Source organism: Dipodomys merriami, unplaced genomic scaffold (assembly GCF_024711535.1).
Source record: "Dipodomys merriami isolate MVZ:Mamm:240054 unplaced genomic scaffold, mDipMer1.0.p SCAF_408, whole genome shotgun sequence".
In the NCBI taxonomy this organism is placed as follows: domain Eukaryota; kingdom Metazoa; phylum Chordata; class Mammalia; order Rodentia; family Heteromyidae; genus Dipodomys; species Dipodomys merriami.
Window position 1 is genome coordinate 1 of NW_027205693.1, and position 136,028 is coordinate 136,028.

At 50.6% G+C, this 136,028-nt stretch overlaps 3 protein-coding genes across 7 annotated transcripts; 2 read left to right on the plus strand and 1 right to left on the minus strand.

Annotated features, from left to right (window-relative positions):
- Positions 1-1,559: 1,559 nt before the first annotated feature.
- Positions 1,560-15,809, plus strand: LOC138806788 (guanylyl cyclase C-like; the record flags this gene model as incomplete). Its single annotated transcript, XM_069992142.1, is given in 14 exon segments — positions 1,560-1,608; positions 1,610-1,666; positions 3,314-3,400; positions 4,290-4,422; positions 5,622-5,759; positions 6,406-6,494; positions 7,434-7,525; positions 7,928-8,086; positions 9,039-9,231; positions 9,893-10,067; positions 11,815-11,913; positions 12,383-12,477; positions 14,135-14,211; positions 15,376-15,809. Coding segments are annotated over 14 exon segments (1,618 nt in total), but the record flags the coding sequence as incomplete, so codon positions are not given.
- Positions 15,770-33,358, plus strand: LOC138806760 (phospholipase B-like 1). 3 transcript variants are annotated; one of them, XM_069992100.1, is made up of 11 exons: positions 15,770-15,853; positions 24,144-24,363; positions 25,450-25,533; positions 25,813-25,951; positions 26,712-26,849; positions 27,932-28,076; positions 29,987-30,187; positions 30,291-30,431; positions 30,958-31,143; positions 32,158-32,264; positions 33,033-33,358. In XM_069992100.1, the coding sequence occupies exons 2-11, from the start codon at positions 24,170-24,172 to the stop codon at positions 33,204-33,206; spliced, it is 1,509 nt and encodes a 502-aa protein (XP_069848201.1). In that variant the 5' UTR covers positions 15,770-15,853; positions 24,144-24,169; the 3' UTR covers positions 33,207-33,358. The 3 variants fall into 3 exon arrangements, with proteins under 3 accessions (XP_069848201.1, XP_069848199.1, XP_069848200.1); XM_069992098.1 differs by lacking the exon at positions 15,770-15,853 and adding an exon at positions 17,479-17,668; XM_069992099.1 differs by lacking the exon at positions 15,770-15,853 and adding an exon at positions 17,479-17,647.
- A 2,740-nt stretch (positions 33,359-36,098) lies between these two features.
- Positions 36,099-95,953, minus strand: LOC138806758 (activating transcription factor 7-interacting protein 1-like). 3 transcript variants are annotated; one of them, XM_069992096.1, is made up of 15 exons: positions 95,872-95,953; positions 61,651-63,551; positions 59,628-59,714; positions 57,865-58,010; positions 56,436-56,573; positions 52,906-52,971; positions 50,157-50,230; positions 49,625-49,713; positions 47,435-48,043; positions 46,802-46,866; positions 44,520-44,604; positions 42,173-42,334; positions 40,689-40,871; positions 38,781-38,893; positions 36,099-38,258 (listed from the first exon to the last, which is right to left on the minus strand). In XM_069992096.1, the coding sequence occupies exons 2-15, from the start codon at positions 63,542-63,544 to the stop codon at positions 37,839-37,841; spliced, it is 4,131 nt and encodes a 1,376-aa protein (XP_069848197.1). In that variant the 5' UTR covers positions 63,545-63,551; positions 95,872-95,953; the 3' UTR covers positions 36,099-37,838. The 3 variants fall into 3 exon arrangements, with proteins under 3 accessions (XP_069848197.1, XP_069848196.1, XP_069848198.1); XM_069992095.1 differs by lacking the exon at positions 95,872-95,953 and adding an exon at positions 85,880-86,841; XM_069992097.1 differs by lacking the exon at positions 95,872-95,953 and adding an exon at positions 78,024-78,336.
- Positions 95,954-136,028: the final 40,075 nt, after the last annotated feature.

Here is a 136,028-nt window from a genome sequence, read left to right on the forward strand (position 1 = left end):
GACTTCACGGAGAAGCAGAAGATCGAGCTCAACAAGGTGAGGCGCGGGCAGGGCACCCAGAGACAGGTCAGGGAGCTCCCCCCAAACCCCGGCCCCCACCCCCAAAACCCTGGATCCCACCCCCAAACCCCGGGCCCCACCCCAAAACCCTGGATCCTATTCCAAAAGCCCTGGGCCCCACCCCCAAGCCCTGAGCCCCTGACCCCCAAACCTTGAGCCCCCAAACCCCTGGGCCCCTGACCCCCCAAGCTCTGAGCCCCTGACCCCTAAAAACCCTGGGCTCCTATCCCCCAAACCCTGAGTCCCTGTCCTCCAAAACCCTGGGCCCCTGACCCCCAAACCCTGGGTTCCTGATCCCCAAAACCCTGAGCCCCTGATCCCCAAACCCTGAGCCCCTGTCCTCCAAAATCCTGAGCCCCCTGACCCCAAAACCCTGGATCCCACCCCCAAACCCTGGGTCCCTGACCCCAAAACCCTGGGTCCCTGACCCCCAAAGCCCTGAGCCCCTGACCCCAAAACCCTGAGCCCCTGACTCCCAAGCCCTGAGCCCCTGACCCCAAAACCTTGGGCCCCTGACTCCCAAGCCCTGAGCCCCTGACCCCCAAAAACCCTGAGCCTCTGACCCCCCAAGCTCTGAACCCCTGACCCCAAAACCCTGAGCCTCTGACCCCCCAAGCTATGAGCCCCTGACCCCCCAAACCCTGAGCCTCTGACCTCCAAACCCTGAGCCCCTCTCCCCCAAACTCTGAGCCCCTGCCCTCCAAATCCTGGGCCCCTTGCTTCATTTCAAAAAATTCTACCAGGAGGGGCTGGGAAGGTGGCTCAGTGGTGGAGCGCTTGCCTTGCATGCCTGAGGCCCTGGGTTCGAGTCCTCAGCACCATATAAGCGGGCAAAAAAAAAGCCAGAAGTGGTGCTGTGGCTCAAGTGGTTAGAGCGCTAGCCTTGAGCTGAAGAGCTGAGGGACAGCGCCCAGGCCCAGAGTTCAGGCCCCACGACCAGACCAAAAAAAAAAAATTCTACCAGGAGCAGGGCTCCAGTGGCTCATGTCTGTCATCCTAGCTACTCAGGAGGCTGAGATCTGAGGTTCACAGTTCAAAGCCACCCCAGGCAGGAAAGTCTGTGAGATTCTGATCTCCAATAAACCACTAGAAAACCGGAAGTGGCGCTGTGGCTCAAGCAATAGAGCACTCACCTTGAGCTGAAGAGCACAGGGACAGCGCCCAGGCCCAGAGTCCAAGCCCCCTGACCGACAAAAAAAAGACAAAAACAGTTCTACCAGGAAAATAATGTCCATGTTGAATCGAGATGTCTGATGGCTAAACCAGTTTGGCCTGGGGTTGGTGCGCTCTACACCAGGCCTTAGATTTTTCTGGAAAGTGGGTGAGTTGGTATACAGTTGGCTTTGAAGCGCCCAGGCCCTGAGTTCAAGCCCCAGGACTGACTCAAACATGCACCAGGGTCCCCCCAGGGGCACCAGGATGGAGCCTGAGCCCAGCTCCCGCCCACCCTCCCTCCTCTCCGTCCCTCCCTCCGTCCCTCCCTCCGCCCATCCTCACAGCTTGCTGCAGTCCGACTACTACAACCTCACCAAGTTCTACGGCACCACAGCGGCTGGACGCCAGGGTGTTTGCGGTGATCGAGTGCTGCGAGCGGGGCTCTCTGCGGGTGAAGCGGGCGCATGCCACGGGCCCACGGGACCCGGCCACGCCACGCGTGTCCATAGACGGGGTCCAACAGCGTGTGACATCACACGCAAGCGTGACCATGCGTGTCAGCTGACATTCACATAGGTGAATAAGCCCACCGTGCACATGTTATACACGTTTACTCTACTATACTAGATAACATAGTGCATTAACAATATATTCTATTCTATTACATTATATATTATTACTATAACATATAATATCACAGATTACACGATGTATTACATATTATATCGTGTGTGTATTATATACACCATGTACACATAATATACATATAACATATAGAATGTGTAGGTTATATCATAACACATTGTATATTATATACACATAATATATAATATAGATTATAGTAATATATACGATTAGTATATGACAATAGACATAGTAATATGTGATCATGGATGACAGACATATACATACACGTGTATAAGATGTCAATTATAATTAATCAATATAGAATCAACTATGATATAGACATAATTGTTATAATATGTGATATATGTACACATATGCATGTAGGATAAAAGGTGATATAGACATATATACATAAATATATGTGATCTTTAATATGACAGATATATACACATACACATATACTATATGACATAGCTATATATACATATACATACATATAACTTACATGAGCTAACTTTACAAATAATTTACATGTGATATATAATTACATACATTAGGGCTGGGAAGGTGGCTCAGTGGTAGAGTACTTGCCTTGCATGCCTGAGGCCCTGGGTTCAATTCCTCAGCACCACATAAGCAAAAAAATAAATAATTACATACTACATTCTATAACAGGTATAATATATGCTATAACATACAATATAGGGGCTGGGAAGGTGGCTCAGTGGTAGAGCGCTTGCCTTGCATGCCTGAGGCCCTGGGTTCGATTCCTCAGCACCACATAAGAAAAAAGCCGGAAGTGGTGCTGTGGCTCAAGTGGTAGAGCGCCAGCCTTGAGCTGAAGGCTTGAGGGACAGCGCCCAGGCCCAGAGTTCAGGCCCTACAACCGGACCCCAAAAAAACAAAAAAGAAAAAAAATACAATATAATAATGTATATAATATATAATATGTAATATACATCATTTATATAATATATAGTGTGTAACATGCAATATGTATATAATATATACTAGGTAATGTATAATATACTGTGGATAATATGTTAAATATAGCGTGTAATGTATCATAATTTATATATTATATAATATGCAATATATCATAATGCATATAATATAATATATACAATATGTAACATCATGGATATCATATAATAGGTAATGATAGATATGATAGACCATAGTATACTATGCTTTATATTATATATATATATATATATATATATATATATGTATCACATAAAGGCTGAGGCCCACGGGGAGTCCCCACCTGCCCCCCACTTCCCCCACAAGTGCCACTGGGTGCTCGGAAGGCCTCGCAGCTGCCCCCTTGTGGTGACACGTGGGCGGGCCCGGGCCCTGGCCTGGGCTCCTGACCTGGGCTCTGAGGCTGGGGGGGGCACTGTGGCCCCAGGGAAGCCTCCCCCCCGCAGGCCCCTGGAGGCCCCTCACCGCCCCTGCCCCTCGCCCGCAGGAGGTGTTGGACGACGCCATCTCCTACCCAGACGGCACCTTCATGGACTGGGAGTTTAAGATCTCCGTCCTCTACGACATCGCCAAGGTGAGGGCCGCAGACGCGGACGCTCGTGACGGAGCCACGGGCGACGGAGCCACGGGCGACGGAGCCACGGGCGACGGAGCCACGGGCGACGGAGCCACGGGCGACGGAGCCATGGGCCACCAGCCAGGCCCTGAACTCACACCGCAGCCCTTCACACACCAGAGCCAGCGTCCTGACAAAGGAAACCAGGCCTCGATTTATTTCCATTCATTCATTCATTCATTCATTGTGCTGGGGCTTGAACTCAGGGCCTGGGCGCTGCCCCTCAGCTCTTTCCCTCACGGCTGGTGCTCTACCACTTGAGCCACAGCGCCACTTCTGGTTTTCTGGTGGTTCCTTGGAGATCAGAGTCTCACGGACTTTGCTGCCCAGGGCTGGCTTTGAACTGCGATCTTCAGATCTCAGCCTCCTGAGCAGCTGGGATGACAGGCGTGAGCAGCAGCACCCCGCCCCTTTCTTGAGTAGTGGTGACCTCTTCCTGACTGCGGGTCGCGGTGCTGTTTGCAGATGGGGTTCAACATAGGACCTGGCGCCCATGCCCAGGGCCAGGTTAAAAAAAATGGAGTCAAATCCCGGCTCCTCAGGAGGCTGAGATCTGAGGATCTCAGTTCAAAGCCAACTCTGGGCAGGAAAGTCCATGAGACTCTGATCTCCCATGAGCCACCAGAAAACTGGAAGTGGCACTGTGGCTCAAGTGGTAGAGCGCCAGCCTTGAGTGAACGAGCTCAGGGACAGCGCCCAGGCCCTGAGTTCGAGTCCCAGGACCAGCACAGGAAAGCAAAGGAAGGCGCGTGGATGTGGGAAGGCGGGTTAGGGTGGGGACGCCTGGGGCCGGGCCGGGCACCGGCTCTGTGTCCGCGCGTCCCGCACACCATGCCGCCGCCCGCAGGGCATGTCCTACCTGCACGCCAGCAAAGTGGAGGTGCACGGCCGCCTCAAGTCCACCAACTGCGTGGTGGACAGCCGCATGGTGGTGAAGATCACAGACTTCGGCTGCAACTCCATCCTGCCGCCCAGGAAAGGTGGGCGCGGCCGGGTTCCAGGGGCGCAGGGCGGGGGGCGGGGGCACGGGGGGGCGTGCTGGGGTCGCGGGGGTCACCAGGGTGTCGCCCGAGCTTCCTGTCCCATCCATGTCACCCCAGCACCCAACGCTCAAGACATGGGCGCTGCCCAGTGGAAGGGAGGGAGGGAGGAAGGGAGGGAGAGAGGGAGGGAAGGAAGAGGGAGGGATGGAGGGAGGAAGGAAGGAAGGAAGAGGGAGGGAAGAAGGGAGGGAGGGAAGGAGGAAGGGAGGGAAGGAAGGAAGGAAGAGGGAGGGAGGGAGGGAAGGAAGGAAGGAAGAGGGAGGGAAGGAGGGAGGAAGGAAGGAAGGAAGGAAGAGGGAGGGAAAGAGGGAGGGAAGGAAGGAAGAGGGAGGGAAGGAGGGAGGAAGGAAGGAAGGAAGGAAGAGGGAGGGAAGGAGGGAGGGAGGGAAGGAAGGAAGAGGGAAGGAAGGGAGGGAGAGAAGGAAGGAGGGAGGGTGGGAAGGGAGGGAGGCAGGGAAAGGAAGGAAGAGGGAGGGAAAGAGGGAGGGAGGGAAGGAAGGAAGGAAGGAAGGAGGGAAGGAGGGAGGGAGGGATGGAAGGAGGGAGAGAGGATGGGAGGGAAAGAGGGAGGGAAGTGAGGAAGAAGGGAGAGAGGGAAGGAAGGAGGGAGGGAGGCAAGCAGGAAGAGAAAGGAAAGAAAAGAAGGAAGGAGGGGAGGAGGGAAGGAGGGAAGGAGAAAGGGAGGGAGGGTGGGAAGAGGAAAGGAGAGAAGAGGGAGGGGAGGGAAGAAAAGAGGGAGGGTGGGAAGGAAGGAAGACAGGGAGGAGGGAAGAAGGAAGGAAGGAAAGAAGGAAGGAAGGAAGAATGGAAGGAGAGAGGGAAGGAAGGAGGGAATGGGAAGTAAGGAGGGGAGGAAGGAGGGAAGGAGAGAGGGAAGGGCGGGAGGGAAGGAGAGAGAGAGGGAAGGAAGGAAGGAAGGGAAGGAAAGAGGGAGGGAAAGGAGGGAGGGACGGAAGGAGAGAGGGAAGGGAGGGAGGGAAGGAAAGAGGGAGGGTGGGAAGGAAGGGGGAAGGAGGGAGGGAATGGGAAGGAAGGGAAGGGAAGAGGGGGGAGGAAGGGAGGAAGGGAGGGAAGGAAGGAAGGAGGGATGGGAGGGAGGGTGGGAGGGCGGCGGCACTGATGCGCCTCGCCCGCAGACCTGTGGACGGCCCCGGAGCATCTGCGTGGGGCGGGCGTGTCGCAGAAGGGGGACGTGTACAGCTTCGGGGTGGTGGGCCAGGAGATCGTGCTGCGCAAGGAGACCTTCCACACGCTCAGCTGCCGCGAGCGCAAGGGTAGGGGCGCGGCTGCGGGGTCCGGGGCAGGGTGTGGGGAGCCCTGGGCTTGGGGGGGCCCTGGGTGGGTGGGGGGAGCCCTGGGTATGGGCCAGACAGGGGCCTGCAGGCCATGCACACTGGCCTCCTCCATCCACACCTTGAAAGCATGTCAGAACATTCTGGAAGGCGTGGACAGTGTCCACCACTAGGTCTGGTGTCACTGCCCTTGTTCCAGAATCTTCCCTGACCATCCCCCTCCCCACCCCCCCCCAGCCCACCCTCGGGTTCCCCACAAGGAGAACAGGGCTGACTGACCCCTGACCGGCCGGAGGGGAGGCTGAGGAGGGGAGGCTCTCCATTGGAGGCCAGTCCTCCAGTGTGCAAGGCCACGCCAGTGTGCAAGGCCCAGGACCCGCGCACGCTCCCGCTCGCTCAGACCACGCTCGGGGAGCTTCTTCTGTGCTCCAGGCTGGCGCTCCACCACCTGAGCCACAGCCCCGCTTCCTCTTCTTTTTAATTTTAGAGACGAGTTTCATGGGGACCACGATCCTCAGACCTCTCCACGGCCCTCCCAAATTAACCCATCTCTCTCCTGGCCCCCCCCCCCACCGAGGCTCCACCCCGGGGTGGTGTCTAAACTTGTCATTTCCTCTCGTCCCACCAGAGAAGATTTTCCGAGTGGAAAACTACAACGGAGGGCAGGCCTTCCGCCCGGACCTGTTTCTGGAAACGGCTGAGGAAAATGAGCTGGAAGTGAGTGCTCCCCCCGCCTCCCCCCAAAATGCCTCTGGAGGCTCTGGGCGTCGGCCTCCAGTCTGAGGTTGAGGCACACTGCCTCTTCTAGAACCTTCTGGGGGTGGCTAACATCCCCTGGCTTGTGGCCCATGCTTCACGCACTGCCTCTTAGCTCTGCGCCTCTCCCTGTCTCCAGCCTGCCTTCTCCTTCCTCCCAGGACGTGGGTGACTGCATTTGAGGGGAGGGGGTCCCCCAACAAAATTGTCCGAGTTGGGGATTTCTCAGGGAATCTCCTCCTACAAGACCTCTCCCCGTTTAGAAAAAAGAATGCAAGCCGGGCGCCGGTGGCTCCCACCTGTCATCCCAGCTACTCAGGAGGCTGAGATCTGAGGATCACAGTTCGAAGCCAGCCTGGGCAGGAAAGTCCGTGAGACTCTGATCTCCAATAAACCATTAGAAAACTGGAAGTGGAGCTGTGGCTCAAGTGGTAGAGCACCAGCCTTGAGCTGAAGAGCTGAGGGACAGCGCCCAGGCCCTGAGTTCAAGATCCACGACCGACCAAAAAAAAAAAAAAATGCAACCGCCTCTTATCTGACAGTTTTGATTTCCCACAAAGTAGGAAATGGACACTTCTACAAGTCACCATTCTTAGGGTTTGGTGGTGGTGATGGTTGTAATAGTTTTGCCTCTGGTTTTTTTTGTTGTTGTTTTGTTTTGTTTTTTTGCCGGTCCTGAGGCTTGAAATCTGTCCCTGAGCTCTTTCACTCAAGGCTGGTGCTCTACCACTTGAGCCACAGCGCCACTTCTGGTTTGCTGGTGGTTCCCTGGAGATCAGAGTCTCACGGATTTCCCTGCCCGGGGCTGGCTTTGAACCGTGATCCTCAGATCTCAGCCTCCTGAGTAGCCGGGATGGCAGGCGTGAGCTCCGGTGTGGGGCTCTCCCTTTCTTCTGGCAGGTGTACCTGCTGATCAAAAGCTGCTGGGAGGAGGACCCAGAGAGGAGGCCGGACTTCAAGAGAATCGAGAGCACGCTCGCCAAGTTATTTGGGTACGGCTCGGGCGTGGACTTTCCTTCACACGGGGCTGCGGGCTTTGGTTTTTTGCTTCCTTCCCCCATGATCATTTTCATTCGACGGCGTCCAAAGAAGGAGAGTGGCTCTTCTTTTTTGTTTTTTGTCAGTCCTGGGTCTTGAACTCAGGGCCTGAGCTCTTTCACTCAAGGCTGGCGCTCTACCACTTGAGCCACAGCTCCACTTCTGGTTTTCTGGTGGTTCATGGGAGATCAGAGTCTCATGGACTTTCCTGCCCAGGCTGGCTTTGAACTGTGATCCTCAGATCTCAGCCTCCTGAGTAGCCGGGATGACAGGTGTGAGTGCCGGCGCCCGGCAGTAACCCCCTCAGTGGCATCTGAGTCGCTCTGCACCCCCTTTCCCCTCCCCCCACCACGCAGCCTGTTTCACGACCAGAAGAACGAGTCGTACATGGACACGCTCATCCGGCGCCTGCAGCTGTATTCTCGGAACCTGGAGCACCTGGTGGAGGAGAGGACGCAGCTGTACAAGTCTGAGCGGGACCGGGCCGACCGGCTGAACTTCATGCTGCTCCCCAGGTGAGGCTGGCCTCGGCAGCCTCCCCACCCCCGCAGGCCTGGGGGCCAGCCATGGCCTCCTCCTCCCTGCCCCCCCCACTGTTATTTGGGGTGGGGGATTTCCTTCCTTCCTTCCTTCCTTCCTTCCATCTTTCTTCCTTCCTTCCTTCCTTCCTTCCTTCCTTCCTTCCTTCCATCTTTCTTCCTTCCTTCCTTCCTTCTTTCTTTATCTTTCTGCCAGTCCTGGGACTTGAACTCAGGGCCTGGTGCTGTCCCTGAGCTCTTCAGCTCAAGGCTGGCGCTCTACTTCTTGAGCCATGGCTCCACTTCTGGCTTTTTCTGTTGTATGTGGTGCTAAGGAATTGAACCCAGGGCTTCATGCACGCTGGGCGAGCACTCGACCACTGCGCCACCTTCCCAGCCTCTTGGGGGTTTTCTTATCGCTATAGATCATTTCTTCTAGCATATTCTCTTTTTTTTGTTTGTTTTTGGGTTTTGGTGGGGCTTGAACTCAGGGCCTGGGCGCTGTCCCTGAGATTTTCCACTCAAGGCTGGTGCTCTACCCCTTGAGCCACAGCTCCACTTCTGGTTTTCTGGTGGTTCATGGAAGATCAGAGTCTCATGGATTTTCTTGCCCAGGCTGGCTTTGAACCGTGATCCTCAGATCTCAGCCTCCTGAGGAGCCGGGATGACAGGGGTGGGCCACACTGTGGGCTCATGAAGAAGGGGGAGGGGCACCCCAGGTCAGGCATGGCTGCTGGGGGGAGGAGAAGGGAAGGGAATGAGCCATTCTCCAGGCCTGGAGTAGATGTCGGAGCAATGGATGATGGAGGGGGAGCTCCAGCGCTGTACCCTCCACGCTGCTCAGCAACCCACATCCGGGTCCTTCCGAGGCCTCGCTGCACCGGGCCGTCCACCGCCCGGCCCCTGCGTCCCGCGGGCCCTGGCTCCCCACCGTGTCCCCCCCCCCCAGGCTGGTGGTGCAGTCTCTGAAGGAGAAGGGCGTGGTGGAGCCGGAACTGTACGAGGAGGTGACGGTGTACTTCAGCGACATCGTGGGCTTCACCACCATCTGCAAGTACAGCTCGCCCATGGAGGTGGTGGACATGCTCAACGACATGTACCGCAGCTTCGACCACATCGTGGACCGCCACGACGTCTACAAGGTGCGGACGGCCACGTGTGGCCACGGCACGCGCCACCTCTCGACAGGCCGGGGCCCCCAGCTCCCCACACCCCCATTGTCGGTCCTGGCTCTTGAACTCACGACCTGGGCGTTGTCCCTGAGCTCTTTCACTCAAGGCTGGTGCTCTACCACATGAGCCATGGCGCCACTTCCAGCTTTTTTCTTTTTGCTTATATGGGTGCTGAGGACTCGAACCCAGGGCCTCAGGCATGCAAGGCAAGCGCTCTACCACTGAGCCACCTTCCCAGCCCCTACAAATTATTATTATTATTATTTTTAGCCCAACAGGAGGTAGAGTATGAGAAGTATTGTCCGGGTAGCTCATTCCAGCCTACGATGATAAAGAAACCCTCAGATTATAGAAGCCGTTACCCAATTGTCACACCTGTGCAATTTCAGCCAATTAAGGCGTACTTTTATAGGCCCAGAATCTTTGAGAGCAGTTTTATCATTCGTGTAATCAGACTATTACCAAAGCTTGGAAGAAATTGGCCTTGGGTCCCGCAGGAGACGTCGCTCCAGCGCTTTTCCCGTCTTGTTGTTTGGTTTCTGTGTGTCACCCGGCCCACGCTCTGGGGGAGTTTTCTGCAGAGATTAAACAGGTCCCAGCGCAGCTGGTGACGAGAGAGGGTCTCTCCCAGGTAGAAACCATCGGCGACGCCTATGTGGTGGCCAGTGGTCTGCCCCAGAGGAACGGCAACCGGCACGCGGTGGACATCGCCAAGATGGCCCTGGACATCCTCAGCTTCATGGGCACCTTCGAGCTGGAGCACCTGCCCGGCCTGCCCGTTTGGATCCGCATCGGCGTGCACTCGGGTGGGTGAGGCCGTGTCCACAGCCCGAGTCCTCCCAAAGCACAGAGAGAGCTGGGGGGGAGGGGCAGGGTCGCACGCCTGGCATCCCAGCGACTCAGGAGGCTGAGAGCTGAGGATCGCGGTTCAAAGCCAGCCCGGGCAGGAAAGTCCGTGAGACTCTGATCTCCAAGGAACCAGCAGAAAACTGGAAGTGGAGCTGTGGCTCACGGGGTAGAGCACCAGCCTTGAGTGAAAGAGCTCAGGGACAGTGCCCAGGCCCTGAGTTCAAGACCCAGGACTGGCACAGAAAGGAAAGGAAGGGAAGGAAAAAAAATGGAAAAAAGAGGGGAAGGGAGGAGAGGGGAGAGAAAGAGGGGAGGAGAGAAAGGAAGAAAGCAAGAACTGCGTTGCTGAATGGCCACGCCTTGTACAACTACAATGGAGGTAGTAAAAATATTAAAAAGAAAAAAAAAAAGAAAGAAAAAGAGGAAGAGGAAGAAGTTGAGAAAGTGCTTGGTTTGCTACAACCCTCTGATTGGCTGAACATCTGGGTGTGGTTTGCTCAATTAGCAGCCTGTGATTGGCTGAGCCTCTGGGTGCTTTCATCAATAATAGCAGCCTGTGATTGGCTGAACCTCTGGGTGTGGTTTGATCAATTAGCAGCCTGTGATTGGCTGAGCCTCTGGGTGGTTTAATCAATTAGCGGTCTGTGATTGGCTGAGCCTCTGGGTGGTTTAATCAATTAGCAGCCTGTGATTGGCAGAGCCTCTGGGTGTGGTTTGCTCAATTAGCAGCCTGTGATTGGCTGAGGCTCTGGGTGGTTTAATCAATTAGCAGCCTGATTGGCTGAGCCTCTGGGTGGTTTAATCAATTAGTGACCTGTGATTGGCTGAGCCTCTGGGTGGCTTAATCAATTAGCGGCCTGTGATTGGCTGAGCCTCTGTGTCCTATGTGGCTGAGAATCAGATGTTTGCTACACAATGTCTATTTCCAAATTAAGCATCTGGTGTTTTCCATGCCTGGTAGGTGTTAGGTCTTAAGCCCGGGGCCAAATTTAGTTCATTTAACAGCGGGCGTTCACAGAGATTTAAGGTATCATAGGTGAAGATTCAGAATACCTGTAAATTAATCACAGGTATTATAGGAAAAGTGTTGGAAAGGAATTAAAAATAATCTCTAGCAATCTCTCTCAATCCTCTGCAAAGCACACTGGTCCCAAGGCCAATAACAATGCACCCGGGGACCCTGGAAATGGATGGTCTCCAGCACAGCTTACTCTGGTGTTTGAACAGCTATCATTGCCGGGAGAACTTACTTTTCCTTGCGTGAAATCCCGTGCATTCACGCCTCTGTGCGATCCCTCACCAGCGACCCCTTTTTCCGTGGACTCCGGCCTGAGTCCTCCTGCCTTGGCCTCCCAGGAACCTCAGCTCTTCAGACTCTGCATGCCGTGTGTTCCCTGCATGTGTTAGCTTGGCTTTACCTCTGAAACACACGGGAGGCGTGGCTCAAGCAGGCAAGCTCAAAGCCCCAAGTTCAAAACCCAGTGCCATCCCTACACACCTGCACGCGTGTGCACACACACACACACACACACACACACACACACACACACACACACACACACTGACTGTCAGAGCAGGGCACCCCACCCCTCAGCCAAGACACACCCCATCCTGATTCCACTCCGCCCCTCCGCGGCCTCCACCTCCAGCCTCCACTCGGCCCCTCCGCGGCCTCCACCTCCAGCCTCCCTTCTTCCTCACCAGGCCCCTGTGCGGCGGGAGTTGTGGGGATCAAGATGCCCCGCTACTGTCTGTTTGGAGACACGGTCAACACAGCCTCTAGGATGGAGTCCACCGGCCTCCGTAAGAAGCGGGAGGCGTGGGAGGCTGTGGGTCTAATGTGGGGCGCAGGACACTGGGGAACGAGGCACCCATAAAGGAAAGGCTGAACAGCCAATATCACTGTTGTGAGGCTGATGTGATTTGTGGTGTGTGTCTGTCTGTCTGTCGGTCCTGGGCTTGAACTCAGGGCCTGGGCGCTGTCCCTGAGCTCTTTCACTCAAAGCTGGTGCTCTACCACTTGAGCCACAGCGCCACTTCCAGTTTTCTGGTGGTTCCTTGGAGATCAGAGTCTCACGGACTTTCCTGCCCTGGCTGGCTTTGAACTGCGATCCTCAGATCTCAGCTTCCTGGGTAGCTGGGATGGCAGGCAGGATCTTTTTAAGGTTCCCTGGCTGTGATTGGGATGGGTGTGCTGGGCGTTGGGTATTTGGGGGTCGGAAGAGGCGATCAGAGCCCCAGAGCCAGACCCCATGCGGCCCTCATCATCCAGCCCTGAGGATTCACATGAGCGGCTCCACGGTGGCCATCTTGAAGAGAACGCAGAGCCGGTTCCTGTACGAAGAGCGAGGAGAGACCTACTTAAAGGTAAGGCGATGCAACATGAAGATTTGGGGGCCGGCGTGATCCCCCCCGCCCCGCAGACTTGGCTGGACAGTACAGGGTTCTCCACAGCCATCCAGCTAACCAGGACGAGAAACCTTCCAGAAGCATCCAAACCCAGAACTTCCTGTATTCAAATAGTGTGTTTTAAAGCCCCTGGGGTGTTTTGAACTCAGGGCTGGGCTCTAAGGGTGGCAGGTGTTTTCTCCTCCAACTCGGCTCCCGCCCAGGAGCTCTGGGTGCGGCCAGGCAGAACGCGCCCCACCCCTCATCCTCACTTCCTCTCAGAGTTTCCTCAACTTCCCCCCTGCAACAGGCCCAGCCTGTGGTCGCGTCTCTTCCTCTGAGTGCTCTAGACCGGTGGGATTGCCCAGCGCGGCCACACACCAGCTCACGTTTCCAAACACTTGTACAAATGTTCTGCTTGTGCAAATGTTCCAGGGGGAAAGGCCTGGGGGCCGGGGAGTGAGCTTAGATCAAGAAGCTGTATCTCTGTTTTTGTGCCAGTACCAGAACTTGAACTCTGGGCCTCACGCTTGTCTGGCTCAGCTTTCTTGTTCACAGCTGGTGCTCCACCACTTGGATCAAGACTCCAGTCCAGATTTTTCTGGCTGGCTGGTTAGAACTAGAGGCGTTCAGAACCTCAGCACTGCAGATGGTGGCCTCCTGAGTAGCTAGGATTACAGGCGTGAGCCACTGGTCCCGGCTGGAAAGCTGGTGCTGGGCACAAGCAGCGATCCAACCCCATCGTAAAAATGTCCTAACGCACGCTGTCTGAATCGTCCATAAATGCATATTCCAGGGAAAAATGAAAACCTAAAACCTTTTCTACACAGAAGCATTTTCCTCCACGCCATCAGTGGTTTGCAGATTGCACGTGTATATATGAAGTGATTTTATAAATACATATGTGTGTAGCCATTGCATATATAGTTATATATATAATATATACTATATCTATATATATAGGGTTTTTTTTTCCAATCCTGAGGCTTGAACTCAGGGCCTGAGCACTGTCCCTGAGCTGCTTTTTGCTCAAGGTTGGTGCTCTACCACGTGAGCCACAGCACCACTTCCAGCTTTTTCTGTGGATGTATACTGAGGAATCGAACCCAGGGCTCCAAGCCTGTGAGGCGAGCGCTCTACCCTTGAACCACCTGCCCAGCCCTGCTCTGTCCGTTTTCTAGCCCCCAGAGGAACTAGACCAATGAACACACTTCAGGCTTTCTGATCTGTGTGCACTCGTGTTTATAGCTCTCACACGCGTGAGGTCGGAGGACTGATCACAAAAGTTTGGAACCAGAACTTTCTGGTGAAAGAAAATGAAACCCAACCACCACCACCAGCAGCCTAAAGCGCTGATTAGTTGGCATAACCGAATGATCGGTTTTCACATGGGAGGGGTTTTGAGCGATCGATCATTTGGGGGCAAAGGAGAATACTAGTTTGGCAAAAACCAATCTGGTGAGAGATTGATTGACTGATTGATCGATTGGTTTTCGGAAGACATCTGGAGATAAACACGTGTGTGTGGGGATCACAGGGGGGTAAATCTCTTCCCCCTTGGACGCAGTTCCTGTGGGAGCCTGGGGCTGGGGTTCTGGGGTGCAGTACTCCAGGGGACCCCCATCTGTCTCCCCAGGGCCGAGGGACGGAGACCACTTACTGGCTGACGGGCATGAAGGACCAGGAGTACAACCTGCCACCCCCTCCCACCGTGTGAGTGCGGGGTGACCGGTCCCCAGGGCGTGGGGCTGAGGGGGATCCCCGCTGGGCCCCCAGGGTGCGAGGCTGAGGGGCACACGGGCTGAGGGGACCCCCGCTGGGCCCCCAGGGTGCGAGGCTGAGGGGACCCGGGGCTTGGGGACTGACCGAGGACTTCGAGGCCTCACCCACCCACCCACAAAATGCCCCCCTAGCCTGGGCTGCTGTGGTCAGACACGGTACCCAGACACCCTTCCCTGGGAAGGAGGCCCCAGGAGAACCATCTGGAACCTTCCATGGAGCACGCCTTCATGTTTGCCTGCGTGCCTTTCTCCTGCATTCTGACAGGACCGCTTCTAACTGTCCAATTAAATATGTCTGTCTTCGGTGTGTTACACACCTTATATACTATATGTTATTATAGCTATATGCAACAATATAACTAGACTACAGTATATATCATGCCCAGACAGACACGTATAACTAGAATAGTTTATATCATACCCAAATATAACTGTAGCCATAACATAGTATATGTTATAGCCAAATATAACTATAGCTAGACTATAGTTTATATCATATCCAAATATAACGATATAGCTGTAATATAGCATATATTATAGCCAAATATAACTATATAGCTAGAGTATAGTATATATTATACCTATACATAACTATACACCTGTAAAATATGATGTATTGCTGTATGTTATATAATTACATATCATATGTAATATCTTGGTTATATGTGATATATCATATATTTGTATTATACATCATATAGTATCTATATTATATGTCTATATATCTATATCTGTGTCAAAGATTATCTATATAACCTTATGTTGTACCTTATTCTAAATTGTATATATTCCACCTAATTATAAGTAAAGTCGATTATATCTAATATAAGCCATAACTATGTAATTACATGTAACGATATAATTGCATATAATTGTATATGATGCGTAATAATATAATTATATCTACTTAGCAATATAGAATGACATATAGAGCTTACGTATGTCATGAGAGACAGAGACAGACACAGAGACACAGAGACACAGAGACACAGAGAGAGAGAGGGCTCATGCCAAAGCCCCCTTCTCTGGGGCTTCCAGAGAAGCATTCTGGAGGTGACCCCTGGGGTGACCCTCCCCTGCCCTCCTCTCCTCCCAGGGAGAACCAGCAGCGCCTGCAGGCCGAGTTCTCCGACCTGATCGTGAGCGCTCTGCAGCGGCGGCGGGCGGCGGGGCTGCAGCGGCCGAGGCCCCGGCGCGTGGCCAGCTACAAGGGCAGCGGCCTGGAGTACCTGCACCTCAGCACCCCCGACCAGCACGACACCTATTTCTAGACCTGCGCCGTGGGAGGGGGTATGCGGGTTCCCTGCCCCCAGGTACAACCCCAGCCTCTGGGGGGAGACCCCAAGAATCTGTGGGGTTAACGGGGGAACTCTGTGACAAAGTTCCTATAATGTCTCCCCCCCCCCCAAAGTTTGTTTTTGTTTTGTTTCCTGGTGCTTTGTTCCCCTTTCTGTACGCGTGGATTTCTTTGTATTTCAATCCTCCCGATTCCATTTTCAATCCCTGATCTCCATTAAAATGCACTGTGAACTCCTGGCTGGTTTGTCCATGAAGGGAGGACTACAGTTCTAAAGGTAGTGTGTGTGTGTGTGTGTGTGTGTGTGTGTGTGTGTGTGTGTGTGTGTGTGTGTGTGTGTGTGTGTGTGTGTGTGTGTTGGAAGCTAAGAGGGGTTGTTGTTGTTTTGGTTGGTCCTGGGTCCTGGGTCTTGAACTCAGGGCCTGGGCGCTGTCCCTGAGCTCTTTCACTCAAGGCTGGTGCTCTACCACATGAGCCACAGCGCCACTTTTGGTTTTCTGGTGGTTCACTGGAGATCAGGGCCTCAGGGCCTTTCCTACCCTGGCTGGCCTCGGCCCGTGATCCTCGGGTCTTGGCCTCCTGGGAACCCGGGTGACAGGGTCTTTCTCCTTGTGCTTTTGAGAAGAAAAGTGAGTTCTCAGCGGACTCAGCAGCAGCTTCGGGGCTGGGGCCCTGGCTGGGGGTTGGGGGGCTGGGGGTCCTGGCTGGGGGCTGGGGTCCTGGCTAGGGCCTGGGGGTCCTGGCTGAGGGTTAAGGGTCCTGGCTGGGGGCTGGGGGGCTGGGGTCCTGGCTGGGGGCTGGGGGTCCTGGCTGAGGGTTAAGGGTCCTGGCTGGGGGCTGGCTGGGGGCTGGAGGTCCTGGCTGGGGGCTGGGGGTCCTGGCTGGGGTCAGGGGGTCCTGGCTGGGGTCCTGGCTGGGGTCAGGGGGTCCTGGCTGGGGGCTGGCTGGGGTCCTGGCTGGGGTCCTGGCTGAGGTCCTGGCTGGGGTCCTGGCTGGGGGTCCTGGCTGGGGTCAGGGGGGACTGGCTGGGGGCTGGAGGTCCTGGCTGGGGGCAGGGGGTCCTGGCTGGGGTCCTGGCTGGGGGCTGGCTGGGGTCCTGGCTGGGGTCCTGGCTGGGGTCCTGGCTGGGGGCTGGCTGGGGTCCTGGCTGGGGGCTGGGGTCCTGGCTGGGGTCCTGGCTGGGGGCTGGGGTCCTGGCTGGGGTCCTGGCTGGGGGCTGGTGTCCTGGCTGGGCCTGGGGGTCCTGGCTGGGGCTGGGGTCCTGGTTGGGGGCTGGGGTCCTGGCTGGGGTCCTGGCTGGGGGCTGGGGTCCTGGCTGGGGGCTGGCTGGGGGCTGGCTGGGGTCCTGGCTGGGGTCCTGGCTGGGGGCTGGCTGGGGTCCTGGCTGGGGGCTGGGGTCCTGGCTGGGGTCCTGGCTGGGGGCTGGCTGGGGTCCTGGCTGGGGTCAGGGGGTCCTGGCTGGGGTCCTGGCTGGGGTCAGGGGGTCCTGGCTGGGGTCCTGGCTGGGGTCAGGGGGTCCTGGCTGGGGTCCTGGCTGGGGGCTGGGGTCCTGGCTGGGGTCCTGGCTGGGGGCTGGCTGGGGTCCTGGCTGGGGTCCTGGCTGGGGTCCTGGCTGGGGGCTGGGGTCCTGGCTGGGGTCCTGGCTGGGGGCTGGCTGGGGTCCTGGCTGGGGTCAGGAGGTCCTGGCTGGGGTCCTGGCTGGGGTCAGGGGGTCCTGGCTGGGTCCTGGCCGGGGTGCAGGCCGTGCGGGGCGGAGGCCCGGCCTACTTCACAATGGGCCCCGGGGCCCCCCGACTTCACAATGTCCGGGCGGCGGCGGCGGCGGCGGGGCGCGGTCCAGGCCGAGGCGGAGGCGGAGCGGCGCCCCGACCCCCCCCCCCCCGCCCGGCGCCGCCCGGCCGCGGCCGCGCACCGACTTCCCGGCCGCCGGCAGGAGCGATGTCGGGGCGCCCCGGGCCGCCGCCGCCGCCGCTGCTGCTGCTGCCGCTGCTGCTGACCTGGGCCGCGGGGCGCGGGGCGCCGGACGCGCCCGACTTCCCGGACCTCCCGGACCTCCCGGACACCCCCGAAGGTGCGGGGGGGCGCCCCGAAGGTACGGGCGGGGGGGGGACACCCCGAAGGTGCGGGGGGGCGCCCCGAAGGTGCGGGCGGGGGGGGCGCCCCGAAGGTGCGGGCGGGGACGGCCCGAAGGTGCGGGGGGGCGCCCCGAAGGTGCGGGCGGGGGGGGGCGCCCCGAAGGTGCGGGGGGGGCGCCCCGAAGGTGCGGGCGGGGGGGGCGCCCCGAAGGTGCGGGGGGGCACCCCGAAGGTGCGGGGGGGGGCGCCCCGAAGGTGCGGGGGGGGCACCCCGAAGGTGCGGGGGGGGCGCCCCGAAGGTGCGGGCGGGGGGGGCGCCCCGAAGGTGCGGGGGGGCACCCCGAAGGTGCGGGCGCGGGGGGGGCGCGGGGCTCCGACGGTGCAGCTCTGGCCGGTCCCGGTCCCGCCGGGCTCTGGTGGTCAGGGGACCCCAAGCGCGGCCCGGCGAGGTCGGGGTTCATCCCCATTGTGTCCAGAGGAGATGGGGGAGGGAGAGGGGTGAAGATGGGGGGCCGGGCACCCACACACCGCCCTGCGCACGGAGGGAGGGAGGGAGGGAAGGAGAAAGAAGGAAGGACAGAGGAAGGAAGGGAAGGAGGGGGGAGGGAGGGAGGGAGGGAGGGAGGGAGGGAGGGAGGGAGGGAAGGAGGGAGGGGGGGAGGGAGAGAGGGAGAAAGAAGGAAGGACAGAGGAAGGAAGGGAGGGAGGGAGGGGGAAGGAGGGAGGGAGGGAAGGAAGAAGAGTGAATGGGAAAGAAGGAAGGGAAGGAGGGAGGGAAGGAGGGAGGGAAGGAAGGAGGGAAGGAAGGAGGGAAGGAAGGAGGGAAGGAGGGAGGGAAGGAGGGAGGGATGGAAGGAAGGAGGGTAGGTTGGTTTGGACCTGTCACACCAAGACTGTAAGATTGTGAACTATGGGGTCTTTTCTGTGCGTGTGTGTATGTGCATGCGTGTGTGCGTGTGTGTGCATATGTGTGTGCATGTGTGTGCGTGACCAGTTTTTCATCTCGGGCTGGTGCTCTACCCTGTGAGCCACGCTTCCAGCCTTGCTGCTTTGGCTGCTCACTTGGAGATGGGAGTCTTGGACATTTTTTTTTCCAGACCCTGCTCTTCCAGCTCTCAGCGGCCCAGCCCAGCGAGCGAGTGGCCGGGACTGCAGGTGCCCTGCCCACCCCCCAGTAGCCGCTCTGGTTCCTCAGCCATCTCCTTCACAGTAGTGGGGTCTTGGCCCCAGCCCACCCTGCTGTCATCGTTGGCCGTGAGGCGCAGGGCTGTCGGGCTGGCAGCCTGGCAAACTGGTTCCACTCAGGGCTCACAGAGCCGGGGGGAGCCTCTGTGCCCCACCCCACCCCGCTGGGCTCCGAGCTGATTCACCCAGACACACCCCGGCGCCTCGGGCCTGTCCACAGTCAGGAGACATCCAGTAGCATGACAGGCTGATCTGGAGATCTCCACGTGGGACCGTGCCTTGGTCTCCAGTGGGTTCTCTGCAGTGTTTGGGGTGTGTGTGTGTGTGTGTGTGTGTGTGTGTGTGTGTGTGTGTGTGTGTGTTTAGGACACTTGAGAGCTTTCTTGTTCACCATTGGCGCTCTACCCCTTGAGCCATGCCCCCAGTCCAACTTTTGGCTGGCTACTTTGTGGCTTTATCTTGGAGTTGTTGTACAAAAGTGTTTCCATTTCCACAGGTCAGGGTAGGAAGACAGCGTACTGGGGAGGGGGGAGGGAAGAGGTGTGGAATCTCATAGACTTCTCCATCTGGCCAGGCTTTGAACCGTGATCCTCTAGATCTTAGCTTCCCTAGTAGCTGGGGTGACAGGCATCCTGCACCAAGCTCCAAGCGCTAGCTACTGAGAATACCAGAGCAAAGAGATTAACAGCCATTATCTGGTGATCTTGGCCAAGGGTTTGTTTTCTGACCCTTTTGAGCTTTGCTGGCTTTGTTTTGGGTTTTGAGAGGGGATCTCATTAAATCGGCTGGGCCTCTGCCCCAGCTTGCGATCCTCCTTCCTCAGCCTCTGAAGAGCTTGGGTCAGAGCACAACCCGGTGCTGGGCGTCCCGCCTTTTTTTTTCTTTCAGTTCTCTTTCTCTCTTCCTTTTTAGTTTTTGTTTTTTCTTAAATGCCAGTCCTGGGTCTTGAACTCAGGGCCTGGGCGCTGTCCCTCAGCTCTTCAGCTCAAGGCTGGCGCTCTACCCCTTGAGCCACAGCTCCACTCCCGGTTTTCTAATGGTTCATTGGAAATAAGTCTCTCAGACTCTCGTGCCCGGGCTGGCTTTGACCTGTGATCCTCAGATCTCAGCCTCCTGATGCACTGGGATGACAGGCTGGAGCTGCTGGAGCTCAGCTTTTCTATTTTCTTCTCTCCTTCCAGTTGCTCCCAACAACTTAAATTTAACAGTCTTTTGAAAGTTTCCCTTGAAAAGGTGGCAGGGAATATGATTCATAATGCAATTACAGCGCTTCTTTCTACTTCTGCAAAACAGAAATTTCACTCATGTGGTTAGGAGGAAAATAGGGAAACAACAGCGCCCAGATGAGAAAACTTAGCCTCAGACAGCAGCGCCTCCACACACGGCCCAAGGCCATGTCACCGTCTCCCTGGAGAACGCCGTGGAAGTTTCTGAATTGAGGGGTTTGAAAACACCACACGCAAATCACAGCAAGAAAGCCTTGGGCTCTGAGATTTGTCCCTGGGCTGTGCAGATCATGCATCATTAAACCGTTGTTGTTGTTGTGTGTGTATGTGTGTGTGTGTAGATCCTGGGGCTTGAATTCGGGGTCTGGGGGCTGTCCCTCAGCTCTTCAGCTCAAGGCTGGCGCTCTACCACTTGAGCCACAGCTCCACTTCTGGTTTTCTGGAGATAAGACTCTCATGGACTTTGCTGTCCTGGCTGGCTTTGAACTGTGATCCTCAGATCTCAGCCCCCGGGCAGATCACTTTCAACTTTTAACACATAACTTTACAGCATGTAATTAAAACTGGAGGCCAGTGTACCCGAACTGGGCAGCAGGTGGGTCCTGTGATCCCTGGCAGCTCGGTGCTAGGCCCATAGAGGGGACAGGAGGAGATGGAGGTCCTGCCCTCCCCCGGAAGCTGTCCATCATTGAGTTTGCAGCTGCTGCCCCTGGGAGCTGGGGTCAGTCCTAAGCCCTCCCCCCTAGGCCGTAGGTTTGTGTGTCTGTGGGGATCAGAACCCACAGCCTGCTTGTCAACCAAGTGCCGGTTCCCTGGCTATTTGTGAAGGTTTTTTTTGGTGTTTTTTTTTCTTGTTGTTTTGTGTCTTTTGGGTTGTTTTGTGTCTTTTGGGTGCTTTTTTATTTTTGGCTGTGGTTGGGTTGGTTTTTGTGGTGTTTGTTTGCTTGCTTGCTTAGTGTCTGTGATGGACTCAAAGCAAATCTGAAACCCAGGGAGCACAGGCACACTGTATTGAGCCCTCACGATCCCCTCCTAAGAAAATCCTCCTCTGTCCTCACTATACAAATGTCTGGAGTCCTGAATATAATTTACCAGTGCCCAGTGTATTTTTTTTTTTTTTTTTGGTCTTTTACCATCCAGCATGTTTGCTTGTAGATTTGCAGACACCTGCTAGTTACCACATAGGAGGGAAACCACGCAAACATGTTTCTCTGGGTCTGGCTTACTTCGTTTGATATTATTTTCTTCCAAGTCTGACCATTATAAATGGTGCCATATCATCCTTTCTGATGGAAGTGTAGAATTCCTCTGTGCATCTACACCACATTTTCTTGATCCGTTTGTCCACCGAGGGGCATCTGGGCTGATTCTGTATCTTGATTATGGTGAACAATGTTGTAGTGGACATGGTTGTGCTGGTGGCTTTAGTGTGGCCTGGTTTGTGGAGTCCAGGAAATGGAAACAAGAGGGTTTTTTCTTCTATGTTGTCTTTGTTTTCTTTTCTGTCTGCTGTGTTGGCTTCTTTGTCTCTATGAGGGTGAGGAGGCACAGAACCAAGGTAGCCATGGTCCTCACTGGACACCATGTGGAGAATGAACTCTACCACTCGTGGGTGGGGATGGGAGGGAAAAACGGGGAGAGAGCGAGGGAATGGTGGACTGATGTCACTGTAGCCTCTCTGCACATCACCTTTATCATCACAATTTTTAATTTTTTAATTTATTTTGTCAGTCGTGGGGCTTGAACTCTGGGCCTGGGCGCTGTCCCTGCGCTCGTCAGCTCAAGGCGAGTGAGCTACCACTTGAGCCACAGCACTACTTCTGGTTTTCTAGTGGTTTATTGGCGATCAGAGCCTCCCGGAGTTTCCTACCGGGGCTGGCTTTGAACTGTGATCCTCAGATCTCAGCCTCCTGAGTAGCTAGGATGACAGGCGTGAGCCGTGGGCCTCAAACCCAGGGAGCAGGCTAGGAGGGAGACAGCAGCCCCAGGGATCTAAGATGGGAAAGCAGTAAATTATTAACAATTGGAGAGATTGCTTCTGTTTTTCTGTGGCCTCTCATGACCCTGCTTGCTGTGACCTCCCCCTCCCTCCCTCCCTCCCTCTCTCTCCCACTCTCTCTGTCCCTCTCCTCTCCCCCTCTCCTCCCCTCGGTCTCCTCTCTTCCTCCCCACCCCCCAAGCCCTTTCTTTTCTCCTTTCACTCAGTGAATGTGTTAGAGTTTATCTTCCTGCATAGCTTAGAGCTCAAAACCAGCTCCTGTCTCCTAGTAGCAATGGGATTTGTTGGGGGGGAGGGGGGAAGGGACCACTGCCAATCAGCAAAAAACTTCAAAGTAGGCAAATCAAGGCCTGTTGGAGGCTCACGCCTGTCATCCCAGCTACTCAGGAGGCTGAGAACCGTGATCCTCAGATCTCAGCCTGCTGAGCAGCTGGGATGACAGGCGTGAGCCACTGCACCCAGCCTGGAAGTTGGGTGTGTGTTTTATTTGTGGTCTCTTCTCACTTCCCCTGGTCCCCACCAGCCCCACAGGCCAGGGAAGGCCCAAGAGCAAGGCTTGGGCGGAGGGCTTTGGGGTCCAGAACAAATCTGGAAGTTAGATTTCCCGTGTGGGGTGGGGGAGAAGGGAAATCACCCCAACTGTCAATCAAGCGTGTGCAGCCTACGTCCCAAAGTCCTGGAAGTTCAAGTTTGGTCTGACCACTGACTCCGGACCCCGGAAAGGGTAGAGAAAGGAGTTGTGTTCCCAAGAAGGCAGCTGAGGGGGGGTACAGCTCTCCAGGGGACATTTTTCAGGGGTGCAGACCAGGGCTAGCTGTCTGCTGTCTGGTTGCGGCTGTTGAGATGGCGTCACTGTCTGTGGAACTATATTGTTGCTAGCGTCACTGTCTGTGGAACTATATTGTCGCTAGCTGCTTATCCGGGGATCCCGGAGCCAGGATGGTTGTAAAGTAGCCCAGATTCAAAGGAGGGCGTGGAGGGGGCGTGGAGGGGGGAGGGGGCCCCCAAATCCACAGGCCCAGCCAACCTCTTATCACACCGGGACAGTTATTTAAGGGTTGTTTGTTGAGGTGTGTGTGTGTGTGTGTGTGTGTGTGTGTGTGTGTGTGTGTGTGTGTGTGTGTGTGTGTACTGGGACCTCATGCTCCTGTTTACTTAGCGGTTTTTCTTTGTTTTTGTGCAAGGATTTGTTTTGGCTACGGGAGACTTTTTTATAAGTAGGCAAAGCTGGCCAGGTCCCCCTCTGCCTTTTAGAAGAGTTGTCAGAGCGGAGGAGGGAAAGTTAAAGTCGGAGGGAACCTCTCCCAGGGGGAGCCCCAGGTGGGGTGCTGTGGTGCCTTCCTGTAATCCCAGCAAGGGTGGGCCCGATGCCACATAGAGGGCGGAGCTGGTGAGGGAGAGATGGAGGGAACTAGAGATACAGAGACATAGATAAATATACAGAAAGGAGAGACAGGGAGAGGGACAGAGACAGATTTATAGAAAGAGGGATGGAAGCCGGGCGCCGTGGCTACCGCCTGGCATCCCAGCCACTCAGGAGGCTGAGATCTGAGGATCGCAGTTCAAAGCCAGCCCAGGCAGGAAAGTCCATGAGACTCTGATCTCCAATGAACCACTAGAAAACCAGAAGTGGAGCTGTGGCTCAAGTGGTAGAGCGCCAGACTTGAGTGAAAGAGCTCAGGGACAGTGCCCAGGCCAAGTTCCAGTCACATGAACAACAAGAGAGATGGAGAATGACAGAATGAGACAGAGAGAGAGAGAGAGAGAGAGAGAGAGAGAGAGAGAGAGAGAGGAGGTCAGGATGGATCCAGGATTCGAGTTAAGAGGTGGCCAAGATAGGAGAGAAAATGGGAAAATGAGAGTTGGTAGGGAAGGAACACGAGTTTTTTTCAGGGCGATTTCAAATTCCAAGTGCTTCTGGAAGCTTCTGGATTGTGTCACCAGGTGGGGCGGGTGCTGTGGAGGAGCAGAGGCCTGGGCAAGGCTGGCCAGGGCTGGGCAGATGCTTACCTCCCTCCCTCCTCCCCTCCCCCCTGCCTCCCCCCTTCTCTCCCCTCCCTCCCTCCCATTCCCTCTGTCCAGGGCTCTACTATGGCACGGCGTACTGGATGCCCAAGGAGCGGACGGTGGTGGTGAAGAACATTCTGGATAGGAACGGCGATGCGTATGGCTTCTACAATAACTCCATGCACAGCACGGGCTGGGGCGTCCTGGAGATCCGCGTGGGCTACGGCCCGCAGACCCTCAGCAACGACATCCTCATGTTCGTGGCCGGCTTCCTGGAGGGCTACCTCACCGCCCCGTGAGTGCCGCACCCCTCCCTCCCTCCTCCCCTCCTCCCCTCCCTCCTCCCCTCCCTCCTCCCTCCTCTCTCCTCTCTCCTCCCTCCTCCCCACTCCCTCCTCCTCCCCCATTCCCCTTCTTTCCCACCTCCTCTCTGCTCCCTCCTCCCTCCTCCCTTCTCCCTTCTCCTTCCTCCCTCCTCCCTCCTCCCCACCCTCTACTCACCCTCCCTCCTCCCTGGTCCAGCCTTCAGCATCCTTCTAAGCAGAGATGGTTAGGACACAGCCTCGCTCACAACTGATCAGATAGGCTAGTGCTTCTCTGAAGTCATTGGTGATGGTGGTGATGATGGTGGTGGTGGTGATGGTGGTGATGGTGATGATGGTGGTGATGATGGTGATGGTGGTGATGATGGTGATAGTGATGATGGTGATGGTGATGATGGTGATGATGGTGGTGGTGATGATGGTGATGGTGGTGATGATGGTGATGGTGATGATAGTGATGATGGTGGTGGTGATGGTGGTGATGATGATGGTGGTGGTGATGGTGGTGATGATGATGGTGGTGGTGATGATGGTGATGATGGTGGTGGTAGTGATGATAGTGGTGATGGTGATGGTAGTGATGGTGATGATGGTGATGGTGATGGTGATGATAGTGATGGTGGTGGTGATGATGGTGATGATGGTGGTGGTGATGGTGATGGTGGTGATGATGGTAGTGGTGATGGTGATGGTGATGATGGTGGTGGTGGTAGTGGTGACACTGAGTCTTTGCACAGAATTCACAATGTGCCACACCAGTCACAGCCTGTGATACTCTGGATTCTCTCTCTCTTTTTATTTTTGTCTGTGGATTCTCTCTCTCTCTTTCTCTTTTTATTTTTGTGTCAGTCCTGGGATTTGAACTCTGGGCCTGGCCGCTGTCCCTCAGCTTTTCAGCTCAAGGCTGGTGCTCTACCACTTGAGCCACAGCACCACTTCTGGCTTTTTCTGTGTATGTGATACTGAGGAATGGAACCCAGGGCCTCATGCGTGTGAGACAAGCAGTCTACCACCGAGCCACCTGCCCAGCTCATGACCTGTCCCTGCCCTTGTTTCAGACACATGAGCGACCACTACACCAACCTGTACCCCCAGCTCATCAAGAAGCCCTCCCTGCTGGAAAAAGTCAAGGACTTTCTGGAGTAAGTACACCAAGTCTGCTGTCCGGCATCTGCTGGGGGGCTGCAGACCTGTGTCTGTCTTGTGTGTGTGTGTGTGTGTCTGCACATGCGCATGGTGTGTAAATATGAATGTGTGTGTGTGTGTACATCATGTATTGGTGAAGCGATCTGCAGTTTCCATCTGGCCCGGGTCTGAGTGCATCATCTCCGGTGTGCCCTGAGGCTCAGCTCTGCCCTGCAGCCTCTGAATCCTGGCCTCATGTCCTCCCTCTCCACCCCGCCCCCCCTCCGCCTCCCCAGGAAGCAGGACACCTGGGCTCGTAACAACATCAAACTGTCCAAAGAGGACCCATTCTGGAGGCACACGGGCTATGTCATGGCGCAGATGGATGGGCTGTACGTGGGAGCCATGAAGAGGTCTCTGGAGGAGGGGATAAAGGTAAGGCACTGGCCAGGGTGGGCGCTGTACATCCAGGGCCCGGGCAGTGTGGCTCACTCACTGTCTGACACAAAATTTAAGTTCAGAACACAAATACTACCGGGCACTGGGGCTCACGTCTGTCATCCCAGCTACTCAGGAGGCTGAGATCTGAGGATTGTGATTCAAAGACAGCCCAGGCAGGAAAGTCCATGAGACTCTCATCTCCCATGAGCCATCAGAAAACTGGAAGTGGAGCTGGGACTCAAGTGGTAGAGCACCAGCCTTGAGTGAAAGAAGCTCAGGGACAGTGCCCAGGTCCTGAGTTCAAGCCCCATGACTTACAAAACAAAAAACAAAAACAAAACCCACAAGAAAACCAGGTGGGTACCGCAGGGCAAACCTGTAATCCCATCCACTAGGGAGGCAGAGGAAGGAGGCTTGAGGTCCAGGGCTCCCTGTGCCAGCCTTACCCCTTTTTTTCTCCCCTCTGCTCCCCCACACCACCACAGAGGAACGCCAGAGGACTACAGAGGAATGGGGGAGAACCACAGAAGTACTAAGTTCAATACTGACCATTTGGTACTCAGCTCAGTACTGGTTGCTGCTTGATAGCTCAGTACTGACAACACAGTACTCAGCTCAGTATTGAACATTTGGTACTCAGCTCAGTACTGGCCACTCAGTACTCAGCTCAGTACTGCTACACAGTACTCAGTACTCAGCTCAGTACTGACCGCTGGGTACTAAGGTCAGCACTGGACGCTTGTTCCATCCACAGCCCTTGACGATGTTCCACATCCAGTTTCTCAACGCCGTTGGCGACCTGCTAGACCTGATCCCCTCCCTCTCTCCTTCGAGGATCTCTGGCATGAACCGAAAGCGCTGGGACATGGGGCACTGCTCTGCGCTCATCAAGGTGAGGCTGGGGCTGTGCCCCTCTGTCTCTCCACGCCACAAGCCCTCACCCCGGGTGTGCCGGCAGCTGCTTGGGGGCCCTCGGTGGCCATGCAGAGCACTGGACAGGCTCGAGGGCAGAGCACACACCCAACACATGCAAGGCCCAGAGTTCAAACCCTGGCACTGCCAAGTCCTTTAAACACCTCCACTGGTTGTTGCTGGGAGTGAAGTTCAAGAGGTTGAGGCACTGGTCCAGCAAGTGCACCTGAGTCTAAATCATAGACTCTGTGGACAGACAGACAGACAGAGATAGATAGGTTGATAGATAGATGGATAGATGATTGTGACGTGAAGGGATAGATAAAAAGATTGATAATTGATGGTTAGATGGTGGGTGGGTGGATGGGTGGATGGATGGATGAGTGGGTGAATGGGTGGATAGATGGATGAAAGGGTTGGTGGATGGATCAATGGATGAGTGTGTGGATGGATGGATGGATGGAAGGATGGATGGGTGGGTGGATGGATGAAGGATGGATGGATGGGTGGGGGAATGGGTGGATGGATGGATGAATGTGTGGGTAGATGGATGGAAGGGTGGGAGGATGGATCAATGGATGGGTGGGTGGATGGATGGATGAATGCAAGGATGGGTGGATGGATGGATGGATGGAAGGAAGGGTGGGTAGGTGGATAGATCGATGGGTGGATGGATGGGTGGGTGGGTGGATGATGGATGGATGGATGGTGGATGGGTGGATGGATGGATGGGTGGGTGGATGGATGGATGGGTGGATGGATGAATGGATAGATCGACAAGACAGAATGATCAGTGGAGGGAAATGTAGTTCTGAATTGCTACCTCTCCTCCACCATTCCTCCTCCTCTCTAAGCAGCTGCTACTTCTGATCTTCCAGAATCTTCCATAATTTTCTCTTTTTCATTCTGGAAGGTGAGAGTCTGTTTTGTTGGACTCCTAAGGCTCTGTTTTCAGTCCTGAATGGAGGCCATCCTGTGTCTTCCATGTGTGCTATTGTCCCCAGTCCCGTGTCTCTCGCCTCCCCACCAGGCTCGCACCCTCACTGGGTCCCCGCCCTGCAGGTGCTGCCTGGGTTCGAGAACATCTTCTTCGCACACTCGAGCTGGTATACCTACGCGGCCATGCTCAGGATCTACAAACACTGGGACTTCAATCTCAGGGACAGTGACACCAGTAGCAACCGCCACACGTTCAGCAGCTACCCGGGTAAGTCGATGCAGGGGTGTGGGGCAGGGGGACCCCACTGCAAGGACACAGCAGAGGATGGCAGGGCTGTTTAGCTGCACGTCCAAAGGTGTCATCTCAGTTCTTGGGAACAGCTGGGAGCACTGCAGAGCGAGAAGTCAATCCCGAGACTGAGAGCAAAGGGGAAAACTCAGGAACGGCTGAGCGTCCTCCCTGAATGTCTTCCCTCCCACTCCTCACACAGATCCCACCAGGGACAGTCATCCCACAGATCCATAAGGGCAGAGAGAGGGGACAGGGGCCCCCCAGAGCCCAGTGCATGAGTTAAACTCACTCCTGAATGAGTCTGGTGCTACCAGAATCCGAATTGCTTTTTAGTTGAAATATAATTTTATTATTAAGGCATTGGACAGAAGTCAGCTCATAGGTACATTCCTTTTTTTTTTTTTCTTTTTGGACAATGTCCCTCCCTTCCTTCCCTTTCCCTCTGTTTCCCAGTCCTGTCTCTGCCACAAGTTACACGGGTCATTTTCCCCATTACATCTACTGAATACCGTGACTGCCTCTGTTCACCCTTTCTCAACTCCCTTTCTGCTCGATCTGAATGCACAGATATATCGTATGGTTTCCTGGGTTTGAGAGAGGGAACTTGCACACTAACTTTACTAATAGGTCTCCCGATCTTTGCGCCTCCCTTGTCTCCCGGTCATGTTGCAGTTTGTCATGGTTTTCTTGTATCAATGATGGCACAGTGTGCCTGAGGTACAATCTTCAGTTCCCAATACGTTTGTCTGCTTGATCGAGGCTATTGATGATGCTTTCCACTGGATTTTTTTTTTTCTTAATTTTCCAGCTGCATTTCTTTTGTCGTCGTTGTTGATTTTAGCATCCCAATACCCTTGGCGAATATTTCACCCTTATTGCTTTCCCGTGCAGGCCTTGAGCTGACAGATTCACATCCATCATCTGTTAGTTTCAGCGGTGTTGCTGACTGCTTTTTTGGAGTAGACTTTTGAATGCCATTTCTGGCATTTTAGCCACTTTGTATCTAACCTAGTATCTTTTATAGTCTCTATTATCTACGTAATTTATCCATCCACCCATCCATCCATCCATCTAGCTATCATCTATCATTTTTGAAAACTTGTAATATTCCTATTTTTTGTCATTCAAAATTATTAAGTCATACATTGTTTTCTTTTTTATTGTGATGATAAAGGTGATGTGCAGAGGATGACAGTGACATCAGTCGGGTCAGGAACTCATTTCTCTGTGGACCATGTCCCCCCTTTCCTTGCTCTCTCCCCGTTTTTCCCTCCCATCCCCACTCATGAGCGGTAGAGTTCATGCTCCACCTGGTGTCCAGTGAGGACCATAGCTGCCTTTGTTCACCCTCTGTCCTCCCATTTCTGTGCAAGCTACACCTTTGCCAATGGTGAATCCAGTGGAAGGTTTTCTGGACCCCTGTAAGCAATAACTTGGTAGCTACGCAGAGTTCAGACAAAGCTGAGAAATGTACAAATGTAGAGCATGCAAAGCTCTGAGCTTCTCTTGATGGTTTCATGATGGAGGGATGGAGGGACGGATAGATGGATGATGGAGGGATGGACAGATGGATAGATGGATGGATGGATGGACAAATGGAGGGATGGACAAATAGACAGGTGAAGGGAAGGGATGAATGGGTGGATGGACGGATGGAGGGAGGGAGGGAAGGAGGGAGGAATGGACGGATGGATGGGTGGACAGATGGAGAAATCTATGGAGGAAGGGATGGAGGGAGGGAAGATGGGTGGATGGAGGGAGGGATGGATGCAGGGATAGATGGAAGGATGGACAGATGGAGGGATGACAGATGGGTGGGTGGATGAACAGATGGAGGAGAGGAAGGGAGGGATGCTGAGGAAGGCTGTCTCCCGCGCTCCCCGCAGGGTTCCTGGAGTCTCTGGATGACTTCTACATCCTCAGCAGCGGCCTGGTCCTGCTGCAGACGACCAACAGCGTGTACAACAAGACACTGCTGAAGTCCGTGGTGCCGGAGACCCTCCTGGCCTGGCAGAGGGTCCGCGTGGCCAACATGCTGGCCAGCAATGGCCAAGAGTGGGCAGAGATCTTCTCCAGGCACAACTCCGGTGAGTGCCGAGCGGAGGGGCTGTGGGCATGTGCAGGGGCGGTGGGTGCATCGCGGGGCACACAGTCACCCACACATGTCATCGCCCCCCCTGGGCCCCGCAGGTACCTACAACAACCAGTACATGGTTTTGGACATGAATAAGGTGAGGCCGCGCAACAGCCTGGACAAGGGCACGCTGTACATCGTGGAGCAGATCCCCACCTACGTGGAGTACTCGGATCAAACTGAAATCCTGCGCAAAGGTACCGCCTTCCTGATGCATGTGGACACACGTGCGTGGGGGGGATGGGTGGTGTGTGCACAGATGATGGCAGAGTGGTGTGCCGATTGCCAGTTCTACTGGGAGAAACTGAACAGGCTCAAGTCAGGTGTCTGTGGCTCATGCCTCTCATCCTAGCCATTCAGGAGGCTGAGATCTGGAGGATCGTGGTTCAAAGCCAGCCCAGGCAGGAAAGTACATGAGGCTCTCATCTCCAATGAACCACCAGAAAACCGGAAGTGGCGCTCTGGCTCAAGTGGTAAAGTGCCAGCCTTAAGTGAAAGAGCTCAGGGACAGCGCCCAGGCCCTGAGTTCAAGACCCAGGACACCCCCCCCCCAAAAAAAAAATCTGGGGTGAAAATCACGTTTGGATGATCCTCTTCCCTTACCAAAACAACTTGCAGAACATTTCAAAAAGAAAAAATAGGAATCCAATAAGGCGTGGGGTCTGCAGCCCTGCTCCAACCATCTCACGCCCGCCCACCCCCACCCTGCGCTCCACCCCGCAGGCTACTGGCCGTCCTACAACATCCCCTTCCACAAGAAGATCTACCGCTGGAGCGGATACCCGCTGTTGGTCAAGAAGCTGGGCCTCGACTACTCCTACGACCTCGCCCCGCGCGCCAAGGTCTTCCGGCGCGACCAGGGCAAGGTGACCGACCTGGCCACCATGAAGTACCTCATGCGCTACAACAGTGCGTACCCTGGAGCGCCGCCCCCTCCTCCCCTCCTCCTCTTCTCCCTCCTCCCCTCCCTCTCCTCCTCCTCTCCCTCCTCCTCTTCCCTTCCTCTTCCTCCCCTCCCTCCTCCGCTCTCCTACTCCCCCCTCCACTTCCTTCCCATCCTCCTCTTCCTCCCTGCCCTCCTCCTCCTCCTCTCCTTCTCTACTTCCTTTTTCCTGCCCCTCCTCCTTTCCTCCTCCTCCGTCTCCCTTCTTTCTTCTCCCCTCCCCTCCTCCCTTTCCTCCTTCTCCTCTTCCCCTTCCCCTTCCTTCTCCCCTTCCCCCACCCTTCTCTTCTTCCCCCTTCTTCCCTTCCTCCTCCCCTTCCCCCTTTCCTCCTCCTCTCCTTCCTCTTCCTCCCTCCTCCTCCTCCCTGCCCTCATCCAGAGTCTTCCCGTCCTTCTCTACTTCCTCTCTCCCTCCCCTCCTCCTCCCTCACCCCTCTTCCTCCTCCTCTTCTTCCCTGCACCCCTTCCTCCTCCCCTTCCCCCTTCTCCCCTTCCTCCTCCTCTCCTTCTTCTTCCTCCCTGCCCTCATCCTCCTCCCTCCCGGTCCCCATGCTCACCTTACCCCTCCCAACCCCCCCTCCTCCCCACCCACATTCTCCCTTCTCCCCATCATCCTCCCTCCTCCCCAGTCCCTCATCTTCATTCTCCCCCTCCTTTCTCCCTCCTAGCCTTCCTCCTCCTGCCCCCTCCCCAGCCTCCCCCTCCCTCCTTCCTCCCCAGCTTCATCCTCCCCCTCCCTTCTCCCTCCTCCTCCTCCCCACCCGCATTTTTCCTTCTCCATCACCTTCCCAGTCCCTCATCTTTACCCTCCCCCCCCTCCTCCCCATCCTCCCCCTCCCTCCTTCTTCCCCAGCCTCATCCTCCCCCTCCCTTCTCCCTCTTCCCTTTCCTCCTCTCCATCCTCCCCCATCCCTCTTCCCTCCTCCCCCTCCCTCCCCCATCCCTCTGTCCTCCTCACCTCTCCTCCTCCCTCCCGACAGACTACGAGGAGGAGCCATACAGCAAGGGTGACCCCTGCAGCACCATCTGCTGTCGCGAGGACCTGAGCTCCCCCGTGCCCAGCCCGGGCGGCTGCTATGACACAAAGGTAATGGCGGCTCGGGGCTGTGAGACACACGTGCACTCCTCTCCTCACCTGTGAGTGGTGGAGGTGACCTGGTTTGGTTTTACCAGATGGAGGCTGGCGTCAGTGGCACTGGTGGGCTGTGAGGCCAGGCACCAAAGGCTAGGTTGCCTTAGAGCTGACAGAGCCCAGCGGGGAGGGGCAGTCCCGTGGCTCCTGCCTGTAATCCCAGCTATTTTAGCAGGGGCACAGGCAGGAGGATCGAAGGCTTGCAGGTGGTCTGAGAAAAAGCAGTAAAATCCCATTCCCAAACCCAAGGGCTGGGCAGGTGGCTCTGTGGTAGAGTGCTCACCTGGCATGCATGAGGCCCTGGGTTCAATTTCTCAGCACCACATAAGCAGACAAAGCCAGAAATGGCGCTATGGCTCCAGTGGTAGAGCGCCAGCCTTGGGCTGAAGAGCTGAGGGACAGTGCCCAGGCCCAGAGTTCAGGCCCCAGGACTGGCACCAAAAAAAAAAAGTCTTGCTGCTGCTATTATTCCTAGCAGCTTTGAGAATTGAACATATCATAGCTTCCATGTGACTGACCGTTGAGCCAAGTGAGCCCGAAATGGGTGAATGGATTTGTAAGTAACTTTTGGAGTCACGGTTCCTGGGGTGAGCTGCCACACGGCCAAAGGGCCAAAGGGCTGCCCCTCACCGTCCTGGTAACTGGTTAAAGATGGAGAGGGAGAATCGAGACTGGGTCTTGAAAGCCATGTTGTTTTCTAGATGGTTCTGTCTGTCTCCCCAGGTGTCAGACATTTTCTTGGCATCGAAGTACATAGCCTACGCCATCAGCGGCCCCACGGTGCAGGACGGGCTCCCAGCATTCAGCTGGAGGCGCTTCAACAAAACCCTCCACCAAGGCATGCCCGAGATCTACAACTTCGACTTTGTCCTCATGAAACCCTTCTTTAATGATTGACAGAAGCCGGAGGGGGGTGGGGGGCACAGGAGGGGGGGCAGAGGGGCGTACACCCCCTCCCAAGGCATTATTTTTAGCTGTGGTTCCCCACATCCCCTCCCCCCATCAGAACTATTGTTAATAACACGTTATTAAATTCCCTTTGATTTCTTGCTGGTTTCGTCATAGTGATTGTGAGCATGGGAGGGGGGCGGGTAGAGAGGGTGGAGAACAAATATTGGATTAAAGGTGGAAGCCACAAGCCTATAGCCCGGTATTACAAGAGCACAACTCTCTCCCACATCTGTGTGATTCTCCTTTTATGTCGGCGGGCACAAATTCCAACTCCCAGGGTCCTGGAGACTTGCATTGCAGTGGAAGGCAGCAAGGCCTCGAAAATCCCGGGGTTACTTAGCGGGCTGGCTGTGTCTCCTTCTCTGGCTGGTTGTGCTCAGCACCACTTCAGGCGTGCAGTGTTTTTTCTGGTCCATTCCAGTCAGGTGGCTGCGACCTGAGGATCCTGGTTCAAAGCCAGCCAGGGCAGGAAAAGTCTGTGAGACTCTGATCTCTCATGAAGCCTTAAAAAGTTGGAGATGGAGCTGTGACTCACGTGGAAAGGGCTGACTCAGAGCCAAGGATCCAGGCTCCGTGGGCTCCATGGGTCGCAGTGAGGTAGAGCGAATTACATTCTGCTCCAAAGCCAAAAGGTCTCCATTCCCATAGGGCAGCCGCCACGAACAGCCAATTCTCCCCGAGAGCTGGAGAATTTATAACTAACTCTAAACAAGGTGGGAGACGTCACCCACGCTCATGCATGCGCATGCGCACACAAACACACACATGCAGGCTGGAAATGAATCAGAGCACTCAGCACATTAAAAACCCAGTCGTTTATTTCAAAGTATAAATTTCAGGCTTGCTGAACAAAACCCCACTACAGGTAACACGTACAGACATCACCCTACTGTACATCGAAGAAAGAAAGGAGAGAAAGGAAAATTCCACGAAACCCAAGAGAAAGAGGGCGACTCGCCACCGCCCAGTTAATCAGACAGGAAGAGGGTCTCACATTGTCTTATTATTATTTACACTTTCCACAGTAATAAACAAACATCAGGGTGCAAGTTTCCTACAAAAGATTGGTTGTGATCTTTTGTGTTGAAATGTCTGACAAAATACTAAAGCCAAGATCCCCCAAAGTGTTTGCTGTTACCTTATTTACAAAAAAAAAAAAAAAAGACATTTAAATATAATTTAGCAGACTCTACAAATTAAAAATTAAAAAAACCCAAAAAAACCCAAAGCTTATTTTGACATGAAATGCCTGAAGGTGAGCTATGATGATGAGTGACAGGTGTGTGGTAATCCCACCCCCTGTGGCTGGACAGGGAGCATGCGTGAGGTTCAGGAAAAAGATTGGAGTCTGCCACTAACAAACATGGCGTGACATTGCTGTAATTTTTTGTCTTTAAAACCAAACAACCACCACAAAATCAGCTAGGTGCTGGTGGCTCATGCCTGTCATCCCAGCTCCTCAGGAGACTGAGATCTGGAGGATCGTGGTTCAAAGCCAACCCCAGGAAGGAAAGCCTGTGAATCTGATCTCCCAACGAACCACCAGAAAACCAGAAGTGGTGGTGTGGCTCAAGTGGTAGTGCACCAGTCTTGAAAGAGCTCAGGGATGGCACTCAGGCCCTGAGTTCAAGCCCCATGACCGACCAAAAACAAAAATAAGAAACAAAACCCTGATTTATGAAATGGTAGTCCTTCGGGACAACACCTTAATGATAACAAAATAACAAAAATATCTTTTTTAAGCATTTTCTGAGTAAATAGACTCATAACATTGGTTATACAGTTAGGTGCTATAAAATTTAATACTGGGACATGTATTTTTTTTTCCTGGAAATGAGAATAAAACAGGCCAACCAATGATAGCCCCGTGATGAAATTCAAACAATAAATCAAAAAAAGATCATCGTACTGAGGATGCTGAAACAGACCAAGAAAAGAACAGGAGAGAACGCTCAGAGGGCATATGTAGTGCGCTACCGTGCTGGGATCACAGGCGTGCAGTGTGAGATGAGGTCCTGTGCTCAGTCTCCTACAGCACTGGAAAACTCATGGAAAGAAGGCTGACGGTGCGATGCTGCCTCACCATGGCCTTCTGGAATTTAAAGCAACTAAACGAAGCTGCCCATGGGAACTCTACCTTCTAGAAGGCTCAGTGGAGGTCATTTTTTCTCCCAAGGTCTTATTACCTGGCAGTGGGGTTGAGGGTTATGGGGAAACTCTGGGAGGCAAATGTACCCCAATATTCACGGTCTGGGAAGAATGCCGCTTCCACGCTGTGTGGCATAGTACAAAGTGTTCTGCATAGAGACATTGACCCCGCAGGATGCTGCGCCCTACCCCCCCCATCTGTGTTTATGGGTGTGGAAGGCATCTGAACCCTCTCAGCAGGGTGGATGGATCCTGACATGGTGCAGAGTGGGGTGCAGGGAGCTATGTCCTGGGCCTGTTCCCCTCCACACACTTGGGGCTCCAGGACCCCCTACTGGCAGTAGCACTGGGGATGAGAGAGCGTGTTAGAATCCTCAGGAAAATACATCACGGGGTACAGATGCTGCATGTAGGGGTGGGTGTGGCTGGCTGGGAGACACGGGGTGTTGGTTACCATTTCTAGTGGCACCCCCTAAACTCTCATCAACCCCCCCAAACCCAAACCAAGCACAAAGCCAGCACTGAGCACTTGCACCCGTCCCCCAATGCCTTCCTCGGTAAAGCCCCAGGGCAGGCCCACGGGGGGGGGGGGGGGGGAGGCTCACAGGGGAGGCCATCTCCCCGCAGAGTCTGTCTGTCTGTCTGAGGGTCACTATTGGGACGATGCACATCTCTTCCATTGACAAAATATATAAGCCAAAATAACGAAATATTTTATTCCAAAGGGCTACCTGATTCTGTAACAGAGAAAGCGGAGGGACACGGCAACAGGCGACTATAAATAACAACGTCCAGCAGGGACCGGGAAGCCTCGCCCGCGGCCAGCAGCCCACAGCGCAGGGCAGGCTCGAACCCATGGAGATGGGACGAGCGCAGGGGAAGCCGCGGAGACGCTGGGGGCGCCACGCCGAGCCTGCGGGGTCAGCCTGGCGAACCATGCGAACCCTGCTTCTCACCGCCCGGGGGTGATGGGGAAGGGGGCTTGAGCGTGGACATTTTGGCAACCTGTAGGCAAACCCCACCATGCCCGGCCAGGACCGGTGAGAAGCAACCAGAACCCCGAGAAGGAGGGCTCCCTAGGCGCTTCCCAGAAAACCACTGTGGGGAGAAGGCAGAGAAGGGGATGAAACCCCGCATGGAACGTGACGTGGAAAGCAGGGCCCCGCCCCACAAGTCCTCCTCCAAACACCCATCATGTCTCCACGCGATCGAGCCCTGCTCCCGCCTGTCCACCCGCGAACCTCAGCCGAGCAGCCAGGGCACGGGGAGAAGGTCAAAGTGCTCCGCAGACAACTGGGGGAAGGGGAGGGGGGAGGGGACCTAGAGCCAGCCTCTTGCTGGCACTACCAAACCACGCCCACCGGGGCTGCCCGGAGACGTGAGCTCTTGAACTGATGGGCCTTGCTGGGGAGGGGGGATGGGATGGACTTCCTGGAGCTACGTGGGCCACACGCACATGGAGACGGAGATGAGGGGCAATGTCCTGAGCCCCGGGGCTTTCTCTTGGTCCATTCTCCGCAGTTAAATGACGGCCAATAACAGAAGCCCGCGTTCTCCCAAGAACAAAGCTCCCCGAGCTCAGTGTAGTAATGCTACAGATGGGGGGGAGGTCCACGGACACACACACTGGGCACACACTGGACACACGCAAACACCACACACACATGCAAACATCCCAAGGACACACACATACATCACACAGACACACGGGCGCCATATGATCACTCACCAATGTCACAAGTCACAAGGACACACATATGCGGAAGTCACACGGACACACACGCATGCACACACAGGCCAGGTACGTGTGTGCACTGACGGGTGGAGGAGATGCACGGAGCCCCCGGGGCGGGCGTGTTTCTTTCTGGAGTTAACTTTTAAGGCACAAAACAAATGTCGGAGCCAAATCAGGAAGGAGTGGCGGCGCGGCGGGCGCGGCGGTGCGGCCACGCAGGAGAGGAGATGAAGATGGAGAAAACGTCTTCTGCGTGGAAGGGAAGCTACGTGGAGCCAGTCGCTGTGCTGTCTATTTCTTTGGGATTCGTCACGTGTGTGAACTCGCTCACGCGGGCATCTGGGGGGGCAGAAGGTGCGCCACGCGCCCCAGCCCCATCCTCTCCTTCCTTCCAGCTGAAGAGGAGTGGATCGGAGGGTGAAGATGGCAACAGACACAGAAATAGGAAAAAAAACAAAAACAAAAACAACCCCAAATCCCACACCAGCACCCGCGCTTCCGGCGAGGTGCGTATTTACACGTCGCACCCTGACCCATGCCTTGTCGTTGGGGCCGCGTGCACTGCGCACGGGCCGTGCACCGTGTAGTGTGCGCACATGAGTGTGCGTGCAGGCGGCGGTGTCCGGAGCGGTCCCGCATGCGCGCGTGGTGTGCACAGACGGAAGGGTGGCGCCCGGGGCGGGCGGGCCCCGGGCTTAGCTGTTCTGCGTGGACGCGATCACGTCCGTGGACTGTGGGTCGCAGAAGGGCCCAAAGCGGCCAAACACGTCCTTGGCCCGCACGGCGAAGTAGTACTTGCTGCCGGACACGAACTGCGTGAGGGTGCAGGCCATGGGCAGCGGGAGGGCCTTCACCTCGCCGATCTTCTTCCACTGCGAGGGCGCCGTGGCACTGGGCTCCTCGTGGTAGGCGTACAGGTGGTAGCTGTCCACGGCGGCGCATGCGCGGTCCACCTCCAGCACGCTCCACGACAGCACAATGCCGTTCTGGCTCTGCACGCGCGCCAGCTTCAGGTGCGGCTTCTGTGGCAGGGACGTGCCCGCGGCCTCGGGGGGCAGGCGCTGCGGCTGGGGGGCCTCGGGCAGGGGCGCAGGGTGCACGGGCCGGGGAGCCTCCTGAGGAGAGACACGGATGCCCGGTTAATAGTGACCTGGGCGGGCATCGGGAGCACGGCCCTCCAGCAGCTGTGGGGGTTCTCTGGAGCATGGGCAGAACCCTGGGGGCAAGGGGCATGCTCCCCCACTTCCAAGACCAAGAATGCTGAGCTCCCCCTGGAAACCGAGAGCTGGGCTCAGAGACCCCAGAGATGCACAGAGATCGCCCACGTGGGACATGGGTGTGGAAGGGGAGGTGCGGGCACTGGTTTTCCACGAACAGACTGCTGATAGCAGAGGGCTGTACAGCACACAGGAACGACAAGATGGCAGACTTCAAGGAGAATTAACAGTGAACGACAATGGCCGGCTTCACTTCCTGGTCCCAGCGGAGGACCGAGTGCACACGACCGCCACGCGCGGCTCAGCGGGGCCGCCCTCGGCTCCCACCCGTGATGCACGAGCCACCACCTGGCTGGGCACGAGCGCTGTGGGGGCGATGCCGGCACGAGGCGGCGTGCACGCGTGCTGCGCCACACTCACCGTGTGCACTTGCGGAGGGCGGTGGTGCACCGTGAGCTGAGGTCCGGCCGAGCCCAGTGTGAGGCCGTTGTTCACCACATAGGTGGTTGCTTGAGGCACTCGAACTGTAACACCTGCAACACCAAATGAGGGGACACATCAGAACGCCACTGGGGGGGGGTGGAGGTCTTGGGGGGTGCTGATGAGAACATCTGATGTCAGCAGAGCAGCGTTTGTTTCTGAAATTCTGAAGGCAAAGTCATTCCAGCCTGGACGTGTGCAGTGAGCGGGGGTATGTGTGTATGTGTGTGTGTGTGTGTGTGTGTGTGTGTGTGTGTCACGGTGGAGCGAGGGCTGTGCAAGTTTCACACCCATGTCACTGGGACCACGAGAGAAGACAAGAAGAAAGAGAAAGACGTGAGATCCAAGAACAGGACATCAGCGCAGAAAGGCATACCTGTCCGCCCGCCAGAGGCCTGCTGGGAACACCCCCCCCCCCCCCCCCCCCCGCCCGGCCAGGTGCGGCCAAGTGCCGCAGAGACCAAGTGAGATGTAAGAGACAGGCGGACTGGAGCTGTCTTTCTAGAGACCCTGGAGTCTCACACTTTCGCCACCACAGGGAGTGTAAGCCATGGTGTGATGCCTGTGGAATGATCTTTCTGTCCACGTCCTCCTCACAGAGCAGATATTCCATGCCACAGGAAACCGTGACATCCTCTAGAGCAAGCCGCAGGAAATCCAGAGCTATCTTTCCCATTGTGTTTCCTCCGGCACAGGGGGTGGGGAGGGTGGGGGCGCAGGTGCGGGTGGGGCATCCGGCCGGGGGGGGGGGGGGGGAGCCTGTCTCCCAGAGCTCGCTATCAACAGGTCGCTGCTCTTACACACCCGAGCAGGGCCAAGCACCTGCGACCGTCAGGTTTTAGCTGGATTACTCTCTCCAAAAGCCACCATGTGCGGATGGCATTTCCAGTTCCTTGATGCAGTTCCTTGTCTCCTTGACATGCAATGAATGTGCCAAAGCTCAACGCTACGTGCACTAATGATATCTACAGTGAAGAAAAGGGATAGCAAAAAGAGAAGCACAGGGAAGCCCAGAAAAATAACGAGGGGGAAGGGGAAAGGGAAAGGACAGGAGGAAGGCCAGACCAGAAAGATGGTGTGCGGGGTCTGCTCAAGACCTATTCTTAACCTGTAGAGTTCAGATGTGGTTCACTTTAGTTTGCTTTAAACTTGAAAAAGACATTTACGAAACTGCTTTCCATCTAACACCGTCTACTGCTGATCCACACTGACATGCATACGTACAGACATTAATCCATCCTGCACACAGTTCACACACGCTACCGCACAGGCCCCTCTGACCTTTCCTTCTTGTATTTCTTCTGTCTGTACCCTAGAGGCTGATCTACACGTGATTACGCGATCAACCATGCCCACTCTACCAGCCAGCGATGCCCACACCAGCACCAAACAGTAGTTGGTGATGGCATAGGCCACAAATCAAAAGTTGCACTGAAGACAGCTAGCACCCGAACCAAAAGGTACATTGAAGATAGCACACACGTGCACACCAGGTGGCACCAGGTCGTTTGGTCTGGGTAACTTTCAGTAACACAGCTTTTATTTACTGTTAGGGGAAAAGTGGTTGTCATCGACAAAACTGTGTGTATTCATTGTGTACTCAGGTTTTGAACTAAGCACACTCTGTGGAATGACCGATTGTGTAATGCACGTATCTAATCGTACACGCAGAACTGTTTGCGTGGTGAGGATGTGCGGAGTCTTCACAATTTCCAAGTGCATGATACACTGTTTGCAGCTGTCCTACACTACAGAGCCGCTAGGCAGCGAGCTCTCGCACTTAGAGTAGCGGCTCTATAGGAGATCACCAAGCGAGCGCGAAGCGTAGGGAGAAGAGGAGTCTCTTACTGTTTGGGGGGTTGAGCTGACGCACGGCGGGTGCGGGCACAGCTGCTCCCCGCAGAGGCGCCTGGGCGGGCGGTGCGGGCAGGGCCGTGTAGACTACCTGATGGTTGGCCGGAGCCCGGGGGACGGGGAGTCTCGTGGTCACCTGAGTTACGGGACGATGCGTTACATTCACGGTGGTTGGAGCTAATGGAAGCCAGAGAGAGAGAGAAATGAAGCAACAGTGCGTTAGGCGAACAGTATTCCTTCACAGGGAATTAATGACCACTTCACGGGACGTGAGCTCGCTGCTGTCCTTGTAAGGACAGGAAGAGCAACGTGGCCACCAAAGATGAACAGTATAAATCCTCACTTCTGAGAAAGGGGGCCGCGGCCACAGTGCAGCCCCCTCGGACCGTGAGAGCATAAAGAACTAGACTTAAGCGTAGGTTTCCTACAGGAGAGGCCAACCATCGCCCTCTTCAAGGGTAGATTGCTCTTTTTAGTCTTGTGTTTTGTTTTGATGGCCTACTCCTGGGGCTTGAACTCAGGGCCTGGGGGCTAACAGATGCATTTATCAAAACAGGATTTATAGCACAGAGCTCTAATAATGAGGAGGATTCCTTTGAAAGCTTCTTTCTACCAGGGCTGACCTCAAAGTCTGAGGCTCAACTGATCTGCCTGTCTCAGCTTCCCGAGTAGCAGGGACTACAGGCACCTGCTACCCTGCTTGACAGCAACGGTGGTTTCTAAGTGCTAACATACTTCCGGTTAACAAGTGTGAGCTAGAACCACGTTCTGTAAATGATCATGTAGTAGCTACAGTAGAGAAATCATAATCGATCTGTTTTCAACCGGAAAATAGAATACATTTGGGAAACAGTGGATATGAAAGATACAAAGAGCTTCCTACTAAAGGTTTCTCGGGCTCGGGCAGAAGCACGCGGGAAGCACCACACGCTTCCTGTCCGTCCCCTCTGCACAAGGGCATCTTCCTAAGGCTGAATCGGACACTACCGCCTCATCCAGACCAACGCAATGCCGGCCAGTGAAACCCAGCTTAACTCATAGCTGATTCTGATGAACATCTGGATCTGAGAAACTTAACAATTCTCTACAGTAACCACACCAGCCAATCACGTCTTCCGGCTGCGCTCAACCATCACTCCGTAACTCAACGCTGAGCGCTCTCTCTACAAGCGACTCTGGTATTCTAAGTGAGCCTTGCATGGGGTAGAATCCCCAGTGGGGCCGCAGCAGCAGGAGGTTCACTCCACGGAAGGGCTGCCCTGCTGCCTGGCACCCACGCGGCTGCGTGACAGCCTGGAAACCCCTCATCGGTAAGATCTTGAAACGGAAGACGTGAAACACGAGCGTTTACTTCCCGCAATCAAGTCCACAGCTTATACCACTTTGAGGTAAGATTCAACAGCAGCAAACACTAGAGTGTGGTGCGGCTGGCAGCGGCCACGGGCACAGCCGAGGCCACCCACTGCTCCGCGAGGTACCTGGAGGCAGCAGGTGGATGGTGGTTTGGGACGGGCCACTCGTGGGCACCCCAGATGGCGGCGGTGGCGGTGGTGGCGCAGGCTGGATGGGCTGCAGGGGGCGAGGCAGGGGCTGGGGTGACGTCATGGCCGGGACGGGCGTGTGGTGCGGCTTCTTGTGGTCTGGGAAGGAAAGGGGAGGTGTGAGGAGGTCCGATGAAAACAGAGAACACCGGTGTTTCCCACGCGTGTGATGTGTGCTTGCGTTCACACGCCACTTTCAGCTTCCTGTGATGACAACTCCAGCTGTTTGAGTTGGATTTTCATTGGTGTGAAAACAAAGACTCACCAACACTTCGAGAATAATCAAAGACTCACAAACACTTCAAGAATAATCCTAATCCACAGTTACATAAACTCAGGATTTTGAATGAAGGAATCTCACTTGTAGATTCCAGATGTCCTACGAGTATAGTGAACTCCACTGCTTGTGTGAATCAGTGCATGTGTGTGTGTTTGTATACGTGTAGGTGTGTACCTATATATCAAGGACACTCTCCTAGACAAACACTACATAAACTGGTGAGATTTTTACCACGATTTTTGGTGTTGGTTCTGGGACTTGAACTCGGGGTCTAGGTGCTATCCTGATCGCTTTTGCTCAAGACTAGCACATTTATCACTTTGTGCCACAGCCCACTTCCCGTTTTCTAGTGGTTCTTTGGAGATAAGAGTCTCAAGGACCTTCCTGCCCGGGCTGGCTTTGAACCTCTATCGTCGGATCTTAGCCTCCTGAGTCTCTGAAATGACAGGCATGAGCCATCAGCACCAGGCTTTGCCATGATTTTGCATTTCAACTCTTCAAAGCTACATAGTTCATTTGATAACACAAATGATTGCTAGCCTTTAAAATAAAATGTCCATCAGGAGTCTGGTGTCAAGGAAAGTCTCCAAGAGCCCAGGAAATAAAAATCTCTCAAAAATGTCAAGGCCGCTGTGTGGGACTAGTGCAAGCTAAATCCTTATCTACGGCGGTCCCCGCCTGCAGTCGTCAGCCTTGGCCGAGTGCTTCTTTGCTGTAATGGAGAGCATTCACTGACAGAGACCAGGTACGAGGAGCCTGTTTTCCATCTTACCCCAAACAGTCCCACGTATGAAAACAGAACAAGGAAGCCTGCTTCACTGCCTCGGGAATGTGTTCCATACATGTGTGGAAGTGTTCCACTGAAATTCCCACAGTGCACATGTGCTAGTAGAAACACACATCGCCAAAGAAAACAAAACAATTTTTTTTTGTCCTGGGGCTCCAGGAACCTCACACCAAGGGCAGCAGTACAGATGATCTTTGGGTGCACACCGGAACTGAAGGCTTGAGCTCAGCATCTCACACCAGAGTCACGCCTTCAGCGTGGCAGTTCAGAGAATCTGATTCTCAAAAGCAATAGTCAAACTGGTGTGAGCTTTATCTCTTTTTTTTTTTTTTTACCAGTCCTGGGCTTGAACTCTGGGCCTGAGCCCTATCCCTCAGCTCTTCAGCTCCAGGCTAGCACTCTACCACTGGAGCCACAGCGTCACTTCTGGCTTTTTCTGTGTATGTGGTGCTGAGGAATTGAACCCAGGGCTTGCTAGGCAAGTGCTCTACCACTGAGCCACCTTCCCAGCCCCTTTATCTCAGTTTTAAACACACAACACACAATCCCAATATTGCCCTATAGCAACTGTCCTTAAAATAGGATCTTTACGTAAGACTTGCTTTACACATTGATTATTAAGCATCTGAAGGCTCTCGTTCATCAGCATAGCTGAGCACAGCCCCATCCATGAACGAAGTTACTGTGCAGCTGAGAAGTGTGAGAAACCGCTGCGGTTCTGGCCTGCGCAGAGGTGGACAGGGGAGCCTGGCATGGTGGAGACTCACGGGAAGCCCATGGAGCACTAGCGCAGCGTGTTCCCAGCGTGCCAGGGACCCATGGAACACATGACGCCAAGAACAAGGGCTGAAGCGCAGGAGGAGAACCAGGCCGGCACAGCCTGGCCAGCTTGCACACAGGCCATCAGAGCATTACTGAGGGCCTTCCCTTACATTTACACAGCACACAGACATCACACGAGCAAGCCACGTGACTGACATGCATTTCCAGCATCTATGTTAGGAGATGTGGAGAACAATGCATGTAGATTTAGAAGAGCTCAATCTAATTCCGTTCCCAGCCCCCCTGCTGACCCTCCACACCTAATCCCAGCGCACTGTCAACTAACTGCTCTGTCCTAGAGCACGCTTGTGTCTACTGACACAAGCAGGGGACCCGTCTCTGGAGGACGGAGGGCACTAGGCATGGAGGGCACTAAATGCCACCAGGACATGTACCTTGGGAAGCCGCGCCTGCGCCTTCCTCCTCATCCATCGTGAGATCGATGACTCCGCCCGAGTCGCTGCCAGGGGCCTTCCCACTCTGAAACACAAAATAGCATTTGCAGAACATGGTAGGCACCAGGGCCAAGTGCAATAATGGGGGGGGGGGGGCGGGGAGTGGGAGGAAGGACCGGCTCCCCGTGCAGTAATGGAAAGGGTCAGGCATGGGCAGGTCTAATGGGAAGAGAGGGGCATGTGTGGGCTGAGCCTAGCACAGTGATAGAGGGGAAGGGCCCTCTGGAGCACTGCATGGCTTTTCCTGAAGATGCCCGACTGTCAGCTCACACCCCAGGATGCTGGTGAGGGAAAGCACTGCTGAGTAACACCCAATTCCAGAAAGGAATTCCAGCAGTTTTGTGAATGAAGCTGTCCCCTCCCCCCTCCTCCAGTCATTAAAACAATTAGCCATTGTAACAGTTAGGAGACTAACAAAACAACCATTCACCTTCTGACGCTTCAAATGCTAACTAGCTTATTCTAAAAATCAATTATGAATATCACCAAAATAACAGAGACAATGCCAAACAACACCAACAACAAAAGAAACATACCTAGAGTCCATCCAATTTCCCAAGCCACTGATGGCATCCTTATAAGGATAATTAACACAGCCCCCTACCCCCAAAATGTTACTTTAAACATACGTGTAGGTGATAACCACCTCCAGAGCCTCACTCCTGAGCCAGAAAGCCCGGCTCTTTTTTTTTTTTTTTTGGGTCCGGTTGTGGGGCCTGAACTCTGGGCCTGGGCGCTGTCCCTCAGCTCTTCAGCTCAAGGCTAGCACTCTACCACTTGAGCCATAGCGCCACTTCCGGCTTTTTCCTTTTTGCTTATGTGGTGCTGGGGAATCGAACCCAGGGCGTCAGGCATGCAAGGCAAGCGCTCTACCACTGAGCCACCTTCCCAGCCCAAGCCCGGCTCTTACAGCTCCCACGAATTAGCTATGCAAATTAGTGTTCAAAGATCATTTGTCAATTTCTCAAGTATCGACATTGAAGCATTGTGATGATCATCAAGACATACATACATATATATACATACACATGTATGAATGTATTGCTTAATCACATATGTGGCACATGGTAACTGCACACATGGTAACTGCTCAATACATCATAAAAATAACTTCCTTTACTATATCGGACTGAGATCAACTCCAATTAGGGGTTTCATCTGTTAAACTCAGATTTTGTGGCACTAAATTAAAATTCTAGTTTCAAAAAATATAGGCCTAATCTCAAGCGAAAATTGCTATTCTAAGGGTTTTGGGTTTTTTTGTGTGATTTCACAAGAATGACATATTTACAAGCATGTACCATCATTTGGTTAATTTCAAAATTAAAAGTTTCTAATGGTCTCCAAAGAACGTGAAATATTCTGCTATCTAGGAGAAGCCAGAGTTTTCTGATGCTGCTGACTTGTGAAACCTCGCCCGGCATCGTCTGTCGTCGAGCTGTGGAGCTGTGGAGCGGCAGCACCAAAAGCTGGCGGCGAGCAGCACAAAACGATTGCTATAAAATTAGCGCGGTGGGGTCAAAGAAGACTGCAGGAGGCTGTGTGGCCCCCAGACCATGCATGTAGGGCCAGCATGTGCTCCAATGTGCATGCAGGCTAGGCTGCGTCAGACAGACAGACAGACCAGCGAAGACAGATGGTGTGGACCTGAGTTTCACTGTTCATGTGCTGACCAGCTATAATGAAAAATGTGCTGACCAGCTATAATGAAAAATGTGACCACCTCCCAAAATAGCTCAGGCCCCGAGGACCCAGCTGCCCTGGGCTCTCTTTACAGCTGTGCTGCTGGGAGGGGGTGCAGCCGACGCTGGACCCCGACTCCGGTCGAGGTGTCTTCCCCTCTGGTTCCACTCTCTGGTTCCACTCCTGCCCACTGAGCAAACTGCAATCAAGAAAATAACCTGCAACGGCTTCATGAATCTTTCTAGAAAACAAACAAACTGGAAGATGATCTCCATTCCCTAAGAACTAGAACACAACTGCAGAGAGCAATGTAAAAGGGAAGACCCCGGTCTTCCAACGTGCTGATAATCTGAATGAATTTGCATTTTCACTACATCTAATACATTAATGGTTCACGCATCTAACCAAGAAGCTGGCAGAAACCATATGGGCCTTTGTGCAAGACAGGCTGCACTATTATACATCGAGTCACAGATACCGAGGGAAAGCCGTGTTTTAGAGTGTGTTGAGTTTTACTGGGAGAGAGAAGGAAATCTTACCTGTGACGTGCTATCGGCCGCTTTCTTATTAATAGCAGCATCTACTGTTTTGTTTGCCTGGTTTTCTGAGAATTGAAACAGAACAATTTCATCAGCTGTCTACATACATAGGCACAAGGTCAGATGACTTTATATGTAACAACTCTCCTTAGTCTTCACGACTGCTTTGCTGCTAGCATTTACCGTGTAGTAAATGGTTTTCTCAGAGTCACCACGGCAAATGCACAAACTAGATAAACAAAGGTCAAATACCCACTGACCCAGTCACTGAAAGTCAGATATTCTAAGGAATACTTAAAGGGGAAAAAAAATCATTGAAGATGTTCCAGTGAGGCAAATGGTTAAACAGAAAGATTCTCTAACGGAGCTGGTGGCTCATGCCTGTAACCCCAGCTACATAATGGTTGGACTTGAAGATGCAGAGGTGCACTTCACTGATCTATTTATTAGACATTGTGCACGTGTATCAACTTAGCACAATGTGCCCCCAAAGAGAGACAAAAACTGCACCTCCATACGGAAGAAAACAACCTCCCTGTCCACCTCCAACCGCATCCAGTCTGCGGGATCTTGAGCGTTACTAACAGCGATTCTCTGTGCTTGGAGGCTGTGCAGCCAAACTCAGCCACTCACCGGGTCTGGGCGCGGCAGGGCTGCTGTGCTCAGCGGGGGACGAGGTGCTGAAGGCAGAGATGGGGATCTTCATCTGGATGGGGCCCCGGGGGCTGGAGGAGCTGTAGAGGCCCGAGGGGCCCACAGGGGGCAGGGACGTGCGGGTGGCCTGGACGATGGAGTGGGCCGTGGGCACGGCCTGCACAGCCAGCGTGGCGCTCCTCTGCATGCCGGGGCTGGGCACGGGAGGCGCGCCGCCCGGCTTGGCGGGGTTGGGCAGGGGCGGCAGGGAGACAGGGTTTTTGGTCAACCCGCTCACCGCGGGTGGGCTCTGCACGGAGATGAACTCCACGCTGCCCGACGGCTGGTTGGTCACGATTGTGCCCGGGTGGCTCTGGAGGAGCTGAGGCTGGGAGGGCACGGCCACTGGCACGTGCAGGATCACTGGCAAGGACTGGAGGGAGATGGTGGGCTGCGGGTTGCCACTGGGCACCTGAGAAGTGGCCACCACAGTGGCCGTGCTGGGTGCGGGGACAAGTGGCGCGGCCGTGAGTGAGCCCGAGGTGGCCGGCGTGGGCAGCTTCGGCTGGCTACTGACCACCGCCGGGGCGACCAGACTGGACGAGGACACTGCAGAGAGAAAGCACCAGGATGAACTCAGCGCCCCCATGAGGCGATGTGCAGTCACTACAGCCCATCCAGGATCCCCGCACCGTGTGTGCACAGGGGTGTGGTGTGTGTAGTGAGACTGAGTAAACATGAGTGTGGAGGGGCGCTGCCTCAGGGCCCAGGAACCTTGGAAAATGAACCACAAGCACAAGCACTTCAGAGCGACTAGGAAGGTCTGAAGCACTAGCTGACATTGAAATCTGATTCAATGCTATGCACTGGTTTCCAACCACACAGGACACCTGCAGAGCTGCTGTACAGTACCAGCAGCTCACAAACCCAGTGGGAAAGCTTGATCCATTTGCAGCGTTTAACAGGAAAACCTGGTCAGGGTACTTGATACTTGGACCCTGGGAAACCTGGCTGCGTGGATCTAGCTTTCTGCCACTCCTGAGGAAAATCTCTGTACACACTCCACCCACAGCACGTGACCTAGACAGAGGAGAAAGATGTGTCCCCAGAGACTTCCAGTGCTTGGGACTCAACTACAGAGGTCTAGCCTCATGGGACAAGGGTAGAAATAAATAGCTAAACTTGTTTCCGACTGACTCACAATCTTTCTACAATCACAGGCGCACTACAGCAGTGATTCCAATCTAGAAAACACTCTTAATTTCCCGAGAGCTTTCCAGGGAGTTCACTCGTGAAAGCTCTGATGATAATGAAGGGACATCTGACTTTTTTGCGGGGTGACAGCTGTGCTGAGCTGATGGCGGCGCCTGCCATCTCCCCCCTCCTCCTCTAATGGGTACAGGACTGCTACCAACCAAGGCAGCGGAGTGGCAGCCTCTGTCACACGTTATTGAACTCCAGATCCTCCTGCCCGGGCCTCCTGAGGGCTAGGATTACAAGTGTGCACCACCACACCCAGCTAGACCTTCCTTCTTGAAGCAATGACTTACAAGAACTCAGTGAGTAAGAACAATTCCTTAGTTTGGTTTCATACTCTGGTTTGTGCTAATCCTGAAGAAACTACTAGCTTGGTGTCAGCAAGGTACATCCGGTTATCTAAAATTGAGGGGCTGGCCTTCTTCCGTCTCCACTAGTTGCCAGGGGCTGGATAGCTTCCTTCTACTTCAGCCAATCAGCAAACAGAATCATGCCCCAAGCCACTCCCTTCCACTGTCCGTGAAGGTGAATGGCAATCTAGTGCTCAACCACTATTTTGGAAACTACCACTATTTCTTCATTTATTGGTGTTTCATATCATGGATGACTACTGGTAAATGGGCAATTGTTAAAAGAACCTTAGTGTGACTTCTATTGCTATTAAGAACCAGTTGGTATAATGTCCACAAGTTCCCAGGGTTTCTTAGTAGTCTGGTAAGATGGTGAAGAGACATGCGGGTGAGAAAGTTTGGGAACTGCTGCACAGGAATTGAATTCTCTGTATTCGTCCGTACACATACTTAGCTATGATGCTAAATTGTTAGTAAAATTTCCTATGTAGACCTCCATCTCTGTTTTATAGCCTGTTTCCAATCTCAAAAGAATTTAAGAGAACCCAACCCTGAGTGGTTTTCTGATGTTCAAAAATCTTACCTGTGTTCACAGGGGTCTGGAAAGATGGCGGTGCGTTCTCGCTTACATTTCTTTTGGACTCCAGCATCTGCCTCACTGTGCCTGCAGTTCTATGAAACAGACACGCATGCGCAGCTCAATGGGCAGGCCTGGGGCGGGGGAGGCCAGACTTGGGCTCTGCCACCTGACTCCACAAGCAACACCACCCGGACTCAGTTGGCGTATAATGGGGTCTATGGCCTCGTCTTCTAAAATCAGCAGCCCTGACCCCAAGACTGAGTGGATGGAGCCCTTCTCTTTCCTTAAGAGACCAGGAATGGCCGGTGCATAAGGAAACACGCAGGGGACTGCAGGGGAGGGGTAGGGGCGGAGCATTGGCCAGGCACAGGTTTGATCCCCAGCATGCACATGCGCACGCGAACACACCCTACATGGTAACAAAATAGTCCTTTCTATATTAGCAAAAGTAGTATCTACAGATGGGCAATGTAGCAAAGCAGAAAGCACACTCCCACATTATTTTTCCTGCCGATCACAGAGCGCATAGCCTCACCTGTACACCATGTTGTTATTGCTGTTGATGTCATTCACGGGCTTTCCTGGGGACACGGGTGGGTTTGGTGGGCTCTGGCACGAGGAAATACCAAAGTTAAGACCCAAAATACAAACTTTTCTTTCTAAAAAGAGGACTTTTCAGTGCTTTTTCCCTATGTGATGGGTCATTTCTGTCACGCAGTGGAAAATATTACTAGTGAGGACAAAAATTTGAACCTGGCGTTGCACCTGGTGACTGCAGCTTGTCATTTTCTCTGTCAAAGACAACTGCTCATCATCTGAGGATGAACACTGTAATTCCTATACCTCAGTGTTCTTAGGAAAACATAAAAGGCGAAAATGGCCAACTTGCCAACCCAGCAGAAATTCAACAAAAGAGTTGACATGTCTAAAGTCACAGATCAAAAATTCTCAAACCAAATTTATTTTTAAGGTTTTGTTTTTAAAACGCGTCCCCATCTCTATGTGACTTGAGTAATCTCACAAAAAGACGTCCCAATTTCAGCTTTGTGCCCTCAAAGCCAAAGAAATAGAAATGAAATTCTAACATCCACATATTAGTTACAAGTCAAGTTTCTGATAACAATGCCCTCCTTATTCATTCCATAGAAGAAGAACAAATCACATGACTCCACTCAACACTAATATAGCTCTAATATAGTTCACTTTGATCAAAAATTCTCAAATTCCACTGCACACACACACCACGGACCAGCCTTCTCCCTCCTCAAACTTCAAAGAAAGATAGAATCAGGGCACACAGAACAAGGACACCATTTAACTGACCCTAAAGAAATAGAGAATCCAATAAAGAATTCAAAATAACTGCTATTAAGATGCTTGGGGAGATAAACTAAAGCAAGCCAGAAAGAGGATGCATGAGTAAGACGAGTATCCACAGAGAATCAAGTTTTGGTGCTGCAGCGTAGCAGCTTTATCCTTGGATGCCAGGGACAAGTAACTTTACAGAGAGCAGAGTTCAGAGCTCTGCAGGTCCAAAGGAAGGGCTGGTGCTGCCGTTTGTTAGCAGTGTCCCAGGACGGTGCATAGCACTACATGAGAGGAGATGGAGGTGTTCGTGTGTGCGTGTGTGTGCGCATGCGCACGCATGCTCCATCTGCCTGTCTCTCCCTCTTTCCCATCAGTCATCAGGACCTGTCGGTGCAGGGCTCACGCTGGTGGTCTTGTCTGTGCCTCACCTTCCGCCTCCAGAGGCTGCAGTCAGATTAAGTTTCCACCGTCTTACTCTTTCAGGTAGGGATTGTATTTCAAATTATGAGCCTTTGGAGGAAAGGCTGGAGTCCTTCCTATCCAGATCGTGGCAGGAGGTGCGTGCCTGACGGGCAACCCTCCCTGCCGAGCGCAGAGAGCACACCCGGCCCAGTGAAGAGACGAGGCCACACCCCTGAGAAAGGCCAGAGGCAATTACTGGGCCAGGAAAACAAGAAGCAAGAAGGAAGCAAAGCCAAAGGGCGCAGGAGTCCAGTCCACGGGCCCGTGTGAGAACACACTCCTCCAAGCTGCCGCCCTCGGCAGCCCGCCACCCACAGCATCACACAGCTGCTGAGTTCAGACGCAAGAAGGAATGGAGAAAAGGAAAACTGACACCGTGCACAACAAAATGGAAACATCCAAGGCCAAATGCTTCTCATGTAAAATGGCTCAGTCTGAACTGTGAGGAAGGCGGGGCTCGTGGGCAATCACATCATGTGAGACCACAATGAAGAGCATGGTATGACCAAGCCATCACCTGGAAAGGTGACTGTCTGGGACAATGACAACAAACGCCAGATGCTCTGGGGAAGAGAAGCAGAGCTTAAAAAGCTTAAGGAAGAGAGGAGGCAGGAAGCAGATTGTAAAGAGAAGCCTGGATCCTCGACGTGACAGAAGAGCTCTGTGTCGTAACTGAACCATCGGTCAGCCTAATGGTGGTGAGGCTTGCACGCGATCCAACCGCACAAGATGCACACATGCGCGTGCTCACAACAGAAGAATGAATGAATGAAAAAGCCAGCCACATTGCTGATGTCCTGATTTTTGGTTCTGACACTGTGCTAAGATAGAGCACTCTGAGGAATCTATCACTGCTTCAAACTAAATTGTTCGTTAAACGGTCAAGTAAGGAAAATATAAAACTGTGTTAACACTGAAACTACTTGTGTAAGTTACACAAGAATGATTTTAATTACTGGCAATTATGATAGTCTAGATAATGGAGCTATAAAGAACAAAGAGACTGTAATTTGCTCAAATGAAAAAGTTCAAGGGGAAAGAAATTCAACTCATCTGTAACAGTATGCAGCTGCTAGATGAAAAATATAAAGAAGAAAAGAACAGTAGACTAGTAAGTCATAGAGCATAAGGCAGACTGCAGAGGACAAATACTAGCCTGTGATGTGTGGACTTAACTCTTTACTAAAGAAAACGCTGCAGATGTCTTAGGCACTGCGTGCACTGTGCCCCCTCTGCTGGTGAGTTGCAGGAACAACAGTACTGGAGGAGGAGGGGCTGAGGCACAGAGGGACACAACCTCTACTAGGTGTGACACTGCAAGGAGAGACAAATCGCAGCCACCTTAAGGATGGACAGGAAGAGCAGCTGAGGATGGAGTCACACAGCATCACCCATCCTGGGAAGTGTAGTAGTGTGTATTATAAATGCCAAGTTCAACTTGTAATAAAGTAAAAAAAACAATTTCATGACAGCCCAGTGTTTCCTAAAACTGCTGCATAAGCAGAAACTCTTACCTCTTGTCTTTTCTTAAGGTCTTCTTTGGCTGCTCCAAAGCGTTTGGTTAACCTGGCTACCTTGGCCTGAAATGGAAGAAACATGAAAAGAAAATCAAGTGGCAATCTAGCAGTAAAAAGGCCACACAAACCCACCACAAATCCCCAGGTAACTGGCTGCTGAGAAGAGCCAAGTGTGTTCACCTAGCAGCTGAGCCTGGCCCTGAGTGACTCCATTTTATACAACAGCAGCTCGCTCCACTTTGAGAGCACAATTTGTGTATGCAAGTAAACAACCATCTCCCCGGCGCCACCCGGGAGTCAGAGTGACAATTACCTCTCTGTGGCCCGCGGGACCACGAAAGGGGTGACATGGATCAAGATGCAGTGTGCTCGACCCAACTGATGGAATTAAAGCTACTTAATAATAACAGAATCAAATTAGAAGTCAACTAAAACCACATCATAGTAAAACTACACAATATTTGTACGTAATTACTTTTTCCTCCCTTATAGAGAAATGACGGAAGCCCATCCGTCTGCAGTATGATGAAAGTTGGCCTCCCCAAATGACAAATGGTGCCCAACAAGCAAGGAGAAGGTGAGCGTGCTTCATTCGACTGACAGAGTTAAGCACTTCTGGGTTGATGGGAGGCCTCACGTCTGCAGCCGAAGCTGAAATGCACCGGGCATCTGCGGCACTGCGTGGAGCTCGGGCATCTGGGCATGCATGTATCTGGGCATGCGCTGGCCTTGGAACACATCCCCAGAGACCAACAACGACTACATTTGCGGATGGCTCATCATTTTATTACACAGACACTGCTGCGCACAACACAAGGCCAAATTTAGGAACTACCATGGAAGATTACCATACCCAACCTAGTTATCCTTTTAAATCCATGGAGAACTAGACCTTCTCAGAGAAGGTCCAACTCAAACAATTCATGACCATTTAAACCAGGAATCATACACACAGGTGGAGAAGTCACCAACATGAAAGCTCAGTGAAAGTAACGTTCACAAGAGAATTAGAAAGGAAAGAAAATCATCTACTCAGTACATCAGCGATCTCCTCCTGAGAAAATAAAGGAGAAAGGGACAAAACGAACAGAACTTAAATCAACAAGGAAAACACAGCAAAATTACAGGCATCAGCAATTATCTTTCAATAATAAGTGAATATACATGGTATTAACTCTCCACTTAAACACGAGTGGACATAAAGGGTCAGAGTGCTCTGCAGAAAAGGAACAGGACTTCAGGACTCCCCTCACTCCATGACATCCTCCAAACACCAGACACAAAAAGGAACAAGCACTTCAGGTTAAAATGCATAACCAGTCAATAACAGACATGTACAGAGCACGCCCTCCAACAGCAGCCCATGGAACTTTCTCCAAAATAGATCGCATTATAGGCCACACAGCAAATCTCAACAAATACAAAAAACAAATCATTTCTTTTATCTTAAACAGATGATGGAAAGAAATAATAAAAAAAAATCAACAGCAAGAAAAACTCTACTAATACATGGAAACTGATCAATGTACTTGTGAAAAAATTGGGCAAATTAAAGTTTCTAGGATGAAATAAGACAAACTAACCAGAAGCTTTGGGATACAGCAAAAACAGTTTTTAAGAAGGTTTGGTAGGTAGATATATTGAGTGCCTATATGATACACCTTGAGAACTAAGAAAAACAAAAGCCAAATCAGAAAGTATTACAGGGATAGACACAAAGAACAGGGTGGAAATTAATGTAATAGAGGCTAACAGAACAAGACAAGGAATCAAGGAAATGAGACTTTGTTCTTTGAGAAGACAATTAAGATTAACACACCCTTAGCCAAACTAGAGAAGAGAGAGGACTTAAATTAAAAATCTATTCCAACAGATTCCAGTGAAAACCAGAGAATCATTAGGATGTGCTTTCAATACATATAATTCAATAAATTGTAAACTCTAAGAAGGAAAAGGCCTATTTCAAGACACAAATGACATTGAAATGAAACCGAAAGACTAAACTACTTCAGCATGCCTAAGAGCAGAGAACTGAAACAGTAGTATTTCCTAACAAAGAAGAGCCCAGGCCAGATGTATTTACTGGTAGATTCTAAGGCCTTTAAGAACTGCCAACTCATGATCCAGAAAACTGAAAGGGAAGGAATGCTACAAAATTCACTCTATGAAGCCAGAATTACCCTGATACCAAAACCAGGTCAGGACAAAAGTAAGCGATGTGCGGATTTCTGACAAACGCAGACCCAAAAATTCTTAGTAATTAATTCTGAACAAAACAGATTGTAACTTCAACAACACATGAAAACCACCGTGCACAAAGCAAGTTAGTTTTGATCCAGGTAGGCAAGGATGGGTCTAAGTAGGCAAATGGATCAATGTCATGCAGCAAATAAATGCAAACAAGGGACTTGTACCATCACCTTAACACATGCAGAAAAGGCTTTTAACAAAATTTCAGTCCTTTATGACGAAAAGCCCTGAAGAAAGTTGAAACAGAAATAAACACACCTCTACATAATAAAGACTCTTTAGAAACCTGAAAGCATTTCTTCTAAAGTCAGGAATGAGACAAATGCATCCAACTCTCTCCACTCTTCATTTATAGTGCTTGAATTCTTAGCCAGAGTAATATGGTCAGAGAGAGATACAAAAAGGAAAGGTGTCCAGTTATCCCTGTATGCAGACAACATGATTACACTTGAAATCTCTAAGTACTCCTGCACAGAGCAGCAAGATAACCAATCAGCATAGAAAATAGATGGCTTTTCTAAATACACTAGTAATGAACGCAATGAAAAGGAATCAGGGAAATAGTCTTATTCTAGCTAACCTCAAGAAACAAGTAAGAAAATATCTAAGTATAAATTTAACCAAATAGTCTAGACTATTACAGTGAAAAAGATAGAAGTCCTGAAGAAGAAATGCACTGGAAGAAGAGAGACCTTCCATGTCCACGGGCTAGTAGTAAATACTGAATGTAAGACCCATGGAGGAAGTGAACTGATAAAATGCTAGTTTGCATATACAGCTGGTTACCTATCAGCCTTTCGTGAATGATGATTAAACCTGAAAGAACCGAACACCAGCACACATCCAGATGCAAGACCATGTGAAGGAACAGCCCAGCCTCAGAGCAAGGGGACACCGCTACAAGGCATGGACATCAAGACCATCCATCCACTCGCTAGCTGGAGAGGAGGGAAGCATAGGGGTGGGTCACACACTCACACATGCATGCACGTGCACATAGGTGCACACGCATGGACACACACACACACACACACACACACACACACACACACACACACACACGCCAGCCCTCAGAGCACCGACCCTATTGATATGGACTCTCTCAGGTAATCTTGCTTTGTAGGTAAAGGCACTCCTCTGGGTTGGGTTGATAGCAGCCCTGGAAAGCTAAGGCCCCCCTGACTGCTCACAGTTAGAATGTCAATGTATTTTAGTCTTCCGCGATGGCACACTGTAGGGAACACATTGTACAACGCTAGCAGCTGGTGCTCACAAACCTGCAGCTCGGTAAGGACGGTCTTGTGCCTTTTGTTACACTCGATCTTCTCCACTCGCGTTTTCAGCTCCGCCAGAGTCTTGTCAAACACAGCACACTGTAGCGCACACAACTTTTCTTCCAGTAACCACTGCACAACCTAAAGAAACACCCAGTCCTCATTCTATATGCTGTTATGCAGAAGTCACTCAGCAAGCAAAACAACAGCAAGAAGTATGTATAGAAGTACGTATAAAATGATGATAATTGATTAACTCTAATGAATGAAACTGCTTAGCTGGTTGAATACACCCCACAATCGTTGCTACCTGCTGAAAACCCCCACTTCCATATACGCGGGCGGCATCGACCTCAAGATGGTAGAGTAAAATTGTGAAGTTTAAGTACTTTCTTCCCATAGCTCCTGTTCCAATAACTTAAAGGAAATTAAAGCAGTGGTTTAAAAAAATTCCATTCTAATATACATTGGTTAGTTCTTATGAGATATACTAATAATGCTTGTCTATCCTATACAACATTTCTAACCACCTACTTACAATTCGCATTATTACTGCATTATTACAAACAAAACACAGGATCCTCAGCAGACCCATGAACTACACCTTTCCAATGCAAGCTCTCGGTTCACTTACAAGTCTGCACAGTTCTTACACACTTCGCCTCTTCATAATCCTAACACAGCTAACAGACTAACATTATCTAAATATGCAGAAAAGAGATGAGACAAGGAACAAAGTATCGCTGTTTTTATTGTCATGCTGTTCCTTTTTCCAGAAAATGTAGGTATCTGGCTTTATAAAGGCACAACTGAATATATAATGTTTGAAAAACCAGCCTCACCTGAGTTTCGAGTGCCTATCTACAACAGGTATTTACTATAAGGATCAGTGAACACATTTGAAATACCTAAAATAGTGAGTGTTTTTGTTCTTTCTGTCTCACCTGACAAATTTATGGGGAAGGCTTTCACAATCCTTCCATATTTCTTTCCCTAACACTAAAGCACATAACAAAGATTTTAGAATGCACAGGTGTACAACTATGAAATCACCTTATTCAAGCACTAAAATACAAGGTACAAAATCTATTTAATAATAAGACTTCATAAGCTCAACCATTTCACGTTGTCTCTTTCCATGATAAACTGGATGTCAGTTAAACATAGAATGCCATCATACCACAAATCTAGAAGAATCACCATTCTTTTCTGTTGTTGCTCTGTTGGTATTAGGATTCGAACCTGGGTCTTTGTGCTTGCCAGACACACACTGGAGCCACGCCCTCAGGCCTTTATGCTTGCGCTCGCACCTGGGGAGGCTCGGGTGTGAGTCTGTGCACACTTCCACAGGGCCGAGTGTGCATCCCCCCCATCACACATGGTTGAGATGAGTCTCTGGGCCGTGGGCCTTTTAAGTTATCATTTACAACACCTTTTGAAGCTTCTGATGAATGTCTCCTTTGGCAGTTATCTTTACTTGAAGCTCTGCCTCGTATTCGTCCTCTAAGTACCTTCGACGTTTGGACTGTGCATTGTCTATGTCCTCCGATTTAGAACGTTTTCTTCTCGAACATTCACCTGAGGGCAAAAGCCACAGTGATTAGTCGGGTGTTTTCATGACAGGATTTGTTAACTATCTTCCACCCTCACAATAGGATTCTTAACCAATTCTCTTAGAATTGCATTTTATGTATATATACTTTTAGCTTTGAACATCAGGTGACATTTTCAGAACGCTAAGAACTTTCTAATGACTAAGCAACGTTCATCATTAAATGCAGAACCTCTTTCCCCTGAAAACAACCTAGTAAAATGGAGAATTCTCTATAGCTACGTCCTGCAGAAAGTGGAGATCATCTTGTATTCTTTCTCTTACTAAATTCCACAGTGCGCATAGTCCTCTGAAAAAAATACAGAATGTATTCTAACATCACAGACTTCTGTTAAATGTACATAGCTTGGATTATTTCATTCTTCTGCCTCAGTAAATATCAGACAACTGCTTACCCCCTAGACTTAAGAAAGCAACAGTATTCTTTTTTTATTTTTGTCAGTCGTGGGGCTTGAACTCTGGGACTGGGCGCTGTCCCTCAGCTCTTCAGCTCAAGGCTAGTGCTCTACCACTTGAGCCATAGCTCCACTTCCGGTTTTCTGGTGGTTTTTGTTGGAGGTAAGAGTCTCACAGACTTTCCTGGGCTGGCTCTACACGGCAATCCTCAGATCTCAGCCTCCTGAGTAGCTAGGATGACAGGTGTGAGCCACCAACGGCCAGCTAACAACAGTATTCTAAAAGTTACTTTCAACATATCTTAGTGGATTTGGAGCATATACAGCTAACAAAATTAATGTTACTGCAAAAGTGCACCTGAGCTTTAGGGTGCAGACTGAAGTGGTAGAGCACTTGTCTAGTGTTGTGTGGCTCTGGACTCAATTCCTAGTACTGGAGGGGAAGTGGTTGGGGGTGGGGAGAAGCGCGTGACATTGATTACAAATGTGCTTTAAAAATCAGCTACAACTTTAGGTGATCTCCAATCATGTTGCCATTCATTGGATCACTGGTTTATTTTACAATGTCTAAAATTCCTCATATCTTCTCAATATGATCATATTAATCCCCCCCACCTCCCTCTACCCTATACGCGGAGACAGCACGGATTCTAGCCGCGCCCCATGGCGCCTGTTATATAACATGACCATCGAGAAGAACCATGGGACAGGGAGAACTAAGAGCAGCTATCTTTTTTTTTTTTTTTTTTTGGTCGGTTGTGGGGCTTGAACTCTGGGCCTGGGTACCGTCCCTGCGCTCTTCAGCTCAAAGTGCTCTACTGTTTGAGCCACAGTGCCACTTCCAGTTTTCTAGTGGTCTTTGTTGGAGGTAAGAGTCTCACACACTTTCTTGTCTGGGCTGGCTTTGAATCGCAATCCTCAAATCTCAGCCTCCTGAGTAGCGAGAATTATAGACGTGAGCCACTGGCATCCAGGTGGCCATCATTTTTTTTGTGGACATGTAATATAAATAAAATACAAACACTGAAGTGCATGCAATAACCCACTCAGTTATCCTTCAGTCATCAGCAAAATGAACTGTGCCATCAACTGTAAGGTTTTGCAGTTACTCATGGGCAGAAAAGTGTATTATTCCATGGCATCTGCAGCCAGAAATAATGACCATTTTTCAAACTACTACATACATACTTTTCTCAGAAGGCCTCTCCTCCTCTTCCTCTATGACTGGCTCTTCCTCCTCAGGTTTGTTGTCCTTCTCATTTGTTTCTACTTCCGCTGTAACGAAAGTAGAAAAGGAAATCCTTTCCCATGGGAATTCATGTCAGCTGAAGCAGCAGCAAGACTTCCCATGTTCATAGATTAGTAGGAATCAAATATTGAGCAGAAGATCCACAGAGGAAGGAAATGGATATTAACTCATTGGTTTACACTTTTAGTAACCACTCAGTCTCCAAACTATACTCTTACAAAGTCAGAGCCCCAAAATGTGAAATTCTGCAAAGAAAATGAAAGCACAATCTGACAGGCATGAATAATCGAGTGCATATTCAACCATTATCTAATTCGTAATAAACTCAACATGGATAAAACAATTCATAATACAGCTTGAAAGCAAGACAGTTTTCTCAATAATTTTCTATCACTAATAAAATAATAAAATGTGGAAACAACTTTTGTGTGCAATTAGAATCCTTTAAATTTGTAAAACTAGAACAGTAATAGCGGCAGGTTTAAAAAAAAAATTAGAAACTTCTTATAAACTCAACTTTAACCAGAGCGGTAGAAAGAATCATGTGATTTTCACAGTAGGTCACAGGGCAATTCACAAACAAGGAATGCAACAAAAACATTCCTTGAAAATACTTTGTTAACACTGTTAAGGAGTAGGCCTGGTGCTTTCTAGATCTCTCCTCCATATAGCCTACATGTGCCATGATACACATGGGAACAGTAATAGTCAGAAAGACTGAGTGATTTTCGTAAGAGGCCCATAAAATATGATTGATTAAAAATGCTACAGAAAACAGAGCTGAACGTGTCTCTAGAAGAGTAACTACCTAGCAAGCATGAGGGTCCCAGTTCAAACCTTGTAACCAAAACCAAAACCAAAATCAACTTATCTCCAAAAGCTGCTATGATACACTGAAGGAAGACCTTCCATTTTTTTCTACTAGGCCTGCCTCCTTATTCTTACTTGGAACAAACAAGAAAACGCTGTTCACGCTACCACGCTTTCCCTCACAGACAATGTCATAAGATACAACAAAAACCTTGTCATGTAATCTGATGGGCATAAAAGGTTTTATTCAGTAATGATGCTTGAAGTTAACCACAAAAGCAATTCAAATTTTTCTTTTGTCCTCTCTCTATGAGAATTAAAAACTGGAGCCAGGTGCTGGTAGCTCACAACTAAAATCCTAGCTACTCAGGAGGCTGAGATCTGATCACAGTTCAGAGCCAACCTGGGTAGGAAAGTCCGCAAGACTCTTATCCACAATTAACCATTTAAAAAAAGCCGTAAGTGGGGTTGGGAAGGTGGCTCAGTGGCAGAACGCTTGCCTTGCATGTATGAAGCCCTGGGTTCGATTCCTCAGCACCACATAAGCAAAAAGAAAAAAGCTGGAAGCGGCGCTGTGGCTCAAGTGGTAGAGCACTAGCCTTGAGCTGAAGAGCTGAGGGACAGTGCCTAGGCCCCGAGTTCAGGCCCAAGGCCAGACCCCCCAAAAGAAGCCCCAGGACTGGCAAACAAAAGACAATGAAAAATAAAAGATGTGAGGTGGGTATTTACCAAATCATGAAGTCTATCGATCTTTTGCAGAAGAGTCTGCAGGCAAGCTAAAAGCACCCTGGACTTCATGAAAGAAGGGGGTGGGGGCGAGACGAGGGAAAAGCCGGGCTCCAAGAGCTGTGAGGGACGGAGGGAACAGGTCAGAAGGCTTCAAGCTTTCACCTTCCAACTATGGTAGTGGACTTTTAAAAGCAAGTCCATTCAAAGCACCTTTGATTGGTAAGATGCATTAAAATTATGAGGTTACGCTTGGAGCTGGTGAATAAATGAGTATGCTTGCAGATTTGGCTATGTGATCACTAAGTGAAACCTCCCTCCCTCCATCCTTCCCTCCCTCCCTCCCTCCCTCCCACCCTCAGTCACCAACAAAAGGAACAAAAGGAACCTCAAGGCTGAGCACAGGAGCGAAGCGCGCAGGCTCACCTGGGGAGCACACGGGGAGCTGCGGCATGGCCTCAGACTCATCCTTCTCACATGACATGTCCTCCTCATCCGAGAGGACCAGGAAGGCTTCCTTCGGCAAACTCTCATTGCTCTCTTGCTTCGAAGGTGAGCCAAAAGAGCCTTCCATTTTCTCTTCCAGATCTAGACTTGCCTCTTCCATTGGAAGGAGGGAACTCTTGGAGAAGCAAGTGAGCTCATCTTCGGAAGGTGCAAGTTTTTCCAAAATGGGAATGATCTCGTCTGTCTCCATGGAGTCCGCGTGTTCTAAACTCTCCTCACCGCTGTCTCTGGTGGCGGTCTCGTCCCTGGCGGCCTGGAGGAGGCGGGCAGCGCTCTCCTCCTCGTCCTCATCCTTGTCCGCTCCGTCCATCTGCACGCTGCTGGAGATGGCCTCGTCCCCCACAGCCCCCGTGGCAGCGGCGGCGGCGGCGGCAGGGTCTTCACTGGCTTTCTGTTCGTTTTCGGGAGGTAGATCTGAACACGCCGTCGCACCGTCGGTTTCTCGCCCTTCCTTCGGACTGGCAGCACTGGTCTCGGCGCTGCTCTCTTGCTCGAGGGCATCCCCGCGCGGGCTCCGGTCAGCGCTGCCACCGTCCTCGCTGCTCGCCAGGGACGCACCGTCTCTACTGCTGCTCTGCTCCGGATGGTCAGTTTCAGGCACTGGCTCACCACTGGATCCGGAAGTAGGTTTCAAGGCGGGCTCAGGGGTTGACTCGCGAGTCAGGGCCCCAGCGGCGGGTTCACCAGAGGCTGGCTGGGCCAGAGCCAGCTTGGAGGAGGCCGGGTCATCGGAGTCCCGTGCGCTGCAGCCGGGATCACCGGCGGGGAGGTCATCACCGGAAGAGAGGCCAGCAGCGGGCAGCCCCCCGGGAGCAGCGGCACGGGTGGCACCAGGGGCTGCTTCGGCAGAGCCCTCTTCAGCAGAAACCGGCTTGTCCAAAAAACGCTCACCAGCAGTGGAGTCGCCAGCGGCGAGGTCACCAGTGGCGGCTTCTTCACAAGTAGGGTCACGGGGTGTGGTGTGGTCCACAGATGCGGGGCTGTGGGGCAGGGCACCAGCACAGGGGACATCACCAGGACTGGAATCAACACCTTCAGAATGACCAGGGGCCACAACTCCAGAGGCCGCCTCTCCAGTGGCCGGCTCACTGGAGGCTGGCTCATTAGAGGCCAGCTCATTAGAGGCCGGCTCATTAGAGGCCGGCTCACTAGAGGCCTGATCACTAGAGGCCAGCTCACTAGAGGCCGGCTCACTGGAGGCCGGCTCACTGGAGGCCGGCTCACTGGAGGCCGGCTCACTGGAGGCCAGCTCACTGGAGGCCGGCTCACTGGAGGCCGGCTCACTGGAGGCCAGCTCACTGGAGGTCAGCTCACTGGAGGTCAGCTCACTGGAGGTCGGCTCACTGGAGGCCAGCTCACCAGAGGCCTGATCACCAGAGGCCTGATCACTAGAGGCCGGCTCGCTAGAGGCCGGCTCGCCAGAGGCCGGCCCAGGGTTCAGCTCAGGAGCTGCCTCTGAAGTGGCGCAGCCGGAAGGTAAAGGCTCACCATTTGAGGTGTCACCCTGCTTAGTTTTTACTTTCACAGTGAGGCTGCCGGGCGCTTCCTCCCACTCTGTCTTATTGTCTTCAGGGTCAAAGCAAACCCCATCAATGCCGTTCATGTCCTCATCATCTTTCATGTAGTCCGCGCCTTCCAGCGGGGAGGACGGGTCCAGGTCTCCGTTCTCGTGGTTGCCGTTGACGAGCTTGGCATCAGTCTTCAACAGCTCGTCCCTCACCCTGTATACCGCCTCCAGCTGGTGCCGGTCGCTCACTCTCATTGTTTTCCGAGCCTTGAAGATTTTTTTCTGAGGTTCTTCTATACAATCCATCTCGAAACTTTAAAAAAAGGAGATAAAGAGCTTGATAACGGAAATAAGTCACGTAATTCATTAGGCTTTCTAAACACTGATCCGGAAGGAGACACCGACAGTAGATATCCTGTCCAAATAGAAGACAAATGGTCATTTTGAAATAATGACATAAAGAACTTGCTGCGTGCAAATTTTCCTATTTGCCTGGTTTATATAACTCCAAAGTGATAAAGGCTATTCTGGTCCATACCAGAAGATCAATAACCAGGAAGAAACCAGGGGAGAAAAATGGAACAATTTTCATTTTCAATATGGAATTTAGAGACTAACAGAGATATAGGAGCTTTAAAAGCAGATAAAGAGCTGGTGTCAGTGGCTCACACCTGTCATCCCAGCTACTCAAGAGGCTGACACCTTAGGATCATGGCTCAAAGCCAGCCTGGGCAGGAAAGTTCATGAGACTCTTATCTCCATTAACCACCAAAAAAACAGAAGTAGAGTCGTGGTTCAAGTGGTAGAGTGCTAGCCTGGTAACACGGCCCAAACCCTGAATTCAAGCCCCAGGACTTGAAAACAAACAAAAGCAAACCAGAAGAAAATTCAAAAGTCCAGGGTTGTGGTTCAAGTGGTAGAGCATCTCTCCAAATGGAGGAAGCAGAGCAAAGAGGAGGGAGAGGGTAGAGAGAGGAGAGGAGGGAGGAAGAGGAGGAGGGAGAGAGAGAAAGAGAAGAGAGGACAAGAAAAGAGACAGGGAGGGGGTGGAGAGAAGAGGGAAAACACTCGGAAGTCCTAGCTGATGAAGAGACAAAGCAGTTACAATGCAGTAACCTTGAACCGAGGAAACTATCTTCAATGCGGGCAAAGCATGCCAGCAGCCTTTGTTACAGCTAGGCCAACATGCCAACAGTCCCTAAGCAGCAGGCATGGGTTGATGCCCCTCGGTGCCCACTCCCCGTGTGCCTAGGCAGCTTGAGTGGAGAACGCAAGGCTGCTCAGGTGACCCTGGCCCACGGGAAATCAATGTGTGCAACCACTCTGTTATCGACTGCATCACGTAAACGTCCGCACACCCACATACACGCATTTACACATCCATACATGCACTTTTGTGTGACCAGATGTGGTGAGGCACACCCGTACTGGGAAGGCAGGGAGTAAGACACCCAGAGTTTGAGGCCAGCCTTGTCAAAAGTTAGCGGGATCCTCATCTCAGCAAATAATCTGGGCATAGTGGTGCTATGTCTGTAACCCCAGCTATGTAAAAGATCAAGAAGGGAAAAGATCACCAGGGAAAAACCAAGACACTACTATCTGAAAAAGTCAACTAGGGCTGGGGGCATGGGTGAGGTGGTATGGCACCTGTCTAGCAAGCACCAGGCCCTGAGCTCCAATCCCAGCAACACCAGGGAGAAATGAAAATGCTTTCCATAACTTTTAGTGGCTACAAACAAGAAGTCTAGACAGTCAGTCTCCAATTCCTTTCTCCTAGATAATTACTTAGTGACATTTTAAGCTACCTAACGCTTCAGGTTTTAGTTGTCTTAAAAAGAAAACAAGTGAGGCCTATTTAATACTAATCAATTTACATTGCACACGGAGAGTGCAGTGAGCACTCCATGTTACCACCATAATCTCTAAATCCATCAGTGTGTTTTTAGGCACAGAGTTGAGAGTCTGAGACACTTAAATGAATTACATATTCGTTACTTATCAATAATTTTGCTATTTCATATGAGAATCAGATAATCCAACAAGTAAAATGATCACGTTTAGTACTAAAAATTACCCCCTGGCCCGAGTAATGTTTAATGTGGTAATGGGGTCAGTAGCAACCTGGGCACACTTGGCAAAAAGAGCAAGTACCACCCACGCCCACAAGGGAGCACACGTCCCCCGCCGCCTCTGGTTCTCAGTAGAATGAAAAACAGACAAAGCAACCAGGAAATGGCGTGAGTGTGAGCAGGCAGTGTACTTGCTCAGCCACATCTGTGCAAACCAATCAGCAGCCTGCTCTGGAAATCTCCTTTGCCCACTGAGGAAAGAGTCACAGGCAAACAAGTTCTCACGGCTATTGTACCAGAAAATTCTAAGGACTATCTGGATCTCAGACGCCACTCCTAAGTCTCTACTGCAAAATAAAGGCTGACTCTGGGAGCTGCAGTACCAGAGCCATGGGATGACACTCATTTCCACAGGAAAGATGTGTGTATGACAGCGGGAAATGTCTGCCGTGTCTACAAGCAACTACAATGTCACTAACCACAGACTGGTGTATTTGGTACCTGTAAACATCTCTCTGTAGCTTGTAAAAGGATTTTTATTTTCAAATTCTTGGGAAGTAATTTTTGGGAAAAGCTCAGGGAGCCCCCTAAGTGACCCCTCTATCTACTGGCTGACTTCCTTCTTTCTCATAGACCCTCCTAGGACACAACAAAGAGAAGCTGTTTTGTCTCCGCCTACAATGGTCAGCTCAGACAGCTGAGGAATCTAAGTGGCTGTGGCGGGCAGCTCACACACCCAGTCAGCCAATCAGTGGCCGGTACTCTGAGTCCTGCCCAGCAACAGGCCAGGGACGGGAAGGTCAGACCCACAGTGTGACAGAAGTAATCTAGAACGTAGTCTGCATGTGTGCGCATACGTGAGGTGTGTGCTGAGCACACAGCAGACACACACAACGTGCACATCTCAAATATTTAATACATGTGCATGTTTCTAGAGATACAAACTCACTCCTAACCTGAGAAACGAGTCCAGCGTGGACAGTCCATGAAAGCATGCTTTGCTACATCAATGAGTCTGCAAAATTATAAAGTTGCATAGGACGGGTGTAGATACGAAGATATGTGGGTGCACGCATGCACGCGCACGCACACGCACACACACACACACACACACACACACGAGTCTATGTGTCTATATGTGTATATACTTACAGATGTTCACAGAACCTTAGATCCAAACAAATGAGCATTATTTTTCCTACCCTCCACCCCTGTTGTTTGGAATCCCCAGCTCCAACCTTCAGCAGTCCTGGCCACGCATAGTGCGCACGGCCGGGCCCTGGAGGCCCTCGCATGCCTGGATTTCCACCACGGCTCCTTGCTGCCCCCACATCAGGGTAAGGGGGACACGGGCACCCACTCCATGCAACACACTCCTTGTCCCATTTTGTAAGTGACCAATTATAAAAACAGTATCGGAGCTGCCCTCCCGCTTGCCCCGTGTCAGGTGTTCGGGGCTAAGAACAGACACCAGAAGGGAGCCATCTGCAGCCACTCTTAGTTCAGTCTCCCACAAGAGAGAGCTGCTTCCTCCAGTGCTCAGCCCGGTGAGAACTGAAGCTGGCCGCTGATTGGCCCAAAGCACAGCTGCATGAATACCAATCAGAAAAGGGCTTCACTAACCTTACCCAGCAACAAGGGAAGCTGATGAGGGCCAGCGCTGCCCAGGCTCGGAGGTGTGAGAATGAAGGTGAGTCCCGCAGGGAGGCCGTGGGCACGCCCGCCCGGGCTCTGCTGGAGCCAGGCGCCTCCAGCCTTAGTCCTGTTCTGCTTTGGTAGGCCAGGGCCTGCGCTGCCTTCAGTAAATGCCAAGGTTATTGGGTCAAAGCGCACAACACGACACCAATTCACCGTCGCGAGTGCCTGATCAAACACACTTGACCCAAAACCTGCACAGACAGAGGACGCGCAGCCAAACCGAGGGCAAGGCAGTGTCGCCTTCCGCAGGGCTCTCCACACGCTGCTCCCACACTGCGTGTAGAAAGGACTTTTATGCAAATATGGGTCTTCCAATGATGCCCCTCAACGGCACTGGACGAGCCGGGCCGGTAACGGCTCCCTCGTGCCCACTTCCATGGGCCTGGGTGAGGAACAAGCGTCCCTCAGCCCCGCCTCAGAACACAGCTCTTTCTGGATCTAATTTATGTACCCCACGTCTTAGCACAGGGGTGCACTTGGTATCTCCCGGTGGAAGGAGAGTCAGTGTGTCACACAGTCAATACAACCATCCGCTTACTGCCAACGAAGGGCAACCCCACAATGCAATGCTTCACACACTTGGACCTAAAATGCGCAAACTCAGACTACGTATCTCCTTACTCTCGTGTAAAAACCTGTTATTTCTCTAAAGCTTGAGTAAGCCACAATCACTATTTCTGTTTCAAATCCCACAAAAGCTTTACCATTTTTTCCTAGTTCTTGTTTCTAGATGTTTCTGGAATATTCCTCACTTGCTCACTGTCTTCAATTCTACACTGCAGTGCTTCTCCCGTCGGCACACAAGATTGCCCTCAGCTGTCCTGGCACCTTTATTTATTTTTATTTATTTGTTTTTGTCAGTTGTGGGGCTTGAGCTCAGGGCCTGGGTGCTATCCTTGAGCCTCTGCGCTCAAGGCTGGCCCTCTACCAACTGAGCCACAGTTGCAGTTTTCTGGTGGTTCATTGGAAATGAGAGTCACATGGCCTTTCCTACCCAGGCTGGTTTCAAGCCATGATCCTCAGATTTCAGCCTCCTGAGAAGTTAGGATGACAGGCGTGAGCCACCGGCATCCAGCAATCTTTTTTTCTTTTTTAAGATGGAGAAGTCTGTTTCCTATTGACTGACATCTTGCCACATCTATAAATATTCGCACTGCTCGTCATCTGCATCCCGGTATTAGCTTGAGTATGAAGATGTGGAACAGAGAATCTTCAACCAAAGACGTTTTGCGTATCTAACAAGGAAATGGTGTTTTCTTTAGCAGCAGCAGCTCCTGAAGCGAGCGGGAGCAGTCCCGCTCTTGAGATTCTGGTTCCATGAAAACCATGGCTCACTGCGGCCCTCGGTGCTGGGGTGGACGCCCCTCAGAAACCCCTTCTCTAAGCTTCTATTCCATGAATGCAGATACACGGAGGAGGCAGGAAGGGGCCCACGCCTGCACGCCAGCACTCACATACCCTGGAGATCACAGGAGCTCAGCAGCCTGAGCAAGGAAATACTCATCAAACCACAGCAGCTTGCGAGGTAGCCAGGTATGTCCCCCTTACCAAAGTCCACAGCCAGTCATGCCCTGAAGCTGCCGCAGTTACTCCCTTAACATGCCTTCATCAAGGCCACACATTTACTGCCTCAGGCATTAAGAAATTACTTCACTAAATATATTTGTCACATTTTTCTTGAGTGGATCATTAAAGAGTATACACGAGGCCTGGACTTAATCCCCGGAAAACGAAAAAAGGAAAAAGAAAAAAACAATGTAATACTGTCAGTTCTCTTCAAATTGGGCTACAGATTCCAAGCAACTCCCTATCAAAACCCCAGCTGTCTACTTTGAAGAAACTGACAAGCTGACCCTAAAAGTCCTACCAGAAGAAACTGACAATAACTAAAACAATTTGGGGAGGGGGAGAAAGCAAAGAACGAAGCATAGAGGACTCACACTGCCTATTTTCAAAACTGTCTACACAAAGCTATAATAATCCAAACAATATGGCAATACTAGCACAAAGATCAGTATTTAGGTCAATGGAAGAGAAACAAGCCTTCAGAGTACAGCCAATTGATGGAAGTCAGCGGACCGCCCAAGGGAAAGAAAGGCCCATGTGATCAACAAAAGCCGCTGGGCCAACCAGACATGCGCAACACAAGGAAGCTGCAGGTAATAATATGCTCAGGAAAAACAAGAACCTAACACTGGAAGGAAAGAGAGGGGGGTGGGGGTGGGGGGTGGGGGGGGGTGGGGGGGTGGGGGGGAGAAGGAGGAGAGGATGGAGGAGAGGGAAAAAGTATGTGTGTGTGTGGGGGGGGGGAATCCTCAGTTTGTTAAGTGTGGAGTTTCCATTTAACTTACCAAATTCAATACCCAAAATGACCAAAAACATGTCCTGTGCGGAGTCAGGCAAAAACCTGCCCATCAACGCTCACGATGGCGCCAAACCGAAAACAACTCCAATGCTTGGCACATCGCATATCCAAACAGTGGAGTATCACTCAGCCATGAAAAGGAACCAAGTACTGCTGCCTGTTCCAACCAGACAGACGACGGAAGGACTCCTTCCTTCCTTCCTTCCTTCCCTCCCTCCCTCCCTCCCTCCCTCCCTCCCTCCCTCCCTCCCTCCCTCCCTCCCTCCCTCACGACTCACCCGGAACCATTCCACCTACAGAGCAGGGCAGAGAAGACTGACCCAGAAGCAGATTGGGGAAGAGCCAGGAGCAGCTCCCAAAGGGCACAGGAATGGAGAAGGACCGTGGCGATGTCTACACAGCTCTGTGGATGCAACAGAAACCACGGGACTGTTCACTGAAGGGTAAGTGCCATGATCCGTGCGTGGCATTTCAGAAAATAGCACCGCTGCTCTGCACGTTCCCCACCTGCTCTTCCCCAAGCCTCTTCTCGTGGGTCAGTGGCTCCGGACTCCCGGGCGGGGCGGGGCCGGGCGCCTCGGGTGGCTGTGCTCGTGGGAGAGGCGGCACGCGCCCGTGCCGTACTCACCTACACAGACCAGCCACGTGTCACTCCCGCTCCGAAGTGGGACGCAATCCACAGTGTGCTTATAGCTTAGGAAACAGAGAGAAGCCCGAAACACCGACACGAAAGAGCAGAGCCACAGAGGAGATGAGACCGGCACCGTCCTCAGCGCGTGGACACACCCGTGAATCGGCCATCTTCTACCAAAGAAGCAGGAAGTCCTACGCGAGACACACGTCCTCCGATGAACTAGCAATGGAAGAGCCTGAATACTTACATGTAAGTAATGCTGCTAAGTGTGTCTTTACATGAGGTCTGTTTCTCGAACTTTCTGGAGTTGCATATGGCTCGGTCCCGCCTTAGCCATGACTCCCTGATCCATTAAGCGTCCAGTCACTGTTCACTGCATCGGACAGCGCCGTCAGAGGTGACAACTATGAATGCACTCTAATACCCAGGGGATAGATCATTTCATGACACTTGGACCCACCTTTTCATGTATCCAGTGTAGGATTTATGTATTTTATGTGTCAATGATTTCATGTCAGAAAGCACCTTAAATATGCTGGCATTCTAATAAGCTAATGAGGTGGTGTCACAAAGGACAAAAACAGAAGTATCCTGACATTATTATCATGTACTATAGAGTCTGGGCATATAGTAGATACTAGTTAAAAAGGAACCAGTAGGAACATACAAAGCACGTATAAACAACTCTTGAAGTGCAAAAGTTATTCTTTTAGAAAGCAAAGGCAGTGATCTAGAACATTTTAATAGACATAAAAGCTAACATGCTGGCGTGTTTTCATATAAAAATAATGTAATTAACGTAACCTGGTAGTATAATATTCTATGCCCAGCAGGCCTTGCCTAACAGAAGCACTGCCTAGCACCATTCGAACTGATGAAATCTAACACTGAGGTTTGTCAGCCATCTAAAGCTTGCCTAGTGTGACGTCCTATTTCAAACTTAAAACACCCCCTTTAAAAGCTATCTACAATGGTTTATTAACCACACCCTGAAGAAAGCCATCTTTAAAACAATACACATACCCCAAAGGGAGCCCTGGCAGCCATCTTATCAGTTCTTTCACACAAACAGAAACTGAAATACAATTTGCATAGTCACTGTGGTTGGCTGCTGGCAGCAGAGCCACGTGGCCAATCAGGAAGCCCACGTCGGTAACCGTAAGAGGAGAAATTTGAAGTCTGCCTGGCAACAGCCTAAAAATAGACACTGTATGACTTTTGTATGCGTCCTAGACCAGGTGTGAACACACAGGAACAAGGAACAGCTAACACACTTTGTTTTCTTGGGGGAAATGTGCCTCTCACTTTATCACCTCAAATAGTAATTTGATCTCTTTTCTTCTTAAGTGCTCACTGAAGAAAAACAAATGAAAAGCTAAACGAATGGGCCACTTCTAAGTAACAATGGCATTATCTATTTTTCTTCACACGTATGTGCACGCATGTGTGCACAAACAAAATCTACATGTAAGGGTTGTATTTTTCAAGCGAATAATGAAACACATGGATCACAGTTCTAATAAATTCAAAGCACTTTCAAAACCCCAGGATCTCAACAACTGCATTTTTCTAGTACGTTTTTCTGCAACTACTTCACAATCTTTAAAAAAAAAAAAAAAAACTGACATGTTTTAAAACCACAAAAGTTGGGCTGGGAAGATGGCTCAGTGGTGGAGTGCTTGCCTTGCATGCATGAGGCCCTGGGTTCGATTCCTCAGCACCATATAAGAAGAAAAAGCTGGAAGTGGCGCTGTGGCTCAAGTGGTAGAGCACTAGCCTTGAGCTGAAGAGCTCAGGGACAGCACCCAGGCCCAGAGTTCAGGCTCCATGACCAACCAAAACAAAAAAACAAAAAACAACACACAAAAGTTAAACACCTTGTCAGAGCAGACCTCTAGATAATAGAGGAATTTGCCTCTTTTTCTTTCAGTTCTGGGGTTTGTGATACTTGATCTATACCTCTAGTCTTGCTTTTGCAATTTTTCTTCCCAGACAAACCTCTAACCATCCTCCTACTGTCAGCCTCCTGAGTAGGATTGTAAGCCTAAACCACCAGCACCTCACTCTCCTTTATTCGTTAAACAGAAACTTCTCCCAGCACACAGTAGTGTTGTGTTTTATACACAACAGGAATTCGATAACTATTTTCCCAGTCAAGTTCAAATAATACCAGTGAGGAAAATGCATTACCTTAGTGCAGGAGTCAAGTCATAATTAAACATTAAACACTTCTATTTCTGGTTTTTGATTAGGCTTGAAGTGCAGAAACATGAAAACTGACAGAACTTAAAATTTCTCCTTCTGTTTTCCAAGATGTATTTCACCATTCTGGCTATAACTCAATGGTTAGCCCACTAACAAAGGTTCAAGGAAAGATGATGTTATAGGGAAGGGAAGAAAGGAGGGGAGGGGAGGGGAGGGGAAGGGAGGGGAGGGAGGGAAAGAAAGGGAGGGGAGGCGAATGCTCTACACACTTATTATTTTTCTGTTTTCCTTTCCCCTCCAGGAAGCTGAGGATCAAGCCAAAGCCTCACAACAAATGCCAGGCAAGTCTATCCGTTTCTTATCAAACCTTCTATCAATGCATTTTGGTGAAATGGAAAATTAAGCTTTCAAATGTTTTCTTTGGTCAATGTTCTCTAAAATGAAAATGAGTTCATATACCTGATATTACTTTCAAAAAGCTAAATGCCTGTATCTTAAATTAGCATACAAGGAATTACTTCCATTTCAAATCAAGCTCAGAAGCCCAGGCCTTCAATCCACAGGAGTGCAAGCTAGTTTTACATAATAAAAGGTCAATTCAAGGACGGGGAAAATTAAGTGAGGAACTGATTTACTCATAAATGTTCTTTTCATTTCAGAAGAATGGCTAGATTTTGAAATAAAGTTTCCCTATGCTTTTACAAACACAACACTCGGCCTGGGAGCATGGCTCAAGTGGTAGAAAACTAGCAGTGAGCCAAAAAAGGATCAAGTGAGTTTTAGCCTCAGAACTAATACAAAAATATAAAACAAGAACCACACATTTTAAATAATAATTTGTGAAACCTAACATACCATTTTATATTTTTTAATGTTACATTTACATGTAATATATATCCAGTCTCTAGTTCTATCTGTAGCTTTAAAACACCCTGCCTAAGAGCTAGAAGGTTCTAAATTCCAACCTCACTACTAAGAAATAAGTAGCAAATAAATACCTAAATATGGACAACATAGTCTGTAATATAAAGTTATTGCACATAGAATTTTTGTGCATATACCGAAGAGACACTGAGCTCTACATGCATGCCCAACAAATGTTAGAGCAGTTCTCTAGTTTGCATGAATTACCATTTCTTCATTACAGAGGACTTGATCCCAGTAATCACCACCAGGCTTTCAAATGTATAATTACAGATAAAACTTTTATGAATCCTGACTTCTTGATAAGGAAATACTCTCAATACTTTTCAGCCAGATTTCTGAAAAGTGCATTAAAAAAATTCAAATGAGAGGGGGGAAAAAAAGTGTGCCTTTCCTTCCAATCTCAATTTCAATGCACTTCTGCTCATAATCCTATTTATAATTCAGTTATAGCCCACAAGACTTCACAAGTAGTTGCTAAGCAACAGCAGCATGCTCAGCTCAGGCCTACTGGAAAGCTGGCTTTCGGCCACATGAGAATATTTAACTGAACCTAGAGCCTCCAGAATGGGGGGAGGGGTGACAGGAAAAGAGGAAGGAACAAGGAGGAGGGCGGGGAAGGAGAAGGGAAGGAGGGAGGAGGGGAAAGGGAAAAGAAGGATGAAGGGAAAGGGAAGGAAAAGGAGGGAGGAGGAGAGAGAAAGGAAGAGGGGGGAGGGGAAGGAGGAGAGAGAAAGGAAGAGGGGGGAGGGGAAGGAGGAGAGAGAAAAGAAGGGGGGATGGGAAGGAGCGGAAGGAGGAGGGGGAGAAGGGGGAAGGAAAGAGATGGAGGTGGGAGTGGAGGGGAACGAAGGAGAGAGGAAGGGGCGGAACAGGAAGAGATGAGAAGAGCAAGGCGGTGGGGAGGAGCAAGGCAGTAGGGAAGATACCTACTGAAGTTGGCATTACATGCAGTCTTCCAGAGTTCTCATCTTTTCCATGATAACAGATTCTAAAGCTACTCTCAGCCAGATCACTGCTGCATACAGCGCGCAGGCGCAGATGCAGGCCTGGCAGTAGACAGGACAGCCACGAACAGTGAGCGCGTTCAAGGCCAGGCGTGACACTAAGCCACATCTCCCTCGCATCCCGTGACTCCTCAATACCTGGGTAACGCCTGAAAGAGGACATCATTTTTATACCCTACACGGTACTCGTTCTTAGTTTTAGATATCTAAGGAAGTACAAGCACATAATAAGGGAATTTACTAAAAGCCCAGAAGGGCTTTTACAAAAGATAGCTGTCATTTCGCTACAGAAATCGAAAGGCACTCAAGGTTTCCATGTTGGTTCACTAATAAAAGTGGCTAATTAAGATGAGTTTGAAGAAGGGGGGAGCAAATAGAAACAATTAAAAAATTTTCAGGGCTGAAAAATGTACAGATTTTCCAATAACTAAGGCCCAATGAATATCAAAACAATAAAGTAAAACAAAATTAAATCTCTTGATACCTAAGACATCTTGTAGTAAGATTTCAGAGAGCAATATATATGAACATATTAATGACTTCAAGCTTTCTTATCATGAAGAAATAAGAATTAAATGAGATCAGACTTATGCTAGAGGAAACAATGGTCCATGCTCAGGGGAAGTTATTTTTACCCTGGAATTCTATTGCCAGTCAAACTAGCAATCGATAAGAATAGACAAAGACACTACTTCTAAGCAAAGGCTTAGAATAACACACGAAAACTGTATTACAGGTACAAAAATAACAAAAGCTTCTATGAGGAAAATCAGATGTGGCAATCAGCAATGTCCTAAAAAAAAAAAATTAAACCCATAGGCAGGCTAAAATAACTGAGGATTCATCACCTTTAAAATATTCTGAACTAAAATAAAATCTCAGAATATTACAACATGGGAACTAGCATTTAGAGTTACAGAAATAAAGAAATAAGGGTAAAATCAACCAGGGATAAAAAAATTACTTCCATTTCAAAATGATAAAAAGAAGACCAAAAAAATCCATCAGGTATTATTAAAAAAAGATATTCCTTATAACAAAGCATCACAGAAGAACTGCAAATTAGGAAGGAAAAAATTACATGCTAAACATAAATACTACTAAAGAAAATGGTAAGTATACACATGAAGCCGACAGACAACATACTGTAAGAGGACTCCAAGTGCAACTCAAGTAATGCAGCCCAAAAAGAAGTATGTTTCATTGTTAACAAAGCACAAACCACTAGAAATGGGCATGTAACAATATTCCTAAAGAGCATCACTTCAAATCACATACAAAGCCATCAAGGTCTCAAAATACTCAGGCAGAAATTACAATCTGTGGAGATGCACACACACTGCTTTCTAAAGAGACAGATACAAAAAAAAAAAAAAAAAAGAAATCTTCTTGATTCAAATATTCAAGTATATTAAAGGTTATCAGTGCGAATAGCTGTAAATTTGCATAAACTTGAACACCTTAAGATGGCTGCCAAGAATAATACCCTATATAGTTAGAAGGGGTGATGAGGTATTTCTTGAATACTGTCTTTGTCTAAACATCGCCCTGTAGATTAAAGGAGAGGATGACGGTGCTAAAGAATGTTCTGGAACCATGTGCTGTATGAAAGCTGGCTGGGGGAGAGGCAGGGTATTTAGCCTAGAACAAGGAAAAGTTTGGCTCTACACAGAGACAAAAGCATGGGGCAGGCAGAGGTGCATAGCCAAGACAAAGGCAACTTTGTCGGATTTGCCTTCTAGCCCACAAAAAAGAACTGCCTACTGCAATCACAGGTGATCCCAACTAGTTAACACACACAGTGCAAGGTTAGAACTACTTATCCATGAGCGTCCCTTGTGTTGCAAACATTGTGTGACTCTACCCTGCTTGCTAAATACATCCAACCGCCTAAAAGGAACAGAAGAACTCAAAACTCACACTTTTATCATCCGGATTTTGGTTGTTTACACTCAGCTCCCCAAGTCTCACATGTCCCCTGCCCCCACCATGTCTTCTGTAATTTCCTTTCATGCTTCCTTTGGGGCTTGTCTATACAGCACATTCCTGCGTCCTCCCCCCTCCCCTTCCCTTGCTATGACACGCCCCCCCCCCCCCCAGCCTTCACCCAGCCAAATCACTCTCTTCATCTAACAACTCCCTTCTTTTTCTGTAAAAAGATGTAAAAAACTCCATCTGCCTCAATTATCTTCCCAGGCCAACCTTTTCCCAGGCAGCGTAATAGTTCAGGAGACATTTGAGCATCGTTGTCTTTCTCCCCAACTGACTTCAAAATTAATCAACATTGATTTGTCATCTTTTTGTCAATCACAGTGAAATTGTTTGTTAAGATAAAAAGACACACAAAAATATATGGTTTACCTACTTTATAGTGAAAAATCACTAAAAATTATATTGTATGTAAGCATGCATACATATATGTATTTGTGTAGACACAATATATTAAAAGTATATGCATATACATGTATGTATGTCCACAGCCACATCACACATTAAAAATATTTGTAACTACATATGTGTGTATGCACACAGACACACTGCAATGTTAAAAGTATATGCACCTGCACATGTGTGTATATGCACATAGACACAGTACATATTAAAGTATGTGTATGCATAGTGTACACACAGAGACACACATATTGAAAGTTTGTACGCATGTGAGTATACACAGATACACTGCATGTTGAGGGATATGTTCATACACACGTGTATATGTGCACAGACACAGTACATGTTAAAAGCACGGGCCCCACGGTGTAAGACCATGAGCTAGCGACAGCTTGACATCCAACACATGACCGTCCATGGCCGCTGCCCCCCACGTCTGAAGCCACGGTGAGTGACCGCTGCGGAGGACCCAGGGCTCCAGGCTGCAGGGGAGCCTATTGTTTCTCTGTAGAGAGCGGGCACAGGGGAGAGCCGCCTGCCTCCTCTCTTCCACCTTGCATGCTAACCCCACCTCTTTACCTCATCCTACACCTTGTCCCCAAATGAGTCTACCCATCAGTGACTTAGGTCCTCTGGAAATCCTGATAAAAAGAGCACACGCATTTTTGCAGCTCTTTATTTATCACATAAGCCTCCCTATCTCTACTATAATGGCCAACATCTTTAATAGCTATTTGTATTGCAATAGGAGTTCTTTCTGTATACATATCTCAGACATTCAAAATAACAAAAGGCTATGCATCCTCAGGAAACCTGAAGAAATAAAATATTAGATGCAATGGGATTGCTAGTTAATATTCATTAGTTTTAGACTCAAGTTCAGTTTGTTAAAATTGCGATACATTTAAATATGGGATGGATATGGGTGGAACCATGTTATATATGTATTATCTAATATGAATATTGATGTAACAATGTTCTATTTCTCTCTATAAATACATCTTATCTAATGTAAGCCTAGTCACTTGTGTAAGCAGTCTGATTTGTAATGGTAACTCAAAGTAGCGAATTTACACTAGAACTTCAGAGTTAAGTGAGGTTACAAACACCATCTCTGCATACACCAGTTGGTGTCAGTGTAACTGAAAATACAGAAACAGACTAGAATTAAAAGATACCTGCAATTGATTTACATGTAGTATGAGCAAATCATGTTCACAAGTAATAGTCACATATGAAGTCCCCTGCATTTCCATTTACATGTGAGGACATTCTGAACACATGAAAAGGACATTTTTTTTTCAAAGACCAAATCCAAATATGGCACCCCCAAATCTCCCTGAACATTAACACTATTCATCCATCAATCCTGTCGTTGCCAGGAGTGGAAACCAACCAGCCAAGCTTCCTGATGCTGAGACAGAGCTGTAAGACCTGGGGGCGGGGTGGGGGGTAGAGACCCCAAGAACAAGGACCTGAGTCTCCTTCTTACCTGTGGAGTGAGAAAAGGACTTCCTCTTCTGTCAACCACTGCTACTTAGTTCATTTGTGCAAACATTAGAGCTAATGCAGACTTCTGGGACAGCCTTCTGGAGTCTACCATTTCTTGTTTAATTCATATTCGTGAAAAAGAACAAACCAGGAGCACCGTGGGTTGGCTACCCACTCAGATTGCTCGCGATGCTGCACATCTGTGGTGGAGTTTGTGCAGCAACTCCCATGAACCACAAAAGCCCCACGCGTCACCCGAGTATGCCAGGGAGGCGCGCGGGACACGTCAAGTGCATCTTCACAATGACTGTGTCAAGTGAAAATGCCTAGAATCAGAATCCCTGCCCGGCCTCCCACGCGGCCTGTCCACCCCTGGCTCTGCGGCCACGGCGTGCGGTGGGCCCCTCCCACGGCCGCCCAGTGCATCAATAGGCACCATCTGCCCCGGCGGAGCTGGAAGCTTCGCAGGCTAGCCGCTCCGCACACGTCCACTGGCGTGGTAGAGCTCTCCCCACTGTTATTCTAATGCGCCCACTCGGATGTGTCAGCCACTCCAGAGGCTGAATTCTTGCCCAGTCCACATGGAAAATCCACGACACGTTTTCCTGGCTGCCCTGGGCCAGCCAGACAGCAGTCACAGCTAGCTGGCGCCGGGAGAGCCATTTACATAAAGCCGTCCTAGCTTTCCAGACCAGCGAGGAGAACCGGGGAATAAACCCTCCCCTCGCTCTCACTCTCGTTCCTGACAGGCAGCGACTGGTTCTAGAATCTACTAGCTATTTGCTAATACCATTCAAATCCAGGTGCTGGAGGGGGAGGGGGGGGGAAGCCAACTTCTAATTCTTACATAACTGAAGCCCCATCCCCCGCCACGTGGACAAATTTACATCCCTAAAGACTTCTTTTCCACAAGGCCTTCGTTTTATGGTGACAGATGAACAGAAGCACCTAAAACGCAATGCCTTCTGATTTTAACTAGCATCAAAACTGTCCTCATTCCAATCAAGTGTTTTTCAAATTCTAGTAAGGAATCAATTAAGTAGCACATGTCGTGCAATAGATTTGCTACCGGAAGCACACATGAGCAGACTCGGGACCACTATGATGAGGGCTGAAAAGCCGACTGGCTCGCTGAATTAGTGCTCTGAACACGTGCTCCGTGCGAAGACAGACAGACACTCAGACACACACACACCAGGTCACAAACGTTCTCTTGAAAACGCTGTCAATAGCACATCGCTTTTACTGGGCCGATCTGAATTGTAAATAATCTGTACTGTCCACCTCACTCTTCCCATATACCTATGTTTCGTCTCACCCTCCAGTAAGGAAAAAGGTCATTTAGTATCACATCTGAAAGGATACTACAAAGTATTAAGATGCCAATAAAACGGTTAAGCCAAAATGCCTTCTTTATCGTTTAAGCTATTTTCAGCTTAGAAAACCTTCCTCAGGTTGGGATGTCGCTCGATGGCAAAGCGCCTGCCCGGCAACTGCCATGTCCTGGGTTCGATCCCCAGTGCCAAAAAGAGACAACAACAAAAATTCTTCAGAGACCCGTATTACATAGTAAAGGAAAGAAGGCTCTAAACCCATGAGGAATAATGAAGTCACAGGATGGGGTATCAGCGTCAAACAGAAGATGTGTGACCTGTAGGGAACCATAAACGTACTAGATAAAGGCTGACGTGAAATGATAGGTTTCTCCATCTCTGTCAGGTCTGGGAGGACAAGCAGCCAAGGAAGTGACAGAGACAGAAGCAAGCCAGTGGGACATCCCGGGCCAGGGGAGGGTGAAGCTCACACCACACACCAATCGGAAAATCTCAGAGTTGGAAAAAAGACCTTGGAAGTTATCTACATATTGCATTCCTTCCCAGTGTTCCTTGTCTAGGTATTTCCTGTCTTTCTTTTCCTACTTGTACATAAATCCAATCTTGAATAATAATAGTACATGAAAAATCAAAGGACTTTAACTATAGCTCCACAGAAAATACATTAGAAATAACAAGTACTACTTTTTTTTTTTTGGTCAGTCGTGGGGCTTGAACTCTGGGCCTGGGCACTGTCCCTGCACTCTTCAGCTCAAGGTAAGTGCTCTTCCGCTTGAGCCACTTCCAGTTTTCTGGTGGTTTATTGGAGGTTAAGAGCCTCATGGACTTTCCTGCCCGGGCTGGCTCTGAACCGAGATCCTCAGATCTCAGCCTCCTGAGTAGCTAGGATTACAGGCATGAGCCATCAGCACCGGGCTACAAGTACTACTTTTTAAGTCAAGTAAGCGGATCAGGGAACAGCATGTGAATTAGTCAAAAGCTAAAAATCTCTAGAACCTAGCTGAGTGTGTGTGTTATACTAGTTCCTGAGGAGCTGAGAACCAGAGATGGCTGGGGCAGATGGCAGGCACATCAATTCTAGTCTGGGCAGAGAAGTCCTAAGGCTTCATCTCCAAAACCAATAAGCAAAAAGCATGGCTGGAGGCATGGTTAAAGTGGTAGAGCACCAGCAGTGCAAGCAATCTAAGAAAGCCCAATCCAGCTCAAAGCCCAGTACTGCCCCAAAACAGACTGACAATCTTGATTACCGAGGGCCCAAAATGGGAGGTGTTCCCGACTCACTGCTTCAAACTGCAGCAAAAGAGTGGGCTTCTTCTTATCCATACAGAAATTTTTATAAAATACAATGAAAATTAATGACCTGAAGAGTGTCAAGAGAAGTATAATGAGCCTCACTTATTTTTATTACTTGAGTCAACTGACATAAATGAGCTCCTTGGATTGAAGGCTTGCACACAAGGGAGGCCGCGGACAGAGCCCTGCCCCAAACAGTGCCCGGTGCTCTGAGCGGAAGGCCCCAGCCCGCCAGCCCGCACCGCCTCGCCCTGCACACAGCTGTGCGCCACTTCCCCCGGCATGCCCAGTCTCCCCGCGGCTCCCACCACAGGAGGACAGGACCTTACACGGGGAGGCGTCACGAGAGTGGCTGCCAGGAGCCAGTCCGCAGCGCACACTGGACGGCCCATCAATCCCCACTCCAACTGGATTTTGACAAGCTGCCTGGGCTGGTCATGGATCTTCCTGCCTCTGCCTTGGGAGCAGCTGGAGTGAGCGGTGACTCTCGCATCCAGCTCCCATAGCTCCCACTCAGCGGACAGGAATGGCACCAAGAGATTCCTCAGTCACCCAGCCATGCGATCCCAGCAATGGCCCCTCATCTTCGGCTGCGAGGGCGCGGTGGGGCTTTCCTAGCAGGTGGACCTGGCTGCCATCAGAAGGGACACGGGAACACATGCTGCAAGCCATGAGGAGCACGAGCGGGAGGGACACAAGCAAGACTTCTTCCTCTAGGACTGGGGAGTAGCAAAACCCCGAGCGGGGCGGGAGAGGGGAGACACCCCGTGTTCCAAGCCCTCTCACTCAACCCCTTCCATGGAGCTACACAGACCACAGCATTGTGGGACCCAGCCCCTGGAAAATGCGGATTCAGACACAAAGGAGATCAAGGTGATAAACTAGCATATTCCATGTGCTATCTGTGGTCTTCGCACATGGCCAACATGGCGGATACTGATCAATAAATGGAGACCTAAGAATTTTCAACCACTTTTTAAAGTTTATAATGGCTTTTCTTTTCTTTGTTGTTGTTGGTCAGGCCTGAGCGCTGTCCCTGAGCTCTTTAGCTCAAGGCTGGTGCTCTACCACTTGAGCCACAGCGCCACCTCTGGTTTTCTGGTGGTTCATTGGAGATCAGAGTCTCATGGCCTTTCCTGCTTGGGCTGGCTTTGAGCTGAGATCCTCAGATCTCAGCCTCTCCGGAGTAGCTAGGATGACAGGCGTGAGCCACCGGCGCTGGGCTTTTGATAGGTTTCTAATGAGCCTGTCTTTCACCTCGTTTTAGTCAAGCACAGCACTGTGCTGGTGGCGCTGTCCCTGTCCACCAGCCCCACTGCAATGGGGGACGCGGCATTGGGACACGTTCAGACACAGAGCACACAGGGGTGCCTCCCTGCTGATCTTGGCCCGAGCAAAGCTGAGGGAGGGCAGGGAGAATGGTGGTTTGAGGCCAGCCTGTGCTACATAGCTAGGCTCTGAGGGGAGTGAGGGGCAGCAGGGGAAGAATCAGAACAAAATGGAAGGTAGTCAAGGGTGCCATGTCCTCTGAAGACCAAAGTGTAAGTTCACCTGCTAGTCTCCCCTCCAGATCAAGTAGGCGGGATCCCATTGTGGCTCACTTCCTTCTGAGCTAGGAGCTGTTCTGGTTATGGGCGCCTGAGGTCCCCTAGCAAGTAGCACAGGGACTCCTTGGAACCGTCTGCGGGGTCAGCACGTAAGGCGGGCAGCGAAGGGGGCAAACGCCGGCGAGGGCAGGTGGAGAAGCGCGCTGAAGGCAGCACCTGGTCGGCACGTGCGTGCTCAATCTCAGGCGCAGGCCTCGCACTCCGATCCAGTGTGTCCTGTGGAGGTTTTTACCGTCAGCGTGTTAAGTGATTCAAGGTGGTCTCACTATGATGTCTGGGTGCATGCGTGCGTGCAAGGGGCCCTCAGGAAGATCACCCCTACAACCCACTTCAGCAGGCCAGCTTTCCTCTCTCCACCCCCCCACTTCCACTTGCCCCCAACAAGCCTCCAGCCATCATGCCAAGGCAGACGCACCACGCGTGTGAGACACAAGAGCACGTGTGGAAGACACACCCCGAGGAGGTGCCAGCCGCCTCCCGTGTAGCTCCAATCTCTGGGAACCCAGAAACTTCTAGATGTGGCACCTGGTGACCCAATTAGCTTCCTCTAGGCCCCACCTCCTACCACGCTGCACACCCAGCCTCCTGAAGGAATGGTTCACGCCGTCACACACAGAACACCTGACAAGTTTAGAGGGTGAACAAGAGAAATGGAAGCGTGGCTAAAGGATACACAGGTAGGGCAGCCAGCGAAAAGACTTCACTGCAGAGACTGACTGAGCTCAGGTCATCTCTCCAGAGAAATCCTTCTCCTCACGGTACAGTTAGAAGACTCGGTATTAGCACCGAAGCACTCCCCTACCCCTCCAATTCTGTAATGACAACATCCTGAACTTTCTGAAGACTTCGGCAAAGGACACAGAGGAGGGACACGAACATGGGACGTTATTAAACAGCTCCATTCGCGTGAGCGCTGCTTGCTTCTGACACTCCAATCTATTCAAACTCGGCCAAGCATACAACATTTGAGCAGAAAGGAACGGAAGCGCTCGGGTAGACTGGAACACCAGAATGTCCCACATTTGTGGACTATCTTCCAAGGCTGTTCAGAAACCTGACGCCAACGGATTCTCGGCTTTTCCATTTCACAGGTGAGGAAACAAGAACCAGAAAATGGAATGAGCTGCTCAGTGCTGGGTTCCTTCCCCTTCTCAACTCCCATGTGGACCCATCTACAAGCGACACTGCACATCCTCACGGATCCTGCTCATACCACACTCGGTATAATCGCTAACTTCAAGTCAGCACAGAAAACCGGCACTAACCCCAAAGTACAAAATTAAAAATTAAAAGCAAAATCTCAGAAAGGCCTCATTTAGGCTAACACTGCAAAAATGCAATGAAAGAATTCTACATATTACCCTCAGTATCTATGAAGTTTTAGTGACCCCATGTCTACATGACAATCAAGTTTGGAAGTAAATACTGCTGGCAGCAGTCAGAGGGCAGAAACGTGGACTGCTAAATTTCCCATGATCCTCCTCTCAATGCTAACATCAAGTGCTCAGTGATTTTATCTAGTGCGCTTTTCTTTTCTTTTCTTTTTGTCAGTTGTGGGGCTTGAACTCGGGCCTGGGTGCCGTCCCTGAGCTCTTCAGTTCAAAGAGAGTGCTCTACCACTTGAGCCACAGCGCCACTTCTGGTTTTCTGAGCAGTTTATTAGAGATAAGAGTCTCACAGACTTTCCTGCCTGGGCTGGCTCTGAACCATGATCCTCAGCTCTCAGGCTCCTGAGTAGCTAGGATTACAGGCCTGAGCCACCGGCTCCAGGCTTTTTAATCTGCTTTTGTTAAGCATTAAGAAAATATCAAAACAGGTTGTGGGCTTACACTCTGTGTGTGTGTGTGTGTGTGTGTGTGTATGATTACATATAATTCCCTCCCCTCCCTCCATGCAGAGGCAGAAGAGGTAAGACAATGAGTGATTGCGGTTACAACACATTCAATTTTCTGTCATTCCTCCTCTGAGCATGACCTATGACCTCACTGGAGGAACTAACACACTCAATCGCGCACACTGTCAATTGATTTTTTTTTCTTTTTCTCCCTTAGGGGCAAAGTCATAAAACTGAATGATTTATATAAATTAATGTCCAAATTATTGTGAGAATCCATTAATACATTACGTTAGAAAAAAATAATTGTTGTATTAGAAAAATGTAAAGAATACATAAAGGCAGTTGCCTGTCAAGTAGTATGAAATCTTCTGCTCCACTTGCATGAAAACCAAAAAAGATACAGATGCAGTCAATAGGATTCCATAGTGCCTTAAAGGCTATCAGTCTACTAATAAGTGAACTGGATCTGGACATTAATAAGGTTTTAATCATCCTATGTAATCTTATTTCATAGTTATGCTCAACACAACAGCTTAATTGTCTCATTTAATTAAATATATCTATGGCAAGTGTTATAAACGTACAACATAAAATAAATATACAACAATAACCTGTCACATGTACCCTTTTATATGTTATGGTACTCCACAAAAATTTAATATATAAGAACTTGTTTTTTAGGTTGTTCTGGTCATAAGTTTAGAACTTGCTGTTCTATGGCTAATTAGTTGGGGATATATTCCTATCTCCAACTAAAGATAGAAGATAAAAATAGAAGAGTGTATTGCACCATTTAGAAAATAATTTAACAAGCATTGCAGTGTGAGCCCAGCTTAAAGTATGAGTGTTCTGCTGCTATCTGAGATGCTACGTGAGAAAGAATGAAGTTCATTCTCTCACCTTTCTGGGTAAAGATCAAATTACAGTATCTCAATAAATGATTCTACTTCAGAACAATGCTACGAAACATTTTTGAAAATTATGCCAATTTACACAACCACTGAGTTGCTTACTTCTAAATATACATAATTAATATCACCTAAGTAAAACAACTAAGTATGTCTCCAGTTCTATGGGCCTGTAGAGCATTAGAAATACAGTAAAAAGGTATTTCAGGCCTAGATTTGAACTTATTTCTAAATATTTATTTGCATGCCAATTTAGGCAAAAGGTAATCTGAAGAAAAAAGTAAAGCACTATTAAAAATGTAAGAGTAGTATACAATGAAGAAGCAACACAAGGAGATAGAACTGGAGACAGTAATGCACGGATACAAACAAACAAGACACACATACACACACCACACACACAACTGTATTCTCAAAAATCTCTGCAACATTGATTTATATAGAAAATCACCATTGTTCTTAGAAAGCTTCCAAACAATGCCTCACCAAAAAAGCAGAAAAATCATCTTTCTATAAAAATGTTTATTTATAGGTTATTTTACTTTAAAAAATCTATTCAGCTAATATACTGTTTCAGTTTCTATAAATAATTAACAAACTAAAATACCCAACTCAAAGTAGTAGTAAGCTAATTAGGGCCACAAGACATTACTGGCATGACCCAATCCATGTTCTGCCAATGACAGAACCTAAGATGGTGAGAAAGCACAGGAATTTGACCTTTGACCTCGCCACCCCAGGACTGATATGTCATCCTGGCTCCCAGGTTCTAGCAACCGATCCCACATCTCATCCCAAGTTCACCTTCCGAAAGAGGCACAGTGACACGCAGATGTGTGTGCTGCGCTGGGTGAAGATCAGCCGTAATTGGCTCTTACCTCTGGTCCCCGTGCATGTGACTCGGTCCTCACTGGCACGCCTAAGCAGCTCCAAAGGTTGGGCGAGCAGCCATTTTGGGCCAGCTGCACAAAAATGTCATTAAGATGGCTGCAGTGTGCAGTCCAGAACGCCCAGGGAAGCTTCAGCCCCTCCCACCGCGTCAGCCTGCAGGAAACTAACACAGATGACAGCTAATGCATATACTGCAACAAACAATGCAGCTGCTCAGGACACAGAAAAAGCACAAGGCAGCTAGCCAGTTTTGCAACAAAATGCCTTTGAATCCGGACTTGCACTTCAGACGGAAGCACATCCAGATCCCAAACCACTTGAAATCCACGCCACATATTAGCAGTAACAGAGATAGAGCCAAATCACACAGCGCAAACATCAGGGAATTCGCCTGGAAGAAAGCCTCCATTGCAGTCCAGAAAAAAAGAAGTCAAGCCTGCTGAGGCCTTTTTTCTTTCTTTTCTCTTCCTTTTTTTTTTTTTTTTGAACTTTTTGGACTACATTTTTATCATGAAAAGAGTCTCAGTTTGATTATTTCTGGAAAATTAAATGACTTTAAATCCTGACAATCATTTGATCAAGTTCATTACAAATTACAGAAAGCTAATTAGACCCTCCCCCCCAAATTTATGTGCTCAAATCTAACAGAATAATTAAAGTTTATAATCAAATCTTTGGAATTTTGACAATCATCTCTTGAGATCTAAGATGGCAGCAAATCTTATTTTGATGAGCTACTCAGAAAGACACCAAATGTCTTCTCTTTGGTAGGCCAATGTCACAAAAGTAATCCCCAAGGGGTTGAATGGCAGTAGGGCAAATTTCCTTTTCTGCCCTCCACAGACCACGCCCCCCCATGTCAGTACCAGGGAACAGCAAATAGGGGAGGAAAGCCATCTCAAGGAGAATGGGTAAGCCAGTGGGAAGGAGTCCCCTAACAAGACAACTGAGGCTGGCCACAACATTGGCTAGGCAGCAGCACAGCCTCCAGGCAGGGCCAAGGCACCCAAAGGTGCCGCCTGCCTGCAGGTCCCACTGGCCAGGGGACTTGCTGGCCAGCACCTGCTCTCTTCCCAGGCCTACTTCCCTAAAACCTGGCGGTGCTGGGTCGCCTCTTCCCGCCATTAAGTGTAGGTATTTACTACAAGTGGTCGTGGCATGGAAGGGCTGAAGGAATACAGCTCAAAGGAGATCCACACTGTGAGAAGATACATCATTCCAACGCAGTGTTGGAACACAGGGGGCTTGGTTATGTCATTCGGTTGCATTCGCTTGAATTTCTCCACAGTAACACCATTTTTGATCACGCATATTTGAAAGGTTCTCATGGGGAAAGGAGATGCGAGGGGAGACTAACGGAAGGGGAGACTGATGAAGAACCACTGGACACGTGGATGGTATGTGAAGTTGTAACCCTGGTACTTGGAAGTTCAGAATCTAAAAAGTAAACAAATACATAAAAAGGTCTCTATTCAAATTTGACATAGACAATGCTACGTGAAAAGTGCAAGTGCTATGGGAGGAAAAAAATGGTAACTCATCCAACCCCAATGATGTTGATGCTGTGGGAAAGACTGATTGCGACTGGCATTACTGAAGCCCCAGGAACCCAATGTTTAATTGGGGAAGGGGTGGTGTGAATACCTGGTGAATCAGCTTTACACACTACCTCAATTCTCACCAACCTGTGGTGGTAGAAAGGACTTTGAGCCTAAGTCCTCCACCTCTAACCTTCAGTGGATCCCCAAGATACCCACATTCCCTTGCGAAGTTCTACTCGGCATTCAACCTGCGCAGTCCCCGCTCTGCATCTGCCCAAGCAGGGGTTGCTGCTGTCCAGATCTCTGGTACAAACCTCCATTGCGACTCCCCAAGTTATTCTTGACCCTCTTATATAAGCAAACACATGGGGACACACATCACATCTTTGCTTTCCATTTCAGCTCCATTTGCTATTTATAATGTGAAACTTGTGCTATACAGAGGATAAACTAAAATTAATTCTCAGTGTTTTGTTTCAATCACACAAAAAAAAATCTTAGGAAATTCTTAGCCTTTTTTAAGGCCCTTTATTTTTAGGATCTATGCTCTGTTGTTGTCTGTGGGTTTGAACTAAAGTCCTCACAGTAGCTTGGCTGGCACTCTACCACTAGAGCCATGCTTCCAGCCCTGCCTTTTGTTAATCACCTTTGAGCTGGCCTGGACTGTTTCAAACTGTGACCTTCTGGATCTCAGCCTTTAGTCGCTAGGACCACAGGGGAGCAAACAGCTCCCGGCTTCGAATTTACTTTGTAGGAAGAAAAAGTTAAATTAAGTTTCAGTCTTGCCCTAAAACCCTACGTTTTTCAGGATCTAATTAGATCTAATAAGATCTAATATGGGAAAAACACCTCTGTAGAACCCTGAAAAGCTTTTTGTGTTTGTACAGGATCTACAGAACAGTGTACACAGAATAGTGATCTGCAGTCTACAGAAAACTAAGAACAGTACTTTGTAAATTACTTTTCAGTTCTAGTAATATTTCCAAGTAGAAAACAGCTCAGTTATTTATACAAAGTCAAAGACTATCTTACAAGGAACTTCTGATAGGATCATTTTCAACCAGTTCATTTGTTTGTAAGAACATACATATTTGCAAATATTTTCTAGTGTTCCAAAAACATTTCCATAGCTATATCATGTTTAATCTCTTCCTAATTAAAAGTATGTTTCATGATTTTATTTTTCATGTCACTCTTACAATGGCTATACAAAGGAAAGAGTTTAACAGTACCTAATTTGGGGGGGGGGGGGCATGTTGGTCATGAATCTTGAACTCTGGGCCTGTACCTCATCTCTTCAGTTCAAGGCTGGCACTCTACCACTTGAGCCACAGTGCCACTTCTGGTTTTCTAGTGGTTCATTGGAGATAAGAGTCTCACGGACTTTCCTGCCTGAGCTGGCCTCAAACCTCGATCCTCAGATCTCAGTCTCCTGAGTAGCTAGGATGACAGGCATGAGCCACCGGCACCCAGCTTTACAGTATCTGACTTTTATGACTGGAGAATGTAGTCATGTGCCAGGACTTACACAAGTAGTAATGAGAAAAACAGAAAATGCTTTAAGACAATTAACTCTGGCAAACTATATTTTTAATATAATATAAAAATATTGAAAGTACATAATGTAAATATAAAATGTACTTACATAATATGTAAAGAAATTGAGTATGCAAATTACTGACAATGCCAAAGAAGCTAAAGAAAAAGTTTCACTGTACTTGATTTAAAAAAAAACAACACTTCATTTACTTAGGTAGGACCCTGAATTTCACAAGTTATTCTTATCAACAATGTCCACAGTAAAAGGAAAGAGAAGGGAAATACAGTGATAAGGTGGGAATGGAAACACTCCGTTCCCCCCACATCTCACTGCACTCCCCACAGTGAAGGGGTTTTTGCTTACTTGTTTGGGGAGGGGGTAAGGATCAAACTCACGGCTGTACAGTATGCTAGGCCAGTACTCTCTCACTGGAGAAAAGTACACTACAACAGGTAGAAAGAGCTGGAAAGCTAGGAAATAAGCAGGGTCACTGGTGCTGATTTGGCCATCTCCAGAAGACTCTATTCCACAAAGGTAACAATGGAAAATGGATCTGATTTATATTACAAACCAAAACACCAAAGGCTAGCTCCTAAGCTGCTCACTGCAAGGACTGACATCCCCCATGGGGCAGCCCAGCTTCCAGACACGTAAGCGCAAGCATGTGCACACGTGCAGCCCATCACATTCACATGCAGCAGCACAACTGCAGGGAAATACATCTGAGGCCCCTGGGTCCCCCACTCTTTCATGTCCTTGCTAGCACAAGTACAGGTGATAGTATGCTGCCACGTGGCCCTGAGGATTACACTGGACAAAAACTCAAAGGAGCCAGGAGCCGGTGCCTGTCATCCTAGCTACTCAGGAGGCTGAGATCTGAGGATCACGTTCAAAGCCAGCCCAGGCAGGAAACTGTGAGACTCTGATCTCCAACAACCACCAGGAAACCGCAAGTGGCACTGTGGTTCAAGTGGTAGAGTGCTCATCTTGAGCAGAAGAGCTGAGGGACAACGCCCAGGCGCAGAGTTCAAGCCCCATGACCAAAAGGGGAAAAAATACCTCAAAGGAAAAACTGTATGAAGACCCCCAGTTTGAGACACCCAAGGCTGCAATGATGCCAGTTCTGGGCCAGCTTGGTTGCACAGACTCTATCTCAAATGGAAAACAACCAAAAACAAAAACAACCAAAAAAAAAAAACCCCAAAAACAAGTCAGGCTTGCCAGCTTCTCAGAAGGCTGAGATCTTAGAGTCAGGGTTTGAAGGCAGCCTGGAAAGAAAAATCCAAGAGAATAACTCAATTGCAAGAAGTCACAAGTGGGGGTATGACTGGCTGAAGAGCAACAGCCTTGAGTGAAAAAAGCACAGGAGAGCTCAGGGCCAAAGGCAGGCCCAGCAGCCACACAGAAAGTAAATAAACAGTCAAGCAAGCAGCTGGAATGACAGAACGGCAATGGAAAGACATAGCTGATGAGATAATTAAAGAAAACTTAGGGTCTGGGAATGTAGCTCGGAACTTCCTTAATATGTAAAGTGCTGGGTAAGGAAGAAAAAGAAATTCCTGAAACTGAAGAGCACAAGCTATTAGACCAAAAGAACCCAATGAATGCCGACAAACAGGAATAAACAGATCCAAAGCAAGGCATGCTGCAATGAGTTTCAGAACACTGGACATTAATAACAGATCCCACAACTGTCTGCAGAGGGTGAGAAGCCAGAAATACTCACTACTGCAGGTTTGTCACTAGTACTAACAGAAACAAGAAAAGAGTGAAGCAGAACCCTTAAAATTCTCAAGAAAAATGATGTCAAGTTAGAGTTCTATACCCAGCCAAACTATCGACCAAGCATAAAAATATGAAATTTACTCATAGATCATACATAAACACACATACATGATATATGTGTGTGTGTGTGTGTGTGTGTGTGTGTGTGTGTGTGTGTGTGTGTGTGTGTGTGTACACCTCACATACCCTTTCTAGAAATGCAGCCCCCTCCTCTCAGGTACAAAGAAGGAATTTGGAAGACAAGGGTCCTTGAAGAGAGAAGAGGAGAGGGGAGGAGAGAGGAAGGAAAGGAGGGAAGGGAAGGGGAGAGGAAGAGAGCAAAGCTTGGGGCTGGTGAGTTAAGTCTAAGGAGCAGAGAACACCCCTGGGGCAAGGAGACAACAGAAATAAGATCCTGCTGTTACCCTACCTCAGGGGGAAAATGTGTCTTATAAATAAATAAATATCAAAACTCCCACCTCCAGGAAAAGACCTGGGCTTTGTCCTGCAGGAAAAATAAATCAATACATAAATCTACACCAAAGCATTATTAAGAATCCTATTCCAAACTCCTGGATGTGGCATCGGTGCAAAGCTGGCCAAGAAATAACGTCTGCTACAAAGGATCTAGTTCTCAAAATAAAAGACTTCATTCCTCACTGAAGAAATGGAACAAACTTTAATGTGGTAAAAGAAAACATTTGCTTTTCACCATGAAGAGGTTCACTATAAACCTACCCACCTGAATAATCTTTTTTTCCCAATAAACATTCACTTAGCTTTCTAATATTTCTATTAACACAAAATAGAAATGCATACTCATGACACATTGCAAGTCAACTATTTCTGGAAACGCTTTACTACAGAACAGCATTATCATGTTGATTTTCTAAATTACTGTGTGTAAGTGTGTTCTGGAGCTTGAACTCAGGGCCTAGACACTGTCCCTAGGCTTTTGTGTTCTAGGACTCATCATTTGAGCCACAATTCCACTTCAGGCTTTTCAGCAGTGAACTAGAGATAGGAGCCTCATGGGTTTTCCTGCCCAGGCTGGCTCTAAACTGGGATTCTCAGATCTCAGCCTCCTGAGCAGCTAGGATTACAGTAGGGAGGCACCAGCCTCTGACTCTAAATTACTTTTTAAATACACTTAAATTATTTAGCTCTAAAGCCTGGTGGAGTGATTTTGTAGCACATTCAAGGCCTTGGGTTAGAATTCACACATAGGAAGCAAAGTGGGAAGAAAGAGGAGAGGAGAAAGAGGAAAGGAATTGGGAAAGGGAAGGGGAAGGAGAGAGCAAGGGACAAGAAGTAAGGAAAAGATGGGGAAGAGGGAGGGGCAAAAAGAGGAAGAAGGGCAGGAAAGAGGATGGGAAGACAAAGGAGGGGAGGGGTGAAGAGCAGGAAGAGGGAGTGAGGCAGGAAGGGAAACAGTGGGGAAAGGGAGGGGGAAGGGAGAGAGAAAAAAGTTATACCTCTGCTTCCTAGATTTCTTCTTTTCATCCCTCTATTAATTTTCAAGTTTAACTAGTCCAACAGAAATGACAGTGTGGCAATAACTTGATACTTTTCACTATGGAAAATTCAAAAAGTTGCCACTGAAATACATTATTATTCATACATAATTGCTAAATTTCATTATTAATTATAAAATATTATTGGAATATTAAATTAAAATATATTAAGTAATTTAATACTATAAATTAAGGTTGTCATTACCTTCATGTTGCCATACTGTATAAGCAGATTAAAAGCAAAAAAAAACACTACAATTTTCTTCAAAAAATATTGTAAAAAGAAAAAGCATAAATGCATTCTTGCTCACTATCAGCATCTGAAAACAGCAGAACACATCTTTTTGGGAAGTCATAGTTACCAAAAATGTCATCAGCAGCTCTAAACACAATGCCTTCTGGGAATCTATAGGAATGTACCGTATTCATAATTTTTTTTTCAAAAGTATAAAGATAAAAGTTCACAACAACTTAGATTTACTGTAACTCTACACAAAATTAATTTGCTTTAAAAAACTTGAACCAAATGAATCTATAGTTGATCTGCCAAAATAGAAATGCCTTAACGAGAAGGAAAAGGTCACTGCATTCACATGGTACACAGCACTACAAACCTACATTTATGAAGCTGGCCTACAACAAACAGAACTGAAATGCCGTGGCAAGGTCCTGAGGCAGAGGATGTTCACTTGCTGAGATTTTTGCACTGCATACTTTGTTGAGAAGCTACTAACACTGGAACAGAAAACACATATGCATACTCACATCGAACTGTGTACAGGAAGAAATTCCTGCAGCTCTTCACACCTATCTACAGAACCTCTAGAGGCCACCAGGCAGCGGTGGCTCACACACTGGCACCAAAAACCAATTCTTAATTAAGTAAAAGTTAAAAACAAATAATCAAAAGGGAATATGCTTGTGGTCCTGGGCTTGATTCTCAGCAACACACAGAAAAAAGCAAAATTATGGTCTTGATTTTTTAAAATTAATTATTAATAAGCACATTGTGAAAAATGTAAAGTCACCAAAATCACTGGAGTATGTGGAGTGGTTATTTTCAAATGTTGCTAATTAATATTCAACGTTTTCAAATGTTCTTTCTTTAATGCTTCTTTGAAATATTTAAATATAGTTTCATATATCCAAATAACTTAAGAGGAAAAAATGAAATTGTAATGGTTTGTGGCTTAATCATTCAAATCTCAACAAAATTTTATATATAAAATTACAAAACTCCGAAGATTTTTAAGTAACTTGAGTAACTATATTTAAGTAACTCCAGTAACCTATATTTATACTTGCTGCATGTGTTATTTTGTAGTACCATGAACTAGGGAAGGACACGGTACAAGTGGCAGGGGGCCCAAACTTGTGGGCCTGGGCTCAATCCTCAGGACTCTCAGTTTAAAATTAAACTAGTACTATCACTGCCCAGTGCTGGTGGCTCACGCCTGTCATGCCAGCCACTCAGGAGGCTGAGATCTAAGAATCACAGTTCAAAACCAGCCCAACAGAAAAGGTCCAAGAAATTCTTATCTTCAACTCACCACCACAAAGCTGATAGACGAGCTCTGACTCAAACCAGAGAACCAATGCTAGCTATGTGCACAAAAAGCTCAGAGACAGTGCTCAGGTCCTGAGTTCAAGCCCCAAGACTGGCCAAAAGAAAAAAAGTTGTATTACCATAATCATCACACTAAAGTTTCAGAATGTGCATTAAGAACAAATCACTGGTGTTCAATGCAGTGCGCTTAAATTTACATTTATGTTTGCCTTCACGAAAACGATGACTGCGTTCATTGTCCTATACTGATTTACACCATAAACTATGTCCTTCAAGTACATCTTATGACTGTCATTATCAACACAAGATGAAATCATCAATACACTGGAGGCAAAGCACAAACTGTATAGATAGAAATGAAAGTAACAGCTTGAAACTAGAGGCATAAAGTGTCACCACAGCCCAACGGCCTTCGGTGGGTGGAGCTGACATTGCTGGCGTGACGTCAGCTCAGGGTGTGACTCTGGAGAATGACTCCGGAGAAAGACTCCCATCACTCCCTTTGTGTCCTCTGCCCTGACACAGAACTACTTTCACACACATCAGCTAAATGTTGACTTAATGGTATTTGTTTTACATACTAAACATAGTCCTAAACAGACCAAAGTCCTAAGGGAATCTGCACAATCGGAGAAACTACATCAAACTGTACAAATGACATTACATAAACTCTTACATAACTTCCAGGTATGTTACATAATATTTAAATATAGTAATATTCACATTTCAAATCAAAACAACCAATCCTACTGACACTCAGCTTATGAAACTAAAACCAGGTGCAAAAATCTAACACAATCGTAACACGCGCACGCACACGTACAAACGCACACACATACATAGATCAGTGTTTATATAAAAACAAATGTTTTCACTGACGGTTCACTCAATTTCTTCGCACTGCCCCATTGTAATGAGAAACTCTTCGTAAAACTCATCCTTAGGAAAATTTAGCATGTTAGACATGCACTGGGGCTCACATCTGGGTAATCTGAGCTGCAAAGGAGGCTGGGATAAGAGGATCACGGTTCGAAGCCGGCCTGGGCAGGAAAGTCCGGAAGTGGAGCTAGGACTCCAGGGGTGGTAGAGCTGCGGGTTTGTGTGGGTGGGAGAGGCTGAGCGAGGGACAGTGCTCGGGCCCTGAGTTCGAGCCCGAGAACCGGCACCAGAGTCATGCTAGCAATAATAACAATCAATTACCGGCCAAGTATCACGGCTAACGCATCTTGGCAAACGCAATGTGAAGACTCATCTACTTTAAAAACAGCAACCCCAGCGGGGAGCGCTGCAGGCGGTCGCGACGGGACTGGTAGAAACGGGGTTAAACATGCACTGACCAAGAAAAAAAAAAAGCCCAGTTGCAGAACTGCACTTCCCGTGGGAAGGCCGCTAGGGGCCGACCTTTAACCCCCCCCCCCCGTCGACCTACACTTGACCCGGAATACAAATGCAACCCAGAACCGCGGGGGAGGGGAGCTCATTATTAACATTTCGATCATCGTCGTCATTATTACTGTTACACAAAATAAAATGGACAGGGAGCTCCGGGGAAGGAAGGCCGGGACCCGGGGTCGAGGGTGAGAACGCTAAGAACGTCTCCCAGGCCAAGCTTTACAAGGAACCATTAAAAAAAATACATGAATAATTAACTAATAAAAAGAACGAGGGAAATGCACATCTAGAACCCAAATGGCGCCCCACCAGAACATCCGGTCTGGTGAAGAGGGAGGGGGAGGGGGGAAAAAAAATCTAGCTATGAATATTGCGCATGCGCAGCCCCCGCCCCCGCCAGCTGCACCGCACGGGTCACGTGCTCCCATGCAGCGCCGCCCCCGCGCAGGCGCACTCGCGGCCGCCCCACCGCCACCGCCACCACCGCCCCCCCCCACACACACACACTCCCTCCCGCCTCCGTCTCCGCGCAGGCGCAGACGCGACTCAGTCCCGCCGCCGCCGCCGCCATAATGCAGTCTCCCACTTTTCGCCGAAACACAAAATCCAGTCCCTTCACCCAAAACGTGCTTCACGACAAGGCCCCGGGAGCCGCGGATACCTGTGGGGATGGGGTGGCGGGAGGGGGGAGGAACCCCAGCGTTCCTTTCCACTCGGCCGTCCCCACCACGCCGCCGCCTCGCTCCGGTCGCGCGCGCACGCCGCCGCCGCCGCCGCCGCCGCCCCGGCGCCGCTGCCACAGCCGCCGCCTCCGCCTCCGCAGGTTCAAAAACAAACCCGCTTCTCCCTTTGCACGCGCCGGGGGCCGTTATGCAAATGACGGTAGGCGGAGCTCACGCGGGGTCGTCACGCGGAGCTCCGCCCACCGGCGCCGGCCAATAAGCGCTCGAGTTGGCGCCGGCCTTATGCAAATCGCGGGGGTTTTGATTTGAATGCGCGGCCGTGGCCCCGCCCCCCGACGGCGGGAAGGCCGAGCGGCCCAGGCCCGGCGGGGGCGCTGCCCGCCCGCCCGCGCGCGCCGCGCCGCCCCGTCGGTTCGCGGCCCGGGTCGGCGGGTTCTGGGGGGCGCTTCCCCGTGCAGCAGCGTTCTGCGGCCGTCCCGAGGAGACGCACGAGGGCACCTCAACCCGGGGCGGGGATGTGGCCACGCGTCCGCCTTGCGGGGATCTGCCTTCATGTGGCCCGGGAGAAGGATCTAGAACCTCCTGTGCAGCCCGGGCCGCGCTCCACCGCGCGCGGGCCGCGCCCCGGGCCCGACGCTTACCTGACGTCTGCTCGGCTTCCGCGTCCGCATGTCCGGCCGTCCATCCACGCGCAGGTTCGTCCTGGGTGGAAGATGGGAGACGACCGGGAAAAGAAACCAAGCCAGGCTGGAGGCGTGGCGCGAGCGGTAAAGCGCCCTCCCCGAGCGGGAAAGCTGAGGGAGCAGGTAAGGCCCGGCGCGCGAGGGCGCATGCGCACGCACGGGTGTCCTGAGCACAGGCCTGCGTCTTACGTAAGCACACAGGCAGCTGCGCGTGTGCGTGCGGACGCGCTGCAGCTAATTAGCATATGCAAAACGAAACGGTCACCCCTGCGTCAGGCCCTTCGTCCCAGCTGCTCGGGAGGCTGAGCGCTGAGGATCCCAGTTCAAAGCCAGCCCAGGGCGGCAAAGGCCGTGAGACTCTGATCTCCAATGAACCACCGGAAAATCGGAAGTGGAGCTGTGGCTCAAGTGGTAGAGCGCCAACCTTGAGTGAAAGACGAGCAGAGACTGCGCCCCGGCCGTGAGTTCAAGGCCCAGGACCAATACTAGAGGAGGAGAACCAAGAAGACCACGCACAAACACGAGAGCGAAAAGGAAGAAGACGACAACACACAGAAAAGGAGAGAATCACTGCGGAATCACCGGTTCGCACCCACGATGCTAACTTCTCAGGAGGCTGAGGTCTGGAGGATCACGATTTGAAGCCAGCCTGTATAGAAAAGCCCATGAAATGGCAGCCTCCCAAACCAACCAACCAAAAGCCGGGTTCTAGTTGTGGTTCATGTTGTCGAATGCTAGCCTACCATGCGCAAGGGCCTGAGTTCAAACCCGGGTACTTGCACCAAAAACAAATAGCTGGCCTGGAAAGGAGGAAGGAAGGAAGGGTGGACCGTATAAGTCTAGGCCAGCCTGAACAAAAACCAAAACCCTATATTGGAAACGTAACTTGAAAAAAGCTGGAGGCGTGGCTCAGTTGGTAGAGCACTAGCCAATGAGCAAAAGTCAGCCACCAAGTTTGATTCCTTGTTTTAGACCCACCCCAAAAAAATTGTAAGTAAAAAAAGGGGCTGGAGGTGTGGCTCAAGTGATAGAGCACCCGTGTGGAAGGTACAAGGCCCTGAATTCAAACTCAGGTATATAAACAAATAAATAAATGTGGCAATACCCATGGTTCAACTTGTCTGAAGGATAAATGAATTCATCTAAATATGTTTTAATTTTTTTATTGTAAAGATACTATACAGAGGGTTACAGTTACATGAGTGAGGTAATGAGTACACTTCCTCTTGAACATTGTTACCCCCTCCATTGTTTTCCCCCTACCATCCCCTCCCTCCCTCCCTTCCCCGAGGTTCTTTTTTTTTTTTTTTTTGATTGTGATTAAGTGATTACATAATTTCCGGAAATTCACAGTATTGTGGAATAATGATGCTCATTTAAAGTCACAAGTTCATTCTAACTTTCCTGGAGCAAATTGTCTATCACAGTCTGTAATATATAACGGTGCTCACATGTTATATACCATATATGTGATCAGCAGCATGGGGATATTTGGTAGTGGTTCAACCAGATGAGTGGGAGTTCTTTGTTTCTTATGTCCTGTTAGTTTTGTCATATCACCTAACATTTTGGATTTAGCATCCACTTATCAGGGAGACCATGTACTGTTTGTCTTTTCGTTCTTGGCTTACCTCGCTCAACATGATTCCTTCTAGCTCCATCCATTTCCCTGCAAATGCCATTATTTTGTCATTTCTAATGGCTGCATAATATTCCATTGTGTATAGATACCACAAATTTTGGATCCATTCATCTGTGGTGGGGCATCTAGGTTGTTTCCATATCCTAGCTATTGTGAACAGTGCTGCAATAAACATGGAGGTGCATGTGTCCTTGTATATTGGTTCCTGTTGTTCAGGGTAGATGCCTAGAAGTGGTATGACTGGGTTATAAGGGAGGTCAATCTTTAGCTTTCTAAGGACCCTCCAGACTGCTTTCCAAAGTGGTTGTATAAGTGTACATTCCCACCAGCAATCTAAATATGTTTTTTAAGCCACAAAGTGCCCTAAAAGTACTAGGCTTGCATGTTTGATCACTTTTTAGTACAATTATTTACTTAATGTAAATTCACATATTTGTTCATATTTATTTGGCAAACATTCTACAACTAGGTTAGGTGTCCATCCTCAGGAAATCTGTACTCTGAGCTGAGTGTATGGTTGCACTTGCCTGGAATCCCAGAGATCAGGAGGCAGAGATAGAGATGGGTGGGTCCAGTCCAGTCCAATCCAGTTAAGAGAGGCTGCATCTCACGAAAAGAGCTCAAATGGTAGACTCTGCCTAGCAAGCAAGAGGCCTGAGTTCAAACCTCAGGACCAGGAGGAAGGGGAAGAGGGAGGGAAAGAAGAAGGGAAGAAAGGAGTGAAGGAGGGAGAGGGAGGGAAGAAAAAAAGGGGAAGGGAAGAAGGGCTCAAAGCTTGCCATTTTAGTATATATGCCTATAGGCTAGTCTGGGACAAACTTGTCAAAAGATAATTTAAGCTGAGTGCTGACGGCTCACTCCAGTAATCCTGGCTACTCAGGAGGCTGAGACCTAAGGAATGAAGTTCAAAGCCAGTCTGGACAAAAAAGCTGGAAATAGAGCCATGGTTCAGTTGGTAAAGCACCAGCCTTGAGAAAATACAGCTGAAAGCTAAGGGACAGTACTCAGGTCCTGAGTTCAAAGCCCAATACACATATCTCCACCCTCCCCCCCAATACAATACAAGCTATTGTATTGAACATATGGACAGTAGGAGAAAAATGGTGGGAAATAACGCAAGGGCTGATAGTGACCAAAAAGCACTGACTTCATACACTGATTTATGGAACTGTAACCCCTTTCTACAACCATTTAATAATAAACTATTGTAGTGTTCCCAACATTTGTACATGGAAAAAAATATTTTCTCTATTAGGTAATTCATCTTCCTCTTATATTTCTCTTTCACACACGTAAACAATGACATAACACACATGAAAGGTAATTTACCTGGGGGGACGTGGTGGTTGGTTTGGTTTGGGGGGGGGAGCAGTTTCTTTTCTAGTCCTAAATTTTAAATTCAGGGCCTTGGGCTTTCTCAGTCTACTCATCCACAGCTGGCACTCGACCACTTAAGCAATGGCTCCAGACCTGCTTTTTGCTAGTTATTTTGCAATTGGATCCAAATTTCTCTGCCTGGGCTAGCTCCGAACTGTGATTCTCCTGCAAGGATTTATAAGTGTGAGCCATCAGAACCTCCAAGGGTGGGTGGGGGGGCTAATTATTGTCTTAATGTATTCCACTTCATGACTCCGTTTTGCCTTCCCCTGACTTGTGCTTTGTGGGCTGCCCTGTCGCTGGGTTCATGTGAGTTTCTGAGATGGAAGGCGTGATGGATAAATATCCAAGGACAGAAGGGATGGCCGTGAGCTGCTGGATTTCTGGAATCTTCCACCCTCGAGTCTGCAGCTCTAACCTCTTGGATCTGTCCTGGAGTAGATGATCAGGTTGAAGTCCCTTTCCTGTCTAGCTGTGGACTTTGGGGCCTGCGTCTTCATCGGTGGAGCAGGCATTACCTGCCTCCCTCTGTCCCCTTTGGCTGACTCATTCGTTCTCCCAGGAACCAATCAGGTGCTGATTGCATTTGTGATTCGTGTGGTAGGCTATTGTTATTCCTTATTGGAAAGATAAGCTAATTAGGCCTGGAGCCGGTGACTCATGCCAGTCACACACAGGCTGAGATCTGAAGACCTGAGGATCACAGTTCAAAGCCCAGGCACAAAGTCCAGGAAGACTCTTCTCCCCAATTGATCAGCAAAAAGCCTGAAGTAGAGGTATGTGGCTCAAGTGGTTGAGCACCAGCCTTGAGCCAGGGAGAGAGGGGAAAGTTGGGGAGAACCAAGGGAGAGCAAGAGACCCTCAGTTCAAAAGTAAAAGGAGGGATGGAGAGCTGGGCATTGGTGGTTCACGCTATATCCCAGCTACTCAGGAGGCTGAGGACTGAGGATCACCATTCAAAGCCAGCCCGAGCAGGAAAGTCCTTGAGACTCCAACAAACCACTCAGAAAACCAGAAGTGGAAATGTGGCTCAAATGATAGAGCACTAGCCTTGAGCACAAAAGCTCAGGGACCCTGCCAAGGCCCTGAGTTCAAGCCCCCCAACCAACAAAAAAAAAATGAAAAAGGAGGGGGGAGAACTAATTATATTTGTGATTTTTTTTCACATAGAATAAGCATTTTAAAAATTGCAACCATTGTTTTTAGAAAGAAAATCATCCCAAAGGGAACTATTCATTTTCAACATTGTCTCTTTTTTTAAAAAAGAAAAATTCAAACACTGTTACATTCCTACAGACTTCGATAAGCTCATCTTCCTGGGAAAGGACATATTACATCTGTTTCTTTTGCAAAAACTCTAACCAGGAAGCATTCTGTTCACAGCAGTTTACAATGGGAAAGTTCAGCAAGTCAAGAAAACTCCATGTTTTGGGGAAAATGGGAGTGTGTCTATCATTGGTTCCATTATCTGTATTGTGTCTTTGGTAGAACCAGGGTTGAACTCAGAGCTCTTTGCCCGAAGGTGTCTGACCACTAGAAGAACCACACGTCATCAAGCCACTGACTAAATTTCTCCTTGAAATGTTTGCTACAAATTTCATAACTCCTCTGGTAGGGATGGAAGGCTGGCACGGCCAGATCTCTCTGTCTCGTGTAATTTGTCACCCCTTCATCCAAATTCATTATCCAAAGTCACGAGTTCATGGTATCAAGAAAATCTGTCATCTGCCTCAGTTTCTCAGGAGGCTGAGATCTGAGGATAGAGGTTCAAGGCCAGCTCAAGCAGACAAATCCAAGAGACTATTATCTCCAATTAACCAGTAAAAAAAAAAAAGCAAAGCAGTGGAGGTATGGATGACTTAAGTGGTAGAGTACCAGCCTTGAGTAGAAACTCTAATCAACAGCTCCAGGCCCTGAATTCAAGCTCTAGTGTCACTGCAGGAATAGATGAATGAATGAATGAATGAATGGATGGATGGATAAAAGTAGAGATTTGATCTGGCCATTGAGTTTAGAGATGTGGCTGGTAGAAAGTAGTTTGATTTTGGGGGGGCAGAGAGGGGTCGGTTGTGGGGCCTGAACTCTGGGCCTGGGTGCTGTCCCTCAGCTCTTCAGCTCAAGGCTAGTGCTCTACCACTTGAGCCACAGCACTATTTCCAGCTTTTTCTGCTTATGTGGTGCTGAGGAATCGAACCCAGGGACTCATGCCTGCAAGGCAAGCACTCTACCACTGAGCCACCCCCCACCCCCCAGCCCCAGTAGTTTGATTTTGAAGAGATTAAGTGGGCTTTTCACAAGAGAATTGTGGTGGCTTTACTTATTTTATTCTTTTTTTTTTTTTTTTTTTTGCTGGTCGTGGGGCTTGAACTCAGGGCCTGAGCTCTGTCCCTGAGCCTTTCTGAACTCAAGGCTAGCTCTACCACTTGAACCACAGGGCCACTTCCAGTTTTTCTGAATAGTTTATAGTAGATAAGAGTCTCTTGGTCTTTCCTGCTTGGGTTGGCTTTGTACCATGATCCTCAGGTCTCAGCCTCCTGAGTAGCTAGGATGACAGGCATGAGCCACCAGTGCCTAGCTTATTCTTTATTTATTTTGGTGCTGATCCTGAGATTTGAACTTGGGGCTTGGGCACTATCCTTGAGCTTCTTTTGCTCAAGATGAGTGTTCTACCACTTGAGCCACAGCTGCACTTTCAGCTGTATTTGATTTTATATTTTTGGTAATTTAGTGGAAATAAGAGTCTCACAGACTTTCCATCAGTGTATTTCCTGGTGGCGTGCTAAGGAGAGGGACAGAAAACCTGAACTACGTGTGCCCCGGTGACAGCGTGGCTTGTCTGTGAATCTCACAAATAGACCTCTTCTGTCTCTAAGCTTAACCCATCTCAGATATCTCTTCATAATCAGGAAAAGCAGACTAGTGACCATTCACTTGCAATGTCTGAAGAAAAATAAAAAATGAGCCCTGATGCAGGGAAAGAGGAACCCTGTTACACTGCCAGTGGGAATGTACACTTATGCAACCACTTTGGAAAGCCGTTTGGAGGGTCCTCAGAAAGCTAAATACTGACCTCCCTTATGACTCAGTCATACCACTTCTAGGCATCTATCCTGAACAACAGGAACCAGGATACAAGGACACATGCACCTCCATGTTTATTGCAGCACTGTTCACAATAGCCAGGATATGGAAACAACCCAGATGCCCAAATTGTGGTATCTATACACAGTGGAATATTATGCAGCCATTAGAAATGACAAAATAATGGCATTTGCAGGGAAATGGGTGGAGCTAGAAGAAATCATGTTGAGCGAGGTAAGCCAAGAACAAAGAGACAAATGGCACATGGTCTCCCTGATAAGAGGATGTTAAATCCAAAATGTAAGGTGATATGACAAAATTAACAAGACGTAAGAAACAAAGGACTTCCATTCATCTGGTCGAATCACTACTAAATAACCCCATGCTGCTGATCGTGTATATGGTATATATGTGCACACCGGAGGGAAACCAGGAGGACGACACAGAACTAGAGGGAATCAGGGAAAAACATACACCAGCGGGACCCATCAGCTGCACTGGACATTGACCAAAATGAACCAAGCAACACAATGGCAGTGATGGGAGGGAGGGAACAAGTGGGAAAGAGGGAACAGCTGATGCTATGCAAAACAAAAGAAATGTACATATCACCCAATGTGGAAGAAATAACTGTATTGCAAAGCTCATAGAACTCATCAATGTTATAGACCACGATAGACAATTTGCCCCATGAACGTTAGAATGTGTTTGTGACTTTAACTGAGCATCACTATCCCACAATACTGTGAAATTTGGGAAATTAGGTAACCATTTAATCACAATAAAGAATTTGAAAAAAAAAAAATGAGCCCTGTGTCAGCGGCTCACCGCTGTCATCCCAGGTACTCAGTAGGCTGAGATTGAGGATCATCGTTCAAACCAGTCCAGGCAAGGAAAATCCATGAGACTCTTATCTCCAACAAACCACCAGAAAACCAGAAGTGGCGTCATGGCTCAAGTGGTAGAGTGCCAACCTTGAATGAAAGGAGCCCAGAGACAGTGCCCAGGCCCTGAGTTCAAGCCCAGAACTGGCAAAAAAAAAAATGAATAAATAAAAATATGATTTCGAGCCGGGCACCAGTGGCTCATGCCTATCATCCCAGCTATTCAGGAGGTTGAGATCTGAAGATCACGGTTCAAAGCCAGCCCGAGCAGAAAAGTTCATGAGATTCTTATCTTCAATAAACCACTAGAAAACTGGAAGTAGCGCTGTAGCTCAAGCGGTAGTGTGCTAGCCTTGAGCTGAAGAGTTGAGGGATAGCACCCTTGCCCAGAGTTCAAGCCCCACTACTGACAAAAAAAAAAAAAATGATGTCGGGGCTAGATGGCAGAGTGCTAGCTTTGCTCCATCCTCAGTAAAATAAACACGAAAAAGTAAAGTTTCAGATCACGACAAATAATTCACTACCATAAAGATCGCCTTGCTGTAGTCAACTTATCTTTGGTTTTAATTTCTCTCCTTCATGAAAGAGACAGTAAACAAGAGAGGTATCAATTGTCGGTACAACTTGGGTGGTTTTTATTACAGATAGTGTTGGAGGCCAAGATTACTTTCCGGAGATCCAAGGAAGAATAAAGATACAGAACAGAGTAGACAGGAAATTCAGATATTTATGAGCTAGTGAGATGAAAAAAAGATCTAATTGAAGTGTGTGTGTGTGTTGCTGACACCGGGACTTGAACTCTGCCTCACACTCACACTTGGCTTTCTCAGTCCAATTGGCACTCTACTATCAGAGCCACACCTGAGCTTCTGGCTTTTTGCTGGTTGTCTCACAAATGGTTGAAAGCCGGTGGCTCACACCTGTCATCCCAGCTACTCAGGAAGCTGAGATCTGAGGATCACAGTTCTAAGCCAGCCTAGGCAGGAAAGTCTGTGAGACTTTTATCTCCAATGGACCATCAGAAAACCAGAAGTGGAGCTGTGGTTCAAGTGGTAGAGCACCAGCCTTGAGCAAAAGAAGCTCAGGGACAGCACCCAGGCCCTGAGTTCAAGCCCCACTACTGACTAAATAAGTAAATAAAAAGAATATCATGGACTTCCCTGCCTGGGCTGGCGTCAATCGGCTATCTGTAGGCCCCATGACCTGTCTCTCCCTCTGACTGTGGGGCTTTATCCTCAGCACATCTTCCCTCTTGCTGACACCTCTAATGTCCTGGGGTCTCCACCACAGCCTTGACTTGACGATGAGCCCTCATGCCATCGTGCATGCCTGCGGTACCCGTCAGACTCACACCAGTCAAGTGGTGGTTGAGCACCCTGAGCCATGGCTGGGCGGCCCCTGAGTGGCTGGGGAGCACTGTAAAATGAGTCCTAGGGATATACAACATCATGTGACCCTAGATGAGCAGGGTGATGCTCTCTGCGCCAGAGAGATTATTGTGAACCAGTTTATTCTTGTACCCCCTCTGGACCACAGGACATGGGGTTTGACCACCCAGCGATGCCCACCCCTCTAGCCTGAGGGCCTTGGATCCTTTGTCATGGGGCTCATCTCTTCAGAACCCGAGTTCCTCCATCCCAGATGTCCACGAGCTGACCAAGCCTTAAGTTCTACAAGCCCTTTTACCCTCCAACCAACCCCCGAGCCACGGGTCCCCACCCTGCCCTGGCCTCCCGCGTCGGGGAGACATTTCTACATGCCGCTTCAAGGGAGGAAAGATGTCCGCGGAGAAGGGGAGAGGGTGTGGTGGAGTCGCTCACCTCAGGACTGACAGGAAGCAGAGTGGAACAGTTACAGGAAGTGCACAGGGCAAAGCCAGGCCCCGCCTCCCACAGCTCCATCAATGAGGGACTCATGAGTCCAGAGCTCTCCAGCCCTAATTGTGGTTACCCAGGAGTCAGGAGTCATTAATCCAGTGTTTCTCAATTCACTGTAAATGGCCTGTCAGGCTTCTCCACCACGTACCCTGTGTTGTCTATCCAGCTGAAGGTGATTGTCAGACACCAGATCCTGTCATTTTGAAGCCAGAACCACAGGGTTCTAAAGTGAAGCCTTATGGTGCCTACTTCTCCAATCTTCCTCTTACCTTCTACCACCACCGTGCAGGAGTTACAACACCCATCGCATGCGCTTCGTAATGGCCACTGGCTTCAGCCCCAGCCGGCCCAACTGTATGATTAAATAGCGCCATTTTGCATTCTATCCAAAAACCAGATTTTAATGTCCATACTCCAAATGTGTTCTAAAATCTTTGGGGAAGATATAGGCCTAAAGTATGGACAACGAAGCTCATGGAACAACTCTTTTTCCTTTCCTTCTTTCTCTTTTTTTTTTTTTTTTATTTTTCCTTTTTGTGTTGATTCCCAGAGCTTGAATTCAGGATCTCACGCTGTCATTGGACTTTTTTGTTGTTGTTGTTGGTCGTGGGGCTTGAACTCTGGGCCTGGGCACTGTCCCTCAGCTCTTCAGCTCAAGGCGAGCGCTCTACCGCTTGAGCTACAGCGCCACTTCCGGTTTTCTAGTGGTTTATTGGAAATAAGAGTCCCACCGACTTTCATACCCAGGCTGGCTTTGAACTGTGATCCTCAGATCTCAGCCTCCTGGGTAGCTAGGATGACAGGTGTGAGCCACTGGCGCCCGGCTGGTTTTTATGCATTTAAGACGGAAAGTACCGCAGCCCATGAGAAGGGGGAATTTGTAGGGGAATTTTATGATTTGATTCTATCATCTGTGCATTTGTTGTTGTTGTTTTTCTTCTTCAGTCTCTCCTCCGGCTCCTGAGGACGGTACTGTGAACACTGGGTGGCCTTATTATTTTATTTTCTTCAAGGCCGACTGCATCAGGCAAAGGGAAGAAGACCTTGGATAAGAGAGGACCCAGCGCTGCCTGGACTGGCCAGGCCAGAGGTCATATGAGTGCAAGGCCACCCGCAGAGGCCCGAGGTGGCGTCTTCCTCCTCCCCTCTACCCACCGTGTGACCCTCTCCTGATCTGAAAACTTCCTGACACCATTGGGCAAGTCGGGAGCGGGAATCGAACCCAGAGCCTCCCGCCTACTGCTCAAGGACTCAGACAACTGAGATGTGTCCTCACGCCTTTTTGTGTCTGTTGCGGAGTTTGCTTATTGCGTCAGCACCTGGACTCGAACTCAGGGTCGGGCTGTGGTCCCCTAGCTTTGTGCACTCAAGGCTGGGCGCTCTACCACTTGAACCACAGCTCCATTGCCAGCTTCCATTTGGTCAAGTGGAGATAAGCGTCTCGAGGACTTTCCTGCCCAGGCTGGCTTTGAACCTCAATCCTCAGATCTCAGCCTCCTGAGTAGCTGGGACTGGGATGACAGGTGGGAGCCACCGTCTAACACCTAGCCCGGTATTTATTCTTTTTGTTTGTTTTTTGAGACAGACTCTCACTACCTCTGCGTTGGCTGGTTCCAACCTGGAAGTACAGATACGCGGCACGAAGCCCTGAAGTGGTCCTGAAGGTCGCAAATCGTATGACGGGTTAATTTGTAACTCTTCCCAACTAAGAATTAATGAGAGTTGGAAATAAAACAACAACAACAAAAAATAACCCAAAAGATCTTTCCTAGCATTCCTATGTCCCATGTTTCTTTTGAGGTCTAAAGACAAACAATGATTCTCTTTTTCTCTCTCCCTCTCTCTCCTTCTCTCCCCCCCCCCCTTCATGAATTCTTTTGTTCATCCACAGGAGGAACTAAATCAGGGCGGGAAACCATGACAGAATAAAGGGAAGTTCTATTGTGTCTCCCCTCCTACCCCCACCAAAGCACTGCTGGGCACGCAGCCCAGCAGCCCAGCTACCCAGGAAGAAATCTGAGAATTACGGTTCAAAGCCAGCCTGGGACAGAGAAATCCATGCAACTCTTATCTCTAGTAAACCAACAAAAAGCCAGAAGTAGTGGTGTGGCTTGAATGGTGGGGCTGTGTCCTTGAGCCAAAAGAAACTGAGTAAAAGCTCAAAGCCCTGAGCTCAAGCCCCAGAACACAAGTGTGTGTGTGTGTGTGTGTGTGTGTGTGTGTGTGTGTGTGTGTGCGCACGCACGTGCACAAGATTAAGTACCTAGCAGTAGGTTTTACATCTAAGAATATAGTACTGGGCCTAGAAATTAGCCAGGTGCCCATGGCTCACACCTGTCATCCCAAATACTCAGGAGGCTGAGATCTGAGGATCACAGTTCAAAGCCAGCCTGGGCAGGAAAGTCCATGAGAGTCTCATCTCCAATGAACCACCAGATGTGGGGAAATCTGTGGGGAACACAGGCAGCAAAGATGGCCCCGAGAGGAAGTTGAGTGGGCAGAGCCGGATTTGTTTAGGTTCAGTGTGTAAACAATTCAGGGAAGCTTAGGTACATGATAGGGTGTGGCCTTTACAGTGATTGGTTGGTTCCATTTCCTCCCCTCCCACGCAGTCTTTTGCTTTAAAAAGGGGATGCTCCGTGTTAATAAACGAGTTTGACTCCCCGCTGCATCTGATTGCCTCCAGGGCTAGGGGAGGCTGGGGAACGGGCGAGCGGCCGCACTTACCTTTCCTCGGACCCGGACGAAGACCCAACAACCAGAGAACTGGAAGTGGTGCTGTGGTTCAAGTGGTAGAGCGCCACCTTGAGCTGAAGAGCTCAGGGGCAGCGCCCAGGCCCAGAGTTCAATCCTCACTACTGGCCAAAGAAACAACAACAACAAAAACACTCGAGCCTCACTGGACACTCTGTGGGAAACGTGGGTGGGGACGGGAGGGAGAGAGCGAGGGAAGGGGGGACCCGGTCCACAAAGATGTCACTGTCACCCCTCTGCATGTCACCTTTATCATAACTAAAAAAAAAAAAATCCAAAAAACAAAAAACTAAAGTAACAGGAAAGCAAAGAACAACAACCACTAAAGTCTCATTGCAAAAGCCGAAACCTAGCGGCCGGAGTAGGTTAACAGCAGAGGGGGGAGACGGCGCTGAAGCCAGTCAGAAAGATTGCAGGGGCTGGGCCTCGGGTGGAGTCAAAGGAAAGGGGGGCAGGGGAGAGGGGTCCTCCCTCTCTCCCCCGCTGTCTCTTTCCTTTGCTCTTTCTCTCTTCCTCTGTCTCTCTCCTCTCCTCCCCACTTTTCTCTCTCTCTCTCTCTGCTTCCTGGCCACCATGATAAGAGATACTCTTCCTTTCCACGTTCTCCCCGCCGCAGTTGGTGGAAATCTCTGCAAGATGTCAGGGTAAGTCCTTCTTCCCCTGGAGTCATTCCATCAGAAAGACAAGTGCCCATGAATACAATGACTGGCTGTCCAGCGGGGTTTCTAGAAGGGGAGCAGCAGGCTGTGACCAGGGGATACTTGGGTGCTGCCCCAGCCACGGACTCCTGGGGATGGGGGGGAGGGGTGGGTTGAAGCTGCTCCTCCCACCCAGACTTTCTATCTTTTCCAAGTGTTAGCGGGACTCAGGACTGCCTTGGATAAATGTGACACTTCCTCCTGTTGCTGGAGGCTTCTTGAGAGGTGGAATATTGCTTTGAGAAGAACAAGACCGGCCCCGCATCAGTCCACTCTGTATCCTGACGGATAGAATGAGGACACCCCGTCCAGAGCTTTGTTAAATATCTTAGGCAGACTGGGCCTTGGTGTTCACGCCTGTCATCCCTGCTACTCAGGAGGCTGAGATCTGAGGAGCATGGTTCAAAGCCAGCCTGGGGAAGCAAAGGCCGTGAGACCCTTATCTCCAGTGAACCACCACCACATTGGATGTGAAGCTGTGGCTCAAGTGGAAGAGTGCCAGCCTTGAGTGAAAAAGCTCAGAGACAGCACCCAGGCCCTGAGTTCAAGCCACCGCAGGACACCAAAAACAAAACAAAGGAGGAAGGACGCAGTACTCTGATGAGATCCAGCTTCACCAAACCTCCACCCCTGGCCTCTATCAGCCTCAGCCTCTGCTCCCTCCCTGAGCCTCCACCCCTGGCCTCCACCTGCTCGGGGATTTTGCTTCCTGGGATGTTGATTTCTGAACCTCCTTTTCACCACCCCGGCTCCTGACTTTAGCCCATCCCTAGACTCCAACTCTTCCTCCCCACCCCCAAACTCCAGGTGAGGCTCTTCTCTGTTTCCAGTGAATCTTGGGGGGGGAGGGTGTTCTTTTTGGAGAGGAGGAGCACCCATTTTGTCTTAGCTACTTCCGGTGAGTTGTGTTTTTTGGGGGAAGGGCAGAGCCTCTGGCCAGCTCTGCATAGATTCTTTGTTCTCTTTTACAGCCAGGGGCCAACTCATTCCCGGGAAGGGCGTAGCAGCCGGGGCTAACTTTGGAACCAGGATTTTCTGATGTATTACTTACTTACAAGATTAAAAAATATAAATAAAATAAGAAAAAAAATTAAAGAAGAAATTACAACCATCCACCAGCTCGATGTGTCCTACAAGGCAGTGTTCCCAAGGCTCTGGGGGAGGAAAAGGATTTGGGAAAGCAAATTAAGTTATTCAGGCTTGGAAACTCCCTCCTTCCTTCCTTCATTCCCTCTCTCCCTCCCTCCCTTCCTTCCTTCCTTCCTTCCAACTTCCCTCCCTCCCTTCTATGACATTGAGACTTGAACTCAGGACCATATGCTCTGACTTGGCTTTCTGACTCAAGGCTGGCACTCTACCACTTGATCCACACCACCCCTTCCAGCTTTTTGGTGGTTCCTTGGAGACAAGAGCCTCATAGACTTTCCTTCCCTGCCTGGCTTTGAACCACCATCCTCAGCTCTCAGCCTCCTGGGTAGCTGGGATGATGGGCGTGAGCTGCTGCGTGCCCGACTGCCCTGCTTGGTTTATAAAATACTTCCAGAGCCTTAGGTGGGGGCCAGCACCCCACGCCCAGCTCTCCTGTCCCCTCCCTCTCCTGACCCCTGCCCATCCCCTTCCATTCCCAGGCCTGTCCAAAGCCAGACCCAAGGAAAGGGTTAATGAGGCCTGCTGACCAACTGCCTTTCTCATTGGTTAGCGTCCATGCCAGTCACTCTGGGGCGGGGCCTCGGCTCCCAGTGGACTGCTAGCCTGGTCCTCAGGGGCTGCAGCAAAGCCTCCCCTCCCCCTCCCCTTCCCCTCCCCCTCCCCTCCCCTACCCCTCCTGCTCCCCTTCATGGTCCCAGTTAGTGATTCTTGCGTGGTCGGCTGTGGAAGCTCTGTAGGATTTTGGCTCTGTGCGGAAAAGCTGAAGTTTGGGCCGATGAGAGCAGGGAGATGCAGCCGCACCAGCCTCTCTGCTTCCCGCTGCTTTCCTTTCTTTGATTTTTTCCCCTTTTTTTTTATTTGTCAGTCCTGGGCCTTGAACTCAAGGCCTGGGCGCTGTCCCTGAGCCACAGAACCAGATTCATGGGAGATGAGAGTCTCACAGACTTTCCTTCCCTGGGGTTGGCCTTGAACGGCAGTCCTCTAGATCTCAGCCTCCTGAGCAGCTGGGATGACAGGCCGGAGCCACAGGAGTGGGGGGTGGGGACAACCCTGCAGGCCCAGGGCTGAGCCACCTGGAAAGCTCTGGGGATTACAGGCCCCAGCTGGGGTCCTGGGAGGAGGCTCTGAGCTGGAGGGGTGGAGGCTGGCGGGGCGGTGGCCAAGTGCTCTCCTTCCTCTTCCACTTCCTCCTCTCTTGCTTCCTCCTTCTCCTTCCTCCTAGCCCCTCCTCCTCCTTTTCCTTCCTCCTCCTCCCTCTTCCTTTTCTTCCTCCTCTACCCTCTCCTCCTCCTTCTCCCCCCCTCCACTCCACCCCCTCCCTTTCCTTCCACCTCCTCCTCTTTCTCCCCCTCCTTTTCCTCCAGCTCCTCCTTCTCCCTTCCCCCTCCTCCTCCCTCTCCTCCCCTGTGGTGGGAGAGGGCAGGGGCAGGGCTGGAGAGAGAGGAGGGGGAGGGGTCATTGCAAAAGAAAGCCCAAGGATCAGCAAGGTCTGGCCACCATGATCAAATCCGCTCCCCCCCCACCCCATCTGTAAAATGGGTGCAAAGGGGACACGGCCACAGAGAATCAGAAGCAAAAAGGAATAAGAGAAAGACACACAGGAAGCTCAGGAATCCCTTTCTCAGGGACAAAAGCACCCCCTCAACCCCCGCTGGGGTGGTGGATTGCAAAAGGCAAAGCTGGGGCCCTGGCTGGAGAGGGGAAGGGAGGCGCGCCCACCCTGCGGGGTTGCCATGGTGACGGCAGGGAGGCAGGAAAGATGGAGATACCCCAGGCCAGCTGGTGCTGAGTTACTTTGAGGAAAAAAACAACAAACTTGACCCGACTGCAAGCTGGCAGAAGGCAGGGACAGGGCCCTGGGGAGAGCAGGGGTCACCCCAGTGAGGGACGGGGTCACAGGGGCTGGGCCCAGCCCTGCCTACCATAAAGTAAGGAAGAAACCAACTCTCCCAATCTCCATTTTCCACATCTCTAAAATGGGGTCAATCGCCCCGAATCCAGAGATTCAAGAGGAATGAAGTCCATTAAGGCAGGAAATACTAGCCAAACACCCGTGGCTCACATCTGTCCTCCCAGCTACCCCGGAGGCCGAGGCCAGCCGGAGCAAGAAAGTCCATGAGACTTCCATCTCCAATGAGCCAGCAAAAAGCCAGAAGTGGAGCTGTGGCTCAAGCGGTAGAGCGCCAGCCTGGAGCACAAAAGCTCAAACAGAGCCTCCACCCCAAGTTCAAGCCTAGGAGATGCACGCACGCACGCGTGTGTGCATGCACACTCACGGGCACACACGCATATTACAAAAAGATGATGTGAAATTTTTAGTGTGTTTATCTGAAGCTCAGACTTAATCTTCTCAGGATCTCTGTGATTTTCAGTTCACTGGGTCTTCACGTGAGAGACGGTTCCACAAACTCAACAGAGGCCCCGGCGGGGTGCACGGCTACCCAGGCCTACTGGTTCATGGAAAGAACTTCCTTAATAAGTTGCACAATGAGCAACAACCGGAACCGGGCCTGTAGCCAATGGAGCCTCAAAGTCACACCTAAGCAAACACGTCTCTGGTTGTGTGTTCAGAGACCGGTCCACTGCCCACAGCCCACGGGTGGTACACAGAATGAAACAGTGTGGAACCCCCTTCCTCTCCCCCAGGGCATCTCTGAACCCCTAGAAACCTTCCTCCCCGCCAAAGCCTTGGGAAGGTTGACCGGCTCCATGGCTCTTCCTGTCCCCCCTACAGGCTCAGGTCTTGAGAAACCCTGCAATCTGGAAAATTCTTGCATGTGCGTGCACGCTTGTGCACTGCTCCTGGGGCGTGCACTCCGGGGCTGGGCGTCGTCTCCGAGCATTTCACTCAAGGCTGGCGCTCTACCACTTGAGCCGCAGCTCCACTTTGGAATTTTCTTTTTGCTGGTTCGCTGGAGATAGGAGTCTCGTGAACTTTCCTGGCTTCGAAACGCCATGCTCCAGATCTCAGCCTCCTGAGCCGCTGGGTCGATGGGTGTGAGCCTTGGGCAGTGTGGCCTGGCTTCTAAACATAAGTGAACACTTGGGAGGGAGGGAACGGACGCCAGCCTCCACCCAGCCTCTCCCCTGTCCCGGGCTGACCTGGACTTTGTCCACAGCGTCTAGAACACAGGGCGGAGGGCGGGCTGCTGCTGTTTTGGGCCCACCTTGGCCTCAGGATGTGGTCAGCCTGGACTGGGGCCAATCTCATGATCACACCGGGACTGAGGCCCAGTGGGGCCTCCCAGGTGTGGTGGGGGCCGTGACGGGCCCTTGGGGGGGCGTGTCCCGCCCCCACAGTGTGTCTCCGTGGACCAAGGGTTGTTTGTGGGTGTGTGGTGAGGGTAGGGCCCCCCCCACTCTCCCCTCCCACCCAGGGGTGGGGCGGGAGGCAGCTGCAGGGCTGGGTGTGCAAGATTGTGCAACAATCAGAGGAGGTGTGGACCGGTGGTGTGAAATGCTGGGGCTGTTCTCCAAGCCCCAGGCCTGTCCCACACCCAGAACCCACAGAGCACCCCCCCCACCAGCAGGCCAGCCCTCCCCCCAGCCCGGAGGGCCCAGCCCCGGGGCGCTGGCTGCCCTCTCCCCTGACAAGGGCAGTCAGGGGCGGGCGCAGTGGCCTCCTGGCCTGGATCTGGGCTGGAGGCCAGGCCTCTGTCTCTCCTCCTCCTCCCCTGGCCTCTGGGAGGCCAGGCTCCAGACCTGATCTTCCAGCCGGCTCTGCTGCTCCAGGAAATAGCTCGAGGCTCCAGCCTGCTCGGCGCCAGGCCCCACTTCCTGGTGAGCACAGACAAATACAAACAACACAATGGAACACAAACATAAATAACCACCTGGAGAATCCAGTCCGCGTTTTCCCTCTCACCACCACCCCCACCCTAGGAGGGGGGGAGGGAGGGAGAGAGGGAGGGAGGGAAGGAGGGAGGGAAGAGGGCGGGGACACAAACCCACTCAGCCTCTGGCTGTTGTTCTCCACCCAGCTCAGAAACCGGCTCAAACCGCCCAGAACTGGATCTGGTGACTGTTGTGTTGGTTTCAGCCTTTTGTGGTGAGGGCCTTTGGAGCCTCCCAGGGCCTGGCCCTCCCTCGGGCTCCCGCCCTCCCCTCTCCTCCCCGCCCCAGTTTACTGTTTATTCATTTATTTATTTATTTGGCCCCTCTGGGCCCAAGGCTCCCCATCCCCCGCCCCGCCCCCCACCACACAGCCCCTCCAATTCCTTCTTTCTTCTTTTAAATGGGCTTAGGTTGTAAACTTGGTGCTTTTGTTGTATTCACCATGGAGTTTGGTTTTGCTCAAAGGACATAGTACCCCAAAAGTCTTTATTGGGGGGGTGGTTGAGGGGTCGATCAAGGAGCTTAAACTCAGGGCCTGGACGCAGTCCCTGAGCTTTTGGGCTCAAGGCTAGCCCTCCACCATTTGATCCGCGGCTCCACTTCCGGCTTTTTGGTGGTTTCCTGGAGATAAGAGTTTTTACAGACTTTCCTGCCTGGGCTGGCTTTGAACCTCAGTCCTCAGATCTCAGCCTCCCGAGTAGCTGTGATGGCAGGTGTGAGCTACTCGGGAGGCTGAGATCTGAGGATCACAGTTCAAAGCCAGCTCGGGCAGGAAAGTCCATGAGACTCTGATCTCCAGTGAACCACCAGAAAACTGAAAGTGGAACTGTGGCTCAAGTGGTAGAGCACCAGCCTTGAGTGAAAGAGCTCAGGGACAGCGCCCAGGCCCTGAGTTCAAGACCCAGGATGGGCACAAAAACAGAATGGAGAAAAAGAAGTGGAGGGGTTGAAGGGAGGGGGCGCTTACACGGCACATTTATTTCTCTTCTGCAACTGTACTTAGGAGCGCCAGATCCCTGTGGCTTTGCAGGGTGGGGGTGGGGCCAGGGCGGGAACATTCTGGGCTTTGGGCAGTGGGGCAGAGGCCAGACACGTTGCAAGATGGCCTGCTTCATCTCCACATGAGGGGGAGGGGGAGGAGGAGGAGCTAGAGGAGGAGAGGAGGAAGGGGGAGGAGGAAGAGGGAGGAGGTGGAGGAGGAAGTAGAAGAGAAGGAGAGGAGGAGGAGAAGGAGGAGAGGAGGAAGAGGAGGGAAGGAGGAGGAGAGGTAGAGGAGGAGGAGATGGAGGTGAAGAGGAGGAAGAAGAGGAAGAGGAGATGGAGGAGGAAGCGGGGAGGAATGGAGGAAGAGGAGGGGGTAAGTGGAGGTAGTGGAGGAGGAAGGGAAGAGGAGGAGGGGTGGAGGAAGGAAAGAGGCGGGGAGGAGGGGAGGAGGGGAGGAGGGGAGGAGGAGGAGGACTGTTTCAGGATGAGTGTTTTCACATTGAGATCTGCTATGGGCGGGGTGGGGCTGGCCTGGCTGGCCGCCTGTGGCCCCGAGGCCTCTCGGGCTCCCTCTGCTGGCTGGTCAGCGAGGGACAACGCTCCCAGCCTCAGCTGAGTCACCGCGTCCCAGCCTCTGGGTTCTTGGGTTATTTCCCACCCATCTTATTCATCCGCCGCCCAGAGGCCGCGAGGTGGGGATGGGTTGCTAGGGGCTGGGGCCAGGAACAGGGTGTGGGGTTAAACTATCGCTGAACCAGGAGAGGGTCGCCCTAAAGATCAGCACCCTAAAGATCAGCACGAAGAAGAAAGCAACAACCAAGAACTGTGGTTTCTCCTCTGTGAACCAACAAACAAAATCCTTAGTGAGCTTGCTGGCTTAAACGTTGAATTTCCAAGAAGCCTTAAGGAAGCCCTGGGGGAGGGGTGTGGCAGTGGATCCCCAAATCTACTTTCATAGGAGGTAAGTCCTGTCACTGCTGGGGCTCAGAGATCCCAGATTCTGCTGGTCCTCTGTGGCTCCCGCCTGTCATCCCAGCTGCTCAGGAGGCTGAGATCTGAGAATCGCGGTTCAAAGCCAGCCCGGGCAGGAAAGTCTGTGAGACTCTGATCTCCAGTGAACCACCAGAAAACTGGAAATGGCGCTGTGGTTCAAGTGGTGGAGCGCCAGCCTTGCGTGAAAGAGCTCAGGGACAGCGCCCAGGCCCTGAGTTCAACCCCCCCCCCAAAAAAAAAGGCCCTTCATTCTTGTCTAAATGGTGATTGTGGTTGTGTTAACCAGCTCTTGGCAAAAATAACAAGTAAGCAGGGAGTATTTGTTAGGCAGACCAGTGAAACTGAAATCCCAGTTCTCTGGCTCCACTCCAAATTTCCTCCAGACCACGTGACCATGGCATGGTCTCCCCTTCCTCCCCACCCCACCCCCTCGCTCCCCACACTCCTCACCATGATCAGCTCTGGGTCCTCATTTGTCTGCCCACAGGGTGGAGTACATCCTTGTGTTTTATCCCCTAAAACAACGATCACTTAATTCTCTTTTCTCAGCAGTAGTCTTTGATTTCACTCTTGAAATAAGCCTGCACCCTATTTCTGAATTCCTTTGTGTGTGTATGCCATTCTTGGGGCTTAAACTCAGGGCCTGATCCTGTCCCTGAGCTCTCTGTCTGCTCAAGGCAGCCGAGTGCTCTACCATTTGAGCCACAGCTCCACTTTTGGCTTGTGTGTTTGCTTAATTTGAGATGGTAATTTCACAGACTTTCCTGCCCAGGGCTGGCTTCGAACAGCCCATGCTCAGATCTTGGTCTCCAGACTAGCTGGGATTACAGGTACCAGTCACTGGTGCCTGGGCCCCGATTCTGAATTCTCAGTCTGGACTTTGGTACATGGTGTTTCTTCTGGCCAACCTTGGCTGATGTTTTCCTACCTCCTCCCGCTGCCCAGAGACAGCTCTATACAGACAAAGGCTTAAAAGTTCTAGACAGACAGGCACCGATGGCTCACACCTGTTAATACCAGCTCCTCTCAAGGCTGAGATCCGAGGATTGCGGTTTTAAAGGCAGGAAAGTCCTTTAGATTCTGATTTACAATTAACTTTCAAAAAAGAAAAAAAAAGCTGGAAGTGGAGTTGTGGCTCAAGTGGTAGAGCACCAGCCTTTTGTGAAAAAGCTCAGGGACAGCATCTAGGCCCTGAGTTCAAGTCCCAGTCTCAGGACTGACACACACACACACACACACACACACACACACACACACACACACAAAACACAAGTTCTAGACTGTCTAGACAATTTGTGTCTCTAAGGTCTTTCCAGGGGAGGACGATCACCCAGTGGGTCTCTTTTGGCCATTTCTTTTCCTAGGTAAATTAGCTTCTAGAAAGCTCTGGGAGAGTTGGGGATGGGGGTGGGGCGGGAGGGCCACTCTGCCTTCCGGCCTCAGAACGAATTTGATTGGTGGACAACTGGGTGTCGGCTGGTCCGCCCTCTATTGTGTTTAAACGCTTTGATCGGCATTTGTTTAACCAGCAACCCACAACACTTAAGACACTGACTGGAGCGCAGAACACTTCCCCGCCCTGGGCCTTTTGCTTTGTTCATTCCTCCCCCGCCCCCCATACACCCAATTCTCCACAGGACACTGGTTAGGACACACAGGGCCCACGTATGGGGAGGGGGGCATGGTGGTGTAGTTTTGAAGAAGAGGATTGTGGGGTCAGGAGGCTGAGGTAGAAGGAACAAGATAAAAAGAAAATAGCCAAGCGCCGGAGTCTCACACCTGTCATTGAAGAACCTTCGGGAGGAAGACAGGAGATGGCTGGGAGAGTCCCTGACCTCCCTGATCCAGCCAGCCAGCTGCCCGGCTCCTCATAGCCCTACCTGGAAAAGATTCTGCAGGCCAGACCCTGGCGCTTGTGCCTGTTATCCCAGCTACTCGGGAGGCTGAGATATGAGGACGGAGATTCGAGGCCAGCTAGGGCAGGAAGCCCTTGAGACTCTTACCTCCATTCACCACCAAAAAGCAGGAAGTGGCACTGTGGTTCAAGTGGTAGAGCGCTCGCCTTGAGCAAAAAAATGTTCAGGAACAGCACCCAGGCCCTGAGTTCAAGGCCCAGGTCACACACACACACACACACACACACACACACACACACACACACACACACACACACACACACACACACACACACACGAAACCCCACAGTCTCTGCCACCCAAGTACAGCAGTAACCAAAGGGAATGATTCTTCTTAGAAACAACCCAGCCCTGGGGGGGAGGGCCCTCTCCCCTCTCTCTCCCCTCCTCTTCTTCCCTCCCTCTCCCTCCCCTCCAGCTATCTGCCCCTTCCTCTCCCCTCACCCCACAAGGCCTAGAGGACCCTGGGGCCCTGTACCGAGGGCCTGGGCACTGTCCCTGAGTTTCTTTTGCTCAAGGCTGGTGCTCTACCACTTGAACCACAGCACCACTTCCTGCTTTTTGGTGGTTAATGGAGATAAGAGTCTCAAGGGCAGGGCTGGGAAGGTGGCTCAGTGGTAGAGCACTTGCCTTACATGCTCGAGGCCCTGGGTTCGATTTCTCAGCACCACATAAGAAAAAAGCCAGAAGTGGCACTGTGGCTCAAGTGGTAGAGCGCTAGCCTTGAGCTGAAGAGCTGAGGGACAGCGCCCAGGCCCAGAGTTCAGGCCCCACGACTGGACCCCCCCAAAAAAATAAAAAGAAAAAGAAAAGTCTCAAGGGCTTCCCTGCCCGGGCTGGCTTGGAACTGTGATCCTCAGATCTCAGCTCCTGAGTCACTGGGGTGACAGGCGTGAGCCATGGGCACATTTTTAAAAGGTGGGGACCCGTTGTGCTGTGTTGTAATGCTGAGAATAGGGAGTCGCCCAAAGTTCTCTTTCCTTCATGCCCTGCTTTCTTCTTCCCTCTCCCCCTTCCCCTCCCCCTTCCCCTCCCTCCTGGTCCTCCACCCCCTCCTCCCACAGCTAGGATGCTGTGATTGGCTGTGGGAAGGATGGAGTGGTGGGAAGCTTCCAGAAGGAATGTGGACAAGGGAGGCTGGGACAAACTCTGCTAACCACTTCCTGCTACCACCAAGTGCCCAAGTGCCACGCGCTCGCCAGCCTCAATTCTACAACTCAGAGATGCCTGACCTGACCCTCCACGACCCTCGACCTCCCAGGCCTGGTGATCTGTCTCCACTCCCAGCCCCAGGGCTGCCGGGATTCCTGGGTGGCCGCATTCCTCCGAGCCTGTCCGTCCAGTCAGATCACCCCAGCCACAGTTGGTTTAACTCCTTCAAGGGCGAGGAGGAGCCTGCTCATGCCTGTCACCCCAGCTACTCAGGAGGCTGAGATCTGAGGATCCCGGTTCAAAGCCAGTCCAGGCAGGGAAGCCTGTGAGACTCTTACCACAAAAGAACCAGCAAAAAGCTGGAAGTGGCGCTGTGGCTCAAGTGGTAGAGCACTCGCCTTGAGCTGAAGAGCTGAGGGACAGCGCCCAGGCCCTGAGTTCAAGCCCCATGACCTACCAAAAAAAAAAAAAGCTGTTGATTGTGAGTGGACTCATGTCTCCCCAGAAACTTTCGGCCTCAAATGCACTTAACAAACCTGATCAACTCCAGTGGAGAGAGGGGAGGGACGCCATGGGGCCTGGGATGGATACACTGGGACCTGGGGGGGAGGGGCTGGGACAGGAGGTCTGGTGCAGTGGCGCTGAGTTGATCGGGGCCTAAACAGGGTGGAGGAGGCTGGGAAACGGGGGTCCCAGGGAGATGGAAAGCTTCGGGGTTCAGGGTACGGGATTGGGGGACCAGCGTCGGGGAACAGCCTTCACTTTTCTCCACCAAGGACACAAGTTGACGCCAGTCAGACCTGGGAAAGGTCTGCCCGGGGCCTGGACACCTCTGTGCACCGAACCCCACATCCAAGACCTCTGGACACCTCTGCACCGAACCCCATATCCAAGGCGCCCAAGACCCACCCGCAGCCGCCTGGGGCTCTGAACCCAGGAACAGGGCGATTGCTTTCTATCTTTAGACAAACCAGCTTCAAGCGAAGTGTGTGCTCCTCCCGTCCATCCTCCTCCTGTCCGTCCTCCTCCTGTTCATCCTTCTCCTGTTGATCCTCCTGTCCATCCTTCTCCTGTTGGTCCTCCTGTCCATCCTTCTCCTGTTGGTCCTCCTGTCTGTCCTCCTCCTGTTCATCCTCTGTTGGTCCTCCTCCTGTCGATCCTCCCCACACAGAAGCACCGCCGTCTCCACACAGTCTTCCGGCCATCTCCACCCTGCCAGCATGGGGTCTTCTGTTCACAGGGCCTGGGGTTACATCCGGGGTCTGGTGAGGTGAGGCGAGGTCCCTGGCCCTCATTTGTTGGAGGGGCTGGGATGAATCTTTCACTGGAACCTACTGGAAAATGCCAGGAAGCGCGTGTGGCTGTGGTTTAAGAGAGTCAGAGATAGGCCTGGCCGAAAGCCGGCCGGCGATTGATCGGCCTGGTCTCACATTGGCCGGCGATTGATCGGCCTCAGTGCACATCAGCCAGTGATTGATCGGCCTGGGTGCATATCGGCCAGCTATTGGTCAGCCTGGTCTCAGATCAGCCGGCGATTGATCGGCCTGGTCACCCTGCTTTACCGGTTTTGGAGGAACCGATGCGATTGACAGGGCGGGACCCAGGAAGGAGCTGGCGTCTGCGCAGAGGGCAGGCGGGGGCTCTCCCGCGCATGAGGACGCGGGTTCGCAGCCCACAGAGAGCATGCAGCAAATGGACCTGGTGTAGACGGCGGAGGGTCTGCATCGCCGACCCAGCCGGGGCAGGAAGGCAAGGATGGCTCGACCCCGCACCAAGGCCTGCACCGTGGAGTGCTGCGGCTGTGCGCATGCGTGCCCACGGCCCGGGGAAGTGAGGCGGGAGGGATCGCGCATGCGTGCCTGCGGCCTGGGCAGTGAGGCAGGAATGCGCATGCGCATCTGAAACCAGAGGCAGGAAAGGAACACGCATGTGCGGCCTGGGAAGGCAGAGGTAAGAAAAAGCCTCATACCAAAAATCAGTTCCCAAAGGAAGCAAAGGGTGTGTACCACGTCTGTCCTTACATGTGTGAGATACAGCGTGTGTGAGAAGAAAATGCACTTCCTTGAAGGTAGCAGGAAATGGGGGTGCAGGGGGAGGTCTGAGGGGAACACACTGGGGCTGCTTTCTTTCTTTTTGTCAATACTGGGGCTTGAACTCAGGGCCTGGGCGCTGTCCCTGAGCTCTTTCACTCAAGGCTGGAGTGAACAGCTCCACTTCCAGTTTTCTGGGTTCACTGGAGATTAGAGTCTCACGGACTTTCCTGCCCAGGCTGGCTTTGAACTGTGATCCTCAGATCTCAGCCTCTTGAGTCGCTGGGATGACAGGTGTGAGCACCAGCGTCTGGCTCGTTGGCTGTTTTTGAGGTAGACGCTCACTTTATGTCCAGGCCAGCGGGGACTGTGATCCTCCTGTCATCCTGTCTCCCTCTGCTCACTGCCCCCAGCCATGCGCTTCCCCCTAGCAGGAACAGCACACACCACCAAGCCCCTGATCGGTTGAGATGCTGTCTTGAGACCCTGTTCTCTTCCCTGGGCTGGCCTTGAACCATAACTTTCTCCCATCTTTGTCTCCCAAGTAGCTAGGATTACAGCCTTGAGCCACCACATCCAGTCCGGCTCCTTTTTTTTTTTTTTTTTTGGTCCGGTCGTGGGGCCTGAACTCTGGGCCTGGGCGCTGTCCCTCAGCTCTTCAGTTCAAGGCTAGCGCTCTACCACTTGAGCCACAGCGCCACTTCCGGCTTTTTTCTTTTTGCTTATGTGGTGCTGAGGAATTGAACCCAGGGCCTCAGACATGCAAGGCAAGCGCTCTACCACTGAGCAACCTTCCCAGCCCCAGTCTGGCTCCTTTTGATGCTCTTTGAGACATGGTTTCGCTACAGAGCCTGGGTTGGCTTTAAAACTACGACTTGAAAGCCAGAGATGTGGGTTGAGTGTGAGAACAATCTCCTAGCAAGTGGGAGGCCCTGCGTTCAGATCTGAGCATAGAATATCCCGAAGAAGAAAGGAAGGAGGAATGGAAGGGGGGGGGGGGGTCGAGAGAGACACAGAAAGACAGAGAGAACATATTGAGCTGGAGGCATTGGCTCAAGTGGCAGAAATCACCAAAACCACCTTCGTGGAAATATAGAATTGCTTTACAGTAATTTAGCTTTTGCACTTGACGTCATTATTTAGGACTTGTTATGCTTTAAAAAGTTATTTCAAAGCTGGGTGCCAGTGGCTCATGCCTGTCATCCCAGCTTCTCAGGAGCCTGAGATCTGAAGATCAAGGTACAAAGCCAGCCCAGGCAGGAAAGTCTGTGAGACTCTGATCTCCAATGAACCACCAAAAAACCTGAAGTGGAGCTGTGGTTCATGTGGTAGAGCGCCAGCCTTGAACTGAAGAGCTGAGGGACAGCACCCAGTCCCAGAGTTCAAGACCCAGGAACAGCACACACACACACACACACACACACACACACATACGTGTGCACACATGCACACATGCAGAGTTACCCTCATTTAGGAAGTTCGTTGTGTCAGTGGTAGTGGTGAAAACTTTGAGGAAAGTATTGGTCCGCGGTGCTTTAGCTTCACCATGCTGCCCCCTGCTGGGCGCTCCAGAGCACTGTGGATTCTAAAGCCCTGAGATGATCAGGTTCTTGGGGTGCAGATCCAGACAGCTGTGGGGCGCATGCTTGCTGACTGCACCTAAGAAGTACCCCTCCCTCCCCCGTGGCTCCTCAGCCCGGGCTTTGCCACCCACCCTTGCCGGCAGTTGATGGGTTGAAGTTTTTCTCGTGTTCCTCCCTAGCCCTTGGGAGTCACTATTCCCTTTCCAAAAACTTTTCTTTATAGGACGTCTGAATGCCTTCGATGGGATCCCAGGGATTAAAGTTAAACATTAGAGCCCAGTGTCCCTGGTTCATACCTGTCATCCCTGCCACTCAGGAGGCTGAGATCTGAGGATCACGGTTCAAAGCTAGCCTGGGCAGGAAAGTCCATGAGACTCTTATCTCCAGTGAACCACCAGAAACCTGGAAGTGGAGCTGTGGCTCAAGTGGTAGAGTGCCAGCTTTGAGTAAAAGAGCTCAGGGACAGCGCCCAGTCCCAGAGTTCAAGACCCAGGAGCAGCGCACACATGGACACACACACACACACACACACACACACACACAGTTAATCCTTAGGACAGGGAAAGGGTTTAGGGAGAGGTAAGGTAGTGATTTGGTACATAACTTATGTATGTATATATGTAGGTATTGCTTATTTATTTAGTTGATCATGGACTTGAACTCAGGGCCTGGGCGCTGTCCCTGAGCTCTTTCACTCAAGGCTGGTGCTCTACCACTTGAGCCACAGCACCACTTCTGGTTTTCTGGTGGTTCATTGGAAATAATAGTCTCATGGATTTTCCTGCCCCAGGCTGGCTTTGAACCTCGACCCTCAGATCTCAGCCTCCTGAGTAGCTGGGATGATGGGCATGTGCCTGGCAGGCATTATAACTTTCAAGGCCTCATGTTGAGGGGTAGAGCGCAGCTAGAGGTGGGGTATATAGCAGATTACTCTCCTCCACAGGCCCATGGCTTTTCAGGGCCCGTATTTGGTCACTTTGGGGTTATACAGAACATTCTCTGTGCTTTACCATCTCTGCATTTCCATACTATTTATCTGTCTCTATTCATGGGTCTGACTTCCATCCCAGACTGAAACTCAGCGGTTAGGAACTGAGTCTCTGTTGTGTGTGTCAGGCCTGGGGCTTGAACTCAGGACCTGAGCACTGTCCCCGAGCTTCTTTGGCTCAGTGCTAGTGCTCTACCACTTGAGCCACAGCACCACTTCCAGCTTTTTTGTAATTTATTGGAGACAAGAGTCTTATGGGCTTTCCTGCCTGGGGTGGCTTTGAACCATGATCCTCAGATCTCAGCCTCCTGAGTAGCTGGGATGACAGGTGTGAGCCATGGTACCCGGCTCGGGAGCTCGGTTTTCTAATCTCTGTATCCCCAAGACCTGGCAGTGCTGAGCGCAGAGGCGGCCTTCCCTGAGGGAGGCCTTTGGGTTAGAATTTGTTCACAGTGAGCTTCCACTCTTTCTTCTCCATGGCGAGTAGCCTTAACTCAGGACAGCACTGCGGGCATTTGGTGGCTGCTGCTGAGGTGCGGGATGACATCTCGTTTCCATGGCAACAGGCTTCTATACTGACAGTGTTCCTTGGACGGTGGGGGTGGGGGGGATATATAGATAGATAGGTATAGATAGATGCTTCCTCCCACCCTGGAAGAACATCTGTTTTACTTTGGCATTTCTATTCACCTATTTGCCCCCTCTAAATGTATTTATTCTGAGTTGTCTGTGCACTGTGGTCTGGGGTGGGAGATGAAATGGGTTCAGAAAGGAAGAGAAGCAGAGATCATGGGATACAACCAGGTAAAAAATAAATAGGGCTGGGAAGATGGCTCAGTGGTAGAGTGTTTGCCTTGCATGCATGAGGCCCTGGGTTCGATTCCTCAGCACCACATAAGCAGAAAAAAAAAGCCGGAAGTGGCACTGTGGCTCAAGTGGTAGAGTGCTAGCCTTGAGCTGAAGAGTGCAGGGACAGTGCCCAGGCCCAGAGTTCAAGCCCCACGACTGACAATAAATAAATAAATTCAATAAATAAATTATTAAATTAAAAATTAAACAAAAAGGACGCCGGGCACTGGTGGCTCATGCCTGTCACCCTACTACCAGGAAGCTGAGATCTGAGGATGGAGGTTCAAATCCAGTCCAGGCAGCAAAGTTCATGAGACGCTTATCTCCAGTGAGCCAGCAAAACCTGGAAGTGGAGCTGTGGTTCAGGTGGTAGAGGACCAGCCTTGAGTGGAAAAAGCAGCTCAGGGTGAGCGTTCAGGCGCTCCGGTCAAGCCCTAGGACTGACAAGAAAAAAATCAAATAGAAGATAATTAACAAGGAAAAATGAAGCCCCCCCCCCTAAGAAAAAGGTCTCAGATGAAATTCAGAAGTGCAGACAGCCCTAGTTTAATACAAGGGAGGGGGGGAAGATGGGGGAAGGACAGGAAGGATGAGAGGGAGAAGGAGGGAGGGAGGAAGGGAAAGAAAGTGAGGGAGCAAAGAGAAGGAGCGGAGGAAGAGGAGGGAGGGATGGACTGAGGAAGAAAAGGAAGAGATATATAGAGGTAGATGAGAGATGGATGGGTGGATGGATAGGAGCAGAATGGAGAGAGCGAAGGGAGGGAGGGATTTTTCTTGTAGGTGACCAGGTAGAGGATGCAGCCCTGGGGAGTTGTGTTAGCAGCCCTGGTACCTCTTCCTGGCCGCCATGTTCCCAGAGCTGGCGTGGCGGCCGCACACACATGGGAAGGCCTGCGGAGGTGGGCCCACCGGCTCACCGTAGACATAACCACAGTTTGTTGTTCTTGTGAGTTAAGAAGAATAAGATTATTAGGAAATAACATGCATTACATGAATGATATGAATATGCATTATTGGAAAAGTTCAACTGAACACTCGCAGTCCATCGACTTTAAAAACTTTTATCGTAGCCGGGCGCTGGTGGCTCATGCCTGTAATCCTAGCTACTCAGGAGGCTGAGATCTGAGGATCGCGGTTCAAAGCCAGCCCGGGCAAGAAAGACCATGAGACTCCTATCTCCAATAAACCACCAGAAAACCGGAAGTGGCGCTGTAGCTCAAGTGGTAGAGCGCTTGCCTTGAGCTGAAGAGCTGAGGGACAGCGCCCAGGCCCAGAGTTCAAGCCCCACGACCGACAAAAAAAAAAACAAAAAACTTTTATCGTGGGGCCTTGGGAAGGTGGCTTAGTGGTAGAGAGCTCGCCTAGCATGGGTGAGGCCCTGGGTTCAATTCCTCAAGACCACATACACAGAAAAAGCTGGAGGTGGCGCTGTGGTTCACGTGGTAGAGCGCCAGTTTTGAGCAAGAGCAGCAGTCCTGAGTTCAGGCCCCAGGATTGGAAACAAAACAAAACATCCAAAAATTTACTGTAATGATGTGACATGCAGAGGGGTGACAGTGACATCATTCAGGTCATCAGCGCATTTCTTTGTGGACCATGTCCCCCCTTCCCTCCTCTCTCCCCCAGTGTTTCCCTCCCATCCCCACTCACGAGTGATAGAGTTCATTCTCCACATGGTGTCCAGTGAGGTCCACGGCTGCCTTGGTTCCCCTTCTGTCCCCCCATTTCTATGCCTCCCTCACCCAAAGACAGAGAAACCCACACACGAGACTATAGATCAGCAAGCAAAAGTGAAGAAAAATCCTCTTTCCATTTCTACTCTATTTTTTTTTTAAGCAAATGACACGCAGCTCACCAAGGTGAATGTGTCAAAGACACACGGAGAGCTCAGCCAGGGAACAGTGCGGGCACGTCTGGACTCAGACACCATCCTCTTGCATGCATGTATGCGTGTGCATGTTCACGCATGGGTGGGCACACACATGCACAAGGGGCACAATGCACACTGCACATATGCATGCAAAATGCACACATGCACATACCTGCATGCACATTGCACACACACGCACACACATGCATGCACAATGCACACACACGTGTGCAGGGGGGTATTCCTGGCAGGACCGGGATTTGGAGCCGGCCTCCGGCTTGCTCCTCGGGCACTCCCCGCCAAGCCCTCAACCCACCCTGCCTGAGTTAAGGTGTTCATTTGGCCATCGGCAAGCCAGTCACACCAAGCTGGCTGGGGTGGGTGCCTTCCCGCCTGTGGCCACGAGGGGTCTCCCGCGGGCTGAGACAACGCGGGGTGGATTCCCAGAGCATGGCCAGGTGGGATTCGATCAGAAGCTGGGGGAGGGGGGTTCATCTGCCTCCCGTGGGCGGGGCGGGGGCCCTCGGGGTGTGGGTCGTGCACAGGTGGCATTGATCCCCTGGCTGTGGAGGCCAAGCCGCCTCACACAGACAGACACACAGACACAGATAGACAGACACACATGCCCAGGCATCGCTGGCCCCCCAGGCCCAGGCCCATGTTTGAAGTGCAGGCTGTCATGTGAGGAGGAGGCCGGTGTGCAGTTCGTGTGCACTGCACCGTATCGCTGGAACAGCGCAGGCGCTGCCCCTCTGCCCAGACAGAGCCACGGGCACTGAGGGGCGGGCGGGTAGGCGGGGCTGGGTCCAGGAAAGACCCCCCCAGAGATGGCAGTAGAAGCAAGGGGGTCCCCCTGTGTCCTTGTCCCTGTCCGTCCATCTACCCATCCATCATCCATCCGCCCATCCACCTTCCATCCACCCACCCTTCCATCCATCATCCACTCATCCATCCATCTGCCCATCCATCCATCATCCATCCATCCATCCACCCATCACCCATCCATCTACCCATCCATCATCCATCCACCCATCCACCCACCCATCTATCCATCCATCTACCCATCCACCCCATCCATCATCCGCCCATCCACCTTCCATCCACCCATCCATCCATCCACCCATCCACCCATCTATCCATCCATCCACCCACCCATCTATCCACCTATCCATCCATCATCCATCCATCCATCCATCCACCCATCTATCCATCCATCTACCCATCCATCCATCCATCCATCCACCCATCTATCCATCCATCCATCTTCCACACATCCACCATCCATTTATCTATCCACTCATCTGTCCATCCATATGTCTGTATCTGTCATTTATCATTTTTCCACTTTCAATCATGTATCATCTATCATCTATCATCTATCTCTTATCAATCATCTACAATTTATCCAGTCTATCAATCATATTATCTACTTCCCTCCCTCCCTCCCTCCCTCCCCCCTCCCTCCCTCCCTCCCTCCCTCCCTACCTTCTGTTCTCTCCAGCTCTCACCCATCTCTTGTCTGAGTCTGTCTGTCTGTCTGTCACCTGTGAAGTGGTTCTTGTGACTACGGAGTTTGGCAGCTGGGATCCTGCCAGTGGCAGTGGGGAGGGTGGTTGTGGTGGGTGCTGTGTCTGCTGCCCCCTGCTGGCCTCCCTGCCTCGGTGGGCCCGGTTCTCCTCCCAGCTCTAGTGACTTGAGGCGCCGGTGTGGCGCGACCCTGTGGCTGCACCGGGCTGTGGATGAAGAGCTCATCTTCTGTGAAAGCGCTTCGCACATGGACTCTGGGCGTGACCAGGCCCCTGGACACTGACACACCAGTGGAGCTGGGCGTGTGCACAGCAAACCCTCCGTCTCCCCGCCCAGAAAGCCATGAGTGGCCACGTGGTTCTGAATAAGTCTGTGACTTGCTTGCACTTGAGTATTGTAAAAGTCAAGAATTCTGCCCTGTGTCCCCTCTGGAGGCCTTGGACAGGGCAGGCAATGAAGAAAGCACACGTGAGGTGAAATACGGAAGCATCAAGTATTGTTTTTTTTATCAGCACTGGGATTCGAACCCAGAGCCCTGTGTTTGCTAGGCAGATGCCCCGCAAACTTGAGCCCCACTTCCCATCTCCTTTCTTAGTCCTCTCCAGACAGGGTTGTGAACACCCCCACCTCCACCCCTAGCCAGCCTCAGGCCTCCTCACTCAAGACTTCTGTCTGGCTGAGATTACAGATGTGAACCACCATGCTTGCATTGTCCATTGGGATGAGGGTCTCAGTAATTTTTTGTTTTATGGGGCCCAAGCTGGCCTTGAACTATAATCTTCCCAACTGCCCAGAGCTGGTTTATGTGGATGTCTTCCTGTTACAGAACAAAGGAGATTCAAGAGGATGAAGTGAGTGTTCTTAGGAGGCGGCAGGGGGCAGAGTGCTCGTGTGGGGTGTGTGGGGCCTTACACGAATCTCGGCTCACGCAGGGAGCGGCCCGGGTGAAGGCAAGCAGACGGCGGGAGCTCAGAGCCGGTCTTCAGGAAGGAAGTAGCGCCGTGGCTCAAGGGGTAGAGCACCAGCCTTTGAGCGAAAGAGCTCAGGGACAGCGCCTAGGCCCCGAGTTCAAGCCCCAGGACTGGCACAGAAAAAGAAAAAAAAAAGGAAAATTAAAAAAGAAATAACGAAGCCAAGTCACAGCGAAGACGTGCCACGAGGCGTAGCAACATCTGCCCCGTGTTATTTCTGTCACGGAAGCCATAAGGAAGCTTTGAAATTTCCTTTTTCTCCCTTTTCCTTTTCCTTAAACAAACAAGGCACCTGCCTCCCCGCAGCCAGCGCCACCTGCCCGCGCTCAGCTCCGCAGAGGACATGGTCGGGGACTCGAAGGCAGGCACATGTTTTGGGGATCACTAGGGTGATCCAAGTCAGATCGGTCTGCCTGGGCTGGCTTTGAACTGCAATCCTCAGATCTCAACCTCCTGAGTAGCTGGGATTACAGGTGTGAGCCACAGAGCCCCACTTACTTCCTCTCTCTCTCTCTCTTCTCTCTCTCTCTCTGACTCCCTCTTTTCTTCCTGGGGCTTGAACTCAGGGCCTGGGCACTGTCCCTGAGCTCCTTTTTTGCTCAAGGCTGAAGCTCTACCACTTGAATCACAGCAAACACGCCCAGTTTTTTCTGATTAGTTTACTGGAGATCAGAGTCTCTCAGACTTTCCTGCCTGGGGCTGGCTTTGAACCTAGATCCTTGGATCTCAGCCTCCTGAGTAGCTGGGATAGCAGGTGTGAGCCACGGTGCCCCGCCTGCTTCATCTTGTTCTGGATGCAGAATCCAGGCCCTGTTGGCTGGTGGTGCATCTAAGCAAACCCTGGCTAGGTTTTTCCCTGCATTTTCTCCTTCACCTCTGTGCCAGTCCCTGGGATCTGGAATTATCCTGCCACAGAACCTCTTCATCTGTTCCTCAGTCATCTGCCTCCCCAGGCCGCCTTCGGGGCCCATTCCCTGGCTCTGCTCCACTGGAGTTTTTGGTGATATCCTCTTCCCCCTCCTCCAGCTTTGGGCCCCACCACACCCCAAGCCCAGGACTCCTGGATGCTGAGCTCTGCCATGAGCCCTTCATCCTCCAGCCTCTGCCGACTTCATTTGATTCTTGCCACACCATTGGTAATTCTCTATCTGAAATCGCTTCCAGTCCCGCAGATCTTTGCAAAGATCCTTCTAGAATAAAATGTGGTTAAATGGCCACTTCATTTTGGCTTCATTTCTCCACTTGGCTTAACAACAACAAAAAAGGTCAGTACTAGTGGTTCATGCCTGTCATCCCAGCCACTCAGGAGGCTGAGATCTGAGGATTGCGGTTCAAAGCCGGGCAGGAAAGTTATGAGACTCTCATCTCCAATGGACCACCAGAAAACCGGAAGTGGAGCTGTGGCTCAAGTGGTAGAGCACCCAGGCCCTGAGTTCAAGCCCCAGGATAGGTATACTGCATACACACACACACACACACACACACACACACACACACACACACACACAGATGAGATTTCAGCCCTCATGGAGTGGCAGTGTCTGCTCCTGCCCGTTAACACCATCGTTTTCCCTTTTGTCTTGGACGATGGTGTTTTGCACACGGCACCATTAGACCAGGGGTGAGCTGGAATTGTCCTCCCCCCGGCCAGCCCCGGCACCTTGCCGTGGATGTTCTATGGACTCCTTCCTGTGTGTTCTGGTGCCTTCTCGAACAACTCCTTGAAAGACCTCCCAGGGTATTTGTCAGCTCCGGTCAACCACCTCCTCAGGCCGGGTCAGCCGGGGAGCAAAGCTTTCTCCTCCAAGGAGAGAGAAGTAAAACGTCAGAACACTACGTATTGCTCACAGGGTGGGAATATTAAAAAAAAATTAGGTTATCATAGACTGTCCTTGGAGAATTCTGTAGCCCCAAGTCTGACCTGAGCCGAACCATCTAGAAAAAACACTTCACACGATCTTCCTCCCCGGACCTGGCCTGTCAATACATACCGTATCATACACAATATATAGTATATATTACGTATACAGAATATATTACATATACTGTGTATTATTTAATGTTACTTAAGTATAACATGTATAATGTATAGTATGTATATATTATATAATATATAAACAATATATTTAACATTATTTAGACTATAACATATTTAAATAAATATATTTAAATTATATATTATTTAAATATAGTATACATTTAAATATATTTACTATATTATTTAAATATAATCATATATATACATATATACATATATGTGTATATATATCTATAGACCTATATCTATATAGATATCTGTATTTGTCTATATCTAATATCTACAGATCTAGATCTATCCATCTATCCATCCATCTATCTATCTATCTATCTATCTATCTATCTATCTATCTATCTATCTCCAAGTCTTTGCTCACGTGGGCCATCTTCTGGAAGGTTCTGGAGCTTTCCAGATGTCTGAGGAGAGGCTGATGTGGGATCAGCCCTGTGTGTGGATGGAGTTGGGGTGTGGAGAAGTGCAGTGGCCCCTGGTCCCCCAGCAGCACACACCGGGGTCTTCTGCCTGGGAATAGCCCCTGGGTGGACGGGGACACACGTGTGCGCGTGTGCACGTACACACACACACACACACACACACACACACACACACACACACACACACACACACACACACGGCTTCTCAAGAGCGTTCTCCAGTTCCTAGTAGCCTTTAGGAAGGCGTCCATGGGTCTCCACGTATAGAATGTTGTTTGACTTAAAAGCGAGCGTGTGTTCTCCTCTGCATCTTTCCCGCTCTCCTCCAACCAGCCAGGCGTGAGGCGGGGCACTCAGAGCGGTCAGCCGCCCGCACACGGGCCCTGGTTAAAGCGCAGCAAACACCATCAGGAGAATGGGGGCAAGGCAGCCTCGCCATGCTGCGAAGCTTGGTTTGTATAGTGAATGTCAAAAATGACCTGGAGGGGCTGGGAAGGTGGCTCAGTGGTAGAGCGCTTGCCTTGCATGCCTGAGGCCCTGGGTTCGATTCCTCAGCACCACATAAGCAAAAAGAAAAAAGCCGGAAGTGGCGCTGTGGCTCAAGTGGTAGAGTGCTAGCCTTGAGCTGAAGAGCTGAGGGACAGCGCCCAGGCCCAGAGTTCAGGCCCCATGACCAGACCCAAAGAAACAAAACAAAACAAAAATGACCTGGAGGATGAGGTCTTAAATGCAAAAGCTTTATGGGTGCTTGGGGGCAAAATAATAATAACAATAACAATAACAGCACAAATATATAATACTAATAACAACAATAATTATAATAAATGAAATAACACTCCCCCAAATGAGACCGTGAGATGTTCAAATGCTACTTATATCTTTTGCTTTATCCACTCCCCAAATGTAATTTGAGAAAATAGACCATTATTCTCTTTTTTGAAATCTTTGGTTGGTTGTGAGTCTTGAACTCAAGACCCTGGACGCTGTCCCTGAGCTTTTCTGCTCAGGGCTGGTGCTCTACCACTTGAGCCACAACTCTGCTTTTGGCTTTTTGAGTGGTTCATTGGAGGGATAAGAGTCTCACAGACTTTTCCTGCCTGGGCTGGCTTCTAACCAGGATCCGCAGATCTCAGCCTCCTGAGTCCCTGGGATGACAGGCGGGAGCCACCGGCACCTGGCTGTATACCGTAATTATTTAGAAACCACTAGAATAAAAAATGCAAGGAAAGGAACTGACTATTCTAGAAATCTCAGGTAGAGGAAAAGTGCGCGCTAGGGAAGTGTTGTACACACAGCTCCTTGGGCGTTTGAAACAGGCCTTTCTGGATACCTCCTGCTGTCCTTGAACTTGATATTCCCCGGCATGCTGGGACTATAGAGCTGTACCACGACACTCGGCAAACAACGTCTGTATTTAACCATCTAGTAGTCGTCAGCCTGAGCTCTAACTAGGGCTGTTTTCTCTAGTGAAGCTGCTCTTAACTCCTTCCTTCCCTTCCTTTACTACCACCACCATCATGTGTGAGAGCCATGTTCTTCAGCTAAGACAAGAATTGTGTCCTCCTGAAAAGAGTCCTTTGTTGGGGCTGCTACCATCATCACCACAAATGGTACATAGACGTCACAAAGAAGTTCCTAGAGTGAGAGATTGGGTCACGCAGCCCATGAAAGGACACAGAACTCAAGTGGCCGGCTGCCAGCCTTCGAAAAAGCCATGCGAGGGCGTTCGAGGCTCTGAGTTCAAATCCTGATACTCACACTTGTGCACACACACACACACACACACACACACACACACACACAAAATGTAGAGAATAACATGGGTTGAAGATGACCTCGTATGTGACAATGATTCATTTTCTTTGCAGATTTCCATGCGCATCTATAGACGAGCAGCAGCAAAAGCGAACAAAACAACAAAACAGAACTACGGTGGCCCTCTCAAATGGAAAATAAGAAAAAAAAAGCCAAATTAAGCCCATAGTTCTGTCAACTTCAGGCCTCCCACCAGGCAGAGAAAGTCGTTAAATAACACGAGGAGAATGCTCCAGAACCAATACACACACTGTGCAGAACAATCTGGTACTTGAGACAATGAAATGATAATTGTCCATTTGGTGACAATCATATGGATTAAGGTAAATTTCTGTGATTCTCAGCCACTCAGGAGGCTGAGATGTGAGGATCTGGATTGGAAGCCAGCCTTGTCAGGAAAATCCATGAGGCTCTCATCTCCAGCAAACCACCAAAAAGCTGGAAGTGGAGCTGTGGCTCAAGCGGTAGAGCACCAGCCTTGAGCACAAATTGCTCAGGGACAGCGCCCAGGCCTTGTGATTAAGTCCTAGGCCTGGTGTGTGTGTGTGCATGTGCACGCGCACACACACTCACGTGCATTTTTGTTGGTCATGGTACTTGAACTCAGGGCCTGGGTGCCGTCCCTGAGCTCTTCAGCTCAAGGCTAGCGCTCTACCACTTGAGCCACAGCTCCACTTCTGGTTTTCTGGTGGGTTATTGAAGATAAGAGTCGCGCGGACTTTCCTGCCCCAGCTGGCTTTGAACTGCAATCCTCAGATCTCAGCCTCCTGAGTAGCTGGGTTGACAGGTGTGAGCCACCAGTGCCTGGCACACTCGTACATGTTTTGTTTGTTTTTGGTCTGATCGTGGGGCCTGAACTCTGGGCCTGGGCGCTGTCCCTCAGCTCTTCAGCTCAAGGCTAGCGCTCTACCACTTGAGCCACAGCACCACTTCCATTTTTTTTTCTTTTTTATGTGGTGCTGAGGAATCGAACCCAGGGCTCATGCATGCAAGGCAAGCACTCTACCACTGAGCCATTCATGCTGAATTTTGAGGACTCCTGCCCTGGGAACTCGGTTGATCTAAAATGTACCCCAACCCACCTCTTTATCAATAAGCCCTGCGCCACCCCCCCCCCCCGCCCCCCACATCTACTTGGTCCTGTGCACCAGCCAGGCTGCGGACTCGCTTAGTCCCGGCCTGGGCCTCAGATCCAGAGGCTGTGGGAGCCGTGTGCACCCTGTGGCTCGGACCTCTCCTCCCACACGGGGTGCGTCTCCCAGCCTCCAGCCGGATCAGCCCCAGGTGCCACGCGCCTCCGTGGATCATCCATTTCCCATGGAGTCTCCCAGGGCCGCCTCTCCCCAGAGCCGGCTCCATGTCGAGGCTCGCTCTGAGGCACGGGGCCTGACAATCTGTCATCTTTGGCCACACAGAAACTGGGTTTTTTTTGGGTGGTTTATTCTGTGTGTTTTTCTTTTAAAAAAAGAATTTTTAATTGACACCTGGGCATCGTACACATGTAGAGAATGCAGGCGACATTTCAATACGCGTGTGCCATCAAATCAGGGTAATTGGCATAACATGCATCATATCAGTTCTGATTCTTTAATCCACTCGGAAGGGTTTGAGAGAGAGAGAGAGAGAGAGAGAGAGAGTCTCTATCACAGTATTTCCCAGATATCACAACAGAAGGAGGAAGGAGGAGGAGGAGGAGGAGGAGGAGGAGGAGGAGGAGGAGGAGGAGGAAGAAACGATGACAAAGAAGAAGAAGATGAAGAAGAAGAAGGTGGTAATACATCTTGATTTTGGCTCTTGAGTCCTGAAGGCACAGGCGGCTCACACCTGTAATCCTGGCTGCTCCAGAGGCTGAGATGTGAGGATTGTGGTTCAAAGCCAGCCTCCTCTGGAAAGCTCATGAGACTCTATCTTCAATGAACTGCCAAAAAAAGTAGAGGTGGAGCTGTGGCTCAAGTGGTAGAGCGCCAGCCTTGAGCACAAGAGCTCAGGGACAGCGCCCAGGCCCTGAGTTCAAGCCCCACAACTGGCATGTGTGTGTGTGTGCGCTCGTGCGCACGTGCGTATGCACACACACACACACACACACACACACACACACACACACCCCACACACAAAATTTAGGTTCTTTTTTTTTTTGTAGGCTGTGAGTCTTGAACCACAGTACCACTTCCCACTTCTTTTTTATGGTAGTTCCCGAGAGAGAAAAGAGTCTCACGGGGACTTTCCTACCCCGGGCTGGCTTTGAACCACCATCCTCTAGATTTCAGCCTCCAGAGTAGCTGGGGTGACAGGCGTGATCTTTCACATCTCTTTAGTGACTCATTCTCTACTTTCCCATGCAGGTGGAGATGCGCTGTGGACACATGTAATCTCTAGCAAAGCCCAGTACCCCGTGTCCCCTCAACTTAACCACCCGGCTCCCCCAAAATGAGAGCCCCCGTTGCTTTCAGAGCCACGGGCCTGGACCTCCTAGTGCTGCCTTTGGAGTCTTCCCCCCCTAGCCCCCCAATAAAAAGGTTATGCCTGTCTTCATCATACAGGAAAATAAAAAAACGGGGGGCGGCGGGGGGAGAAAGAAAGAAAAATCTTTGCGAGCCGGTTTCCATGCGTCGTCTGGAGACTAAAAATAGGGTGGGCAAGAGCTGGAGGAGCAGCTGCGTGGGGCTGGGACGTTGCCCAGGCAACCAGTGCGGCATTTCGCTGCAATCGCCTGCCTGCCTGTAGGTTTGAGCGTCCTCCCTCCCTCCCCCCTCCCCGGCCTGTGTGTAGGAGCAGGGGGGAGGCGGTGGGGGGGCGATTTTAGGTTATGTAATGTGCAACCCCCCCCCAATGTCCCAACTTCTGGAGTCAGGAGGTCTTCTGAGAGGAACTTCTCCCCGAAAGCAAGCACCCCCACACCCCGCTTCCCTCCCGGAGAGCAGAGAGAGGCTGCCTGGTAGCCAGGGCTGGAGGTCCCAGCTCCCGAGGCCAGCGGACTTGTGCTCGAACTCAGCACCTGCAGCCGC

Excerpts from the sequence above, each read along its gene's own strand:
- LOC138806760 (XM_069992098.1), top strand. The coding sequence starts at position 17,515 with ATGTCGGGGCGCCCCGGGCCGCCGCCGCCGCCGCTGCTGCTGCTGCCG. Across the intron at positions 25,534-25,812 it reads AAAGTCAAGGACTTTCTGGA|GAAGCAGGACACCTGGGCTC; the intron begins GTAAGTACACCA and ends CCGCCTCCCCAG. Across the intron at positions 28,077-29,986 it reads CACGTTCAGCAGCTACCCGG|GGTTCCTGGAGTCTCTGGAT; the intron begins GTAAGTCGATGC and ends CGCTCCCCGCAG.
- LOC138806758 (XM_069992095.1), bottom strand. Across the intron at positions 56,574-57,864 it reads TTCATCAGAAGCTTCAAAAG|GTTGTGCAGTGGTTACTGGA; the intron begins GTGTTGTAAATG and ends GTGTTTCTTTAG. Across the intron at positions 46,867-47,434 it reads CCCTGCCGCGCCCAGACCCG|AAAACCAGGCAAACAAAACA; the intron begins GTGAGTGGCTGA and ends TTCAATTCTCAG.